The 121,896-nt window shown below is 45.3% G+C and overlaps 1 protein-coding gene across 1 annotated transcript; it reads left to right on the plus strand.

Annotated features, from left to right (window-relative positions):
• Positions 1-48,658: 48,658 nt before the first annotated feature.
• Positions 48,659-118,545, plus strand: TET2 (tet methylcytosine dioxygenase 2; the record flags this gene model as incomplete). The annotated part of the gene is made up of 10 exons (XM_084262747.1): positions 48,659-48,688; positions 97,980-101,361; positions 103,636-103,726; positions 107,342-107,435; positions 108,510-108,718; positions 109,512-109,662; positions 111,332-111,421; positions 113,892-114,029; positions 115,468-115,828; positions 117,140-118,545. 10 exons carry the CDS (start codon positions 48,659-48,661, stop codon positions 118,543-118,545), a joined length of 5,952 nt encoding a protein of 1,983 aa, XP_084118873.1.
• Between the last annotated feature and the right edge of the window lie 3,351 nt (positions 118,546-121,896).

Below are 121,896 nucleotides of genomic sequence, written 5' to 3' on the forward strand. Positions count from 1 at the left end.
CCTGGCAGGTCTCCAGTGTGCCACTCTTTGATCCAGTGTATGCTTATATATTGCCATTTTCTGCCTATGAGCACGAGACCTTCTCCTGCAGTCACAATTAACTCTAATGGCAAACAGGTATATTGAGAAGTTACTGTGACAAGTAGAGAGCCTACAACTCCTTCTCTCTCCTTTCTGGGACACTGTAACAGCAAGTTCATTTCCTTCAGACTTAATCTAGAAATTTTTCTTTGATGCATTCCATGGCACACACTGCACAGACTCTCAGGCTTAACACCACGTGATTTATTTTCATGTTAACAGCCTATATAGGAAGTCAGTCCATCCCACCCATGCTAGTCAAGGGGCTCAGGTCCTTCGGCTCTTTCTCTAAGGAGCATCCTCATTCTGAGCCACGCTCACCCATACCCCATGGTATCCTATCCCAATTATCCTACCCCAAAGGTTTTTCTAGAGTACGGTGCTCCCCCCGACAGCTGCACCCTCTGATTCACCACAGGCAATGAGTTGTTAGCAATGCAGCATGGACGTGGCACACTGTCATTCAGTGCAGAGGTACCCAGCCAAGGCTGGGTTATCTCAGTAACAGATGTATTAGAGCTGTGCACTGGCACTGCACCGCTATACTTTGCCTTTTCCCTCTGATAGATAAAGCTCCACGCTGTCAAAACTGTATTGTACCTAAACTATCTCGGGTGGCTGCCCTCAGGGCTGGATTGTGCTGTGCAGACATACACCTTTTTCCTGGTGTTTTACGCCACAAACAAATTGATCCTGACCTGCTTTTTCTTTTCTTTCTTTTTTTTTTTTCAATATCAAAATAGTGAGGCATAATCACTATTTAGGCTTGTCAAAGCCTCAGTACTATTTCCTCCTCTTAGCCAATTCCTGAGATGAAACTTGGATTTAAAAAGAACCAAACTGTAGCAGGCATAATGTTTTTAGATGCTCTATTACCTCTTTATATTCTTTCGCACCAAGTTCTTGTGGAAAATGTAAGTCTTTAGGCACTCAAAATGCTTTCCAGCCAACGTTAGGAAAACAGCCTTTGCTGAGCTGCATTTTCTGTAGCATTTGCATAAAAATACAGTTCAATTCTCGGTATATGCCGCAAAAATCGGACTCTTTTATTTCCATTAAGTTGGAAACTGTCCATATTGCCATATGTAGTCATTTTCTCTTTCCTCTTTCCTTTCTTATAAAGCACACTCCTTGATGCCAACTTGCTTTATGTTTTTGCCATTCACAGGGAAGTAAAAAATAGCAGCACCATTCCCAAAGAGACAGCAGCAGAACAATAACTTTGCTTAAAATCCAGAACAGCAAAAAATTCACCAAAACTAACCATTTAAACCACCCCAGGGCCAAAATCAAGGTTCCTACTCTCTGTTTCTGTCGAGACTGCTGGTCTGCAAATGAACTCTTAAAATGTGACAGCAGTTTCCCCTAAAAGCCTCACAAAACCAAGTGTTTATAATAAATACATGAGATGCAGCCTCTTAACAAAACAGAGCTTCCTATTTCTGGCTTTGTGTGTACATGGCATTTAAAATTTGCACGATGATGGTGAAGTATCTGCAAACACTTGCTGTAACCTAGCCTAAAGTCAGCTCCCTTGCTGTTTGGCCTGACTTCTTTCCTACAGACACAGCATCAGCTTTATCAAAGTTAGGGGAAGGGTAAATTCAGCCCCTTTCATTAGTGTTTACAGTCTCATACATTTTTTATAGCTCGACAGGTGAAGTGGCGTTTTGCTGGAGAACGCTACGGCACCATCACATGATTTCAAGGTGTTTAGATGTAAGGGAAATAGAGTCAGGTAATGCAGAAGGCAGCCCCTTGGATTCTTATTGCAGTTTTTCCAAAGGGCTGAGATTGTGATAAGAGGTTTTCCTACTGATTGAGCTGATCTTGGGCCTGAACGCTGACTGTGGGCCCAGCCTGAGAGAGCAGAGCAGCTTCCCTGGCCGTGGGGTTAGCAGCAGAGCACAAAATTCATTCCTGATCCATCTATTCCCTGTCTGAGAAAATCACCCTACCTAACTTGGAGACACAGAATAAAATCCTGGTTTACCACAAACAGATCATTACCAGCTCCTCAAAGAGTCCCAGTTTTCCTGGTTTTACACATCTGATGGTACCAGCTGCTACTCAGGTAGCATTAAGCCTGGCCCCATGCCAGCCCTTATGCTTTGTTTGCACTAAAATTAATTATTTAAGCCCTAAAAATATCCGACCTTCTGTTTCTTTGCTTTGACCACACTGTGACATCAGACAGCAGCACTCAAATGAAAATGCTTTAATTTGATTCCTTTCATTGAAACACCCTTTCTCCATGTCACAGAGGGGGTTTTGGATTTGGTGGGGGGTTTTTTTGAATTCTTTTGGAGAGGCAGAGAGGTGTCTCCTGAACACAACTGAGAGCGACTGCAGAAAGCAGGGGCTTGGCACAGCACTGTGAGTATGGCCAGGTATGGGCCAACAACAACTCTGGCAGTGTCATACCAAGAGGACTGCTTAGTTTTGGGCAAGTCTCCCCAAAATGACTGTCACCTCCCTGCCACATCTGCAGGGGAGACATTGCTCCTTGCTGCTGCCCTGGGTGAGCTGCCAGCAGGCATGGGCAGAGAGGGAAGCTCAGGCTGCCAGTGTTCCTGTCTGCTCAGCTGGGGAAGGGCTGAGCAGAAGAAGAGGGCACCACCACTTTGGAAGAGAGGCATGGCTGGAGGGAGAGGGAGGGAAAAATGTTATTTCCTGAATAAGTCACCTCGAGTTAAAGCCTCTGGGTTTTGTACAGCAGCCGAGGCTGGTGCTGTCACCCAGCAAGTGATACAGGAGATGCCAGCTCCCATCTGAGCTCACTTTTTAAATCTTGCTTTCAGCTAACTCACTTATCTTGGTAGTTCTTTGCAGCTCTTCCTCGTTGCACATGCCAGTTGAGGGTTGTCTGTCCCAGAAATGGAGATGCATTCCCAGCAAACAGGGAGGCAAAGACAAGCCCAGAGCAGAAGGGTTTGGCCACAGGACCCATCCCTCATTCTCCATTGGGTGTTTCTTCTAGGGCCTCCCCTCTCAAGTCCCCAAATGGGTTGCTCCCCGCTTGGCAAATCCTCCCCAGCCATCACCTGGGGCCAGCCTCACCCACGGGAGGCAGTGGGGAAAGGCAATCTTGAGCCATGCCAACTCTCCGCTCCCATTTGCCAGCAAATGCAGCTGTTTGCCCTCCCAGGCAATAAACACCAATACATTAATTTAATTTTTTTTGCTGCTCATCAGCAGTCACCTCCTTTCTCTGTAGGCAAGAGCCAGCCCTGCTTTTTAACATGCTTTTTTACTATCATATAAGAATCAGCAACCTCACCCACTGCTCTCTTCCAGCAGCACAGCACGGACAGGGAGCTGCAGCCAATGCCATTTGGCTCCACTTCTTTGGAATAATGGGGTCCTGTGGGCAAGGTCCCCATCCTCATTTAAAAAACTTAAAGGAAGTCAAACGGCTTTCCAAACTGCAAAACTTCCCATGGAGACACTGCCAGCTGTCCTTGCAGGTAAGGTGGGCAGGGGAGAAGGGATCTCCAAAGATAGCAAGACAGCCAGGGGCTGGATGAGGCGGGGTTCCTGACCAGTAACAAGTGAAAATGGAGACTTTTAGAAAGAACAAAACAGAAAGAGGACCAACAATAAACTATAGGAGGGAAGCTGTATGGCAGTATGAAAAATTAAACTGAAATCTTGTCACACTAATGCTATTGCCTTGGTTATCCTTCCTGCCTCCTCCAACACCTATCAGCTATCACATCCTCTTGCTGACTTCAGATCTTCAGCTGCATCATGCTCCAGCAAACTCTTGCACAGCTAACCACTGGGAACAGCCCCATCACAGTCACACAAAGCTATTAATCTTAGCAAGAGTTACCATCTAAACTACTATTTCAGGATTAGGGCCCTAATTAGGAAGCCCTAGCTTCCCAGGCAGCAGCTGCCATAAAATCATTCTGCATCTAAAAAGACCTAGGCAAGTCATTTAAGCAATATGAAAACCCACAAACCTGCTGGATTTTTGCCTGGTTGCATGATGGCAGGACTGGAGCCAGCCCTTACCCCTGCCCAGCCTCCAGCACCACGGCAGCCCCTGGGCTCGGGGAGCCCCAGCCCTACCCAGGGAATAATTGTGGAGCTTTTGAACATTGCCTTTAACACCAAACAACTCAGCAGGGCTTTTCATTCAAACGTTTTAATTACTCATGTGTTGGAATCATGGTACAGCCACAAGCACATCTTGGATTGATTTCTGCTGTGGTGATGCTCATGGCCCTCGTTTATCAGGCTCACCTGTGTGCTGCCCCTGCCCTGCAAATTGAATGAGTGATGTGAACCTCAGCAAAAGGAAGTTGGAAGAAGGGTTATGGTCATTCGGAAAGGGTTTTAAGCGGTTTTTTGTATCTTTATTTTGAAGAGAATAACCTAGATCTGCAGCTGTGCTACATCCTCAGAATGACACTGGTATTAATGGAAAGTCATCAGATTATGACAGCCTGGACTCTTAAAGAAAGGCAAAATGCACACACAGAGAGGCTAACAAGAGGGAGAAATTGAAGCATGCTTTGGGTACTCACATGTGTGTGTACCCTGCAGAAGCTGCACTTCGAGGTTGCTGTCTCACAGGCTGAGGAACAGTCAGTTTTCATAATGGTTAAAGGATAAAGTCCTCCCTGGATGAAGCTTGAGGCAACTGTGTCACCTCAGAGCCAACAAGCAGGTAAACCAGTTTTGCCACAGGGCTAAATAATTAATATGTTTAGCAATTAACCAGCAACTGTATCATCCATGTTTCTTTTCCATATAAAACGGGACTCAGAAGAGCAAAGAAACGCAAACAGAGTATATCAGTGGTAGTTTTCCAACTCTGTCAGCTGTGACCTAGGTCCCCACACCTCCCTGCAGAGTTCACCAAGCTTGTTCCAGTGTCACACTGTTACCCAGCCAGAAGCACAAGGACGAGCACGCAGGGGACGCTGTCAGCAAGGAGAGGTGAAGGGAGCAGGTGGGGACATCCCTTTCAGCTGGCAGGACGAGCCTGCACCTCCCCGTGCTGCAGCCGCTCACTGCCTCCTCTCCTCTATTACACGCTGTCCCAGCCTGCCAGGCTTAAGTGTACTCATCTCAGGAGTTTATAGGGGGGAGAAGCTCCTTCCTTCACCACCTGGCAAGCTGTGGTCTTCTCTGCTCGCACATTCTGCTCCCACCAAGTGTGTGCTGGCTGTGCGGTTGCCTGGGGGAAGCACAGGTTCGCTATTGAAGGCTCTGGAGTGGCAGGCTGTTTCTTCTGGTTTCCCTCTCCTTCCTTCCGTCCAGGCTATTTTTAATGTTTGGGAAAGGATTCAAGTTGAATGAGAAAACACCCCACTGCTGCTAGGCATATTTATACAGTAAGTAGCCTTCTTTTTTTGGCCTTTTTTTTTTGGCCTACTGGTTTATTTTTGCACACGCTACATTTCCGTCACGAGATCTTTTTAGTTGTTTGGGGGGTAGGGTGGGGTGTTGTCTTCTCTTGCTTTCAAAGGAAACCAATGAAAAAAATCCCCATCCCGGTGGCCAGTAATTGTCAGGTCAGGTATCAGATAAAACTAGAAGCAGCGATACAAATTTTTGGAGCAGGTACAGAAACAGAAACGCTGCTCATTTTAGCTGCTGCGCGGTCACACGTTTGTGGTGTGCTGTGGTCTCGCAGGCTGCACACAGACCTAGCAGCCTGTATTTTTGGTACCTAGCCGTAGATCACACTCTTAACACTCTGCCTTCCTCTCCAGAGCTGCTAAACAGAGCCAGCAGCATTTCTCTGTCATAGGCTGAACTCATTAGTAAACAGGCAAGATGCACTTGGGGTAAGGGCTAAAATTCCCAGTCCAGTTTTTTGTACCAGCCTTTCCAACAGCGTTCAATGCACAGACTTGCTCTCCTGGCAGACTTAGTGATGAGCGGGCTTTCTGCTCTGGCCATGAAGCCTGCCTGACCACAAGCACCTACACCCCTGCAGCCCTGGGAGGGAGGTGGGGGGCAGAAGATGGCCATGCTATCCTTATTCTGATTTATTTCAACAAACCAGTCAGTCATCCCTTTTTCTGAACTTGACCCCCGCCTGCAGCAGCTACACAGGACACTGATAGTCCATCGCTCAGAGAGTGCCCTCGGCCGCTGCAGCACGCCTGGCTCCTGCCACCCTAATGTGCCATCCAAGGCTCAGGGCAACCTTTGTCTGTCTTTGATAAACGTTACATGTATTTGCAGGCAACAAATACCTGCTGTGACAAAAAATACAAAACAAGGGAAATAAAATTGCATAGGTTGTTGTTTCAGCTTGGGATAATGACTCCACTGGCATCTGCGGGCTGACATGCTGCTTAGATTAATGTCGCTTTCAAGAACGTGGCTTGATTTTTCCTTTAAACATTTGTCTTTACCAACAAGCCCCTCACCTTAGCACCGAATAATTGACTCTGTCTTGAAGATACTAGAGCTTGTCACAACGCTTTACATATTGGCTGGCTGCAGCTCTCACGTAGCCGAGGGAAGCAGCCGAGCAGTCAGCAGTCTCATCTCCCCATCCCATGGTGCGGTTGGGCATGCTGAGCTACATGGCCCGTCAGCATGGTAAGCAGCTCCTCGCCATGCTCCAGACCTGGCCACTCAGGCTTCCCCCAAAACACCAAAGCTCAAGGGATTTTCCTCAGATTGCTTGGGTAGAGGAGAAATGGGAAGTGCCATTTGCCATCCAATCCACCCTTCCCGCCAGGGCAAACTAGATGGCTCTTCATCGCTTTCTTCCTCTCTAAAACTGTAATGTTTCAGTGAATAATTTAAATGCACTTGAAGTTCACTGGTAAAAGGAGCCAGGTGCAATCACTGTATAACGGAGCTATAGATTCACTTTCAACCACACACCGACCACCTTCCCACGTGGGGGAGAAGCCACACCAACAAAATCATCTTGGCTAGACACCACCTTATCACTTTCTCCAAAGAGATATTTTTCAGTGTTATTTAGTGCACAGAAAGCTAAAAAAACTGAAACCGTTTAAAGTCAGCAACACAAAGGTAAGATCTGTTCAGATAAACATAAACGCAGCAGCACTATTTTCTTTGGTCTTCTTTCTATCCAATCTAAAAAATTATTTTTAATTGATTCTTGAAGCACTTTTTGAAGTTCAATAAATGCTTCAGAAATCAGTTGGGAGTCCACAAATGTTAATAGTATTTAGCTCATTTCAATAAAAATGGCCTCATTAACATGCCAGCTGCCAAAATGTGTGATACCAACTGTGTCCTTCTGCCAGCCTGCAGGGAAGCATTCCTACTTACTACTCAGTTTTGCTTTAAAAGAGACCATTTAGAAAACATACCCATTTTCCTGTATGCATGCGTTCAGATAATAATTACCTCGCTGCTGCCCTACCCCCCAAAAACGCCTTTAAAAGTCCCCAGCAGCCCTTCCAACACGGTTAGCTCAGGCTGGCTTTCTTTGCAGATTTTTTTTCCTCAGGCAAGGAAAACCTCATTCTTTTCCCCATCCATCAGCGCAGGGGGAGCCAGGTGAGCACAGCGCCTGTCTGAGGCAAGAAGTTTTTTCATTATGGATGTGCTACATGGAAATAAATAATCTTTGCTCTGCTCTGCTGCTGTCAAGCCATGACCAAGTGGCTGCAGCTCCCTCACCTGTGCACCAGCACCCAGTGTTCCACTCCAAAATGCCATTGTCACATCACAGCTAGCATGAGAGAAAACACTTGCTGCCTTCACCCATCCACGTGAACTAAGGATGCCCCATGTTTTGGCTTTATAAACAGTTTTTTAACTAACCTTTTTGCACTCTGGTTAGCTTTCTGAGACCTTTGGATGGAAGCCATTAGAAGCTTTCAGGACTGGGGCGATGCTTCTGTTTGAATGCAGACAACAGCTAACCCAGGCTTGGGGCATGAATAACATTTGGAAACTCATTTTGAAACTTAGTTTGCTGCTTTGAGCTCCTTAAGCCAGCTGCTACCACCCTCCTGGCCAGTCCATATATGGAGAGGACACCAGGCAAAGCCATGGTGCTTTAGGGGCACAGTAAGAGTAGCAATAATTATGTGCCAAATTAAACCAGGTCATTAGGTCGTGAGGGAAGTGTTTCCAGAGAAAACCTGAGACTGTTCAATGAAGTACCGATCATGTCAATGAGATGAGCAACATCCAAGTCAAAAAGGCCACCAGCAGGTGGTAAACAGCAAAAATTTCCACATCTAATACACATCTCCAGCATAAGGCTGTATTAACAATTCAAGATCCTGACATATATCTCAGCTCAAGACAAACAACACACTCCAGCCTTTAGAGTCAGGTTTTGATACTGGGATCACATGAACAGCTCTTCTGTGGTGCTTACATTTGTGACTGTGTGTCCAGCTGACGCCGTACCTGCCAAGCAAGCTGTTTGCACCACTGAATGAGGCTGGATGTGCCAAGCAATAGTCATTTCTCCCAAAGCAGCTTGCATAGCAATACACACACCAGCCTGCCTGCAAAGCCCCGTCCCCTCTCCACCACAGATGGAAGTAGCATGGAACTGGCTGTGCCACAAGCATCCCCCAGCATATGCAGGCTCAGAGAGATGCCAACAGCCACCCTGAGGAACCCCTTTCCTTACTGTTTTCTAGCATCCCAATGCCTTCCAGTGACAAATCTACCCTGTAAGAGCCAGCATAGAGATTTGGAAGCCCTCGTGGTGTTCACATATGGCTCTGGAGGGAAATCACAGAGGGAACTTGGTCCCATGTGGCTGAAGAGCAACTGTGCAGGACACAACCCTTAAAAGCAGCCTGGACCCTGCAAAAGGCAGAGCAATGATAAGCAAAACCAAGCCACGAGTCACCAAACAGGCCGGTTTGACTGTGCCACCTGTGCTGCAATGGGAAAGGGGGCAAGGCAGAGAGCAGGGACCTGCCAGTGTTTGAGCCAGCACGACCCATTCAACTATCTCCTGGCCTCCTCCTGCAAGCATACGACACCGTTGCCACTTGCCTTTTCCACCTTCCTCTTTCCAGGTCCTGGCTAGAACTGTTAAAAAGTTAAAACCCCGATACCACTTTAACGTGCCACTTGCATCAGCACCTGCTGGGTTACAGGAACAAAAAGTCCTCCTGCCCCAGCACCCTCAGGCTCACCACGGCTTGAGGTCCCAGACACACACCCGATCTGTTAGCCCAGACGTACCCTGACTTCTGCAAAACCTTTCTGAGGGCAAGACAAAGCCAGAACATCACCAAAATTTCAAAGATAGAACACCCTACAGCACAGCATGGGCTGGAGAGGGAAACCTCAGTGTCCTGCAATTGTGGCAAGCATGATGCCAGCAGATCCCATCTGGGCTGTTACGATATTGGCCAAAGATGCCCCAATTGCTTGTTGCCTTTAAGTGGAGATCTGTGATTGCTGTTGCCTCCCATGGTGGAGCAAACCTCCTGTTCCTGTGACAGGCTGGGACATGCCAGGCAACTCCTGCCACACTGCTGGCTGTCACCACCCAGGACAGCTTTTGCAGTGAAAACAGAGGTGTCAGTTCCCCCCACGGTGCTCAGTGCCTCCAAGATGACTCCACTGGCTTTTGGTAATGAAAAAGCCTCAGGGCACCTCAAGTTCACCTATAAAGCATATTTAAATAAAAAGTGGCCCAGATGACAAGCAGAAAAGGCCACAGTATGGCTGAACAGGATGGAAATACTCAGTACATCTGAATTCATTGTGAGATGCTGAGCCCAAAGCCTGGTCCAGGACCTCCCAAGGCCACCCAAGATTGAGAGTAAATCCACAGGGATTTACTGCACAGGCTTATTGCAAAGATTAAAGTACAAATGGCTTCAGAAGGCACTTGGGAATGTTTGTGAAGTGCCTACCTGCCTGAGACAGTGAGGCTGAAATGCCTCTGTGACATCCTCAAGGGCATCTTCAATGAGATCTTTGATGGCCAGACAGTGGCCACATGTCCAACATTCCAGCTGTAGGAGACTGACACCTTCACTGTGATGCTTGACAGTGACTGCTCATTAAGCCAGGGGGAGAGGATACCAGAGAAGCCCCTCTGATCCTGGCCACCCTGAGCAGAGGGGAGAGGTACTTGGTGGGAAGCCACAGTGGGTCACACAGCATGCTGGTGCTGTCCCTCCTACAGCCCAACCAGGAATTTCAGCCCCTAAGAACAATTTTCCAAAGCTACAAATGTTTTGCTTGACAGCCAGCACTTGCTAGCTCTTCACTCACCAGCTCAGTGCTGGGCTCTTTTCAAATTCCCCAGCAGCAATATGCAAAGCACAGTTATGGGGGTTGCCACTGAAGCCCTACAGCAGCACACGCGGCAGGTTAGCGCTACCCAGGCTGGCACGCTCACAGCCTTTACCCTAGAAAGCATCGCTCCCCCCAGCCCCTGTCCGTGGGCACACACCCCCTCCGTGGGCGCCAGACACAGACCACCGAGTCTGAGGGGTTGAAGGTGCCCCAGACCCCTCTCTCCCCATTCTGTTCCCGGCATTGTGTCGGGTCACCCGTATTTCGCTGGAGAGGTCAGAGTGTGGCAGCACAGGCGCGGCTGAGGCCCTTCCCGGAGGGAGGAAGGTAGCACGCCGAGCCTTTGAAGCGACGATAAGAGAGAACACCACAATTAGGGGGTTGCAGTTTCTCCAGCAAATTTGCATTTTAAATTACTTTTTTGGTATAATTGTGTTTCATCTTTCTTTTCACTTTGACTTCTGTAACTTTTATTATTCTTATTTCCTAAGGATGGGTTGAAACGCTGTATAAGGCTACAAAAAGAATAGTTTTATATCAATATTATTTTTTTTCTTAAAATAAACCGAGATTAACCATTAGGAGGAAAAAAACCCCAACAAAACAATACCAATGTCCTCTGAGATGAGAGGGGGGAGCAGAAGGTGAAGCAGAAAGGGATTTCACCCTGAGGAAGGGAGCTGCAGGTTCTGACCAGTTTCTCCAAGCAGAGGAACTGTAGCAAGGACTTTTCCCTGGTCACCTCCCCACCAGGCAGACACCAGACCCCCCGCCATGGGGGGTGATCCCAATTACCAGCCCCTTTACCCCAGGGTTCACAGCTTGGTCCTGACTGCTAAATCAAATTCTCTCCGTGTCCCATTAAGCAAAGATACTTTGACAGCTCTGCTGTCAGGATGGATTAACCCATGGCTGCCAGATCGACCACTGGATCCTCTCCTCCCTCCCGCACCACCACCAGCTGTGTGAAAAGCCAAATAGCATCACTGTGGCAGATCTCTTGCTCCTTCATTTCTCACCCCCTCCAAAGAGCCTCTTGCAACTCACCAAATATTCAGCTCTGGCCTCAAACCGGGAACAGGGGACTCAGCCCTGGCGGAGCCACAGAGATGCTGAGCCCCCATGGCTGGCTGCAGGGGAAAGCCCACACCATGGGAAAGACAAGAGCGGTAAGAAAATACCCCCAGCTGTCTCAATAAACAACAAACAAAAGAAAAAAGAAAAAAAAAGAAAAAAAAAAGGCATGTCTAGATCTCTCCAGTGTGCTCTGAAGGAGAAAGAAAAGCCAGTCAAAGGAAAATGCACTTCAATCTTTAATAAAACAACGCCCCTGCCGTTGTCAGGCACCTGAATGGAGCCGTGAAGGTTAGATGAGCCTGTGTTATATTTAATGCTGTCAAGGCCTGTTTGAACACAAAGTGCGGCTCGCATTATTGCCACGCTCCCCGCCTGCAAGGCTGCCCCGCAGCTTGAAAGGACCCCCAGCACGTAATGGGCTCGTTTTTTGCTAATTGCAGAATTCGAGTCAAGAAAATGATGGGGACTTTGTATTTGAATGTCACTTCTGATATGTCCTGTTAATTTTCCTCTTTTAATACCCTCATCTGGATGCTAATGCCAGACGATTATGTTGGTACATGAAATGAATGTGAGCAGGCCTAAGTAAAAGGGCACCAATTCATACCCCTTCAGGACAGTGGTCTGCAGCTTTATTGACATACTGGTCCTGATTTTGATCCAAGTTAAGCCGATACAAATTAAAAATAGGTCCCTTAAAATATAATCATTGGTGGCTGGGGAAGAGGCCCATGGCTGACGTTAACCTGCACATCTCCTCTGACAACAGTGCTTCTGCAGAGGCTGAACCTGGCTGGACATGTCCATCCCAGCCAGGCCCACCTAGAACGCCCTGTGGCTTGAGGCAGCACTGTGTGCTGCTTTCAGCCTGATTTGCAGTGGTTTTTGTAAACAAACTTAGCTGCTCCCCATACACTCTTTCCTGGCAGAGGGGGAAGAAAGATGGGGTTTCCCTCCCCCACCCTCCAGCACATGCAGCAGTTCCCCTACATCTAGATTTTGCACCCACAACAAACCTTTTGGTTTTGGTGGGTTTTTTCCCCCTCTTTTGGTGTGAGGGTTTTTGGGTTTTTTTTAAAGTCTTTTAAGGCAGGAAAAAGAAACAACTCAATAAATCAGTGCTTTGTTTCACTGCACCGGCTCAAGCCAATATCCTTAGGATATTATTTATTAACGATCCCACACTTACAGCTTCTCCACAGTAGGATAATAGTTGGCAGAAGAGAGGAACTCCAGATGGAGGAAGTCTTCTGCGTCAGATAAGGCATTAGGAGTGACAAGTCCCTGCCACTCACATTTAAGGCCACAGACATAAGCTGCTTGTTGTGTCGCAAATCAGCTAAAAAGACCCTAAAAGCAAACCTCCTTCTTCTTAAAACAACCTGTTGCATCAGAGGCACTCAGAGCCTAACACTCTGATTTGGGTGTAAGAAGCACTTTTTTTTTTTTTTAAACTGAAAGAAAAAGTTTACAGGTGTGAAAAAGAAGAGGAAAATGGATGAAGTGCAGCCACAGCCCAAATTCAAACACATTCTGTTAAGAGTTCATGAATAAAAAGTTACACAACACTAGCAGAGCATCTGTAAGCTAGCACTGGGGGAAACTTTAAACTGATTGACTTAGTCTCCTTTCCTTTTTCCTGCAAGGACTGTAATTTATTCTCTATTCCAAGCCATTTTGAGATAGGTGCTCATGTGGGTTTGATGCCAGGTGCAAGGTAATAACAATAATACTAATTCAGAAGCCACAGGTAAGACAGCAGAGCTCTTTACAAGGGCCCCAGCTCGCGGGCAGGAGACCCCTAAAGCCAGTTGCTGAAAGGCTTCTCAAGCCAGGAAATCTAGCTGCAAAACCTTCACAAAAGCTCCAAAAAATTAAAATAAGGCAACATGACAGAAGTATAGAGCAATCTATCACCGTACCAGCCAAGCCAACTCCCAGCATGATTTTGGCCCCTGCTTCAGTATCACAGGGACACGCAGAATTTGTCCTGCTCTTTTCATGTTACTTAAGCACTTTAGGCTGTTCCTGCATAAAAGAACCCCAAGTGAGCCAGGATCTCAGTTTACAAGGTCAGGTCTAGATTCCCCATGAAACACTCCCCAGTGTTGAGTCAAGCCCCAGACCCCTGCTCGCATCCCCTGTTCCCAGCTCTCGCCATCCCAGTTTAGTTCGGCTGTAGTAACCGCTTAAGCCCTCTCCCCAAAGTTACACAATCTCCTGTGTTATTGGAGTGGCCTTTTTTTAACTGATGAAGATTAAGCATTTCATTTTGCCTTTTAAAATCTGTGCTCTGTATCATCTCATGGCTTAAAAATGCCTGGTAGGATTAAACTTAAGACTTTTCTCCATTGGGTCCACTAAAGCTTCTGCAATTTGAATTTGTGTTTTTTTGATAAGACAAGAGGAGCCCACGTAAATCACTGGAGTGGTTTTTTTTTTTATTATTTTTAAACAGTTCCCCCTCCTCAGCTTCACAAAGGAAAGGATAATTTGAATTTTAGATTTTAAACACTGATCGCACTTGAGTCTCCTTCTATTACAGATAGTGACATTAGGCTTGCTGTCTAATTAAGGAAGAGATGGATTAAGCGATAGATTTATCACCTACCTTGGAAATTACCATAACCATTATTATAGAAGTAATGTCTATATCCTGCAGGATCCAAAAGTGCTTAACCAGCTAAAGAAACCCTGTTTCCATTGCACATGTGTAACAGCAGTGGCATCTGGAATACCTTCAGGCTAAAAGTCAGGCCTAGATTCAATCTAGTGTGTATTTGTGATAGTTGTAAAGTACATGTGAGCAGTCCTCATTTGTTGGCTTTCACAATGTAATTCATATGCTTAAAGGTATACATACACAGAAAGAACAATAGCAGCCCACCCACTCCCACCACCCCCCACAAGAAAAGACCTAATCACTTTGCTAGAGAGCATTTAGTCAATTTAGAGGCCTAAATCCACACTGAGATCCTGAAACATCTCCTTTATATGTTGTAGAAGCTCTACACACATCTCTTTAAAAAGCTTTCAGCTGCCCAAAAGCCTTCTTGTACGAGTACTTCAGCCATGCCAGAGTAGATCACCTTGGTGTCACACATACACCAAAGTCCAAATGGGGTAAGGAAAGCAATAGCAGATACATGCTCCCATAGCCTAAGGGGCCCTATGAGGGGAGCCCTGCTTGACATTTGGGAGTTTGTCTCAGAGCTAAGAAAAGTCATTAGGAAGCAGCTCAGGAAGGGATGCCCACTGACCTCATCGCTCCTGCAGAAGAAACACATCATCTTAGCAGCTGCATCATAAAGTCTGCATTCCAATCCCATTTCCCAAGGTCACTTCAGGGACTCCTCAAGGAACCAACTGGAAAACCCCACACACCCAGAACAACAGAGCCCCAGGAAACCAGGCAGTGAGATGGCCAAATAGGCTGAGGTCTCTAGGATATAGCCAGGTTGCCTCCAAGGGGTGCTGAGGAGGCTCTCCAAGCAAAAAGCAATGCTTATAAACTGCTGGCTGCACCTGGAAGGTGGGTGCTCAACAGATGTGTCCTGTAAGGAAGAGGGACAACCTGAATGTGGTCCTTAATCCTCTTAATTCAGAGCAACGTGGAAGAGGAAGAAGGTTTTTAGCAGAGCATGTAAATCACGGTGGTTTGCAATTGTAGCTGGCTTTATCGAATTGTGTGCTAAAATCAGTAATTCTTCCAGGCCAGGAGGAAGATTATCATCTGGTGTAAATTGTCATACTTACAAAATAGCACATTAATTGCTGCGATAATTTACACCAGCTGAGAATCTCCCCCGGGGATTGTGTTTATTCCTCAGCTTTGTGTCTCAGACAATAGAGGTCTCTATCGGGGATGGGGGCCTGTGGTACTTTCATCATACCCATAATAATGGAAAGGAATATAAACCTTCTGTCTTTCCACTTCGGATAACCACCATATCCACTGAATTGGGCTTAATTGCACAACAGTGGAGGTGGAGCCTGGAAACACTGATGGAAATCACCTTCGGGGTTTTTCTTCCCCTCTCTCCCCCAGTTACCTTTTACCAAATGCTCTCGGGTCTATTTATAACCCAGTGGAAAGCGCGGCCTTTTACTCACGTTTCGGTGCAGAAGCAGCCAAACTATGTTTTGTCCTTTACAAAACCGGTTTCCAAAGGCACGTGGGGAGCAGATGAGGAGGGTGCTTTGGGGGTTAAACTGCTCAGCGCTCAAATTTACCCAACTAAATAGTGAAAACATTTTTGGCTCACTTCCTCGAAATATGACCTGTCAGTTGTGTTCAACCTGATAAGGGCTTTTAAAGCTAAAAGTAGTTGAGTGGGTAGGGCTGGCAACACCCTGCAAAGTCGCTTTGGTTTTCTTTCAAAAGCCAAGCCCTGTAAAAAATTTTCTTAATGTTGTAAATATTAACAACAGCAAAAAAATTGTAACCCAAATAACCAACCTGCAATGATGCCCCAAAGAAAACACAATGGTGGGGTTGTCCTGGGGTGCCTCTCGGTGCATCCTCCCTCCTGGGTCCCACGCATGGACTCACTGCATCCCGGGACAGGGCCAGCCCAAGGAGAGATGCTTGTGGGGCTGGCAGCTCCCACACACCCTTTTGGTGTCCCAGGCACCCAAGCAGGGGCTGCCCTGTGGTTTTAGTCACCAGTGATCCAACACATGTGGTTGCAGCCGATCCCTGCTCCAATGCTGTGAGCAAGGGAATAAGGTGTTGGCTCTAGGGGCTGGTAAGCTGCACTGAATTTTGTCCTAGCTGACTGGGTAGCGTATAGACATGCCATAGAGAAACAAGCCAAGGCAGCAAAACCCAGAACAAGCTGATTAGTAACAGTGCGCTCGCCCAAGGAACCCGTTTCCCTTCCCAAATGCACAACTGCAGTCCCAGGAATTCAGCCCAGGGAGGGACTGGGAGTGGCACCTGCAGCGTAGGGACCTGCCCCAGGAGCAGCATCCTCACAGCATCCAGCAACAGGGTGCGACTCAAAACTGGGGATGTTGGGGGACACGCTTTGACAACAGGTGCGATGCAGTAGGGTGCAAAGGGCTGGCACAAGGGCCCGTTTGGGACAGGTTGCCCTGCTGTGCAGAATCCCCATGCATAACATATAGGGAGGCCAGGTGGGATAGCTGCTTCGCAGTGGAGTTAGCTGGGGGTGGGCTCAGACCTTTCTGATGAGCTGTCCCTTGTTTCGTGGGCTGGAAGAAGAAACAGCTCATCAATTTTGATTCCTGATGGCACCTCAGAAACCACTGTTATCTGTCTACCTGCAGCCAAGGTGGAGAGTGCTGGAAGCTTTGCAGGAGCTCTTTTGTTTACTGCCTGGACCCTTTTCTTCTGCACTAATGCAAACGAGCTCTTAAGGATCCTAACAGCAGCTTGGAAGGGTTTACACCCAGCGTGTTCCCTGCGGCTGTCAGAGCTGTCACCGTCTGTCAGGCAGCTGGAGGTGCGGAGTGGGAAGGCGAGCCAGGTGGAGCCTCCAGAGGATGGTCAGCACCTCCAGCTTTTAAAGACCTCCAGCTTTTGTGGAGTGATGGAGACGTCCTTCCTACAGCATGTGCAGGCTGGACCCAGGCATCTGTGTGCTGGCAGCCAGCCGCCTCCAGAGACAGCCGCGGTATGTGTTCCCATTTGTGCGACGCTCCTGCATGTCAGGAGCAAACCCTCTGCCTAGCCAAGGGGTGTTATTCAGCTTGAGTGTGATATTTGGACAGAGCCCCAGCCCAGCACTGTTACCAATGTAAACTCTGATGGCTGCATTTGAAAAAAAAAATAATTGTTGCACTAAATTTGAAAAAAATCAGAGGATGTTGGAGGCATGCTGGAAAACTCTTGGCATCATGACAATTTCCTTACAAATTCAGAAAGATGGTAAGAGACATAAGTGGGGTCACCTTCAGTACCCATTAAAAAGCCTTCCCTGTGTCCCGCAGCCATTACAGGCTGAGGGAGGGGACCCCATGGAGCAGCCTGGGGCACAAGGCATTCACACACAGATGCACCAGCACCATCAGGACATCACCATCCCACTGACCCGGTGTGAAACTCCCCCACAGACTCAGCCTCCAAAACTACCCACACTGCCAGAGATTGCATGCATGTTGCTATGTATGTGGGTGCATGCCTGTACAGGTCTGTGGGCAGTGCGGAGGCTATAGAGGGAAGGTGTCAAAGGATCAAAGTCAGGACCGACTACCCAAAATAGCCAAGGGCTATTGCAACCAATGGGATCCTCCCCTGCTTCTTACTTGATGGGCTGCCCAGGCACTGATCACTGTTCCCATCTTTGTTGGGGAAAAAACACGGCTCACTTGGTGAAGTTTCTGCAAGGAGCCTTTGCTTTGCTTTTAGAAAAGTCACAGCCAATGAATCAGCCCGGATCCGTAGGTGGGTAACCTTCTCCAAGACCCCGACTGCCCCAGGTGGACTGTAAAGGCACTTTTTAAATGGGAGTGAATATTTGTGACAAGTGTCATGCAACATTAACGAGCCTGCTACAGAGTACATCTGTGTAAAGTCCCGTTCTTGTTCATCTAACTGTGACTTGTCACCTAGCACTGAAGGCGATACTACGCTGCTTCTTATTTTCAGTGAGAATCAGGTGGTTTTTAAAAGTTTCCCTTGTTGTTTCCAACGCAACCCACGCTGTCAAGGAAAACTGGAAATACTGGTGACATTTCAAAGTTTAAAACTTCTAATTTTCAACAGTGTCTGCATCAGTAGGTATGATCAACAAGCTGCCTGACAACTGAGCTCCCCCAGTAAGTGGCCTGAGTCCTTTGGAAGTAAACCTCGGGAGAGCAGGAACAGGGAAAAACGGTGTGCTGTGAGATAGGCATCGCTCCCGGGAGCCACACCATGCAGTGAAGCGATACGCCTGTTAGAGATCCCTGGCCTCACATGGGCTGGCACAGACACTTCTGCTTAATCCCAGTGATGAAAAAATGCAATATCACCTCTTTTTCCTCCAGTGCACTGCCACCAGCCCCTGCGGAGCTTTGCTGTTACACACAGCAGATCCCAGTTCCTACCCGAGCAGGTGCCACCAGTTCGCGCCACCGAAGCGGGGAGGGTTGAGGCTGACAAGTGACACAGAGAAGGGGTGAAAGCCCCACCACCACACCTGCCTGCTTCCAGCAGAGCATGAGGCTGTGTGAGCTGCTGTTCCCTCAGGTTTGTACATGCCTAATAGCTCGCAAGCTGTTCTGCTCAGGGAATTACTGGTCTCAGGCTTTTTTTCTCCCAGTTGTTGAAGCACAAATGTGATTCCCCATGGAAACATGTGATTTTGCTCTCGACCTGTTGGTTCAGGTCTGTGGTCCCGGTACCGCCTTAGCATAAAGCTAGCAGGGAAGGAGGGAAGTAGCTATTAAGCTGCTGAGGCCTTTGATCTGGTCTATTATGTTTTACAAGGCTTTGGAGCCGGACAAGAGCTAGGCTCCTGTGCCTCTCATCCACCCCTGCCTTGGGAGGGAGCGAAGCAGCAAATGCAGCCAGATGAGCCCTCACCTCCTGTCCTAAGGGGATCCCCTGGCCTCCTCATTTTTTTGAGATGCATTGCAGCCAGCCTGGGGACTGGCAGTGGGAATTATCCCCAGGAAGGCAGACAACAACCCTGCACCCGCCCAGCCATGAGGCATTGCAGATAGGACATCCTCACCCTCTACACAGAGGAGGTTTTTGGGGGCTATAAGGGAGGGTAGGGCGAGGCTGGCAACAAACCTCCATCCAACTAACCATTTCTTGGTTTTTAAGGCCTTGCCACTGCATGGCTTGTCTTGAAGCTTGGTTAAGAGGCAACTTGTCTGACCTCACCCAAACGCAGTCCCCGTTGCTTTCATGGTATCGATGACACAACTTGACACAAACTGAAGTTGTTCAGTTGGGTATTTTTAGTGCCTAGGAAGGTTTCCCTCTGTGTGTATTCCTATGATACAGACCTCAAAGAAAGCCTATTTTCTATATAGAAAAAACATATTTTCATCCCTGCGTGCCAGGGAAAAAAACCCCAAAGTCTTTAGAATAGCCCTGGCTGCTGGGAGAGGCATTTGTGCCCTTTATAAACACAACCTCCTTTGGGCTGGGAGGAGCACCGTGGTGAGCACGTGGCAGCAAAGAGGTCGGAGAAAGGGGTGCTCTTCTTCCCTTTTGTTTAACATCCCTATGAAGCAGCTGCTATTTATTTTTCCTTTCACATGTGGGCTGCGGTGTGTCAGTGGGCAGGCTTGTTTCAGACCTGCACAGGGGCCCAGAGAGCCCTGGGGCAGCTGCAGCTCTGCACCTCTGCGAGCCGGTGCCAGAATGACCAGCCTGGATGCACACAGCACCATGTGTTAGGGGCTGCTCCCGAAAGAGCAGGGTGAAAGGGATGAGGTTCTCTGCTGCAGAGACCACGAAGTCAGTTGGAACAAGCTTGAGGGGTGCTATAGTGGCCTTGCCCTAAACCCCAGGCCCTTACACTGTTTGTACGGCAGAGACGAGGCAAGTCCCCCCCTGCTCCAGTCATTTACACAGGGAAAACTCAATCCCTAACAGACCGCGCCTGCAGAGTTTCAGAGAGTTCTGTAGTGTACATAAATACTGCAACTATGGTTATGTTATAAACACCTGGAAAAGCAGATTAGATCAGCCTGATAAAACGCTTAAACAATAGCCCAGGTTAATTTTAGTGCAGTTAACATTTCCTGCAGCAGTCCATTAACCACGGTGTCGGTGGCATTTCACTGTACAGCGTGTCTTGCAATGACTCCAGGTCACCCTTGCTGCCCTGTCTCACCCCAGCCCTTGCAGTGGCAGCGAGTTTGCACTGAAGCTTCTGTACCCCTGCACCAAATCCCATAAAATAACAAGGAGAGCATCTGAAAAAGGTCCGAGCTCTCTTTTATTTCACAGCCTCACATTAACACTAATGGGGAGGACTCTGGCTCAGACTGTGAAACAAGCCGATGAGCTGTGAAGTTTAGCTATTCGCAGGGGCAACAGAAGTCCCACAAACAACAAAAAATCATGGTCAGATGTCAATTAAACTTAATAATAATATCAAATATTTAAAAAAAAAATCCCTTTCAGCCATTACGGATATTCGTCATTCTTCATCAGAAAGTCTTACTGACCTTTGGAAAGGGAAAACATCCTGTGGCTCTACTTGCTCTGTCCGATTTCTCTGGCGGGGAAGTCCCCAGCATGTCCCTAAGCTGCCCAGCCTCAAAAAGGCAGTGCGGGTACCTGCCTGCAGTAAACTGCACTCCCTGTGCACCGTGGTGGCTTGATGGGAGCATCCCCACCTCATCTGCACCTCTGACCTGAGGACACGCAGAAGAGATTTTTGATGCCACCTGAAGATGTGGGCAGAGGCAAGGAACAAAGCCTCAAAGCAAGAAATGCAGAAGGGCAAGTAACATTTGTCCCCTTGGGGTGACAGATGGGGTTTGGATGTAGGAGAGAGGCAGGGAGGGTGTAGAGATTGGCCACCCCTTTCTTTCCCATCCTGGAGAAAAGCAGAGCACTGCCCAGTTCCCACCAGTACCAGCTCAACATCCCTTCCCATGCCCCTCACCTGGCTCAACCCTCCCCGGGTCCTAGTGGAAAACTCACTTCTGTTCCAGTGTTGGCCCTGAGGTACTCTATTTGTCTTCACCTTATGTAATAGTTTAACTGGAGCCTGTCCCCACTGCACTAAGAGCATATTCTCTGGTTGAAGGGCACTGATACATCATCCCACAAAGAAAAGCTGAACTCTGCCCATTTGCCACCTGAATCACATCCATCAGAGCCGATCTGCTGTGCCAGAGGTGGGGATGAAAGGTACAGCTTCTTTACTTCTGCTTGGTGTCAGTGAAAAGGAAAGATGCCTAAAAAAAGAACATTTCCCCATGTACAAATAAAGACTTGGCTGAAGTCTTGGGGTCAGATACATCTGTGGTAAGTCTCTCCAGCGGATATAGAAATTTGTTAAACATTTCCATCTGCTGAGGAGCCTGGCCATTGATTTGTCCTTGTAAATTCCTAAGTGGCATTGGTTTTCCAACATTGGAAAAAGGGAAACAGTGTTTGTGAGAATATCCAAACTGATAAATATTGCAGACACACGCACATGGGAGGGGTTTGGGGGCAAAGTATGGCATGTAATGCAAAGGCTTGGTCTCACCAATTAGTACAAGGATTTTTGGAGTGCTCACAAGCTCTTCATGAAAATGGCCTCTTAGGAAGGCTGACATCACCCAGATGTGTTTAATTACCATGACTCTGGGACTCATTTCTCTGCTTATCTGTTACTGCCCTCCAGCACTGGTTCCTGTTGATTAAATCTGCCTCTTTAACAGCGTACAACTTCGCTTCTGGACACAAAATGGCTGGAGATCTTCAGTGTCCTGGTGACTGGGTCTTAAGGCTTTGCTGCAACATCATATAAGCTAACACAAAGAAGGGAGATCAGATCCATAGCACACTGCCTCCTTTGCTCTGTTGCGGATTCAGAGCACGTTCCTACTATCCCTCTCTTCTCAAAAGTAGCCCTGAGTAAGTGTCTGCGTGTTCCTGCATGCCAGAGGTCAGTGGCTACAGTTTACAGAGGTGACCAGGACTCAAGCGTTCATGTTGAAGAGCAAGATGACCATCTTCTTTAAACACAAGGTCCTGTGTCCTTGGCAGTGGAAATTGCTCACCTCACAAACGCAAGCCCTGAGGTTTCAGAGTTTGAGGCCAAGCATGTCCTTCCACTCAAGTCAGTGGAGGCTTTGCCCTTCAACTTAGCTGGGCTCCTTCCCACCTACTTTAGGCAGTGCTGAGAAGGGCTGGGGAACATGCCCTGCCTTGTGTAGCATTCGATGCACTGAGCAATTGCAACTGTACTTTCAAAAGGGAAGTTTGCATGAAGCAGCTTGTGAATGTACACACTCATTTTGTGCGAGTGAGGACGTGACCTGCACAGACATCCTTAGGTGCCAACTGCAGTCAGGAACCTGAGGTCCACAGGGCTCATCTTCCAGCTGTAGCCAAGGGCTTCACACACGTCACAGCCCTCTCCCTGATCGTGCCTGCTAGGAGAGGCCCCTCTTGTGATGTGCAGTGAAACATTTCCACAGCGTGGAAGATGATCGTTTCTCCAGGCAGATGGCTGCTGTGCTCAGCAGCAGGGGGAGGGAAGGCTTATTCAGACCAAGGCCCAGCTCTGAGCCAGCAGCAAAGCGGCCGTACCAACGCTGTCTGGTAAGAAAGCAAAAGCAAGGTGAGTGACCAGCAGCCCAGGGTCCCAGCTGCAGCCCCCGAGCTGTGGGTTTGCTTCTAAACCATTAGTGATTACCCGAGTTTCAGAGCACTCTAAGAAGCCCTTGTAATTGTGGAGCAGGATGTGGGCTTATTAAATTAAGTGCCGTTTATTTTTTGTAAATCTCTGGGAGGACATCACATCAAAGCCTGATCTTGAGAGGTATTTACAGTCATTAATTTTCATTGGCTTCAGTGGAGAGGCGCGTAGCGCATACTGCTTGGAAGCAGCTTCTCCCAGCAATCCTAAGAAAACCACAGAGAAGAAATGCCTGTCCTCTCCACATCTGACACCCCCATTCCATACCTAACATGGGGTCTGGTGTAGTCTGTATCTGTTTCATTCCAAGAAATCCCTTTCTACAGTAACATTATTAGCTTTTATGGACTTCCCTTTACATATTTAAAGTGACTGTAGTTCCACTAATGACTATAATTGTTCCAGACACCCATTAAGTTTGATTTATTAACTTATTCAATTTCCCATATTGTAGTCTTGCCCACTTTTAAGTAATTTACTGTTTTAATATTGTGGGTCAATACTAATCATATAATCTGTAAGTTGCTTAATTAATAACAATTAGCACCTCCCATCAAGAGCTCATATTCCTGCACGAACACTGTTTTTCAGGACAAATCTACCTGTTCCCTCCCCGACTCTCTAGCCAAGTTGTTTCAACAGAAAAGATGCTGGAAGCAGCCATGGTAGCTTGCCATCTTCCATGATTTTATTAAGTATCTTTTCATATTTGCTTTTCTTAAAGCCTTGGCCCTTCAGCCAAGCAATACCATAGGTGTCAGGTTTTCAATATAACAAAAGAGTGTTGATATGGCATATGAGTGTAGGAAAAGCCCTTTCAAGCATAAACAACAGTCTCAAAAACCAGAAGGTCAATAAGAACTAAAATGATACTTTTATTCTCATGATTTTGAGCTGACTTCTGTTTTTTCTGAGCCTGACAGTACTTTTAAATACTGGCCATTGGTGTTACCGCAGTATTTAAGAAGGTAGGCAGTGGTATAATAGTATTTAAGCCCCTTTCAAAAAGGACCTCTGCAACCCCTCTGTGGTGGGGCCACTTAGTCTTCCATGTCAGCACAGCAGTAATAACAGAAATTAATATTCAGGTTAGTTAATATCTATTTGCAAACCAAATACCTCTGAGCAGTTTGGGGTTTGTTTTTTTTTTTCAGAAAAAACCTTAAATCTAGCTTCTGAAGTTAAACTGAAATTAGATTTCCCCAAAACACCACATTCATTTGCAGCAACTTGCCCAGCGACATGGGAAAGGCAATGAGCTGGCACACATCAACAGGTAGGGGTTGTTCACGGTCACTTTAACACAGGAACTAAGTGGGAATGGAAAGGAAATTGCAGGCAGTGTGTTGAAAATGGGAAAGATTCTCATTTGCACGGTGGATGGCCAAACCTGGCAGCACATCTTGTGGGTGCTGAAAGCTTACAGAGGTTTGAAAGGGTCTGCACAACTCCTACAAGCGAGATCCCTCCAGCACTGTTACACACTGGCTCTAGCTGGGGAAGCTCTTGCTGGCAAACCCCACCTTACCTCTGCTTTCCCCTGGGCACCCACCAGTGTCCCGGCCAGAGCACAGCCACTGCTACACCTCCACCTACTGCTGGGTGTGAATCCCACCAGCAAGTCTTCTCCTGCCTGTTTTTAAACCCAGAATGAAAGGTAAGGGTCCTGCTGGAGGTCCCGCCCAAGTGGCTCACAAAAGTATCACTAGAACAAAGAACGTCATCAACGACGGAAATGATTCAGCAAATTGTGATGGCAACCAAAGCGATTGTTGCTCATCCCACTTCCTACTAGTATTTCACTATGAGATAACTGCTAAGGGCAACCAGTGTAAGCCACTCACAAACCACACGTTACTTTTGGTGCCATGTTAACATCAACCTGGACCTTCCATGAGGTCGACAGAAATGCATATGGGGCAGCACACACAGCAGATGATGCCTCTCAGCACCTCGCGAACCTGCCCAGGAAGTAGGGTTAACCCTACACTGGGCACAGCAACACTAGCAGGGACACAGAACACTAAATGACATGGAAAAAACAAGATCAACATCCCTATTTTCACACAGATAAAGAAAGTGATGAGAAGAGAGGTGAAGGAAGAGCTCAAGCACCACAGTGGGAGCCCACAAGACCTGAGCCAGCGCCTCCATTCCTCTTTGTGCTCCCCTGCACATGGTCTCTCATCTGCATGGTTTCCCCACATCCTCCTACTTCCTCTCCTGAAACAGGCTCTGCTGTGGCAGGTGTTCATTCCCAGTTTGCTCTTTCCCAAAGGAATGGGAGGCAAGGGAGCAACTAACACACTACTGAAGGATTCAGGAAAACACCTGCCACAGGAGTTAGCCTTTACCGCCCCCACGCAGCTTTAACACTGTCAAAAAGATGTTTACCCCAAGATAGCTGGGAAAGGCGTTACAATGTGATCCTTGGCAGTTTCTTTATCTTAATCTTCCATGTTAAAAATTAAAGACTGTATTAATACAATGTCAGACTTACTTAATAGTACTCTTTTATCAAGTTGATATGATGGAAGCTAATTATTAAATGAGTTAATGTATGTCTTGTTATTTAATCTACCATGACTGATAATGAACTGTGTCAAATCCTGATGAGACACTCGTTCCCTCTACACCTAGCTGACACTAACATGGCCCACAATCAAACACCAGTGGTCCCTCACCACCAGGCACATCTACGCTGTCAAACATGATCCCACTGGCTAATCCTTGCTCCGATGCGTCATCCTCCGTTTGTCCCATCCCAGACATTGCCCAAGAAAGAATCAAAACAGGGGAAGTCTGAGGGAAAGTAGTCAAACTAACTGAAGTATAGCCAGAGGGAGACAAAAACATTGGCAAAAGGTCAGTGTCAAGAATGAAATCAGCCTGGTTGTGTTGGAGGTTTCTGCTGCGCCTTGTTCTCAAGGAGAGGCTGAGGCAATGTCCAGCCGAGTAAAGGGAAGGGCACAGGTTCACAGGCACACAAGCTGAGCTCCTTCCCACAAGCTGAGCTCCTTCCCACCAAGCAGTGTGGCTGCCTCCCCCCAGGTGCCAATGTGGGGAGCACAGGTGGGCACAGACCAGAATTGCACCCAGGAAACTCATCACAGTTCAACGCTGCCTGGGAGGAGCACTGCTTGACTGTATGGTGTGCATACTGTGACAACTGTCCTCCACAGAGCTCCTGCTTTCATGGGGTGTCCTCAGGAGCAATCGTCCCTGCTCCTGTCCCCACCTCCCAGCAGCTGAGAAACCTCCTCTGGCCTAGTCCTTCACTGTCCAACCAGGAGAGCAGCAACAAACACAGCAATCTTGTCTCATACCAACCTTCCTTCATCCTGTTCAACATCAGCATTTTCATTAAGGTAGCAGCAGTAATCCAAAGAAAGCCAGGATAGCAGAGAAATTCTAGGGCTCATCAGGCTCTAGAAACTTCACTGAAACATCCTTGAAGCTTCACTCCAAGAAGCAGAGCTGCAAACAATTCAGATACAGCTGTTGGTCACAGCACCACAGAGATGGAGGTTTCCTTCAACCAGAAGAGGTCTTGCATTACCTTGGTGACCACCTCTCACCAAGGGGCAACTACCACAGGGCAAACAAGGACTGCTCAAAGCAAGCAAAGCTCTTGAGCCATGCTCTTATTGTCCCTCCACATCAACATCCAGCCCTCCCTCCCCCCAAAACTCAGCACTCCCCCCTCCCCCCCAAAAAAAGGGGGAGGGGGTAAACCACCCACCTACCCTAATTTTAAGCCAGACTGACTGACCATCCCATGATCTTGACACTGTTTCAGGGAGCTGATGCTTCAGCTCACATCCACTTTTGACTATCTTGGCCAGGGGAATGTTCCTGTGAGCAGCCTCAAAATCCAGGTTGCGTGTTTGCTTGCTAAGCACATGGGGTGCATGGGTTTAGTGAGGCACCTGTGTCCCTGTTTGATACCTCTGGAAAACTTCCCAGTGGGCTTTCTTAAGAATCTGAAGGCTGGGAAAGTGAAGAGTTTGAGTTATTGGCACACTATCCTCATGTCTCTGGAGAAGATTGTGTAGCATCTAGCAGACTGAGGACAAATCTTGGCCAGCACTCTGGGCCACTAATTTGTAATAAGGCCTTGTAAGACACTAGGGCATTTTGAAGTTCTTTTTACCAGGGAAAAATCATCAGCAAAGCAACGGGGTATTTTATTTTTTTTATTTGCTGACTTACTTGGGGAAATGGCAGAAGTCAGTGAGTGTAATATTAAAAACCAGTCATGACTTCAGCTCCTACAAAGTCTCAGGAACAGGTTTAGTCCTAAAAATGGAAGAAAGTTGTTTGTTTGCTCATCAAGAAGTCAACTGAAAATAAATTAAAATATAGCCGCCATAAGAACAGCTTCCCACCTGCTTGTGAAGCCTAAGGGAAATTACCTGAAAAATGCAGAAATTGTTATACAGATCAAACAAAAGCACTTATCTATAATTACTGGACTTATCTGTTTGTCTCAGGACTAGCAGCAACAGCTCTTTTTGTTGGAAATAAATTCGGAGCTGTGATTTGTATTCTCCTCTTCTATCTCTTCCACCAGGATCACTCAGGAAGGATTCATTTTGTAAAAGAAAATAGTTTCCTTAACTTTATGTAGTAGAGGCGGATTGAAGAGATTTGGCCAGGTAGAGGAGGGAGGGAGAGAGAGCGAGAAAAATAGCCAAAAGCTCTTTAGGGAAGATTTTCTTTCCTTTTTATAACTTTACAGCTGGACCTGCTGGCATCTTGAAGACTCTGGAACTTCTCCTGGGAAACTCCTCTTGTTTCTGCCATGGCTTGGCTCTCGTCCTACCTATTCAATAAATTGTTATTAAAGTTTTAAGCATTCACAGAAGAAACTTCCTGTTGCTAAGACCGCATGGACTCCTGCCAACTTGACAAGCCAACGCTGTGCTGATGATACCAACATCAAAGCCAAAGGATAATTATCTGGTTTATATGAAGCTGAAGGAAGTGAGTGCCCCTGCTAGTTTGTAATCATTTGCCATTGGCCAGTGGCCACAAGGACTTGTCTCCATCACACTCCCTCAGGTTTACAGCGTTCTTCTGGGAAAAGCAGTGCCTGTGCATCTCCCACTCAGGGATGGAAGTGGTCAGTCCTGCTTTGCTAACTGTGTCAGAGCTAAGGAGGTGATTTTAAGCTGAATAACAGACCCATTTCTTCTATCTCCTAAGTATTTCCAAAAAACATCTTAAAACAGAGTGGGACAGACAGCATACAACACCGACATCCAGACATCCCATTTGTGCCACACCTGCCCCCATACTCCTTGTGGAGTTCTTGCACCTCCAACTGCAAATACACATACGTGACCCTACATCTGCTGAGAGAAGACAAGTTGCTCCTACCTGAGCTACCACATAGCATTGTCAGACCCCAGCATTATCAAACATAGAAGTCCTGGGTGAGAAATGAGATGCCTGCACCCCAACTCCTGCACCCAGCTGCCACCCTTACCTCTGCTGGCACCTCCCTCCCTGCCCCGCGGGCTTAGGAGCCGACAAGGGACCAGACACAGTCCTTGTGCCAGGGCAGGAGCCATGTGCCCTGTCTTTATATCACACTTAGAACAGCTGTGACGAGGTTCTCACCTTGCCCTGCAAGTGAGCAGCTTGGAGGATGGAGCATGGGGCTTGAGTGTGGGGGGAAGGGTCTGAGAGGGATGGGGATGTTGAAGGGACGGGGTGAGACTTGCCCAGGGGAGTAAATTACAGAGCCATAGGGATCAGAGCTGCTCATGGGAACTTCTAAGCCATGCAACTGTCATTTCAGAGAGGATGTAATTGCTAGAGGAATTACTTAGTTAATCATCAGGGGACAGATCCATTACACAAAAAAAAGAAAAGCTCTATCTGCGGGGCTCCCAAAAAATCAATTACTGGAAGTGGTCTGCTGTGGCTCCCCAGCACTGCTGTTGGCTTAACTGATTATTTCTAATTTAATACACATCACACACACCCCCTCACACTTTCATCCACCCACTTCCTGGAGGTTGACCTGATGCTTGTGCCTGGATAAAATACTTGATGAATCCCAGATCAGCACTTGCTGCTGCCTTTTCAGAGATGAGAATTTAGCTGTTGCGTATTTCCAAGGACTTGATTACGCTGTTAGGTCAAGCACAGAGCTCATCCTCTAGCCCTCTGTGCAAGAGAAGGGCCCATGGAACAGGCCATCACCTGCTTCTGAGGACAGGTCCTCCGACTTCCCTTTTCCTCAAAAAGTCTGTACAAAGGAACATCAACAGCAAACTGAGGTGCTCTTTCTTGGAGAAAGGTTCAAGCTCTGTTTATCTACCTCCCACCTAACTCCTCAGAGGAAAGCTGCAAGCGGATAAACACACAGGTCTTGGCACTGCAAGTCTTAAGATGGGTAAGATGAACTGAATCAAACACAGTTTTAGGATAAAATTAGATTTTCAACTAAGCAATTTCTCCTTTTTTTTGCAAACATTTGGCAAGCTTGCTTTGTCACTAAAGCATCTAAAATCAGAATCTTTGCATGAGGAGGAGGAGGGAGAAAGTGAGAAGTTTTGTCTGTAGTTCTATGTTTTCAATCTCTCTCACATGAGCTGAAAATGTTTTTCTCTAGTGCCTCCCCCATCGCAGGCTCCCTGGGCAGGCAGATCTCTGCCTTTTCCATCACAGACTGTCCCACACATCCACCTGCTTAGCAATGCAATGCTGTGCCCCAAGCACGACAGCGTCATGGAGGCCAAGGAGGTGAACCCCATGTTTTTCCCAGGACGCGGTCACCATCTTCCCGGGCCCCCACCAGCGACCAGCCTGGCCTTGGCTGCTGAGGAGAAGCGTTTCATCACGCACCATGGCTGGGGAGCTGACAGGGAAAAAGCCATATGGGAAGAAAACCTGGATCCTAGAGCTCTGGAGACTTTCAAAGCAAGTATTTTTGTACTTGTAAGGAAACCAGCTTCTGCCTGCACGCAGCTGCAATGGCTGCACGGGCCAGGTTGCAGCAGATGTAAAAGCCATCAGTTTGCCTCTGCACTCCCCCCCTCACGCGTTTGGATGGCTCAGGCGCCAGCCTTCTCACCTCGCTTCCTCCAGCCACGGCTTGCAAAACACTGCACACCCTGAGGACAGCCCCCACAATTTACCCCTTTCTAGCTCTGGGTGTTTGGGGTTTCTTTTATTTTTTTAAACAATAACTAAATTCACTGGCTCCATAGATTTGTGTGGTGAGAGTGCACGTCCACAAGCTTCATCTATGCTTTGCTAGCTTTGGGCTTTTTTGTTTTAACATGCAAGAGGGACTGTTTTAGGAAACATTTTCTCTTTTTAGCTTTTTTCTCTACAGTAACCCTTTTTAAAATGCTGACTATTTGCTTGCTCAGATAAACGGGTATCTGAACACACAACCGATTATCCTATTTTCATATAATTAATTTTTTCCAGTTTCCATGTGCATTTCCTGCTCATTTGACCATGTAATAATTAATTAGCATTAATTATCTTAGATTGCACCTTCACCATCTACGCACACATTCAATTACAAGAGGGCTATAAAAAGCCTGCCTTTTTGAGAGGGGCATCCACGAGCAGTGCCAAAGATGCATTTCACACCTGCAAGAGTGCTCTGAGAAGCTATTACTGTTTTCCAAGAAACACTTGAGACAAGATCTAAGCCACAAGCTCGAGTGTTTTCTGCTCCATCCATAGAGGGGGCTGTGGCCTTTCCCCCCTTCTGTACCCATTTCTGGTACTCACAGGGAAAGTCCAATCTCTGGGTACTTCCTTCCCCTGAATATTTCTTTATCATCAAAGGTTGACTCTCTGCACCAATCCCATGGTTCTTTGTTATGCAGCTGTCATTTTCCCGCTGATGTGGCAAATAGCCAGTTTAAAGCCCTCATGCCCCTGACCCTTGTTATCTCTGGCTGCTCTTTCTCACCACCTCATATGCCAACAAGTAGAGCATTACCTGATGAACTTCATTGCTGGTCACTGAAAGGATTTTACCTCGGTGTTCCTACAAGCTGAGCATGTGCTTTGTCACTCCTGGTGAGCATTCTGGTTTCCTTCAAGGGAAATATATCCACTCACTGCAGGTCTGGGGAGACTCTTCATGTGGCATGAGACATTTTCAGCCAAACCATCTCACCACCTTCGGCAAAATTCTGTAGGAGTGAGGCTGGAAGATGCCACAATAATCACTGCCCTCCTAAAATGTTAGGGGTGGCAAGGAAAAAAAAATCATTGCTCCCAAATAGCTGATGCTATCTGAATGTCACATAAACTGAATGGTAAGGAAACAAGTCAAGCAAAGAGCACATGAAGAGCCCAGATGGTGCTGCTCGGCAGGGCGTGGGTGGGGGGAGAATCGGTGGCACGATTTTCCTAGAAGACTGACCACAGATAACAGTGCCCTGGGACTGCAGCTTCTGAAGCACCATCCTGAGGAAATGAATCATCTGGGCACTAAAAGAAAAAAATAAAACAATAGTCTAAGCTGAGACCGTGCAGATGAATCATCTGACACCTGCAGTGACTCAGAGAAGCAGCAGCCACACACCATGGGAAACAACTGGTGCCAACGGCAGCGCTGCCAAGCCCCTCTGCCCATGTGCCAGCTGAGAGTGGCCTAAACCCCCCCGGGACAGAGGGAGCCAGAGACAGCAGAGGACACAGCCTGCTTCATCTCTGCATCACAGTTTGCCAAGGAAGGTTTCAGGTGCACACACTGTATACATGCCTACGTGTGTGTGTATGTCTATGTAGACTCACATAGGCAGATGTTGTGTGACTGCTGCATAGTCATACACACACCACAGAAAGCACTGGGCAGCCAGGGGCACCAAGTGCCATTGTGCCTTCTGACAAGTTGAACATCCTTAAAGCCCCTGTCACAAATTTGTCACCCAGAGGAAGTAGAGAGGCTTCCCCTCCAGGCAGGTAAGCGGCTGCATGCTGCTCTCCAAGCTCTGACCAAGACCTGGCAGCTGGCAGCAGAAGCACAGGACCAGACCTTGACTTTCTGTGGTGGCAGCAGGATACTTGCCCTGAAAAGAATTTTACCTCAAGTAAAATTAACATCTTTGCCAAAAAAAACAGGTATTATAAAATGAGCCAAACCAAGTGAAGGGCCACCAGCACCCCATGCCACACCCTCTCCATCCCATACCTTCCTTTGAGGGCTTAGTCCAGCCACCCTGTCTCCACACAGGGAATTAATTTCCTCAGCACCATTTCATAGTGCTCTGGAGATCTCCCTTCCTCAAAGGAAAACCAGCAGCAAGACAAAACCCACTCCTGCTGAGAGACAAACCCCCTTTGTGGGGGGAGTCATTTCCTCCCCATAGAGATGCTGTAAAAGAGCCACAGGTGTGAAGCCTCCACACCTGCCTGCACAGCTGGAGACTCAGCTGTGGTGGGGAGGGCACCACCAGCACCCCTTCCTCCTCCCAGCAAAAATGGGAGGTGATGGGAAAGGAGAGAAAGGGACAGGAATTGCTGCTTCAGTCCAGTCCCTCACAGGTCAAGGGGAGGAAACCCAGGGAGCAGGGAAAGGGAAATACTGAGGGGGGGGGGCAAACCCCCAGACTCATTGTTCCAGCTAAAACCATGAACATTCATACACATATATATTTATACACATCTATATATGCACTGTTCTTGCTTTAGCTGCCTTCAGGTTCCCCACTGCCCAGGCCCCAAACACACAACCCTTTCCTCCTGATGGCTCCTATGAGCACAGGCACCAGGTGAGCCCAGCTTTCATTTTACTCCTCCAGTCTCCCTTGAGACCATTTTAGTCAGATAAAATCAAATCAGATGGCCCCCAAATCACCCAGCAGTCCTCCATTCCACCACACATGCAGGGGACAGCCCCCTAAGCCAGTTTCATCCCCAGTGTGCAGAGTTGAAGGAACGAAGGAGGATGGTCTTCACAAGCTGGCCAAAGGATGTGCCCCCACCCAGGGGTGTATCTGCCTCCAGAACCTTCCCAGCTCCACCCACCCTCCCCCCCAAATAAAAAGGTTTTAATGGAGGAAACTGCTTGCCAAAGCATCCCTCAAGTCCTGGAGCAGAAGTTAGGCACACCTGATGGCTACCTTTGAATGGTATGTGTGCAGCTTCTGTTGGGAGGCAGTCAATGGGATTACTGTGGTTCATCACAGAAAAAAGTGGGTTGTCAGGTTTTATTTGCTTATAGAGATTTTGAAGTAACACCAAGGAGGCAAACCTTGCTGGGCAAACTTTTCCTCAGACTAGGTGGGGAAGTGTTTTCCTCACACTAGGTTAACGGCTTTGGAATACAGATAGTTCTGCCAGGGTTTCCACGCTGACAAGATATTTTAAGAAGTGGTTACAGTTCACCACATCACAGGGCCATGACCAAAAATCAGAAAGTATTGCCTTGGGACAAGGCTTTCCAAAATCAGGACCCAGGCAGATGGTGTTTGTCTGATGTCTGCAGATCCCTCCTGCAGAGCAGACCTAGGGATGCAAAACCTGTCCTCAGGGCCAGCATCGCAGCCAGATCCTACAGGGAACCTCCTGACATCTTCATAGCTGTGCAAATGAGAGAGAGAAAGACTTCTACATAAGCACTGTGGGGAGTGTGGATATTATGCCCTTATGCATTTTAAAGCCTTTTAAACTGCCTTGCCTATAGTTAAGCAGCAGAAATGAATTAGTGCATGATGCTACCACAGGCTGCATCAGTAGCTGGCACCCGTGGTGGCATTTCATGCCTGCAGACACTGCAATGGCAGGCACCAAGCAGCACCCACAGCAGCCAGGGGCTCCACACCTCAGCATCCAGGAGGGCTTTGCAAAGGGAAATCATTCATGAGGCTGGAGGACGGCTTGGGGACCAGCACTGCGAGGTGTCTCCACCAACAGTGTTGTGCCCAGGCTGCCCTTGCAAGCCAGAGGGCATGGGTAGGAGGGTGGGAGTCTGGGGAGGTGCCCCGTCTGCTCAGCAAGTGACTGACTGCAGTGCTGGGATGTGTCACCAAGGGCTGGGGTTGCACAAAGGGCTGCAGGAGGGAATGGTGGAAGAGAGGAGTCTCCCCAATCCCCCTTTTTTTTTGTGTTGAGAGGAGGAGAGGAAGAACTTGAGGAGGAACAACCTCCCTGCTCATGTTAAAACAAGACCTTCTCTTTGTCTGTTGTTCCTCAGAAAGATTCAGTTTATCCCTGTGCCAGACCCAAGTCCTGACTCCCCCCATGCACCCTCATGTTGCCCTTTCTGGGGCAGAAGAGCCCCTGAAAAAGACTTAAGTCATTGTGGGAACGTTGGCACCATCTTCTCCCACATCTCCTTGGAAAGTAAACCTAATGAGGGATGGGGATGAAGGGTGAGGAAACACATGGGAGCAGCAGGCTGATATCCCTACACACAGATAGGCTAACTCTCCCTCCTGGCTACCCATGCTGTGGGCTACAGCAGCCCAAAGTCAGGCCACCAGCGCTCGGCCCCACTGGAGATCAAGCCTTTCCTCAGGCTGCTGGCTGGGAGCTGCAAAGCTCTTGGTGATGGAGCAGGGGAAAAGCAAGGAGAAAAAAAGCTCAAAAAAGAGCCCCAACCCAAACGCTTTCATACTTTTCTAAATGAGAATGTAAGCTGCTGCCAGCCTATCTGCCAACAGCAGAAAGCAGATTGCAAGTGTAACAGGATGCAGTCGAGTCAGGCGATTCCAGGGAGAGCACCAGAAGGCTTAGTATTAGGACTGCTGGCATTCGCAGCCTTTGCTAATGACTTAACGATTGTTTGCGCTGATTTGTGTTGGCTTTGATATGCAGAGAGCAACACTTTCTGTTTAAAACTGGGAGAGACCATGGGGGATTTTATTAACTGTCCAAGGGTTGCTTTCTCATAAATACATATTTCCAACACCTTCATGTTAAATAAACTTGTGGAGGAAACAAACAAACACCACCATGCACAAAAGTCAAGTCCCCAGATTGTGCGTGTGCCAGGACTGGCATTTTATAGGCAATTTCCTACCCAGCAGCACTACCTCAGGAGACAAAACACACCTGCAGGACTCAATAGGATTTAGTGCCTTCAGAATCCAGCAAAAAGTACCAAAAAGAGAAAAGAGGTTTCCCCTGTGCAGAGGAAATCCCTCTCTAAATTCCCCGCCTTGCCACAGCGAGCTGCACTGCTCTGGTGAATTTAAAGCCCAGGCAGGCTGGACCTCGCTGTCACTCCCAGAGACTTTTCCTCTCACTTTAAAAAGCTCGTCTATTGAAATTAAAGCATTTTTCCGTGCTTGGGATGCAAGTTTTGCTGCTCACTGAGCTGCGTCAGTCAGCGCCTGTCCTTCCTCAAAGCACCTGCCCTGAAGGATGCTCTGCCCTTGCGGCTCCCAAAGCTTCACCTTGGGACAAGCAGCACCAAACGCAGCAGGTGTGGGTACACTCCCACCCGCATGTATGAGGCTAATTAGCGTATCCAAGGTAAGTAATGACAGCTCAGCATCTACTGTTCAGAGCCTAACACCAGGAAGAGTGTCAACACCTTCTTTGGGGGAGGGGCAGGGCTTGGGGCTCCAGAATAGATGTTAAATGTTAATTCCCATTTTGTGCTTCCTTTGGCATGAGGCCTGACATACTGTGAGTGTATTTTCAAAATCCACTGGCAGAAGGAAAGCCCAAAAGTTAAGTGGGGGAAAGTGGAAGGAAAGAAAAAAAAAATTCCCCCCTCCAACAACCTGGAGAGCAACTCAGTTAAATCTGTTAGGAGGCACTTCAGGAGATTGCAGCAAGCTGCACAGGCTGCCTGGTTTGCTTCTCCTCCCCTCACTGGGCGGTAGCACCAACAGCATCTCACTTGTCCCATGCTCAGGGCAGCCAAAATTTGGGAGTCCTTAAACCAGGGCTGGGTTTAGGGCATGGGAAAAAGAACACGGCTGCAACCTGTGGGTGCTGTTGTGGCCGTGGTGATGGAGCTGCCAGCCAGCTCCTGCGACAAAGAAAAGGCTGTTGCTTTTCTTCAGGAGCAGAGGGCAGACTGAGAAGGTGACCGAGAAAGGGAGCAGGGCATGGGAGGGAGAAGATCATCTAGTTTCCCAAACTCCTTGAGAAACTTTTCTCCTTCACAAAGGAGAGCATCTTCTCCGTTGAACAGGGACCCAGAAAACTGCAGCTCTAAGTGCTGGATTTGGAGCACTCAAAGCTCAAGCAGTCGCTATCTGCTCAGCCCCTGGATGGTTCAACATAACGCAAAAGTTATCACACAAAACCCCCCATTTTTTTAACCTAATCTCATGGGCTGATCAGATCACTGGGGTTTTGTATTTTTTTAATGCCTGGCAGTGCATTTGCATATTCCTCTGCTACACTCCACCATGGCTGGAAGGAAACAACAGTCTATTCAACACGCCTCCACAAAACCCTTCCAGAACGGATGTATCATGCTCCAGGCAGCCACCCGGCTCTCTCCCGATGTGTCCCATCCGGAGCACACACAAGCCCAGGCCCTGGGGCACCAGACCATCCTTGGAGAGGCTGGGGAAATGCCACAGGGCAAGAAAACGTTTCTGCCAGGCCCACAGGGATGTGAGCACTGCTGATGCTTCCCTGCAGACTGCCTGCAAATGCTAACCAGAAGCATGCCATGCCTGTGTGGTTCCCAGGGTGGCCCGTCCCTCACTCTGGAGGCAAGTGTTTGTTTCTTGGCTTTCTGTCTAGCAAAACCTTGTACCACAAGCACCACAAGCCATGGCCATCACCTGAAGGGTACCAGCCGTGAGCTGGGGCTGCATCCCCAAGTGCAGCCTTGTCCCCTACCCCTCAGTAATATGCCAATGGGCAGCTTGTTGCCTTCGCTGCTGACACACTTGAGAACTGAAAATGAGCCAGGGAAGTAAGACAGGATTTAAAGAGGAAATCAGTTAAAAAATGCAAACTCCTTGCGGCTGTCGGATCAAGAGGACATGTACATGAGATCTCTGCGCTCCCATGTCACTCTTCTCCACTCCTCCCCACCCACAGACACCACAGTAGATGTGCACTAGCCAAAAGAGGTTGGAGATGTCATTAAACCAGGATGTCCCCATTGGACACCAGGCAATGTACAGTGATGGCATGAGGAGGCTTCAGACAGGAACTTTTTTACCTCCCCATTGCTGCTGATTTGTATGTAGCAAAACCATGGAGTTGGGAGAATTCAAGAAACATCAGTTCTACATGGTGTTCACCTCCAAGACCAGATCCTGCCCTTGCCTTGGCAAAGCTTGTCCTCAGTGAGACCCATGGACTCCAACCGGTACTGAAACCCCCGCTGGCAAGACACAATTTATTGCTCAGGATTTTTAATGAAGATCAGTATGAAAGAGTCAGCAAGTTATGTGGGACATGATGAATGTTATCTGCTGGGAAAACATTGCATTTGAAATGCAAGAAGAGCAAAAGAGAAGTTAAAACCTTGTTTTCCAATGTGGGGAAAGTGTGGGTCTCACCTACATTTGGCATTTTGGTATTATGTTCATCAATTGCAAATTTTAATGCTGCCTTTCCTGAGAGCATTTATGCATACATATGTATATGTACATACCTTGTCACTAAGCTAATACTGACACATATGTGCACATATGGGGTCTACTTTTGCCTGAGGCAGGCATCTTTGCCTTTAGTGTAGCTGACGTGGTGAAGGCTCCCAGGAGATGCCCAGAGCTGCTACGAGCACCGGCCTCAGCAAACACCAGCTCTGCTGCCTGTTCACTCCCTCTAATGCAATTAGAACAGATTAACATGGGTGACTAGATGCGAAAGACAAATGCACCTCACTGTCCCTGTCCCACCCGCATTTATTAATTTGAGTCCTACCCTTTTCACAAACTTGTTGCTCTCTTGACCTCCCTCAGATGGAGCACCCTTTTTGTTGTTGTTGTTGCTTGAAAATTAAGACGAGCTCTGTCAGGGAGAGACAGCCAGCTGAAACAGTCAGCGCCACAGGAGCCCCACAGCAATGGCCCATAAAGTTTCTTTTACCAAGCAAGAAGTGGATGGAAGCTTCACAGGCTTCCCAGTGAGCTAGCAGCCACCTCTCTCAACTTCTTTGGCAATCCCTGGCTTCAAAAGCCCGGGCAGGACCGTGCAATTAATGCCATTATAATTCTTCTGCATGGTGCACCTTGCACTCTCGAGCACCAGGTGTCTGCTCACTAGACAGACCCTCAGCAAGGGGGGGACAGGCATCTTCAGGTTAACAGCTCGTGTCAAGCTTTAATCACAGCAACAGCACAAATCACACAACATTGTGACCCAAGGACTAGAGGGAAGGTATAATCATCTCTTCTGACCTCTCATACAGCACAGCCTTTAGGTAACCAGCTAAAGCACTGCAAAAGTGTTGCTTAGGCAAACCCTGGATGGAAAGGCTCTGTTGCTTCCCCTGAGAAATTGTTCCATGACTTAGGAAAAGAATGCCACTTGCTCTTAAAAATGAGAACCTTTTTGACTGTATTTCTCTAGCTTTGGCCCTTGTCCACTGAGGTTTGTTTTGCCTTTGTCTGCACGACTAAAGAACTTGCAGCTACTGTGAATGTTTCCCTTTGTAGATATTTGAGGACTTTGATTTTAACATTGCCTTACTTAAAATAAATAGGTCAAACTTCTTTACATCTCTCAGAGGGGGGACACAAGTTTTCCTAGCCTCAGAAAGAAGGTTGGGAACTGATGGCAAACTGACAGGTCCTCTCTGAACCCTTTCCAACCGGTCAGCACCATTTGGATATGTGTCCCCCATTCCCAAACAGGTATAGCCTTCCAGTAACTACTTTGAAAGTCCCTGCTTCCCTGTGTATTTCCCACCAAAATTTTATTCTTTAATTTATGTATTTTTACCATATTTGAGTAATTTAAAATACTTCTGAAGCTTGGCTTTGTTGGACTGCCATCTCTATAAATCAAAGGACATTTTCCATTCAAGTCACTCCCCAGTTTACAACTAGCCATATTTTTTCAATGCATATTTTAATATTTCAGGTTGAGTCCCCTCCTCAGCATCCTAGAAAAAAGTAACACAAATCATTCTCCTTCCTCCACCGATGATGATGTGGCCTGTAACTCCATGAGTACAGATAGCCCAGCACATGGCACATCTCCACTACTTATCTTTCAGCACCCAGATTTTATTTTCTGTGTGGTCTCCAAACGGGATGCTGCTGACTCTTAAGGAAGTCCATAATTTTCTCCGCGTGATGGAAATGTGGGTCTGAGAAGAACTGCAGATGGCTTCCTAGTCCACCTGTGACTTGTGTGGGTAAATGTATCTTGAGCCTCCAGGGCAGTATCTTCTCTAGGCAACTTGTTTCAGCGCAGAACTCTCTTTATAATTAGAAATTCTTGTCCTGGCAATAATGTGCCTTGCTGCCAATTACCCCAGGTTTTTTCTTGTTTTACTTCCAGTGATGTGAAGGGCAGTCGATGTTCAGCATTTTCACAGAATTCAACATGGACTTAACACATCCTCACAGCCACCAAAATCCTGACTCAGCAGTCCCAAACCCTTCTGCCTGGGGGAGAGCCTCACTGTATGTACAAGCTGTCATCCCCACAAACCATCTCTGAACTCCCTTGTCTAATGTATTACTGGAAGCACGGCTCTCCAGCTGGCTGCAGTTCTCCTACCATCAGGCTGTGAACAGCAGAGGATGCCTCCCCATGGCAGGTACACGTGGACAGTTTGCCCCTGGACGGCACCGTCCGGCTGCTGGCTCCGCAGCAGCACCCATCAGTGCCTTGGGAGCCTTTTCTGCTCTAACACCCTGGTGTCCCCAGGCCTGCTGTGCCTGCGCCCCTCTTGGGGTGTGTCCCCCCAACAGCAGGGGGCAGGGGAAGTCCTTCATCTCCAGTGCATGACTGCCTTCCCAAACACCTTCCTTCCAATCAAATGGGCTCTAACAGCCTTCCTCTAGACACCCTCCTCTTTTCTCTCTTCATCTCTCTCCAGACTGATTGAATAGAACCTCCTCTTGCTCCCTCCCGAGTGTCAGATGAACAACAGCCTTTCTTGGCATTTGCTGCAAAATTTAACCCCTGTTTTTTCTGCTTAGTTTTCCCAAATCAGGCATGCCCTTCCCTACTCATCTTTCCAAATTGTGATCCATCCCCCAGAGTCTCCATGGTGCCTGTTAAATCCTCGTTTGCTTCTGTGCTGAGGCTTCTTGTTTATTTGCTGTACTTCTGGCATGATTTCTGAAGGAATTAAAAGCAAATCTGTTTATCTTCGCTAAATCCCTCTGCTGATAAGGGTATTAGTGGTCTTATTTACAGACAGAAAAGCAAGGCAAAGTGGGACTGGAAGTAAAAATCTCACAAGGCAGGTCCCTAATTTGAGATGCCCTAAAAGCATCCAGCAGCTGAATTTTCTGAAAACATCAAACAACTATCCCCTAAAACTCACGCCCCTTAAGCTGCTTCAGTTTGGGGATCTCCGATCAGTGGCACCCCCACTTCCTTGGCACTGCAGAAAGCCAAGGATGCTGTCACGGAGGCAGGGAGCTCATCCACAGCTTTTTCCTGGATGGAAATAAAATTAATAGATTGCAGACTATGTGGCAATCAGAGTCCACATCCACAGACAATCTCCTCTCACAGCAATCACCCTTTAAAATATCTTCTAATTTTTCAGAGAAGGAATTAGCGAGGCACAGATTGCCCCAACAGGTACAATTTAGAGGGTGGGTTTTTTTTTTTTACTTTTACTGGCTTTATAAAATATTTCTTTCCTTGTTTCTCAGCACCCTGTTAAGGGAAGGAGAAGACAGGTCAGGCTGTCACCACCGCGGCTATTTTTCATGCTGACAGCCACTGGCATGTTACATCAGAGGCGCCGGCGGTGGGGAAGGTGCACGGCGCTGGGTGAAGGCTGCCCACCAGCCACGCTCTGGCTGCCAGCCCCCCACCCTGCCCCAAGGCCCCTGCTGACACCAGCGACTGAACGCCGGTCCCACCCGCTGCTGCATCGCCGCAGCTCCAGGAAGGGGCGCAGGATGGTACATTTTGCCCACGGATAAAGGCTGGAAAGAGTGAAAGCTGCTCCAGCGAGCCGGGAAGGGCAGACAGCTTTTCCCCGCTGCCCAGACATCCCAAAAGAAGAGGGTATTTGGTGGGATTTTTTTAAAGTTGTTCAGGGTGGCAAGGACTTCTGCTGGGCTCCAGAGCCTTGCCAGCCTATCCATCTTCAAATCCTCAGACAAAAATCTATCTTTGAATATATACACAGTGTGGTGAGTGCATGTCTGATGTATGCCTGCCTCTTTTCACCAGAGCTTTTCTACAGCTTTTTGAAGAAACACGGAAGGGAGACTGGATATAACATCCTCACATTCACTCAAAGTAGAAGGACCGAACACATAGCTCCTTCCCCAAGCTCCAAACCCCAGGTTATTGCCAGATCATGTCCAAACACAGACCTCTTGCCCTCAAGGAGCTGTGGTGCTGACTCCCTGCCTAAAACAGCAGCAGGTATGCAAGAAACAATCAAAGCAAGCTAACGGCTCAGCTAGGACCACAGATGAACTGCTCTGCCAGAGAAGGAAATGAAAAGAGACAAAGACAGCCATAGCATCTGTCTTCTTTATACACAGCTTCTAGTTAGGAAATCCACACTAACGAGACCATCGGTACACACACATATACACTGCCTTTGAACGCTGTTTAGCTGCTTAAATGCACGTTGCAAAGCAGTTAGCTTTGCACACAGCTTTTATTTATAGGGCAAGACCGATTTAAGCAGAATTTAACTCAATATAACTGTGCCTGCTCTAAGGGTACAAGCAAACGTGACACACTTGATTCTGTTCAGGGGCTGTGAGTTTCTGAATCACGGGGACGATGGCAATCCTAGGTTTGGACTTCTCATCTGGATGTGCTGAGAAAAGGGACACCAACAAGCAGAGTCCCACTGAGCTTGTTAAAAAGGCAAATGATGATTAAAATTAAAAAGGTAAAGATCTTAATGAGTTGCATGACCATGCAACCGCTGCTTTTCCCATCTCCTACCCAGGCACACAGCTAAGACTCCTTCCAAAGACCAACACTGGTTGTATCACAGCTCTCTGTGTATTACCAAGGTTAGCTGTTTCATCAGTCCCTGATGGTTCTTCCTCAGTGCTTTTCCCTTCACAGGACTTTCTGAGGAGCCAGCTTTCATATCTGCCAGGAAATCATTGGCTGCACTTCAAAAAGTGGCACTTCTCCTTGGCTTCTTCAAGCCAATGGAAAGACCTCTTCCCTCCTGTAGAAAACGACCAAATTCCTGATATGTAAAGTTGTATATTTAATCTAGATATTGAAAAACATCTAAAAGTGACTGGTACTGATTCCCTGAGACTGCCAGTAGTGATGCCAGCAAACATCAAGCTCGCCTGAAACAGAGCCACCTTTCCTCATTGCCTAACCACAGACACAGGGACCCTGTCTTCAGACACCGAATTTGAAAATGTGGTTGCAGGAGGTAAGTGCTCAGTCACTCCTCCATCTTCTACCCTGACTTTATGAGGAAGTCAGAGTCGGTTTCTAAAGAGAAAAGGCCCTGGGCACCTCTCAGAGACCAGAACTTGCAAGAGTTTAGCCCTCCATCTGTCCCCTCCTTGCATGGGCTGTTTGCTCAGCTACTGAGGGATCATATGCAAGGGATCCTCCTCCATCACTCCCACCAGCAGAGACCAAGGAAAGAACATAGGAGACTCCATGGCCTCATCCGCCCATGTGTTCCCACAGCAGCACTCCAGAGCCGCAGGCTGAGGGCTGTTGGTGAGTCCAGTGACACTGGTGGTGCAGCAGACCCTGTGGGCAGTATGCAAGGGCAGGATGCCAACTGCAAGGCTGTGGAGGGCTTTGAAGATGAGGAGTAAACCAGATGACACTAGAGAAGGCAGGAAAAAAATGTGGTAACATGATTTGGCAGCTGTAATCTGCCTCTTCTGCTCAGCGTACCCAAGTCCTTAGCTATTCATGCAGCAGTAAAATGCTCACAGCTCGAGGGTTATCAAAGGATTTTAATTCCTGTAACAACTAGAGGATCAATGGATACAGCCACCAAATGTTGCTCTAGCCTGGAAAGCAGTGAGAGACAAATGCCGCTACATACAGAGCCCAAGACTGGTGGGCTGGTGGCACTGGGCAGGAGCACTCCCAGTCTCATGTCATTGCTTTGATGATACCACAGAGGAATGACAGTGCAGCTCTGCACCAGCGTGACTTTCCTCCCCAGAGCTGGATTGACAGTGACAGTGGGGTTTCAAGACTCCTGACGGCTGTGTAATGTACTTGACAGAAACACAGCACAGCTCATCACGCTGTGCTACAGCAGGCATTTGCCTCTGGGAGAGCATTCAGCCACGGCAAACAAGACTGACAGAGCAAGACTGGCTGCCCTCTCTGCTCCTAGAGGCAGATATTTTGGGGAATGGCTCCCACACACTCTGCTCTTGTCCCTCTGTGTATGTTGGTCTGTGGTACCAGGTTGATAATTTGGTTTCTTGGTTTTGTTGCCCTCCCAAAGGTCCTGCAGCATGGAACTGGAGATGCCCAGGGATGCTGGCACGCTGAGGAGTGGGATGAGTAGAGCCAGGAGCATTGACTTCGATGATAAATGTCACCAGCTCAGTCGTGTCCAGGATCTACACACCCTTTATTCTCTTTTGACCTGTTTTTGGAAGGTTGTTCCTGGAAGTCAGTAAAGTGCCACTCCTCAGAAGAAACCAAAGAGCAGGTCTCCACCACTCAGCCTGCACCTTCCGCTACAGGACTGAGAGAGGAGTTTCCCTTCCCTTGCATGAAGGATTCAAGATTTTATTCTGCAGCCAAAAGGACAAGCTGTATCTTCAGACCCACAGAGGGTCTTCTTGCTCTGCCTCTCCTCAAGCCTCCCTTACCACTCCTCCAGGGCCAGGGGCTTCCTCATCCCAGGGTGTGCATCCCAGCCACAGTTCTGGGGTCAGGAAATGCCACAAATGTCAGAGCAATCTTGAGGCTACAGTCACCTTCAGAGCCATAGATGCTGAAGAGCAGCATAAAGCCATCTAGAACCATTGGCAAAAAGCCAAGGGCTGAAAAGTTGAACCATCTGCAGCTCTTCTCCCTCACACAGAGATGCGTGCCCCCCCACCAGCAGAAGGATGGTGCTGGGCGGATAACACGCCGCAGCTTTGATGTCATCCCAGCAGGAATCCCAGCCACCTTGTTCCCAGACTCCACACAGAGCTCCTGCAAACAGATCGGGTTACCCCCTACGTTTCCTCTGCACCACCTCACCTGCAGGGTCCTGCAAAAAAGCCCGCTCCTGTCCAGGGAAGGAATGCCAAGAAATTACACCTATTGACCTTTGATGAATTCAAGAGAAAAAGCAAGCAGCATCCTGTTGTGTTGGCATCTGGCAGAGCCAACCCCCTGCTGCCCACTGGTCTGGCAGCAGCCCCAGCGTCAGTCCGATGCCTCAGCTCTGAGCCTGGGCTCTCAAGCACACGGACAAAAGGATGCCTCAGGACCTGAAAAAGCCCTGATGAAAGTATAAACCAAACCAAAACGATGGCTCACTGAACCAGCCCCATTGCCTTTCCTACACCTCGTCCCTGTACGGCTTCTGGCGGATGCTGCTGTGATCCAGACATGGCCCCATGAGAAATCAATGTCCCTCGGTGGAAGACAGAGACAAATGTCTATGTGGAGAAAGGACAGGAGAGATTTTCTGTAGGCCTATTTAGTCGCAGCTGACGGTCCTCTGGGCTCCTGGGATTTGCTTGAGGACGTGAAATGGGCTATCTAGCAGATTTGTTTCCCCTCACCTCGCATAGCTGTTTGCACTTTATCATGGGGGGAAGAAAGCATGAATAAAACAACATGAAGAGTTGCAGGCTCAGTAGAAACAATTTCATTATGGCTCTGAACTGGTTTTTTTGCACAGAAATTTTAACTCAGAGTTGAATTTGGTCCAGCAAGCTACGTGAAGTGGGTAGATAATATAAACACCTTTATTCTTCAGCGCGGGGTAAGGAGTGAAGACTTGTTTGCACCACACGTCTTTCTGAGTCTTTAGTGCAGGGGGTTGAGGGGGCCAGGTACATCACATCCCTTCACTAAGCCAGTCAGGTTCTTTCGTTGCAGCTTTAGAGTTAAACTCCGGCTGCAGCTCATGCCCTGGCCACCCCGACGTCCTTCACGGAGAGAGAGCTTTCCCTCCAGCAGAGGGGCAAGGCCCACGCTCTTTTAAACCATTGATCTAACTGTGTGCAATTAGGCGCCGCTCACAAACGCCCTAATTGCCAAGCGACAGGATGCTCTTTACCTGATAACTTCATGAAGCGTTTGCCTCACCACGGTGCCCGCGGGGGAAACGGGACACACGACCCGCAGCGACTTCCCCCAGCGCCTGTCCCGCAGTCGCACCGTGTGACCATCAGGCCTCTGGACGCTACTGCTATTAGTTCTCTGCTCGGGGAGCTCAACGCAGCTTATTCCCAGCAGATCTTGGAAAGAGCAAAGCTGTTCCTGGCCAGGGTAGCAGGGGACACGCGCAGTCCAGAGTGGGATTTTTATGGTAGAATTCCTGACTCCAAGTCTTTAATCAGTTCAGATGTCCTTTTCTTCTTTTTTTCATTGCTTAAAGATGCAAAGACTGACCTAGAAGAAAAAGGGCATGGCTGTGACACCCCTAGAAACAGCCCCAAAATACCACCCGAGCTAAGTGCCTTTCAGCACATTCCCAAGGAAGCTGCATATCCATCCTGTACGGCAGATACTTGTTTCCACAAAAGCATGCAACTTCGGGCTGGGAACAGCATGTTCAAGAGGTAAAAGACTTTCCCTCCCTCCAACTCTTTTAGGGTGAGGGGGTGTGGGCTTTATTTAAGTCACTCCTTGCTATGGTCAAGTTTGGGTGATTTTTTCTCCCTGTTTAATGGGTAAAGTTAGAGCAAGCAAAATGGGTCAAATTTCCTCATTCAGTAAGTACACCGAAGCCAACAGAACTACTCCAAGGGAGAAATTAGATCCGTGTCCCTCTCATTAGGCTGCTAGCGGATACCAAGAAACGTGCATTGTAGAGCAAGCGGCACTTGACAGAGGCATGCATAACAGAAAGCCGGCGATTTGGGAGCCAGAAGATCCTGCGGTCTGTCAAAATGCAGCAGGACCACGGGAGGGCACTGGGTCAATTGGGAGGCTTGTAGGTCAAGATAGCCAAGCGCAACCCAGCCGAGAAGGGGAGGATCCGGAGGGGGGAAGACGGTACTGCTGGTTCAGCAGGAGTGCTCCTGGGTTTATGGAGCCTGGTGATTACAACAGGCTGTCATGAGGGCAGTAAAGTTAAAAAAAAAAAAAAAAGAAAAAGAAAAAAAAGGAGAGAGAGAAAATAATAGAGAAGTGAACCACACCTATGACAGGAAGCATTTAAAAAATGCATGCTTCTCTCACATTCGTACGTGCAAGTCAGCTATGCATGAGTTGTTCCTTTCTTCAGCGCAGGACTGCAGTCGGAGAAGAAAAGAATCCCAGCTCAGTGTAAAACTCCTGCTTGTGGCTTTGGGGTTGGCTTTTGGGGTTTGTTTTTTATTTTTTACTCTTTTTATTTTACCCACCTCGTCAGCCAGGTTTGCAGCTGCTTGCTCATGCAAAGGGAAGGGAGGGCTGTGCTCCCTTTGAAACCAGGAGCCTGCACCGCATGGTCCTGCCAAAACCAGCCGCCTGCTTTTCCCAGCAGCACAGGGCGCTTGGGCACGGGAGGGATCTGAGCCATGCAAAGGAGCGTCACCTCACCCAGCGCAATGCAAATACGGGAGAAAAGCTCTAAGAGAGAGAGAGAGAGAGGCCCAGACAAACCCTGTCGGTTGCAATCCCAGGTAGGCAGAACAGGACGGTGCAGAGGACGGAGGTGTAAGAGCAGCTCAGGGAGGAGACGGCGCTTTGCACCTGCTATGAGGTCAAGCGTGCTCATTCCTGGTAAAGTCAGCTGGAAGTGCCACACCGGGGGATAAAGCAACCCCAGGCTTTAATAAATACGCAGACCTAAAAGAGTTTGAAATACTGTTTAAAGCCCGTTGGAAATCAAGCAAGTGCTGGGAAAGCACAAAAAAAAAAATCTGTCAAAGTTCAGACAGACCTTGACCAATAACTGTGTCATTTTCTCTTCCAAAAAGAGACAGAGACTGAGCCTATCTGCACAGGGTTAGGCTGCACGAAACGCTGCCGAAGTCAGTTGTGTGGAAAACCCCAGAATGATCTTTGTGTAGAAACCCTACATGTTTTCCTACAGGGTAGGGCTCGCCAGGCCAGCACCTTTCCGAGGGCTGGGGAGAGCGAGCTGCCTGGCATGGGCACAGGAGTGGCACTCTGCCGCCAGCGCAGAGCTGTTTTAGCAAGTTCTATCTTCTGAAATGTTTGACAGAAATTGAAGCAAAACCAAAAGCCAGAGAACAACCTGTGAGGTAAAAAACCAAATTACTGGGCCATGACCTGGACTTCCTAGAAATCACCGTGATCTGCATTGAGTGCACCGGATTTGGCATCTTGCTAAAGCCCTCTCTCCCCAACCTGCCTTCCCCAGGCAGGGCACAACTGGGGATCTGGCTTCTCCCGGGCACCGCCGCCGATGACAGCGCCCTTCCCCCTTCCTGCTACCCGCGGGCGGGACGGGGTCTGGCCAGGATGCTAACGCTCTCCTAAAATTCCCTCTGGCCCCGCAGCCTCTCCCAAGCAGCCCGGAGTAGGGCTGTGTGGAGGATGCTCCAGCTTGCGTGGCAGGGACGGCCTGGCCCGGCGGAGGGGAGGGGAGGCCACCGGGCCGGCGTTTCGGTGGCGTGAATCCCCGGCGCCGGTTCCCAAACAAGCGGTTTTGCCTACTCTTACCCCTGCTCCCCGCAGCCACTCGGCTGGAAAGGCTCCAGCTCCTCCGGGGCAGGAGAGCGGCGAGCGGCGCGGGAGCGGGACGGGGTACGGCGGGGGCGGCAGCCGCAACCCCGGGGGCGGCGGGGGAATGAGGCCGGGGGGCAGACCCCCTCCTGCGGCTCCAGCCGCCGCCGTTCCTCCCGCGCAGAGCGGCGGAGCCGGGGTGCGGGAGCGGCGCACCCAGCCCCGCTCGCGAGGCACGCGCACCGCCGGAGCCGCGCGGCCGCAGGCGCGTGGGAGCGGGCGCTCGCCCGGCCCCGCGGCCGGGTGGCCCCGCGCGGAGCGGCGCGGCACGTGCACCCGGCTGCCCGCGGGCGCGGGGCTCGGTCCTGCCGGGCAGGTTTTGGCGCGGTTTCGTTCTTTTTTCTCAGTCACGTCGCCAGCCGGCTACCGAGCGGCGACACCGGCGCCCCCAGCCTCCGGCCGCAGCCGGGAGAGAGTAAAGGAAGCAGTCGCGGCCCCCGCAGCCGCCCGGCCCACGGGGACGGCAGACGGGGTCCCGCGGTCGTGGGAAAGAGCCGGCAGCCCCCGGCAAGGGAGGGGAGGGGAGTGTGCCGCGGGTGGCGGGGGCTGCCGCTGGCGAGAGGGACCTCGCCCCCGGCCGCGCCGCACGGACCCACCAGCCCCCGCGCAACGCGCTGCGCCGAACGGTGCGGAGAGAAGGGCAAGAGCAGACAAACGGAGGGGGAGGGCGGAGGGCGAGGGGAAAGGCGGCGACCCCCCCCCCTCCTCCCCGAGAGGCCAGAAGCAGCAGGAGCAGCAGCAGCCGGGAAAAACCCCGTGAGGCGAGGCGCGGCGGCGGCCGGGGACAGGCAGGGGGACGGGGGCGCACCCGCTGCACGGGGGCGCACGGCGCCGCGCCGCCTGGAGAGGGGGGGCCGCGGGGGTGTGATGCGCGGGGCGGTGCGGCGCGGGCGCCGACGTCAGGGCGCCACATGTATATTGATGCGGGGGCCCGGCCGCTTTCGTCAAGGAGCAGAAGGAAGCAAGATGGCGGCCTTGTAGGAGCGGGGAGCGCGGCGCCCGGCTGTGCGTGCTGGATGTCGGCAAGGCTGAGGGACGCGGCAGAGGTCAGAGCGGGCTCCCCAAGCCGGCCGCCTTCCCCCGGCCTCCCCAGGGGTGTCGCGGGGCTGCGCCGCGCTGCTGGGTGTCGGCTGGGGGGTGGGCGCCGCGGCGGCTCCCCCAACATGGCTGACTGACAGAGGCGGCGGGGGGCGCCGCGGGGCCCCCCGCCGCCCCCTCCCTGCGGGGCCGGCTCCCAACTTTGCCTCGCCGCCCCTCCCCGCGCCTTTGTCTGCGCGGCGGCGGCGGGGGGGACGGGGAGGGCGGCGGGAGGCGCCCCGCCGCCTTCGAGCGCCTGCCGGGCCGGCCGGCTGACTGCTCCCCCGCCGCGGGGCTGCCCGGCTCTCCCCGCCGCCGCGCCCCGGGCGGCGCTGCGCCCCGCGGGGACCGGCCTTTCCATCCCCGCTCTCCGGGGCTGCCCGCACGCAGAGCCCCGCGGAGCGCGGCTGGGGACCGGGGCGGCGGCGGGCCCCGGCTTTGTGCCGCTCCCCGGCCCCGGGCGGACACAAAGGCTGGCGCAGCCCCGGGGAAAGGAGTGGGGGGAGGAGAGGGGGGCTTGCGGAGTTTTGGCAAGGGCGGGAGGGGGAAACGAAACCCGGTCCCGGGGGGCGAGGGAGAAGTGTGTGCGGGTGCGGGAGGCAGGGCTCGTTGCGAGGCCTTCCTTTTTCTGTGCAATCTACACGCGCGTTTTGTCCGCGTTGCTAAATCTTGCCGTCGGGGCCACTTGCACAATGTGGCCACGGGAAGAGGAAAAAAATGACTTTCTCATGCATGTTCCCCTAAAATAATGCTTTCGGCGAGGTCAGGCTTATTCCCCCGCCAGATGACAGACAAGAGCAACAACCTTACCACGCTCGTAAGTCGGGCGCGCGGCACCGTACGCCCGGCATCGCGGCATTTATTGGCGTTAAATCACTTCCCTTAGACAAGAGCAGTCGTTTAAAAATACACGTAGTTAAAAGGAGGACTTCTCGGGTGGCGGTTTGAATCTTGGAAATTTAGCTGACCCTTTTCTTCTACATAGTTTTTCCTTTCCGTGGAGTGAGGTGAAGGGAGAAGTGATGTGGTCTAGCGTGCTTCCATCAAAATGTTGCAACCAGAGATCTCATCGCAAGATTTGTTTTCCGTGATGAGCGGCATGCAAATGTGCAGGCGTTGAGCAGCGATCTGCAGCTCTGAATGTTGCTTCAGTGCAATTCTTTTTTAGTATTTTTGTTTTTTTTTTTCCTGAGTGTGAAGTTTGGGAGTTTCAGAGATGAGGAGATACTGTCCGTGGTGAAAGCAGGTCAGTGGGTGTTGTTTGTCGGGTAATGAGGCCATTCTATTTGCATGTTAATGGCAGGTTGACTTAGTGCAGCAGGGGGTGAGTGTAGCAACGTGTACGTTCACTTGCGTATCTGCCTGTGTGTTTCGCTACGGCACTTTCTCCGGAGGCACTTTCTCTGGAGGCTGTAAAGTGCAAAACAGGACGTGGTTGCCGAAGACCATCAACAACAGGGAGATGTTAATGGTCAAGAGTCATGTATAAACGCGAGTTGTGGGGGGGATCTGACCGAATGCAAAGTGGCAAAATCAACACCGTGGTACATGCAGTGTCTTTTTAAGAGATGCCCTCAGCATGGCAGGCTGACCTTAGGTTATAAATCATTCCTTCTCTTATCTTTTGGGAGTTAGACAAATTTGCTTAAGTGGTGTGTGATGAATGTATTGGCTTCTTTTACCAGTACCTACAGAAAATGAGCACGTTTCTTTGGGTGCTTTGTGATGTTTGCCCCTCAAATGCCATTATATTTCCTAAAACTTACTTCGTTCTTGTTGGGTTTTTTTCTTTTCCTGGTCACCTCACAGTTAACTTGTTGCTCTCTTCCAAATAAAGGTAAGCCTCTGCATTTTCTGTGTAGATTACTATTTGTATATTATTTCTAAAGGTCTGTGACTAAGAATGGTCAGGTGACAGTTTAAAATAAATTGTCATGCAGAAACATGACTTCTTTTAACTTTTTTTCTCTCAGCACATGGCACTTTGGTTAGCTTCCTTTGACACTTTGGTTCTCAGTTGCTAAATCTCTTGAGTTTTTTCAAAAGGCTCAACTAAGACAAACATTGATTTATTTTTTTTTTGGTGCATCTGCATTGAGGCGATTTTGTATATTTCTTTTTCTGCTCCCCGATTATGCTCTTTCTATTGTATTTAAGACTGTTGTGTCTTGAAAACACTGGTAAATCTAGCAAGTCAAGAACTTCTGGTCTGAGAGATCTGCTGCTGTTAATACTTTGAAGGAATGTACAGATCTTGGATTTAGAAAGACAACATCCCTACTGGGTAAAACTTTGTCTCAGAAAGTGTAGACCCTACCAGTTAAGTCAGAAAAACATTTAAATCTAGCAACCAGAGAGTACTGAGGAGGTATGAAAGGGAGACCAAAGACATGAAAGATAACAGTATGTGGTGGGACTAAACTGCTGTTTACGTGAAGTGAAGAACTCAAAGTCATCTTTCAGTGGAAACAGCTGTTTAATTTTTGGGAAGCGACAAGCAAAAACCTTTGTCAATGCATCAAGGGAACCTTCCTTAGAAAGGGATTTTGTATTGCCCGTTTCAGAACTAACTGTTAACAAGTCTTCAAAAGAAGAGAAGGTCGAATAGAAGATGCTGGAGCTCCCAAATTTGCCGAAATATCACTGTAGTAAAGCTTTTTGCAATGAGGACTTTGGCATTGTGCTGATTCCTGGCTTTTATCCAGGGAAACTGCTATTGTTTTGATATGTTGTGCGTGGTCCTAGACTTTGGCATGTCAACATTGTTTAAAGAACAAGAAGCGTGTGCCTGCTGGGGAGGTATTATGATGGACAGATTTCCAAGGTCTCTTGTTGGCACCGTTGCCACACTGGGTAACAGAAATAGGAAGCTGTAAATGTTTTGGTTTCTGTGCGCAACTGGGAGACCCTGTCTGGGACAGGGGTTTTTAGCTACTGGACTTGGAAGGGACTGTTTTTCCCCTTGCCCCAAGCACTTAAGATGTTGCTGGGACTCTCTCCCACATGGTTCCTTTAAACCTCAGCAATGGCCAGACAGCCCTAAAGGGGAAATAAACCCCAACAGAACCCAACCAAAAAACAACTAAACAAAATAGCCCCATCATCTTTTGGAACAAATTGGCTGCTCAGGTGTTGAAAAACATGAAGTTTGGGTTGGAGTAATGCTACTCACCCTGTTTGGCTTTACAGGGTGTACTTCACTTCTAAGTTACTTGGATAGGCAGTAGAGTGGTTTTCTCAGAGTGTGCCTAAGCGGGGACTTTAAATCCCTTGCTCTGTTTTGTTCCAAGTGAAAGATGTGTCTCGTGTTTCCACAGAAGCCAAGTAAAGTGCTTTAAAAAAAAAAAGTCCAGTTTTCAAGGTGGAATTTCAGATGAGCTGTCAAGTTTGGCTGGTCACAGTGGTGACCCTTCTACCTCTCACACTTGACTGCCACACAGTAGCTCTAAGCATGGTAGCAGCATCTGCAAGCCGGTGTCACAACTGAAGCCCAAAAGTGGTAGAACAAAGCTGCCAAGTTTCAAGTAGAATTGGTGGTTATCTTGGAAACTGTGCTGGAGAACACAACCACAAATGATTTTGCCAAATAATATACAGTATTTATTTAGTCCAGCTTTCTGATTGCTGTTAAGGCAAGCAGCCAGCAGCAGTAAGTGTTGTGACATCATTGTGAAAGGCAATGTGCTGGTTCTGAAATGGAGTGGGATGTACTGTGATTCATTATTAAAAAAAAAGCAAGCTGTACTCTGAACATAAAGCATATGACTGCATCATGGCTGAAAGCCAAAAAGGGAATTATATGAATCAATCACACTTGTAGCATTATTCTGATCCCATACTCCATAAAGCAGTGAATACCCTCTTACTCATTTAATGATATTTTGCAGGAAAAATATCCTTTTGAACACTGACCAAGTAACTAGTAACAAGTTGCCATAGTTCCGGTTGTTACACTTTCAGCCCATCACTGCTCATGTGTTCAATTTGCATAGTTGGTCCCAAAATCCTAGATAATAAAATGTACAAATGGAAAGTACCATGAGTAATCATCTTCTCACTCACTCATTGAAGTCACTTCTGTCTCCCCTTAGGGAAGACAAGTCTTTTAAACCAGCAACAAACCCAGACAGCAACAAAAAAATCACCCATTTTCCCAAAGAATTGCTCGGTGGGTGGAGATGGGTGGGGGGCGGAGGGTAGAGAATAAAGTTCTGAACCTCCAGCATCAGCTGGACTAATCCCAAGAACAGCTGAGGACTGGCCCCAAAAGATTGTTTGGATTAAAATACTGGGAATGTGATTCACATTACAAGGCAGGGAGTACCAGAAAGAAGGTAGAGAAAAACATGGTTTGAGAAATAGGAAGAACAGCAGACTAATTTCATCCACATATCTCACGCTCATTGTTGGGGTTTTTTTGTTGTTGTTTTTTTTGGGGTGGGAAGCCCTGTCTTATAAGAGGATCAGAAAGAATGTACTACCAGTTGTTCATAGTAAAGGATTTTAAGTCTGGGAACAATTTGAAGAAGGTCACTATGCTTTGAAAGACACTTTAAAAGCCATAAAGATTTAGATCCTTGTCTGTCTTTTCAAGTAGTCTTGTTCATCTATGTCAAACACCTTCCAGAAAGCTGAATCATCTTAGCAACCTGAACAAAATTTGGGCTGTCCTTCAAAACCAAAGTTTTCTGTGGAGACGTGGATTACAAGTTGGATTGTTGCTGCCTTGTAGCATACCTATGGCAAGAAACCCCAATAGGATTATTCTTACAAATAAATAGAGGTTTGCAGTATTGAGGCTTCAGTTTGACCTAATTCTTGCTACGTGTGGTTTTTCTCTTATAAAAAAAAAAAAGGCAGCATTTCTGTTGCAGCATACAAAGGCTTGTTCTATGCTCAAGAAAGGAAAATTAAGCATTTTAATCCAAATCAAGTACAGCATATCTTTTAAGACAGTTTCACAGAAGTAGCAAAGAAGTGATCAGGTGAGTGGATTGATAGCGAAGATAACTAGGAATATCTAAATGACCAAGTAACCCTTGGAAGTCTCTTCCACGGATATAGGGCAGTAACCTCAGCGCTTCCTGATTAAATTGCATCGTGGTAACTAGGCAATGTGAAGTGTCTTCACATCTTTTAGAGCATTACCTCTAACATCAAATATATCTACGTGGGTTCCCAGCATATGAATATTGGTTTCAACAGGAATATGCATGGGGGAGGAGAAGCTTCCAGGTTGAAGCTGAATTTTTTACAGAGGTATAACAAAGATAATGACTTCTGCATGAGCTACTCCATCCTTAAGCCTACGTTTCAGTGACTAAAATTTTACCAACTTGTCATTTGCTTAATCTCCTTTCTAATAATGCATAAACAGCACAAGCTTTGTCTTCCACTGTCCTGGCGTGAGCTGCTTTAAGTCACGTCATGTTGGAGAAGGATTTGGCTGCAGTAATACCCCAGCTTACCAAGTGGGTAGATGTTTAGGTCAGGACGATGACTCTCCATGTGGTTGCACGCACGTGGTTAGAGTGTTTACAAACAGCGTCCCAGCATCCTCGGCAGCTGCGTGACGCAGCCAGTGAGGACAGACTTCTAGGAATGTCCCCGCTCCTCACGGGTAGCGGAGGAGGGGGAAAGACATAAAAAATGTGGAGTTTAAGAAAACATATAATGGTTTGGGTTTTGGCTGAGCTTTCTGCATCTGTATTGCATTCTAGAGCATTGGTTCCTTTGTCAGACGCCGCTGTTTTTTCCCCAACTCGAGCGCAATCCGGGCTGTGTTGATGCGTTTCCCTGGAATGGACTTAAGTACGAGATGGGGGTTAAGGGAATTGTTGCAAAGGTTTCAAATTATTTCTCTGCCTCCCCTCCCCTTTTAAAAATTTATAAGCAATTCAATCCCTGAAAGCTTTCATGACAAAACAGCTTTTTTCAATACAAGAATCCCACAGTAAACGGTTATATATATTTTTTCCTTAATTAGGCATGACTCACTGCCTGTTAGAATACTAGAACAATTCCCTTTAAAGACCAAAAACGTCATGAATCCTACTAACTTCATAAGTGAAATCAAATAGCTGAAACTCTTTATTACTTAATGAGACATGTTGACAGGAAGAGGCATGGCTGTTAGGAAAGCTAGTATCACTGCAAGGCAAGTTTTTGGATCTCCATTAGACATAAAGAAGCTTGGTTGAAATTTCTACATTTACTCAGCCAAGGGAATAATGCCAGCAATCTGTTGTTTAAAAAAAAAAAAACCAATAAAGAGGGGGGAGAAGTGGTGGCCATTATTGGGGTTGTCTTTCTAAGATGGTTTCAGGAAGCCCAGATAAAAATACATTGTAACTAGTCAGAAGCACCCAACTGACAGTATGTTTCATGCCTTTGCCTGTGGACCTAAACCAAAGCTGTCAGTCAGGTTCTGGTCTCTGGAGACGCCTGAAGCCTGTGTGCGGTGGGACCTTTGCAGAGGTTCTGCCTCTCATCCAGAAACGTTACCTTCCAGTCCCACTTTTTGGAGTTTCTCATGCAGTTTTGCAGTAGGCACTCAGGACAGAGGGCAAAGCACATCACTTGCTTTACAAAATGTATCCTAAGAACTGGTTTTTCCTCATAAGGAGGAAGCAGTTGGTACACGTGTCCCTTCCATATTCTGAACTTGTCTAGATGAGTCATGGTATTCACTATCATATAAAAGAGCATGAAGGCCAGCTTGCAGATCTTTCCTATTAGTTGTGTGTTCACATTGGTTGCTTCCATTTTATATTAATATTGCTTACAATCACCGTATTTTTTGTTATTACACTCCAGTGGCTTCTTTCTCACCTGTCTTCTCGCTTGCAAGATACATTTATTTGGGTCACATCCAGAACCTGCTTCTGCTTCACTAAGCTCTTGACCTTCTTTCATTTTCTTTTCTGACTTTTTTTTTTTTTTTGACCCACAGTTCCCAGTACTCTCACAGCAGCTGGGTAGCAGCAAGAATAAAGAATGTATGAGATAATATGTGACAAAGGCATTTCTGAGTGCACAGTGACCATTTATTTGTTCCTTCTCTTGCCACTTTTAGTGCTGTTAGAGAGATCAGAGGGCAAGCATTAACCCTGGGCCCAATGCTGACAGGGGAGTTTTGCCCTCAACTTCAGTGTCCTTTAGTAACTTTCCCTATTTGTCCCTTAGCGTGAGAGACAACAACTGTTTGTGCAGCACTCACCCTCATTTCATGCCCCTGATACTTTTTTTTCATCTTTGTTTAATCTGCTTGTTCTTTCAGTGCTACTTCACTTGTGTTTGAAGTCACATACTTTGAAGTTATACAATTTTTACACTTGCCAAAGGACACAAAACTCTTTCAGCTCTTATGTAAGCAAAAAGGAGAAAAAGAATGACTGCATATTTCCTCTTGTGTGCAAGTATAGCATTACTGCCCTGCTCATGGTAAAACTGAATCATTGCAGTAAAGCAGGAGTTCCTTCCCTTCCTCCAAAGATACTAAAGTTCACAGAAGTGAGATATTTCCTTGAAGCTTAAAGTGCGTGTGTAGCTTAATAAAAGGAATGCAGTTTATCCCCGAAGGAGAACATGTGAAAGCTGGAAAATACATTGGCCTTGCCTCTCCCTGGGATTTGGAGAAGGTGTGTGTGCATGTATTATAGATCTTAACATCTTTCTGCATTACCAACATTTTGTTCCCCCTGCACTCCTTTGCTTGCCTGTCTGTTTGAATTCAAGTTTGTCTGCCCCAAAAAGTCTGAAATGTTACTAAAATGGCAACACTAAAGATCAAAAACACAAAAGCCAAGCAACTGAGAAGGGTCAGATTTAACTCTTAACTCATGTAGCCAGTAGACATTTTTGGGGAAAGAAAACCTATGCTAGTGACTCTCCATTCCACACACAGTTTGTGACTGTACTACCACATATCCAGGAGCAAATGAAAATATTGACTAAATAGGGAAAAGCACTCTTGATGTTTATAAATGTGAAAAATGCACAAACCAGAAGGATACAGCCTTTCAGTTCTCCGATGTTCCTATGGCTTTCTCCATACCTTCCACAGAACATTTGCTCTCCAGATAAGTTTGGACCTGTACTTGTCTGCTTCCCTGTAACCCTTAATGCAGAGAAGCAGCTTTTGTAGCTTTGAAAAACTAGTAGGAAAAATAAGAATTGTGCTGATCTATTTTCTTTCTATTATTACATGTATTTCCTCAGAAATGAGACAACAGGTAGGAAAACAGATTTCTGTGCATTTCTTCCACTGTGCCTATGTTGTGCAGTTGACAATATATTAGGTATATAGGTGGCTTTCCTTCCTACCCCACCCCCCGCCCCAGTACTGCCAGCTGACTTTTGATCCTGCAAACTGATGGCAGCTCTTGCCATTTTCACAACCCCCTATTCGTTTTCCTGGGGCTGGCAGAGCTGTAACAGTCTGCCTGTGTAGAGACACTTGCAGGAGGGAGGAACCTAGTCAGACACATGCTTTGCAGCAACCAAAAAAACACGTAGTTTTTTGGGGTTTGGTGGTTTGGTTTTTTTTGAGGGAGGGAGGAAAGGAAATTGATGGAAAGAATTAGAGGCAGGTATGGAAGCTTTTTTTGCTTAAAAACTATTTTTTTACTTAAAAAGCTCCACAAACTTTTAGAGCAGTTGCAAGTTAGCATGCTCTAAGATAGAAACTCTAGCTGATGGATTGGGAAGAAGTTCTGTCTGTGGAAGAGTGAGTCTGTAACTACTGCCTAGCTGCTTTTTCTTGAAACAACTGCTACTAGTGAGTTGGAGATATTTAGTCGGACAAGCTGGAGCATGAGTCTAATTCAGGATGGCAACTCTGATGTTTCTAAATATAAGGAGAGTGGATAGAGTGAGATTAATTATTGCATGTTAGGAGGCATCTCATGTCCCAGCCACAAAACACAATCCCTCTGTGCTTGGGGCTGTACAAACATAAGCCATTTTTGTTCTGTTGTGTTATTTAATTCAGTAAAAGAGAGAGAAAAAGGACCTGTCTGTGCACAAGGGGCCAGAGTGTTAGTAACTCTTGTTTATAAGGCAAAGCAGAGGCAGGCAGCTCTCTTCCAAATTACTAAATATTTGTAGTAAAAGAAGTTGGTATTGCTACCTGCTTTGTGTGTGTTAAGCGTTGTCCCTAACCAACGTGGCTGCTGTCTTTTCCCTAGGGTGCTAATATTAATGAGCAGGCAAAATATACAAAGAATAAGAGAATGGGTTCAAAATCAATAAGCAACAAACAAGAGCCAAAGCATGCACAGATCATGCAGCGTGGCACAAACCCTGTTGGAGTCATTCATGGTAGTGCTCCTTTTTTTTTCTTTTTCAAACCCTAAAAGACATGCAGGAAAGCTGTGGTATAGCTGGGGAACGAACCCCTATCTCCCAAGCCCGAGTTCTTTACCCATGATACCCTCCTTCCTGCTCATTCAGAGGTTTACAGATAGTTTTCTCTGGTTACTAAGATAACAGAAGTATCAATTTTAAGAAACAGAAACTAGCTTCAGAAACAAGTAACTTTTCACTTTTTCAGAAGTTGGTTTTCAGTAGCATTTTCTGTTGATTGAGAACACGTTGGGTTTTTGGGGTTTTTTTCTGCACAAGCCTTCAGACCTTTAAACCAGCAGTGCTCATCCAAAACAACCCAGCAAATTAGATACTGTTATCTCCTTAGTGAAGAGTATGGCTTTTTGTTCACTTCTTTGGCAGCAGCACTGTTGAAACCCTCCACTGCAAGTGAGAAAGGGTGCAGGAAAGCATGTTACCTCAGTTTTACTGGTGCTGCAGATGTCTCCATGCACCTCCAAACAAATAAGCAAAATCTCACAATGAGCTAATTTTAATTAAAAGCATGTTGTGTCAGTTAATTGCAATGTGTGAAACAGAGTTGTGTAATGTCATTTCAGTAAGTAGGTACTCCAATAACTCCCATTAACCTTTAATACCCTTGATCCTCCTATTCATTCAGGCAAGATTTCCCACAGTTTGCAAACTGTTCCTGTACATCAGCTTCAGCCTACCACACAACTCCCATGTTGATCTGGTTTATCAGTTACAGGTTCATCAGGGTTCACGAACCCTCACACTGATGTCATAATTGGTAGTAGTGTTCAGGGGAAAAAACCCCAACAAAATCCAATCAAAACCAAACCCAACTTGAATTTTTTGTCAGAAATCTCGCTGCTGGAGATGGGATGCACCAACCCATGCAGGTGACACAACCTTAGCAGCATTCATAGCTCTCTATGCAACAGCCATCTGTTCCCTCCTAGACCCGAATCAGAGATGTTAAATTTTAATGTTGCCTCTCTGGCCTTTCAGAGTTCCTTTGCTGTGGGTAGCCATAGCTCGGCCCGCCTGGTTTGGTATGTAGTGCATTTAACTGAGAGCCTACCCCAAGTTACTTCTGTGCATTCAGAGACTCGTGATGCAATCCATGATGAAATGCATTTGGAAATAAAATCCGATGGGTAATTTAGCTCATCTAGCATCCCTGGATGCTGACGGAGGCAGTCAACCGTGAAGGACAGATGGATTTTTCCCTGCTGTGTTTAGAGATCCGACAGCACTGCAGACCACTTTGGAAAAAGATGGAGCGGGAGCATTCAGAGTCACTTCCCTCTGGTGCTCCTCATCTCCACGGCAGTTTGGAGGTTTGGCCGCCCAAGCCCCACGTGGCTGCGCTGTTTACAAACACCCTCCCAGGCGTCCCCGAGGCGCGTGTAACAGGCGAGAAGGTGCCACGCTGCAGGGACAAGCTCCCTTGGCGCAGCTTCCCAGGGCCCTGGTTTTTCACCCACGTCTGCGGCTGCTTGTAGCGACTGTGGCCAAAGGCAGGGCTGTGGCGGGCTGGCGGAGCCTGCGAGCGTGTTCGGGTTCGCTCGCTGTACGTTTAAGCAATGTGCAGGCCAGGGGTTTAGAGCAAGCCTGTCTGTGGTGAGTCAAAAATAGAAACCTTATTGCTCGATAGAGTAGTAGCGCTGGAGAGCGCTAGCTAGACATACACGCAACAGCGAGGAAGGTACTTTCCTGCTTTCCAGAGACGCTACTAGGGAATTGGGTAACATTTACAGTAGGTCAGGATTTCAGAAAGCTCATGGAAATGAACGGGCATGTTTTTAATTCCCTGCTAACAACCCAGGGATGCTTTTTTGCCCAGGTTTAAGAGATGGGTCTTAACAAAATACAAGTAGCTAAGTATTTGAAACCACAGTTGCATTATTGCTTGGAGAAGACTGCCTTGGGTTTGCTTTGTTTTAGCGGGCCATTGGCATACAGGGAGAAAGAGGTTTGGACAGCTGTGTGCTGCTGCATTATATGGCCTCCTATAGGTAAGGCACAAAGAGACAAAACACGCTTCTCTCCAGCCACTCCAGCTAAAATTGTATTGACTTACTTTTTGCTGCTTTCCTCATGAGTTCAGAGTTCAAGGACTCATATATCTACTGTACCTTGAGTTCAGATAACAAGACATAACTACACGGAGGGAAACAAACAGTAAAGTTTGTGTTCTTCAAAGACAAGCATTTTTCTGTACTCGTTGCCCTGTTTTGTTTCGGGGTGTGCACTGTTTATTTTTCTCCTTTTGTTTTACTCTCCCTCCTGGCGCCCCCCCCTCTCCGCTCCCCCTCTGCTGCGAGCACACCCTTTTTCAGTGCCTCTCCGGCTCGCCTGGCCCAGAAGTGCAGACTCAGCAGGGGCTGGTAACACTTTAACTCTTTGTCCTATTCTCAGCTCTCCTGGCAAAGGTCAAAGCAAATGGGACTTACAGCTGCACTTCAAACAGAGCGGGTAGAGGAGGGAGGGAGGGAAGGATGGCAACCATAGTGTTCTCCCCCTGCACATACCCCCTGTTTTTTTTCATGAAGCATATAAAGTGCATGGCAGGGGTGAGATGAAGCTTTCTGTAGGTTTTGGGTGGTTGTATCTGCTAACTTCTGGCTAAGAGGAAATGAAAGACTTGTGACTTTTGTTTGTACTGGATACATCTAGATTCATGCAACCCCTACTGATAAACAGAAATAATTTAGGAGCTACTTCCTCAAACGCCTGAAACGTGGTCTTCATTTCATTGTGCAAAGCCAGCAAAAAGCTATTACAGACACAAAGTCTCAGTTATCTGTCTTTGAAGTAATTTTGGAAACTCTGGCAACAAGCCCTTATACAATTCTTTTTTCCTAATAGCCATAGTTTTGCATTGTGTTGTGGGACCACACTGTCTCCAATTTCAGTCACTTAGGGCAGAAATAAGTGTAGTTTTTCTTGAGAACAGTTCAGCGCAGCCATTTGTGTAGGGCTGAGAGAAGGAACCTGCCTGGACACCATCGATATTAGCACACGTCCACGTGTGCCACGTACAGGAAGAAGGTTCCCATTTTCCCTTGGCATAGCCCCCCACAGCGCTTCACGGGGCTGCGAGGGGCACGCGTCAGCAAGAGGGTTGGCGCAAGCTGGCTTAGTGACATCGACACTGGCGCCAAGGTTTACCTCTGCGCTCCAGGTCATGCTGGTGTCTCACCACGTGCTTGCGCGCACATGGCAGCAGTGTTTACAAACATGACCCCAGAACTCTTACGTGCAGTTATGAAAGAGCGAGCGACTGCCGCATCCCGCGTGCGAGAGGGGTGACCTAGATCGCCAACACGGGGAGTGAACGGTGAGGCGCTCACACCAAACACAGGCTCTCAGGGCACATCAGATGTTTGAAGCAGATGATTTTGCTCCCAAACTGTTTTGAAATATCATTGCCACCGTGAGAGAGTTTTCCACCGTAAACTAAAAATAGCTACTATTAACCGGCGGGTAAGTGATTCAGCAACTCGGGGATGGAAGTGACTCTGTTCTTCGGCACCGTGAGTCTGTTTCTGCATTGAACTGACTCAGAAGCTACATAAAATGTTCAAAGCGGGAAGGAACTGCAAAGCTGGCTTACTTTGGCTGAAAGAAAAGAACACCGTGTGATTGTGTGGCTCCGGATTGACAGTTCCTTTTTTATTCCTTTAACACTTGCACCTGGGCACTACTGGATGCTTTCTAGTCCAGTTCTGACCATCCATTCAGGAAAAAGATGCCTCAGTAGTTTCATGTGACACACCTCCATCTACAAAATACAGTTACCACTGCATGGCTGACTTGGCTTTTTTGGGCCTGAAGTAAAAAAATGTATAATGCCTCTTGAGCAAACCAGACATTGTCAAATGTCCACATTCTAACTTGGTTTTTTTTTTTTTTTAATTAGAAAAGATCACTTTTGGATGCAGTAGGTGCCTACTTTTAGTTTAAAAAATAATCCCTTCCTTACCCTTGAAATTCTTCAAAGATGTTTGTATTGTATTGTACACCAAATTACTCTAAAGCAGTTTCCTTCCTAGAAGTTACCAATTTGTTGTAAACTGGAAGTACGTGGTCAGATGACTAGTTTTTGACAGATTTTAGCATTCTTCAGGTTCTCAGAAATGCCATGTATGTGGAGGAAGACAGGCTATGCAACTGTGACTGGTTGCCAAAGATAAACAGAACTTTCTTGAAAAAGCTGCTAAACTAGCAAAAAATAACCCATGCTGGTTAATAAACCATGTTCAGTTTTTACTTTTGGAATCAAAAGAATTTAGTCCCAGCTTTGCAAAATCCTGCTAAATGGTGAAGGGTTCTTTTCTTTCCCTCCCAAACAGAAAGACTGACCTTTCAGAAGCAGGCAAGATGGTGGAAAGATGGTCATGCTATTTTATATTAGTTGTTGTGATACATTTTAGTGCCAGTAAATATAATGACAAAGCCCTTAGGAAAGATACACTGCAAGCTTCTCCAAGCCTCTTCTCCAATGTCATTCAAACCCATTGGTGAATAAAACTTTTGCAAGCATAAAGCTAGTTCGTGGTCTTCACCTTTTCCACTTATACCCATAGTAGCTCTGCATTAGAGTTGCCAAAGCTCCTGTTCACTATGTAAACAAAGTAAAACAAGAGAGGCCAACATGTGCCCGATCTGGCCTGGTCCCTAACTCATTTCATGTGATCAGATAGCTCTGACCCAGCTGCAGGTCAGCCCTTGACCCATTGCTGGTTTTGTCTGGTCTCCTACCTGATTTTTATTGTTGCATTTGGAATGTGAGCAAATGTGCTTGCATTGGTTATTGATGTCATTTCACTGCTGAATGTTCATTACCATGTTCATTACACTGTATATAATAGAAATAAGAATGGAAGTACTGAAAATAGGTCACCCCTGTATTCCTATTTTAAGAGTTCTTTGTGACATTTCTCCTGCCCGAGGAAAGCAAATCCACCTTACTGTGAAACCATACAAGTATGGGAAGACTCAGAGAAAGGAGAACCAGAGCCTTTCTGTAAAATCTTCACTAAATGTTTATAGCTTTTTTCCTGGGTTCATCATTGTGCTGTCCTTCTCCAGAAGCCCTGAAGTGCTTTTTGAAATGTTTTGCATCAGAAAGTACTGAGGTTTACAAGGACCGGTTTATTAGTATTTATGATGTCTGTAGGCTTTACAAGTACATTTAACTTAACCAGTGTAAGATCTATACAGATACACAAATGATGTGTGTGGTGCATCTTTGGCTCAGAGAATCTTCTTATTGTTACCATTTATGACATTTCCTTACATTATACGAAGAGCTTCTTTCAGTTGCCCAGTGAAGAGAATATAAGGAATGAAATTCTGCTTGTGATGAAGATTATTTTATTCAGTGCTTTTAGTTGAGGACAGGATGGAAAAGAATAGTATAAGATTACCATTGTATGCTACAGGGTGAATACCACCATTGTGTCAGTTTAGATGAATATCTCAAAATAAATACAGACTCTGTCATGGGTTTGTCCTCTAGGTAAAAAAGTAATGGAAATCTTGTTTAACAAGTTCAGCAAAAGGCACACCTAAAGTTTAATTATGTGTTCAGATGCATGGGTGCAATTCTTACTAAAGAGTTTTACCCAACTACCAGAGAACAGACTTGGGACTTTTGATTTTTCTTATACTTAGAACATATGCTGATCAATAACCATGCCAGTGCATAGTTTAGGGAAGAGAACCCCTTGGCATAATAAACATCTCTCTCCAGCCTGTGTACATGAGGAAAAGCAAGAAATTCTTCAGCAATTTATAATTTTCTGCTAATCCTCCCCCTCCCCCCCTACCCCGCCCTCTCCAAAAGCCAGTCTACCAAAAATTAGGTGGAGATGGCAGAGATGAAACAGCACCTGTGGTATTTACCGGAGGGATTTTTCCTTGACGTCTCTTGGAGCTGGGCAACATGGATGTGATCTGAATTGCACTATCAAAATCTGCAGCACTGAATGAGGCAGCAGGAGGACTCGTTGGCCTGGGAGGTAGGTAGACAGGGACCACATTGTTCCTCCATCTCTCTTACTCATTTCTTTCTCAGCAGAACAGGGTTACTTAACAGATCAACTGCTTATTCTTTTTGTGAGAAGAAAACACACAGAATACCTGCTGGACAATACACTAAGTTATGTTACCAACTGCCTACAGCACTCAAAGGCAGGGTAGGAACATGCAGCAGGCCTGCAGACTAACTGCTCTGCGCAAACCACAGGCAGAAAATGTTTCCCAGCACCCTACTTAAAAACAAAACAAGTCCTGTTAATTCAAGAGTCACAAGAGCTACAGTGTGTGGTGAAAGAGAACAAAGACTATGAAAGGAACAAGGAGTATTTTAGATTTTTACAGTACTGGAGAATGTATGGGGAAAAATGCCCAGAGGCATTCTTAGGAAAGCAAGAAGATCCCATGTTATAGACTAAGTTAAAAAAAAAAAAAAGGTGCCCGAGCCATGCCAGCAATGGCTCTTCTTCATGTTCACAGGATTAAACCAGTTGAGGCATTGATGTTTCTCCCACATCTTTCAGTTCTACAAGAAACACTACTGTGCTTTGCCCACGAGCCTGACTTTGGCCAGGGCCGACTCCCAAAGCTTCAAGATATGATGAAACCCCATTTCTAGAAGCCAGATCTCTACATCAGTGAAAGAACACAGCCTTTATTTATGTAACAGGCAAACAGCAGAAACTCTGATTTATTAATTCTACAGAGATACACCAGAAGCAGCAAAATCAGGCAGTCACTTCCACTCAGATTCCACTATCCTGGTAACCTTCCCATCCACCCACCCCCACAATTATTTTTCCTCTTGAGCATGGCAAAGATCCATGTAAAGCAATGTTTGTTATGATTCAGTTTTGATGTGGAATACTGGGGTTGGTTTAATTTTGGGGGGGAGAGCAGTCAGCATCTTCCCTTTGTGAGCTCCTTATGGCCTGTGCAAATTTCATTGCATCATTGTTCAGGAAAATTCTCACCAGGGTATATATACTAAATGGAGCTTTCCCGTACCAGTGCGCAGCAGTGAGAAAGATGGACAAATTCTTCCTAAAAGTTGTATGAAATAGCCATGGAAGAGAATTTAATCCATCTTCCTCTGAGCCAGATAAATCATAGCTGTCACTTTTGACAAATACTCAGATAATCTGCTCTGGAAGACCTTTGCTAGTGAAAATTCTCTATTCTTTTGAGTCTTCTCATTTGATCAAATTTTTGCTTTTTGGATAGATAGAGCATTCCAGCTGAGGCCTTGCCAAGGCTGAGAAGAAAGGTAACTTAATGCCTGACAAAGCCACATGAACAGTACAAAAGCCTGTGCAAAAATTGCCTTTTTTTCTCAAAAAGATTGACATCAACTGTTCAGCTTGACATTCACTGTAACTCCGGGAACTGCTGTTCCTATTCAGTGTTTGTGCTTATGATTTTTCCTGCCTTTTGAGACATTGTCCTTGGGTTAGCAATACAAGAAACCTCAGAAGAACTTCAGAAGAAAAGCTAGTGTGTGAAAACAGAGAAGTTGGCATCATCAAAGAGGAGGAAATGCATACTAGAGGAATCCTAAAATAAGTAATTATGCATTTTTGTGAGGGTCTGCTGATCCAGTAGACTGAATTTCCTGGATGAGGACCGTGTCTGTGTTACCTGGGCATGCTGCTGCCGTTCCTCACATAATGTGAAGAATTCTCTCTCAGGAGGAGGCCTGGACAGTATCATAAACAGCTTAGTGTAGGCACGTGCTTAATGTGGCAGTGAAGAGAAGTGGGAAAAACAGATGTAACAGAGTACTTAAACTTAGCACTGGCTATGGTTTTGTTAAGCTGTAGTGGATGGAGATAGGAGCGTGTTTCAGAGAACCCACCAGACTCGGAAAGGTTGCCCTTGCGCTGCAGAGCAAGAGACCTGTGGCTTTGCCATGGGAAGAACTGAATCTCCTCCTCTTGTTCCAGCAAAATTTTCAGATGCAGTTTGTGTTCCCAGGTACCCTGGCTCCAAATGCAACGGCCTGTGCTGGGTCAGGGCGGGCAGCACATAGCGAGGGAGCAGGAAGAAGAGCACAGTGAAAAGAACTTGAGGGTGAGCTAGGACCATATGTTAAAGGCAGAGAAGGGCTCTTGGGAGCTTACCTTCAGCTCTCTAGCACAGCTTGAAGAAAAAGAGTATTTGAAGAAGTAACAGCCAACATATTTCAAATTGCTGAAAGGAAAAAATACGACTGGCTGTACTTAATCTGAGGACCTTGCTGTCACAACCTGTTGCTGAGGCAGGTTCTTTTGTAAGCACCAGGCATTCCTCTGAACTAGGATGATGTCCTGGCTCCTGCTCCTTAGGATACAATCTATAGGGGGTTTAAGCCTCAGGGCTTTTTTGGCTGTAAGCTGGGGGGGTGGGGGTGTGTGTGGCTGCATGTGTTACTGAGTGTTTATACCTTTCTCTGGGGTACCTGCCCTTTAGCAGACTATAATAAAACCAGACAGTGGTATTACTCCTCGTCTGCTGCTGGCTCTTTCCCCTAAAGACTTTGCCACAGTACAGCTGAAGGTACTACTGTTAGTAGGAGGGACACACACAAACTGACCACCTGCCCCAAGAAGCTTTTTACTTCATTTGTTTTTGCAACACAGAGAAAGTTGTAGTTTGTGCCACCAGCAGCTAGTGTGGTCAGTTAAATGGTTCTTTCTAAAGCAGTAGTGTGAACTGTCAAATTATCTAAAAAGAGCAAACGGGTGTTGTATTTTGTTTTGGGTTTTTTTAAGATTAGATTGAAGGAACAGGGAAAAGCTCTCTCTTGTAGTTCTGTCCTTTTGTTTCTAGTTTTAATATTTAATGAACATGTGATATTGTTTTAAGCTAGTCCTGATGGTCCTGTGAAGTTAATATTTAAAGCAGATGGCTGCAGTGCTTTAATAAGATGGTTACTATAGAAACACAGCACTGTGAAGGCAATAGTTTCTGTAATGCATGGTCTCCTCACTAAACATTTTAAAGACTCTTGATCTACACGTTAGCAAGCCTGAAGAGGACTAACCAAGAAATGGAAAAGATGGATAGTGTGCCTGTGTGGAGTATTTACTTCAGCTGGGGTCCACTTATACCTAGCTGGATATCTAACATTTTTGTGGCTTGCTAAAGAGCTGCATGAAACAACATGAAACATGAGAGGAGAGATAAGCACAAATAATGATGGAGATGACGACTGTGGGCAGGAGACAGATCATTTCAGTTATCTTTTTTTGGAAGGCGATTTGGACTCAAATCATTAATACAAACAAATTTAAAAGCACAAAACACCCACAAACAGTTAGCTAATACACCCAAATATTTACTTTGCAATCCTCAGGCTTTTTGTTTACTTAATCCTTGCATATCTAGCGTTGCCTATCAACACACTTGTGGCAGCCTAATGCACAGGGAAGGACACATTGTGGTGTTTGAGGGATTTGGGCTTTTTATTACTGGTTGTAGTTTTCTTTATTCTGCCAAAACTGTTTTAACCTGAAAGTACCTAAATTCTTCTGCGCATGCCAAAGAATTTTATAAGCTATGACATGACTTTATAAATCCTTTTAAAATGTGAATTATGCATACAGATACGAGTTTGCACTAAATCAGGATATTCAGAGGGGTAAACAGCAGTCTTTTTGGAAGGGTTACTGGTTCTCCTGTGCAGAACTGGGCAGGAAAGTGCTGTGTCATCTGCCCGTGTCTCTCCCTGCAGGGAATTAAGAAGTAATTTTCAGCAGTCACAGAGGAGAGACTGGTTGTAGAACTGTAAAAACTATGAAGCACAGAAAGTTTCAAAGCAACAGTAACCTGATGTAAAGATAGCACTTGTGGGAAATGTCTGTCCTTACATAAAATCTGGGCATCCAGCTGGAACTCCTAGCTTGCAGTATAGTGAGCAACAGTGCTGGGCTGGACTAGGTTCAGAGGGAACTGGAGACAACTGGAGTATTCTATTTGCTTCATCCTTTCTTAGGGTTTTTTTTTTCCCTGCTCTCCTAAACTGAGCAGGTGTGTGTGCTTGCATGTTTTCGCTTCACTTTGCACTTTAAAAAACCTAAGCTGGGCAGGCTCAGTTGCAGAGTTTGCCTCCTTTATGAAGCTGAACACATCATCATTTAAATAAAAATAAAGAAGGGAGAAAAAACTGTGAGAAACAGTCAACTAACAGGGTTTTCCTCTACCCTGAGACCTCATTTGTTTCATCAGTTCCTGTTTCTGTATGGTCATATCTGATTCCTCTATGGGCTTTTCTATGACTTAAAACTTTCAGAGGAGGAAAACCACATATGATCTAAAACACCTCCCACCTTTCTGCTTTGTCACGATGGTTCTTCCCACTATCATCCTCTACATACCACTCAAAGTACCACTTACCTACTTCGCCCTGTCCTTCAGTTTCTTTCCTTGGAAGCACACAAATATTATACCTCATCTCACTGGCAAGGCTTAGTCTGCCTCATTCCTCATTGTATTTTTCTCTCTCTCACCCCTGCAAAGTGGTTACTGAAGCATTACTACTGGCAGTAGCACTGCCCACAGCTTTGCAAGTTTAGCAAGTCTTGAAGTTGGAGGTATTCCCTGCTCTGTTTTACACATTGTCTGCTTTGGTTTAGATGTATTTATGGCGCGGCAGTAGAGCTATAGACAAATACCCCGAAGCAAATATCAAACTCTTATTCATGCAGCTCACTGGTTTAGATCATTCTTCAGTGCAGCTTTCACGCTTTGTGGATGAGGAACTCACCCTCAGACTTAGTCCACATGCACTTACACACACACACTCAACACACAGGCACAGCACTCAAAAACAGACATAGTATCTCTGTCTCTATTTTCATAACAGGAATATTTTTAGGCATGACAGATATTATGAAGGAACTCTGCCCAGCTGCACTCAGGATGGATGGGGCAAGCTATTTTAGGTTATTACATAGCAGTTCTCAAAAAAGAAAGCTTTGTAACATGCAGGCAAAAGCTTACCAGGGAAACCTGTCCCTGGGACACCAGCAAAAGGAGCCCTGGGGGAATGAGTAACCCTGTGGTCTAGATGCAGGTGTAGCCCTGGATCCACCTCAGGAGGGGTGGTCCCAGGAGGGCTTGCTCGATGGGTGAGGCCTTGTTTCCAGCCCTTGCCTTTGCTGCTCTGCACAGGACTGTAGTCTCTGCACTGAAAAGCTTTTTTTCTCCTTTCCCCTTCATTAACTGTAGACGTGAACATGAGCATTTTTCCACAGTAATGATTAGTTAATCTCACAACTAACATCATTGACTGCAGTGAGATTCACACGTGGTTTTAACTGCATCCGTGTAAGAAACTCCCAGTATAGCCCTTGGGAACAAAACAGATAACTGTGAGGGCACATTATATGTCCTTACAGTGTCTCTAACAGAAGGAGGCCCCTAGCTCAGCTGAGTCCTGAAGACATTGTGGTGGTACATAAATGGCACATAAATATTTTTTCTGTATAATCTGTTAATTATTTGTCAGGGCAAATGCAGGGTAGAGGTCCAAAATTCAGGGCCCCACCAAGAGAGATGGTGTAAAGTCGAGAAAATCCTTGACCCTAGAGCTTGAAATACTGCTTTTATGGTAGAATACAAGAGGCAGGAGAGGCAGAGGGGTCTTTGTCGGAAGATAACAGTGGAAAAAGCCCAAACCCAGGCTTAGCATGGCTTGCAATAGTAGTAACCTTTTGCCTCTTGTCTGTGGTGCGGTGGCTTACCATTCACGTGAGCAGAAGCAGGAAAAAAGTCTGGTGATCACAAGCTCTGGGAGTACTGCTGTTGTGATTATCTCATAGCCCTATCTGCGTTAGTCCTAAAGGGCTGGAAATCTTTTACGTTGATGCAGTCATAATTAAATGTGATCCCGCTGCAGTCAGTGGAGCTATTTGTGGAGTTACCTAATCACCGGTATGAGTAAGGGGCTCGTAAGTCAGCCAGTAGTTACTGTGGGAAACCTCTGCGGGTTAAACTGAAAGCTGTTGAGAAATACTGGTATTTAAATGGCAGACACGGTAGCTCAAGAACATGGGGAATAAGAAACTCTGCTTCTAACATTTCCTGGCATATGACAGTTTTGATAAAGGGATTACTCTAAACAGAATTCTCAGTCTCAAGTATGCTCATAGCTTTAATTAGACCGAGCGTAGATGGAAATTTACGGTCCGCTTAACCTTCTATTTAAATCTCTCCGACACGTTCCCTTTGCACACCTGTTTATTGAAATAAAGCGAGAGTGGGAAGAATAACCCCGTGGTGCTCTTCCGGGCTTTCACTGTGCAAGCTGGGTGGCTGTGTCTGGGTAAGTTGTTGTAGTTACTTAGTATTTCATTTTTTTACTAGACCACCGGGATCCCTGCGAGGAGAATGCTTGCTAATGTGTGCAGCCAGCTACAAGAGGATACTGTAACCCAAGTAGCGTGAAGACTCTATGCTAGGCTAAATCTCACTAGTTGCTGTGATAATATGCAACTGATACATAATCCAGTCCTGGTTCTGCCTATTTTCTTGAGTAAAAATACACTGTTCACTCTTCTAAAACCACAGATTTGAATGTTACAAGCTAAGGAGGTTGATGCTGAGAGGCAGGTCCTACCCTCATAGGTGAAAGTGTGAATATCAAGTCTTTAAATATGATTTCACATTAATTTTGCAATACGTTCTGTGTTTGCTAAGTGGTCTTACCTTGCTTAATATAGAAAAAACTACATGCTGAATATCCTTAATACAAAATCAAATTTCACCATTTTGTGGTAAAATTAAAGGCCTGAAGTGGCAGCTAACAGATTGTGGCATCGCAAGGATTATGCAGCAGTACCCACCACACCTACCAGCCTGGCTGAGGAGACCACAGCCTGCGTGCTGTGTGCTAAATTACGGGTTTTGCATATGTGCTGACACTCTTGTAATACGTAAATTCTGAAAAGGCCGACAGGAAGTTGTTACTGCATGAGACAACTCTTCAGTATTTTTTTTTTTAAGCATGCTTCATAAACACTCCCACTGCAGCCTCACAAACCCAACACTTCCAAACTTAATCCTAATCCCACTGAGGTGACAAACAAATCTGGTTTCAGTGATCTTGGATCAAATCGTTAAGTTTGATTAAGCAAATACAGCCCGAGTGTTAGGATATGAAGGACCGAATTGAGTTTTCTTCAGAAAGCTTCCATCAAAATCCCACTCGAATTATGTCTGTAATGAGGGAGGTAAGCCCACCAACTTTTGAGATCAATGTTTCTGATGATTTATATTTTAGCAGCAAGCTTGCCTGGATGCTGAGTATTCTCTTTTCTCTGCCTGCTGACTTCCCTTCTCCCCCCCATTATTTACTCTGTTCTTTTCCTATCAGTACGTGCCACTGTACTGTACATTGTGCAGTTACACTACCATTTATCTGATGGAGCTGAAAGCCTCGATCTTTCTCTGTAACTTTCATGAGCCAAATTTTAAAAGCTTCTCCCTCTCCCAGATCCCTTCAGGGAAGAAGCAATATGAACAAGAAGACACACAGATCTCTCAAGAATACAAATTATGTTCTGAACAGAAAGTTGGCTCATGCATGTCAATTACTTGTTACAAAGAATAAAATGTTCACCTATAGTTAACCTTTAGAAGGAATGGAAAATATAAAATTATTGCTTGCTATATGCTATTTACTAAAGTGGCAACTGGCAGGATGAACTGTAAAAGTTGCTTTAGAGGATTCTGGGAGCTTAATTTTGAGCTGGCAGATTGAGAGAGAGAGAGAGAGAGAGAGAAAGTCTCACAGCAAAAGACAAAATTGATTTGTTGCCAGGGTGTGCAACATGGGAAGAAGAGACATGCTCAGCAGTGGTGCTTAATTGTCCTTTTTATACTCTCTGCACTGTCTGCAGTCAGGCAAAAAAAAAAAAAAAAAAAAGCCCAGTCCTGAGTCAACTAATGCAGATGCAGAGGAGCTTTGGCTTGCCTGATCCAGCGGCCCCACTTCAGCTCATTGCTTACGTGCGTTAAGAAAGCACTCATGGTTTCAGTCACGAGGAGAGGTGCCGTGAATTATTTACTTCAGAGAAAGCTTTTTTCTCGTGTATCTATTAGGATGTTCCTTTTCAAAATGCTCTTGTTTTTACATTGAGGAGGATCCCTCCCCTCACATTAATGCATGTAGCATTTGAGGCTTTATTTCTTTCTCTGTTGTGGCATTTTGCTCTGTATTGCGGGTGCTCAAAGCAGGAACATCTTCAGGAGAAGACTGCATTGGGCTGGAGGGCACAACTGTAAATCTGCCACTCTGGTTAGATAGTACTCCCTTTGACTTGAACCCATGCCGCTCCTCAGTGCTAGGGACAACAGACTCACCCTCAGCACAGAAGTGTTGCGCTGCAGCCCTCCTCTTAGATGGCAGAGCCCAAAATATCCACTAGTTTAGTGGATAAAATAAACCTCTTAGGGCACAATTTATTAATTTTTTTTTTTAAGGACAGAACTTTTTTTAAAGAGTTGAAATACTGTTTGCTTGGGGTCTCTCTGGTGTCTGTATACAGGTATAAGGTTTGGCTTAATAACAGAAGCCAAAGGCTTCTCTGTCCATAGTTCAGTCCCAAATGGGAAGTTGATATGTGAGGTTACTTAGAGGTCTAGATCCTGATCTGATGATGTGTGCCTCAAAAGGCATGAGGAGTAGTTCTGTCCCACACTTGCTCCAGACACTCACATTGCTGAGACAGCAGTCGGTGCATAAGTGTAATATTACCCATGGTGACAATCAGGTGATGGGGAAGTGGCTGGGATTGCTCAGGTCTTTATATTACTCTTGATTTCTGATCACCTTCTAGAGGTGAAAGCAGAGCACATGAGTCAGTCACCCAGCTAGACCACAGGGGTATCAAGGGACGTAGGAACTGCAACAAGTCATTCCTGGTTTGTTTGGGGTAGAAGGTGTTAAACAAGGGCATTTCCTTCTTGGGGAAATGGGTACTTGCAATGGAAAGTTATTTTTAGTCACGCAGTGCTCCAGGAGTTGATACATAAAGCCCTGACCTGTCTGCTGATAACACATTACCTCATCTGCAGTTCCACTGTTGACGAGTGCTCTGCTATGTCCTTGCTTGAACCTGGCAGGCATCGTGTGGTACAGTTGTCATGGCATTGTTTGAAGGATTAGACTGCAGCAACGAGGTTGCTACCTGTTCAAACCAACCCAGAAACCCCAAACAAACTCTCAGCGCCAACGTATCTCAGCAGCAACGCATGAGGGGACAGGCTTACATCTACATTGCAGCTATCTGGAACAGCAATGTGGGTAACGATCGGTGTGCTAATGCCACTGTTCAGACCTTGAACAAAAACTCAATCAGGATGTCTCTGCTGAAATCAGTCGATGTACCCCGATCTACAGGAGCATGACATCTGCATTTGTCTCCTACATTCCTTGCACAATTACCAGATTCTTCTGGCCAAAGCAAACAGGGCGTCTTCAGCAAGCATTTGGTCTCCTTAGAAAGTCGGTCACAAACGGCCAACAACTACCCAACAGACTCCTCTCCGCCAGGTTTTGACTGCTGCCAGCACAGTGCCACGTCCATCTGGACAGCCAGACAAGTGGCTCCCTTCAAAGGCGGCCTGGTTGCCTTTCCATGAATTGGCGCGGGGATGGCGTGGCGGCGTGCCGCTCGGCTGGAAGCTTTCCGCCGGGAGTAGGCGCGTCACCTCTGTGGCACGCTCGACATCCCTTGGCCCAATGCCCACGGCCTGCAATCCCGAGTCAATGCTCAAACTAGGTTTGTCACCCAGCTGACAGTGTAGTGACCTTACTCTGTGGCACAGATTCAGTTCCATGGGTCACGGGAAAGACACCGTATAAGCTATTTGATCGTTTTGAATGGGACGTTCATAGCAGCTATTACGAACGAGCTAGATGGGTGAATTCATCTTCACATGTATTTTTGGCTGTGTGCTCGTTAGAGACCTTTCTCTCATCGTGTCCATCACTGCTGCCATTTGGTCACACCACACTAGCTCTAGAAGTGGCTAATAGCAACAACCTTCATTCACAGAAAGCCAAACCTCAACATTTTGCTAATGGCTGCTGGCTTTGAAACATAGCAAAGAGAAAGTCTTGCTTCTTTATTGTCTCCTTTCCTGGCTATGTAAACTTTGTTTCACCTCTCACTTGTTCTGTTTCCTTTCTACAAGTGGAAAAGTATCACTGTTGTATTTCAAAACTTGCTTTCATAAGCTTTTTCTTCCACTCTATTCTGAACCCTTTTTTTTTTCATATTTAGCCTTTCCTATTTCATATTCTCACTCATCGTTCTTGCCCTCCTTTAAGACCCTTCCTTTTATCTCACTGCTTTTTTTCCCATGCCAAAGAAGGCCAAACATCTGATTTCTCTAATCTAACCAAGGTCTGCATCTGTATCTGGATACATACAGCACTCTTCTTACTTAATTCTTTGCAGCCTGCTTGCTCTAGAGACAAGTACACATTTTGTTGTGTGACTACCCTGCTTCCCTTGACATGCTTCAGACTTCTCTCTTTGGTTCCCATCACCAAGCTTTGCAACTACCTTCAACTGTTTCTGAAACAGTTCCCTTCCTAAATGAAAAACTGGGGACTTCCTCTGACGTGCCACCAGCTTTCAGCCTTTTTTGGTTCTGAGGCCTTTCACATGTGTGTCACTTTAATATGTGAGAAATTGTTCTCCTGGAAAACTTGTCAACTGGCACAAAATTCCTACCCTGCAGTTGCATGACTTAACATGCATTAAAAAAACCCTGACTTTTTCTAAACTGCACCACCTCTCTGTCCTGCCCCTTTCTGAAGCATTATGCTGGGTGCACTGTGTAATGTTTGTGATTTGCTTTTCCCAAAACATTGGTTACCAGGTTCTCTCCATAGAAGACTAGAAAGCTATTAATCCAAAGTACTGTCCTCTAGCCAGTCCCAATTTACAGTAAGTCTATCTCTCAAAAAAAGGCTTGCTTGGTTTTACTTCCTCCCTTCTCACCTCTGTGCGTGAACCCTGTGAGTGTCTTCCATGAACCCATTCTGGTTGCTTCCAGAGGAGCTTTCCACTGACCTTGCAGTGTCCAGAAGTCAACTACTGTCCAGGCTTGTTTAAAAACTGCCTTTTTCTGTTGTCTTCTCTGCACTTGCAGTTTTTACAGATAGTGTTCCCTGGTGTCCTTTGACTTGTGGCTATGGTGGTTTGCCTGACAGCTTTCTATTCTTTGGTTTGAACAGATTTCCCTCACCCATTAATACCAGCAACAATTTTTCTCACAACCATGAGATACTGCTGTGTTATGTCTCTCTTGTGACTAGAAATATACATTTTAAACTAGTTTCCCAGCAAAATGTATATGTAAAGATACCATGTATCTGATGATACCGCCTGTCTATCCCCCACAAGGAGAGTCTGAGTCAACTGGCTGGTTTCAGCTTTGTGTGATAGATTTAGTTCCCCAACTGTTGTGAAGATCTGAAGTTGGGTAAAGGAAAAAAACGTGCAAGCATCCCAAGTGAGAGAACAACAAATGCATTACTTCACATGGTCATAAATGCCAGACAACCCTTGTGGGAGAGAGCCCACGTTTCCCAGCCATGAGAAAAGCTTCTGCTGAAACTCATTCACCCAAGGAAAGCTAACCTATGGGAAACTCATGCTTCCTGAGGCTTGCTGCTCCCAGAACTACCTACTTGGAAACCATGACATGGTTCCCAGATCAGGAATAATTCCCACACCAGTCTGAATCATTCAGCATCTGCATTTCAGCTGAGGAGTAACAAATACTGGCTCACAGCATTGTGTTCTTAAACCTCAAAACACAAGTAACAGTACCGAAACTCCTTGTGTGATTGCATAGCCTGGAAGGACATTATTTCTTCAGTTAGTGTTTGGGTCTAAAAAAGCTCAGCAAGTAATTAAGGGTAGTAACAGGTATGTGCCAATTCTGGAGGAATCATCAGCCTGTTGGGGTTGCTGATCTACTGACTCTCATGGCATAGCACTTCTGCTTCTCCAGTGATGATATTTTTGTATAATCTCCTCGCTGCAGAGTAACCTACTCCAGTGGGACGGAGCTAGAGCTTTACGAGATCCTAATAAAGGTCTTAATTCAGTAGGAATTGCTAGACAAACTGGTAGGTTTTGAGAACATCTCAGACTGCGTAGGTTTCATACAGAAATAACTACCCTAAAAGGCAAGAAAAAATATTTTAGATAATGCTAAAGTGATTTAGAATAACCTGTGCAAAGCTAGAAGGAGAGAAAGAAAGCACATGGCTGGAAACACTTGGGAATATTCTGGCTTGCACACAACATCACACTCACTAATACAGTTACTCACATTTCTATATATAGTTCTGTGTATCCTGAAGATTGTCAAGGTGTTCTGTATAGCTTATATAAATGAAAATCTAACATGTAAAGATCACTCCTTTCACTCCCTGCCCCCTCCTTACTGAGAACAAAAGTGTATTTATTTCAGACGACGACAGATTTTGGTGCCTGTAAATCAAGCTATTTTGTCTTTCTGTGTTGAAGGTTTATTGGCTAACATAAGGGGAAGGTGGTTTTATGTATGGAAATATGAGCTCCACTCCCTGCAGCATTTGGTTTTTCCTTGTAACTGAGTTAATTTACCTGCTTAGCAAGGGAGGTCCGGTATCACAGCTCAAGGTAGAATTTCTACTGCACTTTTCCTTTTTAGCATAACACTTTGATCTCAGCTTCATAAGCTGATTCTGGTGACTGTCCACATATTGACAGAATCTCACAGAGGTCAGCAGCAGTTCCACAAACTATGTATGGGGCTGCTGCTGATCAAATGCCAGAGGTAGGAGTCTTGGAGAGGTGGCTACCAAAACACCATCTGTACACAGCAGAGCTCAGGTACCTTGCTGGAGAGCTGCCCTCGCAGCATCTGATCCCAGCATACTGTGGTCACCAAACCTGCCTACCTGACTTCTGGTAAAAGAGGCCCTAAGGACCTTCTTTCCAGAGGCATTTAGATGTCTAGAGAGTCAGATAGGTACTTCTGTAATTCTCATTAAGTTTCTAATTAAATTAACTACCAAAATGATTCTGTCAATGCCCAGGAGGTGCCCATCTGCATGTCTGTGTGCTCAAACACCACTGCACATTTTGTCCCATCTTTTGCTCATTTCTTCAGTCTTGTACTCAAGTTCTGTTAAGGCCCCCTGTGCACTTGTGGGGAAGTACAATGTCCACCAGCCACCTGGAGGGTGGGCCCCGTGCCACACCATCGTCCCTTCCTGGAGTCAGCAGGAATAAACACGGCTTCCCCTCCGCGTCCCTGTGCATCGCGGGCTCTTGATGAGCAGCCTGGCTGCTCATGGAGCGCAGAGCTGCTTCCTCAGCATGTTCCTACTGGGCAGCTGGCTCAGGCCCAGCGAGGAGGCTGCCTCCAGAGCACGTGGATGCGCATGCTGCTTTTTCCAGCACGGCAATGCTGTTCCTCTCCAAGTCTACAGAGCAAGGTCCCCACAAGGAGTCAACTCCTTTCTCCACTGGGCATTCGTCCACTCTGCCTGTAGGGAAACTGTTAAGTGCTTTAAAGTTTCACAGCGATTATGCCCAGGTTTAGACACCAACAACAAACATACACGCAGCGGAGTAACTGAGAAAGCAGTTCCTCAGCGTTTTGCGTACACACAGAGCTCGTGTTAGTCACGTACAACAGCCAGATCAAAATCCAGTCTCCCATCAGTGGAAATTGTTCTGTTGCCCACTTTGCAGCAGTCACCTCACCACTGCATTCTTCTCCTCCATCTGCCGGTTTCCCCATTACACAACCTGGTTAGCTATTTTTCCTGAATTAAACTACTCCCATTCCTCGCATGTTTCCGTGATTACACCATGATTATCTATGATGTAATTACAAGCTCAGCCTGCCCATTTGGCATCATGTGTGCTTTCTGGAGTAACTCTGCACTCATACTTGGTGCCTTTTGGTTTCCAGGCAAGGCTGTGGGAAGACAGACGCTCAGCTGAGCAGCAGAACACGAATGGATTCCTCACCAGGACCTAACCTTCTGGGCTTCACAAAAAATCTGTTTGTTCTCCTAGAGAATGCCCAAAGTACTTTAGAGAATGCAGAAACAGAACTCTTATGCTTAGGCATATTTCCTCTTTTTTTCACTGTAGTTAAAAGTTGCTTAGAACGACCCACCTTTCCCCATACAACCCCCCTTGCACAACTTCCTCCTGGTTTGTACCTTTTCAGCAATGCAGGCAGTCACAAAGGGACATCCACCCTTGGTATTTTCTTCAGACAAAACTGTTCCTGAAGTGCTCTTTCCTTAGCGTGTTCGTTATTGTTGTCCATGAAATAATGAAAGGAAAAACGTGCCTATGTTAACTTGTCGAGGGAAGGAAGCAGGGCAAAAGGCTTGGTTTTAATTAGTCATTTTGTGAGCACTTGTGCAAGGACAGAATCTGCTGCCAAACAGCGTCTCGATTACTGTGGACAGACCTTGCTTGGGCTGATCTGTGGTTTACAAAGGTGGCAGAGGGAGAGGACAGAGAAAGGATTTATTCGGATTTTTTACTTCCTCCCCCACTTTTTGTGTTGCTAGGAAAGGAGACTGGTACAGTGTGTGGTGTCTAACTGGGACCAGTGACCCAGTTCAATAAAGCTGGCTTCGCTTCTGTGGGGTTGGAGTGAGGCAGTGCGAAAGAGCAGGCTGGGACCCCACCAGGCATGGAGCAAGAAGCTATTTCCAGTGCTTTTTGGGGAAGGGAGGTAAAACGTGAAGTAGTAAGACAAGTAAGGATATGAGGAAGTGCAAGGACATGAGCAAAGACCTGCAAACCCAGCCAGCAGTTTCTGTCACTGACCAGTATTTGTTTCCAAAGGTTACTCCATTTATTAAGTTCTCCAGACTTGAAGGGGATGGGGAGCAGAGAATAACTGAAGGAAAGGAATATTTTTTTGTTTTAGGAAAAGTTCATGAAAAGTATTTTTTGTATTTTTGTTCCTGGTGAAAACAAGGTGTGCATCCAGGCCTCAGAAAGCACAGGATATTTTACCACATGGATATTTTAAATGTTTTGGCATTTTTGTCACAGAGCAAAACAGTGTTTTGCATCCGTGAAGCTCCCTGAGGAGTGCGGTAGCATTTCTCAGCATGTTAATTGTCAGATAACGCAGCCGGTAGCTTCTGCTCAGGAGAGAGGGGTGGCAGGGAAGAGATTAAAATGATGATTCAATCAGGAAACTCTCAGAAATCTGCCTAGTGACAACTTCTTTTTTTTTTTTAGAGACTCAAGCTCTGTGGCATAGTTACAAAGGAGGAGTCTTAATTAAAATTAGCAGGCAGATGAAGCATTTGAATGAGCATCTTTCAATTCTTTTCCCTTTCAGCTCACAGTAACCCCTCTTGCCTGTTTCTGTCTTTTATCACAACAGCTTGCTTCAGCATTTTCACCTGTGAATTTTCTTTCCATCGCAAAAGAAAATCCCTTAAATTATATTCCTTCTAGAATGTGATGCAAATAACTTGCACTTCTATGATTCCTTTTGGCCAGAAGCAATTTAAGAGGCAGTTCTGCTTCTTATCAGCCTGTGAGTTAGTCTGTATATCGCTCACTATCCCCCATTACAGCTTGTGAACCAGGCACAGAAATTAACTTAGGGTCTGCATCACAATTAGCTTTTGCTGCATGTCCATAACAGAAGCTACATGTGGTTTATTTGCAAGTTTATCAGATCAGAACAGAAATGTTGTTGAGCTCTGGCTCCAGCTGCTTCTGTTTCTGACACCTGTTGACAGTTAGGGATAACATTTCCTGCACTGGGAAAGGCAAGCAAAAACTTAAACTGTGCAGATCGTAAAGCTAAAATAAGCCCTTGTGCATTTGTGTGTGGGTATATATATGTATGTAAATAAATGTGCATGATTCCCCTGGTAGCGGCAACAATCACGTCACACTACATGAATTCAGATACAGGCATTATAAATGAGGGTAATCAACAATTTAATTTGCACCCTCTGTCTCACTACTCATTACTCATGCAGGAGAGCAGGCAAAGCTCCATTGCCTGCTTTCACCAGAGAAATCAGATGGGTTTGCATTTTCTTATTTACTTCTTTTAACCAAGAAGTCCTGACAGAGCAGGTAGCAAGGAAAGCACATACGCTTGAGTATGCGACAGTATTTAAAGGACAGACTGATGAAATTAATTTTCTGATTACCACATTGTATGGTTAAAAAGAGCACAAAGCCAGGTAACTTGGCCTTTAAGTCTGTTACATGTCTGGATTTTGGAACAGCTTCCAGCCCAGCAACTTGCCATGTGTGTACTTTACCAGGCAGAGCAAGCCAGCTTGCTTAATTTCTTGCTAGGTTTTGGAATTAAAAATGTAGATTCAAAGCAGATGGGGATGTTTCTGCAGCAGCTGAATAGAAATACACAGAAATTGAGAAAACTCCCTCCTCCCCCCACAAACAGAGTCAGCTATCCTCTCATTCTGACAAAGGCCTATTCTTCTGTGGACTGCATAAAATTATCTATCTGGTGAAGATCTGAATTTATGTACTATCGGGGCACTTTGAGAAGTGCTGGCAAGCCCTTGGACCAGCAGTAGCCACGCTGCTCACAATGCTATTACAGAGGAGCAGGGCGACCTCTGTTCAGGAACTCCTTGAGCACTTGTTTTACATACAAAGAGAGGGGAAAATAAAACAACAAGAACCAAAGTCAGTGAAACAGAAAATGACTTCCTAGATGGTTGGTACCTCATTGGCATTCAATCTAACCTGTTCTGCACTGGAGCAGCACAAAGCCATCCTCCTGGATTAGAGGTTAGTAAGTACAGACAGCTGGCCTCCCCCTGGATCTCCCCCCGACGCTGACCTTGCACAGGGAAACCCTCCCTCCTTTATCCTTAGATAAACTCCCATCGTCCCTGAAACTGGAATAACTGTGCCATCTCACAGTCACGTTGCTTCTGCATCTGTCACACATCATTGTGAACCACCTTTGTTTTCAGCAGGGAGTTTCAAGTCATTACCTGTCTAAAACAGGATTTATTCAATGCATTAGTGACTCTCTGAGGGTTTTCTTAACCCAGGCACAGGAAGATTTCCTGTATTTGCATTTTTTGTTCTCTATTAAATAAACATTTCATCAGATGATGATTAAAAAACTCCAACAAGACAACCACTCATCCCATCCTTTTACTCAAAATGCAGGAGTTTCAGATCTGAATGCTGATGTTGACCATTCCATCCCTGGTGGGTGCATTGTCCTTCTAGAAACTTTGGATCACCACCACCATGTTATGGGTCTCTTTTTGCAGTCTTTTTAGAACAACTGATCTCAGCTATGACACTATGTATTTTTTCCTTCCCGCAGTAAAACACCCCCCAAGCAGTTTCAGTCTGTTCTTTCCCTCCCTCCTTGTACAGTAACTTACCTTTTAGGAAAGCATAACTGCCTCCCCCTGTGACACTGTTCTTATCTCCTCCATGCACAGCAAGAACAAGAATTTCTACTTCTTGAGAAAACACCCGTAAGCTCAAGGAGAGAAAAGGTCAACTGTGACAAGGATTACACATTTCTGTAACTCCCTTTTCTCCTAATCTAGAAAGATTCCCATTTTATGTCTGAACAACAGAACTAGAGTTTACCCTTGCAAAAACAATAATCTTACTGCACCACTTGTATCAGCTACTACAGGGTGAAGACACTGCTCTTTATTATGACAGAGGGTTGTTTTTCTGGGTTGCTAAAATGCTATTTAAAGCTAAGAAATAATCCCTTTCTCTCTCCCCTAAAGATAGTCAAGAAAAATCTTAGCTCTGTTTTAAAATTGGGAAGAGAAAAAGGAATATAGAATTTCTTAGGTAGGACAAAAAGTATAAGCATGAGATTTGCCTGATTTTCTTCCTTCCTCAGCAGCTCTTAAATACTATTAATGTTGAAATGAAAACAAGAAAAATGACCAACTGTGAGGACTGTGGAGCTGAGGAAAGAGAGATTTCTGCCCATCCAATACGGATTCAGTTTCCTACTTTACAGAATTCTGCAATTCTGCTTGTAAGACAGACACTGACCATGGACCAAAGTCACATGGGATGTGAAAATACATACCTTTCTGGGAATGGGCTGTCCTGCTATCTGAGGCCTTGCAGGGTCATTTTGACTCAAGTGCTCAGACGATAAATTCTCATGAGCAGAAGTGCAGCAACACAGATGAGTGGGATTTTAGACTACACATTCAGGAGCAACATTATGCAGGGCAGGAAACTAATGTAACTACTTTGTGTATTTTAAATCACCAAAGATTTGAAGTGAAGAAACAGCTTGTCCTTCCTCATCTGTGGTGATTTTAACTAAGCTTTGGGTCATAACTGAAAGACAACAAGTGAGAGAACTGTGTAAATCTTCACAGCAGATGATCTGTTTGTCAGCATAAGTTTGTCAAATGCACTTTCTACCTGTTACGTTGAAAGGGAAAGCTGATCATTTTTGCTCTTTGGAGGTGTCAGATACTTAATATTAACCATCTGGTCTTCTTCATTCAGATATTCTAAATCTATTTTTTCCCTTTGAGAAGATGAGAAATACAGAAACTAGACTTTAAGATTAAAGTCGTTGGTTGTTGGTTTGGTTTTTTTAAAGACTCGCAGAAGAGTTTCCTTTTGAGCAAAAAATACAAAGAATGCAAATAAACATAGTCAAGCAATGAAAAACTCAGTGTTACAAAAGAGCAGCACTGTGAGAGTTACTGGGGCATGAAAAATACCACCACTGTCTACTTTTCCTGTTATTGAAAGTAGCACATCTAAGGAACTAGTCTCTCTAATGTTTCTGTAGAAGATCTGGTTTAGTCAATGCCGGTTTTCCTGTCCATTACAAGGGATGCAATAGTTCATGGACCTATTTTCCATGTATAGTACATGTAAATGCAAGTGTAAATAAAGTAACAAATCACTTTGCACTTATTTAAGCAGTTGTACCTAAATCTAAATGGTGGTTGTGCCACAAGTATATACAAAAGTTAATAACAGATGTTACAGTTGCTCCTCTTTTCAGTCTGCTCATTGAAAACCTGCTAAATTTCAAGTCAAAAAAGTTCCTTTAAAACTTAAAAGTACAGCTATTTCTTTTACAATATCTATTAATAGTTTATCCCTGTATTTTTAGTCAGAAAAACCCCCCACTGTGTGCCCTGCACTATGTGCTCTATGCGTTGCCACACTGAGCTGCGCCTGTGGCCGCTGTTTCACAGCCGAGCGCGCTGTGATTTGAACAGGCAGATGCACAGCTTCCCACTGCTCGTGTTGTGGCCCAAGCCACCTAAGCATTCACACATAGGACTGTGCCTAGATACAGACGCAGTGCCTACCGGGTGCCCAAAGGGGAGCCAAAGGTGGGAATAGTGTTTTGCAAGCTGCATCACCCAGGGATGGAAAAGGTGCTGGGGTTTCCCAGCCACGTCGGTCTGGGATGCGGTGGCAGGTGATGTTGGCAGCACTTACCTGAATGAACCTGTTTCTGTATGTTAGAAAGATATGCCTGTACCTTTAACAGCAGGAGGTAACAGCGAGTAATTAAAGTGCTAATAAAATGGTTTTCCTAAATTTTGCACATTGGATACTGTCATTCCCTGTCAGTCTGTATCTGTGGTGGTGACCTGTTAAGAGCAAAATAACTGGGGGAGGCTGATGCTCTGTTTCAGTTGGACTGTAGAACGAAGGGTGAGTGGTGTCATGCGCAAGCCCGGGTATCGGTTGGTAACCTACTGCTCGCTTTGGGGAGGAGGAAGGCTCCCCAGAGACAGGTAGCCTTAAAGTAGCTTCATAAACCCCACAGTTGGTACTGGGGTCAAACAAGCATGTCTCCTGGTTACCAGGCTAGATTGGAGGTGGTGATTTCAGTGCAAGTTGGCAACGGTCAGCGAAACAGAGAGAATTTCTCTGCCCTGCCTGGGAGGTACAGAAGGTCCTCTGGGCAAGTTCCTGAAAATACTCATTTAAGGCAACATTTTTTCATTTACTTGGAAACAAGTGCCATAGCTTAAACTTTTCTCATCATCTGTCTGGAGGAATTAGCTTGATTCTCCTGCCTTTCTGAGTCCTAGAATTGCTGTTATATTCCAAGCAAGAGATAGAGAGCACAGAAAATAAAATACTGCAGTCAGTGCAGCTAGAATTTAATTATAGTTCTCTGACTCCCTTGCACACACAGGTATTCTGTATGTGTCCTTTAGCTATTGTTTGGGGTTTTTTTAAGAAAAGCTTTTTATAGCCAGTAAAAACAGTGATAACTTCTAGTTCCACAGCCAGTGTAAACTATGCAAAACCAGCAGACCTGAGCAAGGGGGAAGCCTTCTGTAATAAACACCCGATGAAGGTCACTGCCTGCCTGTCACTGAGGACAGACTAACCCCGGTGCGTGCTGCAGGAGCATCCCAACAAGGGGAGACTTGAAGACTGGGTCAGTTGGCAATCCTCTGCAATTTCATCTCGAAAAACTACTGTCAGATATTGTACTTGCCAACGTCGTTAGCTTCAGTCTCCAGTTGTTGTGCTGCCTTCCTCCAACTTGAAACTTCTGCAGCTTTGTGGAGCACATTCCCCTTTGTGCAGCTGTGTGGAAGCACATCCACTTCCTCTTGTCATCATGGAAAACCTCTCTCAAAACCTCTCTCTCTCTCTTCCTTGCTCCTATCTGAAGTACACCAGTCTTGCGTCCAACACAATGCGAGACAACAAACAGAGGGAGAGTTATTGCTGGTAATGGCATATTTTAGTCTTTTGTAGCAATTTCCCTTGTAATCCTGCTTGAGCTTTTCAGTATTCGGTAGGTTCAGGCTCTCCCCAACCTTCCTCTCCTAAGAGGGACTGCAAATCCTTGAGCTTTCTATTTCTCTCCTCACAGTATAAAGCAATAGCAATGATTATTAGCACCCAGTTATTTGCATGATAGGCTATCTGATTAAATCAGGATTTAAAACCTAACATCAAAGAAGCATCTCTTAGATCATGGAAGTTTTACTCTTTTGCAAGGCTGCGTACATTGCCAGAAAACAGTTCCTCAGCCACCAGCCCACAATACCCAACTGGCTTTAGCATAATCTCAGGATCTTGTCTGGAACTCATTGTCAGCAGCACTGCTAGAGTTAAAGTGGTTTGTTTTTCTGTTTTAGCTTTAACATCTTTTTGCTGATTTCTGAGTATCTTGTTTTACAATAGCCTCCTTCAGGCAATAGAGTCCAGAGCAAAATTTAATCTTCAGAGAGCATAACAAAAGAAATCAGCCCTAGTTACCAAAAGATCATTAAGTAGTAGCAGCTGTTTTTAAGACATTGAATTTTTTCAATGAAGCCAGAAAAACTGAAGCATAAACTAAGACTTTGTGCTGTCTGATTATATTGCGGTTTATGAGGAAGTGGGACAGGAGGAAAAAGAGCAAACAAATATTTAACATCAGACTAATCAGCATCCTGATTGTACAAATCATCTGGCATAAGCTTCTGACAGCCCTGAAGACCTCCTTGCCTCCACACCTCCGGGAACTAGGGCTAGTGCAGGGACCTCAGGCTGAGGAAGGTCAGGAGCTGCTGGAATCCCTATTGGTTTCCAGGACAGGGGACTGGGGTGCTGTGGGGTGGCACTGACACACCCCCTCTATTGCTCGCATGTCCCAGGCCCCATGCCAGGCTTGTAGAGGAACACAGTTTTGTTGGGACCAGCTGCTGAAAGGTCTTCAATGGTGCCAAAGAGGGAAGGTAGGAAATGGGAAGGGCTGGGAGGCATCAGCACCCGGAACACAGACCCTGAGCAGCTTCATGCCATAACTTCTCTGAAGGACGTGGCATGCAGCGGTGTGGGAACACATAGCCAGTCTCCAGGGCTCGCCTCGTTTGCATTAGGCCTCCACAGGCTTTTTCAAAGGTTAACTGCAGGTACTCCAGAACATTGTTTTCTGTCCACCTCAGTTTTAGTTCAGTTTAGGTGCCACTGACTTTTCAGAACAGTTGCTTAATCATCAATACCCATCATAAACCTTTAATTTCGTTTTGGTTCAGGAAGCTGGGGCACGCTTTGGATTTATTACACGTCAATGACATGCAAGCTTTTGTGAGCTGGATCATGCTGTTAGGAAGAGTTTTTTGCTGGGGAGTGTAAGGAGCAGATAAACTTTGTCATTCATCATTGTCCCCCATCTTTCCCACAGTAAAATTATTAGCTCATTTCCTTATAATCAACCTGGCTTATCCTCAAATTGTTAACAAACAAAAAATAGAATGTCCTTATATTCATTCCACAGTAACATGCTAATGAGCTTAAATGACAGCATTAGACAATTAGTATCCTGATAGCTGTCTCCTCTCTCCTCCCAACACCCCCCCTTAAAAAAAAAAAAGGGAAAGCAGCTGTTTGTGGCCCCCAGCAGCAGCACAGAAGTAATACTGCCAAGGGCAGACTGTGTTGCATTTTCTGCCAAGCAAAACCAGTTGCGTATGTCAAGGCTTAATGCTTATCATCCTTGCTTTGCCTACAACCCTCTTCTCTCCCTGAAGTGTGTTGGGGGAGTGGAAGAGGGAGTGAAGGTTTGCATTGGCAAGACAAGCAGCAACCGTGCTGTGCAATCCCACTTCTTGTACAAGAACACACATCAGCTTACGGGAACTCAACCAGCACAGTGCGAGGCGTTCATCCCTTCACCTGCATTCCTCAGCTCACGACCACCACAGCTATTAGACTTCTGCCTGAAGGACTAGCCTGGCAAACACTTCGCATAACCCTGCCAGCTAAGAGCAGCTCTGCAGGACTTGTGGGATCAAGCCCTCACTGCTGGAGATGTGGATTTAAATAATGAAAAGCCACCTGACCCTTTTGGGGAGAGCTCACCTGCCACCCTTCCAAGGATGAGCAGAGAGAGGCTTTAAAATGCTTCCATTAACTTTCACCATTTGTAGCAAAGATGGTTACTTAAGCTGAAAAAGACTATGATTTATGAGTTTCATTCCACATACTGCCATATCTTAGGATTTGTCTGTAGTTCCCAGCTTTCTAAATCCAGTTGAGCATGTACTTTACAATGGTGAGCTTTTCATGCACACTGCTTCTTTGTGCACGAAGAGCATGACTGTGTTATGGACAGACAATAATCAATTAGTGAAATGGTGTCTCGTGACTGAGAATATGAAGCAGGCTTTGCGGGAACTGACAACAGCTCTTTTAACTCGCCTGTTTCTGTATGTCTCTTAAATATCCCAAAATATCAAAGGTCTTTCATTAGAGCTTCAAACTCCCTCAAATCCACGTGGGCCACTGGATACCTCAGGAGGCTATGAACTCTTGTGAGCCGGCAGCAAATGGCGAGTTGCCAGAATGAAGAACAGCCGACTGTTTTCAAAGCTTTGAAAATATTTGAAAAGGAAGGGCACAGAGAGAGGAGTGTTGCAGTTCCCTTCAGGACTGCTCAAATGCAGCTCTTCCAAGTGTCAGCTGCGGGAGCCTGGAAGTCTTAGCGAGAGTTAAAACACAACCTGCCAGTTCCCCCCCACACCCCGCCTATTCTAGCTTGGCGGCAGCGAATTTTCTGTCTCTTCATGTTGTATCTCGCCATAAAGAGCAAAATTTAAACTGGAGAAAGAATGTGCTTTGAATTGTTGGAAATTAAAGGCAAGCAGGAATGCCAGCTTGTTCTGTGATCCCAACCCCTTCTCGGCCCAGCAATCCCAAGTTTTTATCCAGTCTTGTTATACGGATAAAGGGTGAAACCTACATGTTAGAGTTGTGTTTTTAAACAAATGTCTCATTCACAAAATCTAGACATTTTACTGGTTTCCCTGAACACTAAAGGGAGATTCCACAGAAAGACTAGTGCCTGTCTCCCTATAAGAAACTTTTCTCCCTAGTAGCTCTCTATCTAAATGTTTCTTTCCACACAATGACATAAAATTCCCCATAGACTTCCCATTTATGCTTAAATGTTAGGAACTTCTCAATGGCTATAAATAAAACTCAGATTCTATATAAGCAAAGATGTAACAAGGTAAGGAGCTCAGAAATGGCCGGAGTTGTATGGAAGCATGAACTGGAGCCCGTTGCTTGATTCTCAGAACAGGATTAATAGTGGACTTCAAAAGAAAAAGCTAAAATTAGAAAGGGGGGAAAATGACTGTACCCAAACAGTAACTACAGAAAATCTGTTTTTCAAGCCAACCTTAAAAACCTAGGCTGTAACTCCTTGATAAATGCTGGCATGATGTGAAGTGGGTGTTTCTTGACTTACAATTTATTTGGGCCCTGGGCCATTTTATCTAAAATTAGTCGATGACCAAAGTTCTTTCCAAGCATTCAAAATGAAAATGTAGCCCCACATGTTCATCTCCAACCTAAAACTGATGGGGATGGCAACAGTAACTGTGCCAAGCTCTCTTATGCGCTCAGAACCGTGGCAAGGCAGCACTGGCTCCCACGTTTTGTTTCTCTCCCAGAGTCCTGATTTAATCAAGGTTAGATCTCGACTGAGCCTAGGTCGTCAGCTGGCTCTGGTCATCAAAACCACCTCATCTTTCATCTCTTGTACATCTGGAGAGGGAATTGTAGCTATTTTCTCAGATGTAGATTTCGGCATGATAATCCATGCCATTGTTGTATGTAGATTGCAATAACCCACATGAAAACTGCTCCTGAAGACCACACACGAATGCAGAAAGAAGCTGAATGGCAACCATAGCTCCGGGGAGCATCTTCTAATAGACCTCCAAAAATGCATTAGATTCTTATCTTCTGTGGTGCCTCAGCAACGCTGGAAGTCAGAAGACATGTTTGTGCCAGTAGCTCACAGACTTAAATGTACTAAAGTCGGAGGTTTTAAGGAAACAACCTCCTCTATAAAGCTCCACAAGAAGTACTGAGCCTGGTCTGTTGATTTCAGCATAATTCCCTCTCATACTGAGGGAACAAAACTGATTTTGGTTACTGGGGGAAAGCCAATTTAATTCATACAGGTATATGAAATACTATATAGGTACTCAGTATAGCTGCTTGTATAGCAACCATCTGAAACATCATCTAGCATAGTGTGGCATGGGCATAAGGTCTCCGAAGAACAGACTGTTGCATTTGCTACGTGACCTCTGTTCATCTGGTCAGGGAATAAACGATATGGATATATATCCACCCAGGGAGGAGATTGGATGTCATGAAATGGGTTGTTTATTCTATCTAAGAGGGTAGCATTAATCACAGTCTCTGGTTACATGGGAAGAAAGAAGCCATAGCACAGAAGAAAAAAAAAACCTGCTCCGTGAGTCTGTGGTAGATGGGAAGAGATGATCTAGGGTTATGTTTTAAATGGTAGAAGCTTTCTAATAAGTACAATTAATGAAGCACTGCCTGTAACTGTGGGTTATTATGCAACCCTCATCATTAGAGACCTCTGAAAACAGGTTGGAGTAGACTGGTACAGGTCTGGCTGGTGCTGCCTTGGAGCTGAGGAACAGGGCACTCATCTCCTTAGGCCCCGACAAATCTATTTTTCCCAGGCATTTACGAGCAATTGGTTTGGTTTCTAAGTCATGCAAGGCACAAAGTGGAAAGAAGTGGGCATGAAAATACATTTTAAAATCAAATTGCACAACAAACCAGCACAAGTACCCTTGTTTTGGCTCAACTCCTCCAACTGCACCATCTGGAAGTAAATCCCCAGAATGACATAGGAAACAGCGCCGAAGCTGCAGTGGGGTGCAGCATCTCACACATGGACACATGGACACCTCATGGCTCACCACCTCAGCAGGGATGCCCTTGGGTATGCCGGTGTGCACAGTGCACGCTCTGTAGCATAGGAACCGTGTCTCTGTGCTGCCTCTAACTGCTCAATGGCCAAGAATAATACTCAGAAATTGGAGTTACTACAGCATCTCAGCCTAGGTGAGACAAAGCCATGAGAAAAATGGAAGAGGAATGTGTATTGAGGTGCAAAGACTGCCATAGTGAGGCCAAGGAAGGAGCCAAAAGCTATGTTTCATCATCTGGACACATGGGAGCAACGACCAGAGTAACCCTCAATCTTATCAACCCTTGTCTCTGCATTCTTCCCACTCGCCTCTCAGTATGATCCTCCATTTCAATTTTTGGAGAATAAAATTAAGAAAACTGCATTTCGTCCAAAATTCTGTTTTGATCCAAACTGGGAGACCAAGAGGATTTCTTATGTGAAGTTCAAAGAATAATGGAAAACAGAGCTGTGTAAATAGGCTTTCTGAGGATGCTGCGGCCCACAACGTTTTACTCCCTTCTATCAGTTCTTCCACCCACATGGCAAACAGGACCATTTTTTTCCTGTTGTCCAATGTTACTGTCCCAACTTGATGAAATCCTGAAATCTTTAGCTTGCCAGTAGCTTTTCCTTTGGGTCCTCCCTTTCTTCTTTATAGCATGGGGTGAAGAGAGCCAAGAGAGTCACTTCCACTGCTTCTAGCTCTCAAGGAGGATGTACTGCTTAATAGCGAATTACTTAATTCTGCCGACAGCTGTGATGAAATCATCATGGATAACTGACCTTCGACTGGTGTCAGGAAGTCATCAACCCAAGAAACCCATGCTATATCCAGGTCTGAAGCCAGATGGACAAAGATCACAGAAACTGGAAGATAATGATGATACTGACCTCCTGGTAACCTTCCCTAGACAGCAGGTTGATAACATCAACTGTCACTTGAAGAACAGTTCAGCCACCAGTGCTTGCTTATTCTGGCGTCCTCACACAGAGGCAACACTGCACTCCTGAGCTCAGTAAAGAACAGCATGAGCAGTTAGCTACTGCTCTCTGATAGCTGAAGTTAATCAGCGGCCAGCATCAGCATTACAATTTGACATATGGAGTAGCTGAAGTACAGAGAGGAAAATCATCCCTCAAATTACACCATTTTTCCAGAAATCAAAACCAGGTCTGAGCATCAGTTGTGCACCTGAAAACACCACCCACCCTACCTTGCCAGCCTTTGCTCAACACATCTAACCTAGCATGGTAACTGGCTGAGATGGAGAAAAAAGCTTGTTTCCGCTTTCCTACTCTACTGTGTTTCCCAGTGTTGAATCCACAGGGGCTGGTGAATTACATGAGTGATGCCTCATGTAGGTCGAAATTTGAAACAATTTTGCTGGTCCAAACTTCACAGGCACACAAGAGAAGTTTCTCATCATATGCAGGTATATTTACATCTCAGTGTAAATTTATTTGAGCTACCCCAGCTCTTAAGACTGTACCTCCCATCCCCTTAGCCTTCCTATTAAAATTACCAACTGCAATTACTCTCAAAACCAGCAAAGGTGAAAGGGTGTTTTAGTTCAGCTTCCTGTATTTGTGAAAGATGTATAATAGTCAAAGTGGTGCTCAAGAAATTAGAGTATGTCGGCATACCAAGGTAACGTCAAACTTGGACAGTAATACAACTCTGTGTCAGTATAAACCACCTGGATCCACTGTACTCAAATCTAAACCACAGAAACGAGCTTACAACCAGCAAGAACAAGTATAGGTGCCAACCGCGTCTCGAATATTCTGGTCGCTACAGCAGGAAGGTCCTTTGGTTCTTAAATCCAACCTCATTCTAAAGTTCAACTTTTTGGGGAACATTTCTTATCTAGTCAGACTATGGTGGCATTACAAGTGATTTGAAGAGCTGGGTTCTTCTGCTAGAAGGGCTACATGATACAGTTAAGTGCAAAGTTTGTATAGGGCATAAATTACAAAAAAAAGGAGTTGAAGAGCTGTGTGGTGTGACATTATAATTCCTATTTGCTTGCATTTTATATTCCTGAATTAATTTCCTTCGCATAATTGGTTTTTTCCCACCTGTATTGTAGAGGCATTTAATTTTCACTCCCCTTGATTTTATGCATTTGTTGAAATAGTGCCATTTTTTGTGTCTGGGTAGACATCCTGCAGCACTGAGTCCTGTTGAGAGCTCTGCAGTGTAGCAAGGGGAGATCACTGTGCAAACCAGCTTAGCTTTACTCTTTTGCCCTCTGTATTAAGGTCAAAAAATCAAACTGATTCAAGTGCTTTTGCGATTAGATCACCACATCACTGAAATGCAAGAACTGGTGTCAATAAATCGGGGGGGGAGCTGGGGGGGTTGCACTAGTTGATTTAAAAATGCATGAATTGTGAGGCTTCTGGCTTGGGTAAGATTTAATGAATTATTAATCCTCATATTTCACAAATCCCATGCTCTTCATTCCCTTATGTCTGCTTATATCTATATTCACTAGTCACCATTTTCCCTGTAAATTGGGGATAAATTAGCTATAAGTTGGGTAACAAACTTCAGCCATCCCACTTGTTTTTTTGTTTGACACAGATTATTCATAGATTTAAATGCCAGAGAAGACAATTACATTCATGTAATATGACCTCCTGCAGAATACACTCTCATCTAGTAGTTTCTACATTAACCCCTTAACTGCTATTTGAAGCTACAATGAAAAAGCAATTGTATATATTTTGGAAAGCAGTACAGTCTTAAAAACTTCAAGGGACAGAGAAGGCAGGCGGCATCCTTAGGCGAGTTTTTTCCAGAGCACAGCTAATGCACTGAATAAATACACTATCCAAATGAAGAGACAGCTGAGCACAGTGAAAAGGACCCCATTGTAAGCCACAGAGCCCAGCTAACCACAGAGTGTCCTTGTCCTTCTCGTGCCTCCTTTACATCTGCCTTGCAGTTCCACTGTATTTTCCTCAGCCACCATAATTGGCAGCAGGGCAGCAGTGCTGCCTGTGGGGAGTAGAGCAAATCTTCAGGGCATGTTATGGGGTTCAGAGTCTCGATTCACCTTAGGCATGAATTCAGTCTCTCTTTTGAATCTGCTATGGACAATGGGGTTAATTTTCCCTCTTGTGCCTTGGCTTCAGAAAGTCACATTAAATCCATGTTGGAACAACAGGCCTGCACGGGGTTTGGTTTCTGATGGTTCTGTATTTATGACAAACTACCAGCAACCCTGGCTTGGGCAGAACCTGTTCTGTGAACGGCAAACCACCCAGAGCCTGGGCTGGTGTGGCCCTGCCTCTCCATCAGTTTCCACATGGCAGCTTGCTTTCTGAGTGCATAGCCACAGTGCACCTTGAGTGCCAAACATATAGGAAGTTCTTAAACTACACCACAGTTTTCACGTGTGCAACATTTTATCCCAGCAGTGATGGGAATGTCTCCCTAACATGGAGCTTTGATGTGTTACATTGCCCATTAGCCATCGGAGTTAGCTGCCCATCTTTTCTCATCCAGTGACATTTGCAGCTTGCTTACAGGTGCTAACCCACAGCACAGCTGAAGCAACCACTACTTAGGCCAGAGAAAAATGACATCCCCTGACAACCACTCGGCTATAAATCATGGTGTTGAGCATCATAATAACTGCTTACACACCTTGTTACAAAGTTAAAAAAGAGCAGACTTTGAGGTGGAGTTAATCAGAAACAATGCTGCATATATGCGAGTCAAGGAGATTGAAGGTTTTAGTGCAGATCTTGAGCTTTCTGATAGTGCCATGTACGACTCTTCTTACTTAGGAATAACTCCACTCATGCCTTTCCTCGGACTTTCATTTATTCTTGAGATGGAGAGAAAAAAAATATCCCTTAACTTCAGGAGCCTTTTCACTTGTTGAAAGTTCAGGATTTAGACACCTCTGCCAGTGGTATGAGCTTCACAGGAGAGAAGCAACTGCACTACAGCACTTAATAATAATACGTAGCAAATTAAGCCAAAATTGAAGCCCACTATTGTAGCCAGGCAATAGAAGCAGGAGAATTTAAGCAGAAAGCACAACTTAACAGAGTGGAGCTTGGCAAGACATGTAGGTAAATTCATCTTCTGTCTAGAAAGTGCTACACAGGTTTCTTGTCTGGGAGCAGTTCAGACCTCTGTGTCACCTGGCAGTGGCAGAAGGGTGCCGGCAGGATGGAGGCTGTGGCAGCTCTCCAGGAACAACCCAGCGAGCCATCAGCAAGCTCCCGGGTATCCATATCCGACTTCTGCTTTCCTGAGCCTCATCCTGATAATCACTCGAGCACAAGTCAGCTGAGGTCGTGGTCTGAGGAGGCGTATTTCTGCTGGGGAGACAAAACTCCCAGGAGGTGTATTTGTGTCCCAGCTATCCCCAGAAAGGGAAACAACCCATCTGACAGCCCACCTTTCAGTCCTTTTAGGGCCACGAGTACTCTAACACAGCATCCCCCCTGCCACCTCCTCCTGCTTTTTCTACTGGGAATCTTGCCCAGCTTTGCAGAAGGTTGTACTCCCCTGCAGTGGGTATATTTGCCCATTCATTCAGCTGAGCTGCTTTGCATTCACAAACTCCCCAGATACGGATGCAATAAAAATTAAGGTCTGGACCTCTAGAGCTGGCTAACAGTAAAGAAAGGTTTTCCATGAAAGAAAATGACATAACTAAGAGTACTTTTGTTGCCAGTCAAATGCTTGTCATGCTCATAACAACGCCTTCAATAGTCTTTCAGTATTCCAGTGCTGATAGAGGTGGCGGGAATATGCCAAATTTGCCCATAAAACAAACAAACAAACAAAATCTCAAACTCTCTCTCAGTAGCTGGTTTCCAATTTGTGCCCCATATGTGGCAAGAAATAAATGTACACACACTGCATCTGAAAAAGTCAAACGGCAGTGGACTGAATTATAACTTGAATGCATATTGGTGGGATGAGATGCTGATCCATTTGCACACTAATGTGCTATATTTAAGTCACGCATCGTGGCATCTTCAAAGAGGCCAGTCATAATTATGATGGATTAGACTGCAGAGTCAGTCCTAGATGCAGTAATTGTTTCACAGATGCTGCTGATGTGACTTGAATTTCAAATGAATTATAGCTGAAGAAAAATATGTGGAGCTACTAAATGGTCTAGATAAAATACAGTTATGGGAAAGAGAAAAAAGGCTGCTGTGCTCGGGGAAAGGTAGATTTATTCGGAGAGGCAGATAGTTCACCCCACAACAATTATGAATAAGAGCATAGAGACTTTGCAAGGCACAACCAGGTCTGCTTAGTAACAGCATCAGGAACATCTTCACGGTGTCCCAAGTAGAACCAGTAATAACGGTGTTGCTGCCACTTGTCTTTTGCCAGCTTTAAATTACAAATAATTGCTGTGATTTGTAGCTGCCCGAGCAAGATCTGTACTGGGGCGTGACTCAAGGATTGTGTGCACCTCAGTGCAGACAGGGAAAGAAGAGTTAACACAAACTCGCTGTGCTTCTACATGCAATTCAAGGAATGCAAATCTGGCACTTTTAATCAATTAATTAACTTTGTCTTTTATAGAACCAAATGCTTCCCGCATCCTGTGCCATGTCTAAAACCAGTGCCTTTTACACTGGCGGTGATCAGAATTTGGGGGAACTGATTGGCTCATACCCTGAGGTCTTGGAGAATACTGCAAATAACAATCCTTGTCACACAGTGAAGGTAACCTTGTGGCTTTTGAGGATGGCGTGAACCTAAGACTGTTTTCCTAAGGACAGGTGTGCTCCTTCGAGGGGTTTGCAGGCTAAGTGTAGAGAGGTTGGGCAGCCCCCACTTCTGAATGAAAAGGTGCTTTTACCTGTCAGTGAGGAGTTGAGAAGAAATATTGTCTGGGAACTCTGGGAAGGAATTTAGCTGCATCCCATATGGTACACCAGAACACAAACAGCCAGGCAGACTTTGAGGGCCAGAGGAAGTTTCTCACGGCTCAATCACACAGACTAGAACTTTTTTAAGGAAATAAATATTTTAGGAGGAGCTTGGCAGCACAGTGTTAATTACTATGGCGCCTTTTATTTCGTTTCATATTTGCGAAATACAGCAGCCTACACTCGCATGTCTGAGTTGTGGTTCAGCCACATTTCTAGGTATGAAAGGTGTGAAGGCACAGAATGTTTCCAAATTAGGCTGACATTTTATTTTTGAGATACTCTGGGAGCATCATTCTGCTGCTCAGCCTAGAATGACACATCAGAGCAATCCTTTTCGTGCTGCTTTCTGTGAAGCATGGAATATCGTCTCCCTGGGAAAGCTGCAAAGGCTCATGTAGTGTGGTACTTTAAAGCTAGCTTGGGAAATATATTGAAATATATCTAGAAGGGAAGAAGCCTACCTCACCTTGTCAAGAAAATAGGTAAGATGGAGAAACATTTTTTCCATCTCCCTATTCTTAGCTTTCCCCCCTCAAACCCTTTTTTTTGTAACATACTGTTACTGGCAGAGAGAACTCCTCAGCTTCTGTCACACAAAACATGAACTGACTACAGAAAGAAAAGGAAAAACAACTTCAGGTCAAAAGTAAATCTAAACCTAATTTTGGGCTAAGGAAGGAGTGGATACAAGTCATTCCATGCTTGCCAGTCAAAGCATGTGTTTGAATTGTCCTCATACTGAAGTGAGAGCTGCAGACAGAGGAGAATTTGCTGGATGTAGCAAATCTTATGAATTAGTATTATTTTCAAAAGCATTTTAGAATCGTATCACTCAACTAAGGCAATACCACACTGAAAACTATAAATTACATGTTCCTTAGCATTGGTTTTAGGGGGAAAAAATTAGTGTAGGATAAATATACAAGCAGTGCCACAATGATGGGAGAAATTTTTCAATATACTTGTTCTTGCTATCTAATGGCAATACCAGCCATGTGCAGTGCTTCTCCTGCCTTGGCAGTCCAACCATGGATGACGTGGTAACAGGGAACCCTCCAGATTCCCCTTTATGCAAACTAAAAAGAAAAGCTTTGAGACAAAGACATGCATGAGGCCAAATTTTCTCTATGCAGTCTCACATCTGTAAGACCCTCTGTCAGTCTGTCTTCTGTCATTTGTGAACTATAAAACCAGCAAAAATCAATTACAAGCAGAGTCAAACAAGGGCTTTATCTATGTTAGCTGGGATCGTGAATCCTGGGGAAGATCCATGTGAACAGGATTAGCTTGTCATTATATGGAATTTGTTCAGTGCACACTGTCAGTACTTGTATCCAATGAAAAACTTCATTTTATAAATAAAATATAGAGAGTATAGGAGAAAATGGTATTTTCCATCCAAACAAAGACAACAAAAATCCTAGTTCCACAGCTGCAGGGCTTCAAAACCCAAATGCATGGTTTAAACCATGCTTGATGTCTACATGTAAATTTGAAAGGATATTAATACCTGAAAAATTACCACTACCACCAAACCTTTCAGAAATCTCTTGTTTGTTGATATTACCAAGATGTTGATGAACCGTAAGACTTCCTGTGAACAACATGGCTTTGTCTCACATGGGTATCATGCCACTTGCATGGCTTTTAGGAATGCCAGTTTTAAAAGACCTTGTTAGACAGCTGAAGACAGGAGAAGGAAGGCTTTCCCCTCTAATTGGCAAGCTTGGTAGCAATAATCCTTCAGGCAGCACAAAAGACGTTTGGCACACTTGATCTAACAGGATTAGCACCCAGTCTGAGAACCATGGCTTTGGTGTGGTTTTCTGCCTTACCAAGGAGAAAAACCGATGACAGAGGTGTCTATGCAAATCATTCAAAAGCAGAGAACATTTTTGCACCATTAGGAGAGGTTTTTTTGTAAAATATCTGCATGCGTCTTAACTGGGGGTAAGGGGTCACTCGGTATTTCTGCTGTCTCATCTTGAAGAAGAAACCTTCAAGAAAGGAGACACGGGGCTGCAAATTGTGATGGCACAGTGAAGCAACCCTTGGGTACACCCGAGAGCTCACACTGTGTGTAGGAGGTGGTCGGGACAACAGCGGGTGCTTGGATGTGCAAGAATTGTGTGTAACTCGCTGTTCATCAATAGAAAGGAAAATTGACTTATATTCTCTCCCATTTCTTATCTCTTTCAGATACATTCAGAGGGTAGCCTTGTGGATGGCCCCGGAGCAGGCCAGATGGAACAGGACAGAACCAACCATGTTGACGGCAATAGATTGAGTCCATTTCTAATACCACAATCTTCTCACGTTTGCCAGGCAGAGCCTTCTGCAGTGAAGCTACAGAATGGAAGTCCAGCAACAGAGAGGCCTGAAGTTGAAGTAAATGGAGACCACAAGGAGCTATTCATTAAAAGCAACCATGGAGTGCCCCACCTGAAGGGAAGTCCAAACAACCGCGTTAGCCCCGACCTTTTACAAGAAAACAAAGTGTATTCCAAATATATGCAAAATGGTGGGATAAAACGCACTTTTAACGAGCCCTCTCTGTGTGGATTTCCTGAGAGCAAGAAGGTGAAACAAGACAAAGAGGTAAATGGAGACAAAGCTGAGCCAGAGGATAATAATGAAAAAACAAGCATCTCCAATTGTTACAGTGAGAAGAAACCTGAGAGTTTTACGGGGCAAGAAAATGAAGTTTCAGGCTTGATACAGTCTACAAGATACAACAGTGGTGGTTCAGAAAACCCTCATGACCTGATTCAGGATGAGCAGGAGCGGGAAAACATTCATTGCCACAACAGGGACGTTGTCTTGCTATTTAAGAACAAGGCAGTGCCAATGCCTAATGGTGCTACAGTTTCTGCCTCTTCCATGGAAAGCATGCATGGTGAACTCCTGGAGAAAACACTGTCTCAATATTATCCAGAACATGTTTCCATAGCGATGCAGAAGAACACATCTCATATCAATGCCATTACCAGTCAGGCTACTAATGAGTTGTCCTATGAGACAACGCATTCATCCCATACCTCAGGGCAGATCACTTCCCCACAGACCTCAAACTCTGAGCTGCCTCAAGTGCCAGCTGTAGTGGTTACTGAGGTCTACAACACAGAAGACTCCAGTAAACCACCTGTATTGCCAGGTAGCTGTTCGCTTCAGAAACCAGAACTACAGTTACAGCAACAGATCCCAGGCTACGATCCACACCAGTTACCCGTAGGAAACAGTACTGTTCGTGGAAGCGTAGGGCAGGCTCCCAACCAAGACCTCTCTCTAAGTTCCAGCAGTAACCTGCAAGCTCAGAGCGCCTCTTTGGAAAGGTTTTCTGAGCAAGCAGAAAAAAATGGTGCTTTCTTTAAACAGAACTCAATGTTTCACAAAGATTCCTCCGCTCCTCCTGCTCCGGAAATGAACAGTGCCCTGTCTGCCGTGGTGCGAGAAGGACACCATTCCTATGACAACAGATGTGATGAAACTCTTCCTGGGGAAATAAAGAATGAAGGGCAACAGCAGGGACCAGTATCAGAAAGTCCCAGCCTCAGCCAACATCAGCTTCACCCTCAGCAGAGACTTCCGCAGCAGGCACAAACGTTGCAACAAGACATCAATGAAAGCAACCCGCAAGCTGCTGTGGCCGCCTCAATTCAGCAGCGCCCAGAAGAAATGACGCCGGCATCAAAGCCTCCCCTCCAAAACCTGCAGGCGCGCGGAAGCGAGGGTGAGTTGCAGCAACACTATCAGCGTTTCCCGGGACAGAGAGAACCCGAGATTCCTCCCGACAGAGAAAAGGACCAAGTGAAAGAGCCTGTGCAACAGGCTCAACATTATTCGAAGCCAGCCTGGATAGAACTGGTTTCCACCCAGTCCCGCCAGGGAGAGCCTCCCCAAAAGCCCAGCAAAGCATTACTCCGATCAGTTCTTCAGTTCCAGGCAAACACAGCCGAAACAGCCTATACAAAACAGTATGCTGGAAGTCCTGATGCATTAAAGGGGCCTTCAGGGCAGCCCCAGAGCCAGAAGATAATGCAACAGGAACAAATTCCTCCTCTGTATAAAAGCGAGACCTCCCAGCTGCAGCCGCATCCCACAGCTGACCAGCAGCTGCCGTTCCAGAAACACTCACCACAGCCGCAGCTCCCAAAGATGGATTCTCTGCTCAAGTCCCAAGTGCAGCAACACGCTCCGCAACAGCTCCACTTCCAGCAGAGAGCAGAACAGCAAGCTGAACAGCCTTTAGGGGCCCCACTGAAACAGCAGCACTTGAATCCCCAGCCTGGGGAAAACGAGCAATTCTTGCATTCGCAAATTTTGCAACAGATGCTTCAAAAACAGGTGCAGCAGGTGCAACTGCCGTGCAGCCCGCAGCTGACCCCAAACCAGCAACAGGCTCTGCAAATGAAAAGTAAAGATGTTCCCCAAGCCATGTCCCACTCCCAAAGCAATGCCGAGCAGCCGCTAGACAGGACATCCTACAGTCAGCCTAAAGTAGACGAATGTTTTCAAACTGGGAATAAGTACATGAAACCAGGAGCGTTCGCACTGCATAACCCTCAGCTGGGCCTAGAGCCTGTTCCAAGCGTGAACAGCAAAGCTCCCCTTTACATGCAGAAAGCAAACGCTACTCTGCAGCATCCCTGCCCAAACAACGCGCACTTGATTTCTGAGAAGAAAGAAAACGCCGCAAGTGTCGAGCACTTTGGAGGCAGCAAAATGCGGGACTTGCAACACGTGCAGTATTTTCCGAATAACTTGACCACGAAGCAAGATGTGAATCACTGTTTTCAAGAACAAGAGCAACAGATGCAACAAACTTCAGTTATACAGCTACCGCCACTCCAGCAAACACAATGCTATGGTGCTAGTCGGAACCAAGACCTCCCGAGCCAACAACAGATTCCTCAGCGGTACTTACCACACAGCCAGCAAACTGCCCCACACTCCCAAGACCAGAGAGGCTGCCATTTGCAGCCCCAAACCCCTAAGGATTTCCAAAAGCATGCTGCTCTAAGGTGGCATCTCTTGCAAAAACAGGAGCAACAAGCATACCAGCAATCCAAAACTGAGGTTGGTCCCAGTGCCACACGCAAGCCTATAAAAATTGAGGCTGGCACAAAGTCTAATGTCTGTATGCGTCCATCAACTGGACAGCTGGAAAACAAAATGTGGAAAAAAACAATTAAACAAGAGAATCAGCACTTCAGCTGTGAGAACATGCAACAAAAGAGCATCATCGAGACAATGGAACAGCAGCTAAAACAGATACAGGTCAAATCACTGTTTGATCACAAGACTTTTACTATCAAATCACCTAAACATGTGAAGGTTGAAACAGCAGGCCCTATTACCATCCTATCGAGAAATACCAGTGCTGCAGATTTTGACACTCAGACCCCAATCTTGGATCAGCAAGCCACCTTGTCTACTGAGAAAACCCCGACCAAAAGAACAGCTGGAACTGTTCTCAATAATTTTTTAGACTCACCTTCCAAGTTATTGGATACTCCTGTAAAAAATTTATTGGACACACCTGCCAAAACCCAGTATGATTTCCCATCTTGCAGCTGTGTTGGTAAGTGCCAAGATGTACTAAAAAAATAGTAGTTCAGAGGAAGGAAACGAGCCTTCAAGTTGGGATTGCAGGGTTAGCTGGATGTTTTTGTTGGGAGGATTTTTTTGGTTTTTGTTGTGTTTTTTTTTTTTTTTTAAACAGTCGTTAGTATAGCCTTGTAAAATTCCAATGTTATACACGTATGCCTCGCCTGCTTATGGAACCCTACACACAGGCCCTTTCTCAGTGTTTCATTAAACAATCACCTGTTTCCTTTTTCAGTCAGAATGCTTATGGCCAGTAATGTATCCCTTCACATCTATTCTCCTTGAACAGCAGACATGTAATGACAACATGCTGTAAAAAAGTAGGTCATAACTTAGTAATTTAATTTATTCATCAAGGTTAGATCAGTATTTATAAAATATATCCTGGGTCCAAAACTTGAGATCCATATGCCATTTTTTACTCCCAACAGTGAAACAGCTGAAGTTTCCCTCAGTAAAGCCTAAGCAAAGAAGGGATGATGGATTATTCCTCACTTGTTGCAGGAGTTTATCCTCTCTTTCATGCTCTTGTCTCCTGCAATGCTGAAGAGATCAGTAGTTTCTTAGAAGTGGCACAAGCAGTTCCAGAAAAGCAGCAAGGGGAACTGTCAGTGTTTCTTCGTGGCATACCCAATCTCCAAACACTAGAATAGTAGAGCAGAGGGAAGCCCTGTCCCTTGAGCTGCCATACAGCTCTGACGCTGCACATGGCCAGGTCTATCAGGCACTTTCAGACTCTACTGGATAAGCTATTCAGGCTGAGACAAAAGGTTCAGCACCAAAAATGGAACACACACAAAAAAATTGTTATCATTTCACTCCCTGGGATTTCATACCAACTATAAAGGAGGAAAGCTGAACCAATGATCCTCCAAAACTGTAAAATGGACTTTTTTGTCTTTTTTGAATGCTGGGAGCTATGTGTCAGAGATGATCCATGGGAACAAAAAGAGGAGGTAGTGGATTCCCAAAGCTCCCAGGAATAAAACTGAAAGCTGCTGCCTTGCTGGTCCTTGTTACTTTATAAGAAACACCCTACAAAATGTAGGGTTTTTTGAAAACACTGCAGTTGTTTGGATCTGATTTTTTTCCCTTGAGCCAGTTTCTCTAATGTAGTTGGCACAAGTTTTTCTGGCAATCCTTTTATTATTCTCAGGTTTTTTGGAGCTAGTACTGCAACTGCTGACTAAGCAAAAGTTCTCATTCTCCACTTGCATCTTAATTCTCCAGGAAATTTCTCTAGGAAATAAAGAAGCATGAAATTTAGTTCTTGTCTTCTTTAAAGAACCCAGTGCCACAGCATAATTCATAGTGTTTATTGCTCTTTCCTACCATACTTATCCTTAGAAAGATGAAATTAAATCATTCCCCACTGACGCGTTCAGGTTTATAGCATGCTGTCATCGTGCTCCTGGAGGCTCTACGTCAAGGGCAGCATTACCTCATCCAGCATTTGGAGTTAGCATGGCAGACAGCATAAAGGCAGCCCTCAGAGAAGTCAGCACAGCTCCACCACCTCCTCTTGAACACGAGCAGAGCCTGGCCATTTCTCTTTAACTGCTGGAGCCTGAACCAAACTTAGAGCGTATATTGTTGATCCTGACATGGTCCTACCTACACAGAGGAAAATGAGGCCACACTCAGCATAGAAGCATTTTGACTAAGCCTTGTGCAGGATTTCTTTCAGCAAACTTGCTCTTTTTTTCTTTTTCTTTTTTTTTTCCTTTTTCTTTTTTTTTTTTTCATTTCAGAGAGTCTTTCTGTGGGTGGCAGAAATTCTCTATGTAACCTTACTGGCCACTTTCTCAAACTGTAGGTTCCTACACTGTAACATGTCTGCTGAAAAACAAGCACAGTACAGCTCACTAACATCAATATTTACTGTTGTTCTCCCATTTATCCTCCTTTCCAGATACTGGGACAGGAGGAAGTGGGAGAAGGAGAAACAACTGTCGCGTGATAAAAGAAAAATGCCTTTTGAATTTCAGTGTAGAGCCCGAGATGCGACACAACTGTTTGTGCAGGCAAAAGGCACACAGTCCCTATCGCGGCTATTGGCAGGATCAGCCACGTGCTTTGCATGTTTTGTACACATTGCGTGGGCATACTTTAGACATAAGTGTTTGAAAACTTTGACCCCACACCCATACAGCAGTATTCTAACGAGCTAGATGTAAGCTTTGCAATGTGACTTTTAACATTAAAGAATTAAGCTTCAAAATAATAACCTTTATTTTGTTTTAAACAGAGCAAATTATTGAAAAAGATGAAGGTCCTTTCTATACCCATCTAGGAGCCGGTCCTAATGTGGCAGCTATTAGAGAAATCATGGAAGAAAGGTAATTAGTGCAAAGGCACAGGGCAGATTAACGTTTATCCTTTTGTGGATGTCAGAATTTTTCCAGCTTTTGCACATAAAGAAATAAACAATTGCAAATCAAGTAATTACTTGTAGGCTTAGCTACTCCAGTGTTGCCAACATGACGCACTGTGCTATTCACCAGAGAGTCACAATATTTGACAGGGCTAATAGTCTGCTGGCTGGCACGGGCTCCGCGCTTTGAGACAGATGCCAGCAAACCCAAGCAGGAACAAGCATTCACCAGCCTGCCAAGCAAGACGGCTGGCAATGGCTGCAAAAGCAGGCATGGGCCTGGTGTTCCCTCTGGGGAAGAGAATGCCAAGGTAGAAGGAAGATGAAGAGCGGAATAGCAAACTTCAAAATTACATTCCCCCGAAAAATTACTAAGTACAACCCTAGAGGGCTAAATCTAACTTGGACATATCCAGAGGAGAGCCACAAAGTTGTTGGATAGGGTTTCAGCCCAAGAGTTGATAAGTGGTTCTATGAAAACACATCCCCTTCCTTGGAATTGCACAAAACCAGCCTTATCTCGATTGCGGACAATCCCTGTATCGTGCTGCATCCCATGATATATTTATTACATTAAAGCCAACCAAACCAGGAATTTTGAACAGCCAAATGGATACATGATCTGTGCTATTTAAAAAGATAGGTAAGCACAAACCCCACCAGCGTTTCCAAAGTATTTAAATTAAAAACTGTCACAAAAGTGACTTCTGCACTGTGAATTCTGCATTACTTGTAGCTTTTGGCGTACATGGATATTAATGGCTAGATTTTGAGAGGTATGTGGGAATTCAGTCCCCCTCTGAACAAGCAAGCAAACGAAAAGCTCCCCACTAAGCCAGAGACAGATGGGAATTTGATTTGTTAATACCTTAAAAATCCAGGCTGGGGAACTGCAAAGAAGCTCCAGCTAGCTCCAGAACTAAAAAGCAAACGGGCGTTATTGCAGTGCTGTGCCTGAGCTAATGAGCGCTGTTTCTTAGCAAGGTCTGTTAGCTTCTGCTCATCGCTGCTCCACCATGGGCGCGTAGAGCATATTAAACCTTTCACAGTACTGCTAAGTCCTAAGGTCCTTTCTCTTTCTTAGCACCTCCTTCCCTGCGACTCCTGTGAAGGGCTTTCCCCAAAAACTTGCTTTCAGCTTTGAGAGCAGCTTGAACGCATGTACGCTACATAAAGCGGCTTCTTCCTGCGAAGGGGGAGTGAACACTGACCCTCCTGAGGTGCTTCTTACAAGTTGTTCTCTCCAGTGCTCTCAGTGACTGATGAATTCTTTAGTATTTACAAGTAATAAAAGAGGAAAGTCATTCATGTCATGGTGTCAATTATTAGAGATGAAACATTTCTCATTTCTTTACTTTGGAATGTAATTTTTCATCCCTAATATTGACCTCACCTTTGTTCTTTTTTTGTTCTATTTTTTTCTTTGTTTTGCATTTAATTTCATTTCATGTTGGCAGAAGGAAATCCTGAGAGATTACAGATAGCATGCATCTACTCAGCCAGGTTCAGCGGAGTGTAGCAGCAGCCACTTGAACAACAGCTAGTTTTCAGCTGTTCATATGGTATGAACTGTGCAATTCCCTGACTGAAGAACTCCAGATCTCCTCCTCATTAGTTAATTTTGTATCCCTGAGTAAAAACAACAACAAAAAAGCACTGAACTATAAAGTGATCCTCTCAAGCACAAGTGTACAGTTGGTGACACTTATCACAACTGAAGCACTTTTAAACCGGCTTCCTGTGAAAATGGGAATGTTGACTATATTAAACGTTGACTTTTAAGGTATCAGCACTGCCAAGCAAACCAGGAGCTGGATTTAGACTCACAGTTAATATTTTAACTATACCAGCATAAATTTCTCGCAGAATCCCTGGTAGACACATAGATTTTACCTCTTCCCTCTCCCAATCCCTACTTCATGCTCAGTGAGTTCTGCTCCGGTTTTAAAGCCGATCAGATTTGGCCTGAAAGCAAGCATGACAAACATCAGGCAGAAATTCCTTTGTGACAGTTGGAGAGATTTGAGACAAAGTCCATTTCATTTCCAGTGTGTAATATACAAAATATTTCTGTAGCGACATCCGCACAGTTGTCCTGCAATCCAGATTAGCAAATTGATAGAAAACATGAAGATTTTAAGTATGTTTTTTTTAATGTGGTTAATTAAAGAAACAAGTGTATACTAACATCCAAGCCTAAGTAGGAAAAAGTGACCTAACAGTTGCCTGCAGAACATATGTAGTATAACTTGATTTTATTTGTATGATTTCCTGTGACACTGAAATTTCACAATGAGATCACATCTAAAAATAAGCATTTTTCATTTCCTTTACAGGACAGAAGTTTGAATACAAATATTTGCTCTTAAGTATGTCACCAAGATTTTGGTGCAAAAACAAGAGGGATGAAAGGTCAAAAGTTCCCAAAGCATTAATAACAGGAAGGAACTCTCTTGATTGCTCTGTAGGCAACAGGCAAAGAACAAGGACATGGTGACTTAGTCCCCAAACCTCGTTATTAAAAAAAAAAAAAAAAAAGGCAATGCCAATGAGAGCAGCAGAATCAAGAAACAGTGATGGAAGTGCAATTTGCCCAGTCCTTGAAATGCAGCCAAGGCAATGCAGTGGCTGGACACTGAGGTTTCTCAGGCACTGCCTCACCAGAGGCCTGGTGTGCCCCAAGCCTCAGCAGGTGGGCACCCCGCAGCTGCTGCAGCCTAGGGAGAGGCCTGGCCAGAGAATGTGCCTGGAAATGGCTGCACAGATCTGATGTGCTGATTCAAGGTCTGCTTCCCTTAGCATTTGCTGCATATTTCCACCTGGTCCATCAGAGACGTGGAAAGCAGATTCCATTTGCTCAGGATAACAGCACTATTTGCCTGTGGAGCTAGATTCTGCCTTGATGGACTAATCACTTTGGTTGAACACTTCAGCCAGAGCTGAGCTTGCCACCTCTGTCACAAAAAGACACACACAAAGGGCATCATTTGGGGTCACCTTGTGATCCTAATTCAGTATAGAAGTCGGGCAGAAGTACCTAACAACTTATGAGCAGATGATAAATAGGTATGATGCAAATTAATAATGGACTTAACTGCTTCACACTGTATCTAAGCCAGAAACAAGCACAGCAAATTAATAGGCTACTGTGTGTCAGCTCATCCATGACAACTGCATACATTTCAGAGTAATAACTTTAACCCAGAAGTTAAAGAAAAATGTAAAATTCCTCCCCAAAACAGAGACTTCAAGTCCACTATTCAAAATGCTATCTAGAACAAATTCTCTATAGAAACAATTTAAAGGCTTGGGAATAGTAATGTGATATGGATAATTTGTACTCATCCATGATGTACTCAAGACATTTGCCTCTCTTAATGTATCCGTCCCACACTGTAATAAAATCAGCAAGGTAAACTGCTGTGTGCACCCTCCACTCCCACCCCCACAGACACACCCCCCCCCCCATAATTCATAGTATTAACTTTTTAAGATAAGACTGGTAAATGTGCTCCCTCTTTTCAGTGCTCATACAGAGCCAAACAAATCTGCTTATTGTACGTATTTTTGTTTGTTTAAGATTTGGACAGAAGGGTAAAGCTATAAGGATTGAAAGGGTTGTCTACACTGGGAAAGAAGGCAAAAGTTCTCAAGGATGTCCAATTGCTAAATGGGTAAGTGATGTACGCAAACGTTCAGATGAATCTCGCCCTGTATGATGGTTCATGTAAGCAGACAGCACATAGCTGCCACTATGAAACTTAAAATAGCTCAACAGCACCAGAACCACAGATGCCTGTAGCCTGCTCCCAGCCCTGAATCAAACACTCCATTTACTTGTTGCATGGACAACAGCAAGAATAAAATTTGACTTAAAGGTATGAAAACCTGAGCAGGAAGGCAGTTTTGCTTAGATTTCAGATTCAGAGCCCCAGACATTCTCATTGCTATTTAATTTTACTTACAAACAAGTTCTCTAAGGACACCACACTGATGTTTTTAAAATGCACTCTCAGTTTGAGAAGTAATGCTGTCAGACTTTGGCACAAATCACCAAGTGGTTTGGGTAGGCTGGGGACAGACAGGATGAGGAGAACCTGAATCAATCTCTATGCTTGCCAGACTGCACCTTTATTTTTTTCCAGAAATACCGAGTAGCACAATTTTATATGAACATCAACTGCTCCTCTCATCACTGTTATGTTTGTATGTAGTAAGGGCAGGTCACAAGACTGAGTGACCAGTTACAAGTTTAGCTGCTCAAATTTGGGAGGGAAAAGGAGGGAGCTCCCATGTCCAGTTCCTTAGTCTCTTCCTTAGCTGCCTGCCTTTCCCCACACAGCTCCTGCCCTAGGCTCAGGTGTCCACCATCCAGCTCTGTGCAGAGGCACCACTGCTCACTTCCTTGTGCCTGCTAAAAAAACTGGGCCACATATGTAGAGTCAGAGGAATATTCCTGCTGAACTAGAGCATGGGAGATACCTTTACAGAGCTGGCTCCCACCACTGTGGCTTTCTGTGCCATCAGTCCATGCCTGTTGGAGTCAGCTTTATTAAACAGAAAGGATAGCTGTGGCCTGCATCACATGAGGAAAACCGATCAAGTTGCTAGAAGCAGAGGAAGATGGCAGTAGAAGTAATCTCCACACACACACACAAATGCTGAGGTTTCCTATTCTCTTGCTCTCCACATTAAGAAATGCATTGTTTGTGTTGGGGCTCCGGGGCTGTGCGTGGCTGTACATGCAGGTAGTCCGCAGAAGCAGTCAGGAGGAAAAACTACTCTGCTTGGTGCGTGAGCGAGCGGGCCACATGTGTGAGACTGCTGTGATCGTGATCCTCATCCTGGTCTGGGAGGGAATCCCAACAAGCCTGGCTGACAAGCTCTACTCTGAACTCACCGACACCCTGAGGAAGTACGGCACGCTCACAAACCGGCGGTGTGCCCTGAACGAAGAGTAAGTAGAACAACGGGTACGCTCACCAGACTTGCAACCCCACCTTCAGCCTGAGACCTGGCACCCCTGCTCATGCTGTCACTCTGAAATGCATAATACCTTTCCAGCTATTCCAGGCAGCTTGAAAACTCACAGACCTTGTGAGAAAAACAAAGGTTCTTACAAATCAGGGAAAAAACCCTTCCCAGAGCTGTGATGCATCTCAGCATATTAAAGGGAGAGATCTCAGACAGCAGATACCTCAACCTTGAAATAAAAACTAGATGCACTAAATCATACTGCAAGCCTACAGAAGCTAGCATGGATCTAAAGAACTGCACTGTATTGTTTTTCCATGTCTTTCTGATAGCAAATACCATTCAGATTAGAATTAACATAGCTCTTGCTGTATGTTGCTTTGGCTTCATGGGTAGTGCCGTATTTCAGGAATTATTGTCCAGTCCTTATCAGAACGCTCCCACATTGTTGCAGTGCTGTCAGCATATGCCCTTTTTAGCTATCATGAACACCACTACTTACTGCCACACAAACACACCGTCTTCCAAGCAAAGCCAGGGTTCTCATAGAAGCCTAGAAACCCCATAATCCTTGCTTTGCATTCATGAAATTAGTCAGCCCTATAAATCCTTCTGTTATACTGTCCATTCCTCCCTCTTTCATTTCTTCATTATTTCCTGGTGGAAAACGCCCGGAGACTGGTGATTCCCCAGAGGGCTGGCAGAACGCTGACGCCCACTGCGGGAGTGCCCCGGGACTGGCCTGCTGCTCACAGCCACGTTCTCTCATTTTTCAGACGGACTTGCGCATGCCAAGGGCTGGACCCTGAAACTTGTGGTGCTTCATTTTCCTTTGGTTGCTCCTGGAGCATGTACTACAATGGTTGTAAGTTTGCCAGAAGCAAGATTCCAAGAAAGTTTAAGCTGATGGGGGATGACCCAAAAGAGGTTGGTGTCCATGTCGAAAATGAGCCTTATTTGCAAAGGAATGTTTTCTGTCACTCTGCAAATAGAGATACAGTACAAGAGGCCAGGGGCCAGAGCCCTGCCTGAATGGCACACATGTAGGGTAATTAAATAACTGCCAGCCAAGGCTGATTGATTCCAGTCACTGAGCCAGCTGAATTGACTGTCCAAATTCTGACAGCTGGTAAAAGCCCTGAGACTTGAAACCATGTTTGCAGGCTTTCACAATTAGAGGAGAGGACACAGCCTGTATTAGGCCTGCAATTGGGCATTTCCCTGTGGCAGAGGGGAAGGGTCACCAACTGGAGGGGCATGGCATTGTGATGGGGAATCAGAGCAGACTGCATGGGGACCAACATTAAGAAACTCTGAGATTACAATAGGAAGAGGAGGACAGGGAGACTCATTCTATTGACAGTCCTGACCCAGTGAATGTTTCCAGACTGGGTTCTGTGCTACAGCAAACAGGCAACTGTTTAAAATGAGTTGGGAGTAATAAAACCACTGACCTTAGGCTAGGCACAAGACACCTCTGAAGTTATGACTGCAGCAACTCTTGGACTCCTCCAGCTAGTCATGTGTCTGGGAGGCTCCAGTGGCCCAGTCTCTCTTTGGGCAAGCACGTGCAGATTTACTACCTCACTTGTGTACTGACACACAGGCCCACAGCTTTCTGTGGTCTGTGTCTCTGACAAACCAACTTTTGACAGCACGATACTTTTGAGGGTTTCAGTGTCATTTTGGAGTCCCAAACTAGAAGGTGGCCCTGTAGTAGGAGATACAAACTTAATGTACCAAAGATGGCTGTCTCAAACCCACAGATTTTTCACAGCTCTTTACACATTCCCAAAACATACAAACTCCTAAAGCCAAGTGTACCATTCCAGGATGCCACTGCGCTTTATGCACTTGCAAGTAAAAGTAAGGGCCTCACATAAGCGAGGTTTTGAACTTGGGATTCTCATCCTGAGAGGATGGGGAACAGCTATGGAGTATGTTATTGGAGTACTTAATTTTTAAAGAGCCCTTCATTTTTAGAGTGTGTACTTCTCCTTTTAGAAAAAGAAGCATGGTCATACCTGCCTCCCCATCAGCAACTACTGGAGGTGTCCACAATTCTTCACAGCTTAAGAATCAGGAACTTTTTGAAGTCTGAAGTATTTAAATAATTCTAAATTGCTTCATGAAAAGATATTTCAAGTGTGTTGAAGTGCTTTCATTGTAATGTACAAACCCCTAAAATTAGCCAGATTTACTTGATGGACCATTGTGATGTTATTTCTCTCAGGCTTTCTGAAGAGTAGTATTTTCCCAAAACTCCAATAGGGAAAATAATAAAGATCATCACACTTGGATCAAAAACATTTTCATATTGAAAAATGTGTCTCTTCTTCATATAATCCAAATTAAGATTATAGTATGTGACATTCTCTAGCAAGGATCACACTACCTTACTACTTCATTAGTTAAAGACTCTTAAACAATAAAATTAAAAGGAGACTTACAGCAGTTACTGTGCAAACAGGAATAATAATGAACTAGGCCTTTAAACAACTATGCCTGTAAACATAACTGTGCAGAGACCCTAATTACTTAGATCCCATGCACACAGGATGGAAGTGTCACTGAACTCTATTCCATCTCCCAACAGGAAGAAAAACTAGAGTCCAATTTGCAGAATCTGTCAACCCTCATGGCACCTACCTACAAGAAGCTTGCACCCGATGCATATAACAACCAGGTATGCTGGGGAAAATGAATGGGAGCAGTCATGCAAATAGCCTGATTTTTTACCACACTTTCCAACACTTCAACCTTGCACCAAGCCATTGCCTACGCTTTGTGCCAGCATTCGGAAAGACAAATGGAAATGAACAGTTGCACTTTCTAAAGTAAAACCAGCAGCACTTGGTCCACTAAACAGAACAAACCTTTCCACCTACATCAACACAATAAAATCCCTTCACACTTGAGCAGAACTCTTCAGCTCTACAACACAAATTTCTGATTCACCAGCCAAACTGGCAAAACAGCCATGAAGATGGTGTGAGATTGGCAACAGCACCAGAAGGCAGCGTCCCATATTGCACGTGAGCCCTGAAGCCACAGTTTCAGTTCTGCTCTCTGAAGTGCCACACAAATTTCATTTCCACCAGAGTAACCATTAAAGCAAAGTTCCATATCTGAACACAGTCAGCTCTTCATATGCACACAAGTACCTGCAACGGCCTTCTTGCATGAGGGAATCACGTGCGCCTCTTAACCTGTGAAGCAGTGTTCAGATACTAGCACATTCAGAGTCTTAATGAAGGTCCCAGTTGTGGCTTTGCCTCATCTGCATTCCTTTACCAAACATTGTTCTGATACGTGCACCAGAGGTTGACTACATATCCCTTGCAAAGGCATAACTGTTGGCCTTCATTTTCCTTGCTGAGATTCACTACCATCACAAACATTCACAGAACTTACAGTCTCCAAACTATCAGCATCACTATAAACTATGACAACTTTTTTGCTGTTGCCAGCATCATGCTGTAGCAACCAGCACAAGACAGATTTTCAACTGTTAACAGAAACAGTGAAGTAACACAAACATTTTTATTTGCCACAAAACTCATTCCTTTGCTGAGTATTTAGTAGCAACTAGAGACAGAGTAAGCAGATTGAGTACAGACTTGATTTCACTTACCTGATCAGATAAAGTTTAGAGACTCATTATAGAGGAAACTGGCTGCCTGCCCACTAGCTGAGGTTATCTGTCCAAATATGCAAGAGATGTTCTGCAAGAGAGGAAAAGAGGAAGGAGAAAAAATGAGGGGGTAGTGAACAATGAATGGTTCTTCTCTTTGGCTGCTTTCCCACAAAAATCCACAAAAGGACTTTCTCCCTGTAAGACATGGTCCTGCCCAGCACTTGTTGAAAATCCATGCTTTTACAAGTCACCGTGTGCAATCAGGTGTGTGTATAGTTTGGCTTGTTTCAAGAGTTTTGCGTATTTGTGGAGAAACCCTGATCAAGCTGCTGCCAATGGGTTTAAAGAGAGATGATTGAGACCTAATTCATATGGTATTGTAAGAGGTCCTAAACCCAAAAAGCCTTAAAACCAATCCTTAAAACCAATTCCCCTTTGAATCCTGAAAAGAACTTCCAAATTCCCAGGTTAATTCTAATCCAAGTCTGGATTGCTACTGGATTAAAATCTAGAATTGGGAAGGGCCTGTTTTTCCAGCTGGACCCAGCAGAATATCTCAGAGGACAGTTGCACCAATGTACTTCAGTAAGGCAATTGCATATTTCAAGTTTTGTTCTGCTTTTATTTTTAGATTCCAGAGAAGTAAATACTCCAAATTTTAAAAATAAAGGTCTGTGATCAAACCAGACACCTGTTTGGTGATGTTGGATCAAGCCTTGGCAAAACTTCTACTCTCTCCTTAACTTAAAATGGGATCCATTAAGTTCCATTAAGTGCAGATTTTTGCATTCACTTGAAAGGTTTAGGAATTTCAGCAAAGCTTTTTACAAACCTGGTTTCATTTTTATTTTACTAAATAAAATATGAAACTGTGCTTTGTCTAAGGCTTGGTCTTCCATTACCGTGTCAGTTATTTTTATGTAAGGTTTATTGTCGATTATCAACTCTTTGTAAAGCTCCTTAATGACAAGCGCATGGGTGGGAAGTGTTGACTGAATTAGGTCTCTTTTTGGTCAGGGGTTAGAGTTGTACTAAAGGTAATGAAATATATGCTTAGCATGCCAAAATCTGACAAATCCAAAAGCAAATCATTATTTTTCATTAAATCACTCTGAAGTCGGCTTTCTAAAGCCATTTTCCCTTAGCAGCTTGGTATATTTCCAGTCTACACAAACATATCACTCCTCTAGTGCCAGACACAGAAACCACGTGCTGTATTTGTCACCTAAAAACACCAACCACTGGTAGAGAATCAAAAGTAATACACAGAGAAGTATCATTGGCCAGTTTCACAATCAAGCCAGAGGCACAAGCTAACAGGGAGCAAAGCAGCAAGGAACGAAAGTACCGATCCAAAATAGCCCTCAAATTGCTCGATTCTGTTTGCCTTCAAGCTCTGTCTGTTGCCACCTCCAAGGTATTAGGAGGTTTGCATGTTGCCACGGCAGGGCAGTCAGCGCCAGTTCCGTGCACTGGCACATCCAGCTCGGCTGCAGCGATACCTGTCCTCTCTTTCCAGATCGAGTATGAACACAGAGCGCCCGAATGCCGCCTGGGTTTAAAAGAAGGTCGCCCGTTCTCAGGGGTCACTGCCTGCCTGGATTTTTGTGCTCATGCTCACAGAGACTTGCACAATATGCAGAATGGGAGTACACTGGTAAGTCCGTGATGCACGTGGCCTATTTACTCCAGCTCTGGTGTCACACATTTCATTCAGTATCTCCCGTCTGTTTGAGTCTATACTTGCATAATGCAGGTTGCTAAAAATAAGGAAACATTAAGCAGTAATTGAGCTAACTTATTATGCCCTACAGAATTTTTCATTCAAATGAATGAGAGTTATGGTGTATTAAAGAAAGGCTTCATATAGAAGTGATAAAAGAAAAACTGTGGAGACAATGGAAAGAGGGTCCCAGTAGGGCTGGAATACCTGTTTCACCATTGCTGGCACAAAATGGTTTATTTTTGTCTTCTTGAAACACCCTCCCCAGCCCCCAACAAGAACTTTGCATTGTATCCTCTAATAAAATAAAAATAGAAACTAATAACTTCTTTCCAGGAGAGTTATGGAAGTTGGGGATTTCATTCCTGCTTGGGACTAGCAGAAAGTCTGCAAACCTTGCCGTCACTTTCATTGTACGCAGGCCCTTTGCTGTCTTCAGTTCTGCTCTCCAGCAGGTACAGCAAAGGTTCTGTAGAACACATGAGAAAAACAAGCTGGGTTTCAATGCGTAGGGGATTATTTCTGTTCCCTGCCTACTCTCTCTGACAAGGCAGTAAGAAAGAATAATCTTTGCTTCTGAATAATCATCATGGTTGTAGTTTGAAGCAGCTACCTAGATTCACGGTGGAGTTCTTATTATGACCAAAGAGGAAATCTACTTCTGTAACACCAACTAAATTTTTGCGGTTACCAGGGTGTGACTTAATTGACAAGTCAACAATCACCAATACAATACATATTTCTAGCTGAGATTTCTTCCTAGAACCGGTTGATGCAGTGAATTTGCTACAAAATATTTCTGTATCAACGTTTTTTTCCACTATGATCCTCCCCATACCTGTTCCACCTGGAGCTAAGACAATGAGCATGCTGCATGACACAACAGTAACTCCCTTAAGTCTTGTAAGTAACATGCTCCTTTCAAGAAGTCCTGGAAGCTGCCATTGTAAGGGAGCATGAGATACAATGGCAGTAGGTTACATTGCACACTACTGCTAATAGGTAGCTAGCGGGAAAATCTTCAGGTGAGCGCAAAGTCCCAGGTTCCACTGTTTTAGCACTCTGGTTGCGGGACAGTGGGTCACACAATTTATTTCACGTTAGGGTAATCCCTGACTGTGCTGTTGATTGCATCATGAGCACAAACAATACGGACGCCAGTACCTTCTGTTTCCATTAACACTGTCCGACAGCACCGGAGGAAGCAGAACCGCAGGCTTGTCATGATGCACATGAATTGTAGAGTTTACAAACAGCTCACCCGATGCCAGTGCCAGCAGTGGCAGAGCAAGGCAAAACGCACAGGCAGTATTTCAGATATCTTTGTCTCAAACTGGTTTGAGGGAGTTACTCTAACACACCTTTCCGACAGGTTTGCACACTAACTAGAGAAGACAATCGTGAAATCGGCCAAACACCAGAAGACGAGCAGCTCCACGTGCTCCCATTATACAAAGTCTCTGATGTGGATGAGTTTGGAAGCACTGAGGGCCAGGAGGAGAAGAAGAGGAATGGCAGCATCCAGGTCCTTACCTCCTTCCGACGGAAAGTAAGGATGTTAGCGGAGCCCGTTAAGACCTGTCGGCAAAGGAAGCTAGAAGCAAAGAAAGCAGCTGCAGAGAAGCTCTCCTCCTTGGAGAACGGGTCTAGCAAAGCTGAAAGAGAGAAGTCTGCTGCAGCACGCAACAAGCAAGGCAACTCGGAAGCAGCAGGTCATGCAAAGCAGCTAGCAGGTAAACACGTGAATTGATCGGAACCTTTGTCAGCAGCAGTAAGCTTCCTAGGAATAAGGGCTGCTTGTAACAGGTCTCAAGAAAGCTGCTATTCTCAGCCCAAGAACATTTTAAAGTGAAAAGGGAAGAGAATTCCTGAAAGTAGATAGCAATGTTGTATATTTGTAAGTACTGGGGTGCCAAATCCTGGGCAGCTCCGGGGAAGCAAAACCAAAATAACTGAGATGCCCTTTATTGTTGGATAGTTAACAGCTGTAGGAATCTGGTGCGCTTGCAAACACCACTTGCCATCCAGTGTATTGTAAAGCACCTTTAAAAGAGTAGCAGTGCTAGGAGCTATGAAGAGATGTGTGTGATGCTGCTGCCAAAGAAAGAATGACCTACACATCACTCACTGTCTGCCACTGTTACAGAGAACCTCCTAATTTGAGAGGTTTCAAGCTTAACCTCTTTACCACTATTTATACTCGCTGCTTTGAGACCAAAAGGATGGCAGGTTTTTCCATAGTGGAGCAAGAGTCTAAAAATCCATTTAACAATCCCTGGCAGTTTTCATCAGTAGATTTGCGAGTCCCGAGCAAAGGAGTTCATCGTGACTATTTGATTGCTACAGCAACTTTCTCAGAGAGGTAAAAAGCGATACATCCAATGCCACACAGAAGGTGACTGAGGTATCTATGAATCAAAGTCAGCTGTCCCATGACCCAGGCTAGGGTTGTAATCATTAAACGATACCATTTCACTTTAATGAATGATGGGTTTGCTCTTATGTCTTCAGTTAATCTCACTTGTTACTGAACGGTTCTGTCAGTGAACTTCACCATTGGTTTCTTTACATAAAGCTGGGGATATTTTTTGGAGAGAGTTTCTATTAATATAGACAAGAAGAATTGTTTATTCTTGGGGAAAATGAGGTCACCTTGTGCATGGCTGTTGGGAGCACTTTGATGCTCCATTTCACGGGCTACTCAAATGATGATTCAACTCTCTGGATTTTGTGCATGTGACTGAACAGATTGCACTGTCCCTCCTTTTCCCCGCTGCCACTAGCATCTGATCTCACTGGATACATGCCAAGAAGGATGAGGAGCCTTAGTATTTACTCAGCTTCTTCAAGGGCAGTATTTGAGATACAAGAAAGGGAACTTCTGTTAACATATCACAAGATACCCTTTTCTTCAAAATTTAATAGATCCATATAATGAAAAGTCTGCTAAGTCTGTGTTTGTTGTGGGTTGGTTTTTGGTTTCTTTAGAGATAAAAGCTTGCTTGTTGTGTGTTTTTTGTTTTTTTTTTCTTTTCACATTACAGATCTCTTACGTCTTTCAGGATCAGCCACACAACAGCAGCAGCAACATCCACAGCGCACTCTCCCTAACAACCCTCAGTCCAATCCCATTAACTCCTACTCGGGTTCAGGTTCTGCAAATCTCTATGTAAGGTTGCCTAATCCAGCCAATGCTTATCCAAGCTCTTCATACACTTCAGATCCCTATGGAGGGTCCAGTCCCATGAACCTCTATCCAACCTCATCACAGCCTGCGGGGTCTTATTTGAATTCTTCCAGTCCCATCAACCCTTATTCAGGATCATTAAGTCAAAATAACCAGTATCCGCCCTACCAATGCAATGGAAACATACCTATGGACAACTGCCCCTCCTACCTGGGCTCCTACCCTTCCCAGCATCAGCACATGGACCTGTATAGTTGCCAGAGCCAGGACCACATGTCTAAACTAAGTCTACCACCCATTCAAACATTATACCAGCATAGGTTTGGGAATAGCCAGGGTTTTGGTCCCAAGTACTTGAATTATGGAAACCAAAATATGCAGGTAGACTCCTTCAGTAACTGTGCCATCAGACCCAACGTACACCACGTAGGGTCTTTTTCCTCTTACTCCACCCATGAGTCTGATGGCCATTTTATGGAGGTTGCCTCAAGGTTGAAATCTAACCTGAGTAATCCAAGCATGGAGTATGCCTCCATGGGTAAAACCAGTGAGCATCACCACGGGCAACCCCCTCCACATTTGGCACATGACTACCATTCTGCTCCAAGCATGTTTAGTGGTCCTCCTAATTCACTGCATCTCCAAAATAAGGATAGCGAAATGATCTCACATGCAGTTAACGGTTTGTCAAACATGCTTCCAGGTCAGAACCACGATAGGACTACTCCCCAGGGTGGTTTAGATAAAACTGATGTGCTGAATCCAGAGAAAGCAGAGGATCCCGATGAAGTCTGGTCAGATAGCGAGCAGAGCTTTCTGGATCCAGAAATTGGAGGAGTGGCAGTTGCTCCATCTCACGGGTCAATTCTCATAGAGTGTGCAAAACGTGAGCTCCACGCAACAACCCCCTTAAAAAACCCCAACAGGAACCATCCCACCAGAATATCCCTTGTCTTTTACCAGCACAAGAGCATGAATGAGCCAAAACACGGTCTGGCTCTCTGGGAGGCAAAGATGGCTGAGAAGGCAAGAGAGAAAGAAGAGGAATGTGAAAAATACGGTCCAGACTATGTGCCTCAGAAATCTTACAGCAAAAAAGGAAAGCGGGAGCCTGCTGAGCCACACGAACCCTCAGAGCCAACCTACGTGCGCTTCATCAAGTCTCTTGCACAAAGGACACTGTCGGTCACCACAGACTCCACAGTAACTACATCTCCATATGCCTTTACACGGGTTACAGGGCCTTACAACCGATATATCTAACTTCACACCTTTGTTGGTTACCTCATTTGAAAAAACACCTTGTCGGTAGGGTAGATCTTTAGGTTTTGGGGAAGGCAAGGGTGGAGGAGAAAACAGTGTTTTTACGAAACTCATCAGTGGAAAAAGCCTCTGCACACCAGCACAGGGAGGTAAACTCACTAGCGCGCTTCTTTTCCGCTGATCTTTAAGTGGTCACAGATGGCACGTAGGAAACAAGACCAAAGCATCCTATGCAAAAACAAAACAAACAAGTGTTTCGCAATTTCCATTTGAAAACACTGGCTCCATTGCTGACAGAGAGAAGCTGCAAACGGATATTTTTTTTTTCTTACAGCTCTGCACATCTGTGGCCACTTTTAATGTCATCGAGTTTGCATAGTCATGGAACAGGAGCAAAAAAACCCAACCCTAAACAGATAATGCTGTAGTATTACAACTGCAGGAATCTTAAAATAACATCTGGTGCTGAATCTATGATGTACTGAAATACTGGAATTATGGCTTTTTAACTTGCAGTTTTTACTGTACACTTATTAGTCTCTTGATTTTATTTAACAAAGTAGATAAGTATAAAGTATAATGAATAGACAGCAAAACACTGAATTTGTTTGGATATTCTAAAACCATGGTGCTATCTAAAGAGAACGGTGTCTTTATTTTAACAGTCAAACAGTTAATGCCTTTATAACAAAATGTCAATGATGTAGTCAAATGTTCTTCAACAACAGGGAGGACCTTTTCATTCATGTATGTACTGAATTTACCTGGTGTTAAAATAAGCTTACTTTTTAACATATGGGAATTACAAAGACCTCTGGATTTTGCTTATCCAGTCAAGTCCTAGAAGAGGACAATAAAATATAGAGAGAGATATTTTTTTTTAAATCGTGTTTCAAAAGCACTTTGTCTACCTAAGCTTGGCAACTTGAACAATGCTAAGGTACTAAGACATTAAAAAAAAAAAAAAAGAGTTTACTTTGATTTTAAAATGCAAAGATAATTTTTTTAAACTAAAAAAAAAAGCTTTTAAATACTTTTGTTTTAGCCGTGCATCTGCTAGTGGGCTACATATCCATTTTTAATACAGTCAGTTATGGTAAAAATGGGGCTTACTGGATATAAGGGAATACTTTAGTACACAAAACACATGTTTTTCTGGTGCTCATCTCACACAGCTATACTGTAAACTGTTTTCTACAATTACTATGACAAGTTCATTGCTCAAATATGTACAGTTTTAAGGAAAGAATTTTATATTAACCACAGGTAATAATTAGCAGCATGTGACAGACTACAACTAGTTAGCTTGGGCTTCTGCTGGTTTTAAAGATCTGTATGCTCTTCAAATACTGAATGGCAGATTGCTTTTGTGTTGATAATTATGTACATTGTGGTGTAAGTCATTTCTCGGTGCAAGTGTCCTCTTTTCCAGGAAGATTGAGCAGACTGATGCCTACACAAGATGAATGAAACAGGGTTAGTTCTGTGTGATTCCGTTGATGAAATAGAAAAAAGAAAAAAAATAGGCAGCTGGCTTGCTGTGGTGGTTTTAAATCGTTAATTTCTATTAAAAAAAGCAGGAGAGTTGTATAGTAAATTAAATTGTAAACAAAACTTTTTTTAACGCAATGCTTTAGTATTTTAGTACTGTAAAAATATTAAATCTATATATATTTGGGTTTTGAGCTGAATTCACATCATGGTGCTACTCAGCCTGCTACAAATATATCATAATGTGAGCTAAAAATACATTAAAAGGTTTGAGTGATGTTCCTACTTGTCATATACCTCAACACTAGTTTGGCAATAGGATATTGAACTGAGTGTGAAAGTTTATATATTATATACCATCGTTTTCCCCCCAATAGCCTTTGAAAAAAACAAACAAAAAAAACTCTCTCAATACTTGACATTTTAGCAAGTATAACTTGAACTTCAGCTTTTTTTTGTTTTCTTTTTTTATTTTTGGTTCTAAAAATTCAGGGATATTTCAGCTCATGTTCTCCTATGCCAACGTGTCACCTGTGTGTATGTAAAGCTGTTGTAGGTTAAATATATTATTCTTGGGTTTTTTGTTTCGTTTGGGTTTTTTTTCCTTTTCAGGGATTTAACGCTTTTCTTTGGAATCCCTTCTCTAATTTTTCTTGTACATGTATTGATGTAACTAAAACTAATTTTGTAAAATCGTTAGCTCTTTTTATTGTAATGAAAGTGTTTAAGAGATTTAGAATGTTTTGCCTGTTTCAAACAAATAAACAAAAAGAAAGTAGAATGCACTGAGCTGATTAAAGGGAAAAATGTAAGGCAGGGGTTTGGCAAGTGACTGTTTGCTAGAGTTGTTCAAGTCACTCTCTAAACAAGGCTTCTTGGTTACTGTAATGAAGAAAATAAAGTATAAAAAGGTACAAGGGCTTCCCTAAACATGCAAACCTCCATGTCCCAGCTATATCTTGTGCAATATACTGTAAGATTAAGTTTGGTCAAAAGAAATTCTACCTAACAGAATCACAACCTAACTCGAGTAAATCAAAGGAGGCCTTTGGGTTTAGTGGTCAAATATTTATTATGGCAATTTTTTTACTTTTTTTTTTTTTTTTAATTTCTCAGTCTGTGACTTTACCCACTGCATTGAAACAAAAGTTTCACCTTTAGAAAAAAAAAAAATAATGATGGTTATATGTCAGATTGATTAAATCGTTATAAAACTTCATCTTTGGGTGATTGATTATTTTTTTTAAGTCCTATATTATTCACGTAATCCATAGCAGATGTTTGGTTAATCTGCCGTGCACCGTCATTTGCCAAACTGCTGGCAGCAGGAGCAGGAAGCTTAGTTTGTGAATCAGTTTTGTATTGTAAATACCTGAGCTGTAATTTTTGGTGTACAGATCCCTGCCTCAGTTGGAACGAATGACAAAGCAGACATAAAATTGCTTGTATAGGATTATCAGGTTGACTATAGCCATACTTGAAGATGCTTCTGAGTGGTGTCAACTTTACTTGAATGAATTTTTCATCTTGATTGACGCACAGTGGTATAAAGTTCACTTCTAAAGCTAGTGGTTAACTTGTGTAGGAAACTTTAGCAGTTTGACACTAAAGTAATGAACTTCTGTGTGCATTTTCTATGCTTATGTTCTACTTTTTTTTTTACTTTAGTTTCATTCATTTTCATGAAATGCTTGGTATGTCTATAAAAAGAGTCTGAGGATGGTTATAAATACTGTAAGTATTGTAATGTAATGCAGGTTATTTGAAAGCTGTTTATTATTATATCATTCCTGATAACGCTGAGATGTGGGTGTTTTTAATAAAATTTATATTTATTTAATGCACTCTAAGTCTGTCTTG

The sequence above is a fragment of the Gallinula chloropus genome (assembly GCF_964237585.1).
Source record: "Gallinula chloropus genome assembly, chromosome: 4".
Classification (NCBI taxonomy): domain Eukaryota; kingdom Metazoa; phylum Chordata; class Aves; order Gruiformes; family Rallidae; genus Gallinula; species Gallinula chloropus.